At 46.2% G+C, this 144,179-nt stretch overlaps 2 protein-coding genes across 7 annotated transcripts; both read right to left on the reverse strand.

The window, feature by feature from the left end:
- Positions 1-21,948: 21,948 nt before the first annotated feature.
- ppargc1b (peroxisome proliferator-activated receptor gamma, coactivator 1 beta) lies at positions 21,949-79,445 on the reverse strand. 6 transcript variants are annotated; one of them, XM_086305009.1, is made up of 13 exons: positions 79,289-79,355; positions 59,310-59,396; positions 40,607-40,792; positions 35,701-35,895; positions 31,335-31,460; positions 29,107-30,070; positions 28,933-28,978; positions 28,147-28,211; positions 27,448-28,051; positions 27,199-27,256; positions 26,911-27,029; positions 26,453-26,580; positions 21,949-26,257 (listed from the first exon to the last, which is right to left on the reverse strand). In XM_086305009.1, exons 2-13 carry the CDS (start codon positions 59,337-59,339, stop codon positions 26,166-26,168), a joined length of 2,613 nt encoding a protein of 870 aa, XP_086161135.1. In that variant the 5' UTR covers positions 59,340-59,396; positions 79,289-79,355; the 3' UTR covers positions 21,949-26,165. The 6 variants fall into 6 exon arrangements, with proteins under 6 accessions (XP_086161135.1, XP_086161134.1, XP_086161133.1 ...); XM_086305008.1 differs by having other exon boundaries at positions 59,280-59,396; XM_086305007.1 differs by lacking the exon at positions 59,310-59,396 and having other exon boundaries at positions 79,289-79,445.
- A 41,993-nt stretch (positions 79,446-121,438) lies between these two features.
- Positions 121,439-122,700, reverse strand: LOC147337433 (uncharacterized). Its single transcript, XM_086264867.1, has 7 exons — positions 122,540-122,700; positions 122,384-122,451; positions 122,123-122,305; positions 121,943-122,004; positions 121,795-121,842; positions 121,679-121,714; positions 121,439-121,600 (listed from the first exon to the last, which is right to left on the reverse strand). The coding sequence occupies exons 1-7, from the start codon at positions 122,698-122,700 to the stop codon at positions 121,439-121,441; spliced, it is 720 nt and encodes a 239-aa protein (XP_086120993.1).
- Positions 122,701-144,179: the final 21,479 nt, after the last annotated feature.

The following is a 144,179-nucleotide window of genomic DNA, read 5'->3' on the forward strand; positions in this document are numbered from 1 at the left end:
GCAAACTCAATTCAGTGTTATTTAAATAGAATCAGAATCAGAAAGGGTTTTATTGCCAAATGTTGAGCAGGTTTACAACATTAGGAAATTGCTGCGGTGCTTCAGTGCGAACATACTGTCATAAATTGCGCTTAAATAGACATGAAAAAATAAAAGTAAGAATAAGAATTAAAAGTGCTAAGTAGATAGATATATACATGAGTGCAGGTGGTGATCAGTGCCAAACATGGAATGATGCAGTGAAAACAGCGTAGGGTCATGTGTTAGTGGTGGGAACAGTCGTACGTTTATTGTTCATGTGTCCAACAGCAGAGGGGAAGAAACTGTTCTTATGGCGAGAGGTTCTGGTGCGAATGGACCGGAGCCTCCTGCCTGAGGGGAGCAGGTCAAACAGACTGTGTCCAGGGTGAGAAGGGTCAGCTGAGATCCGAGCTGCACGCCGCAGTGTCCTGGAGGTGTATAGGTCCTGCAGAGATGGGAGTCTACAGCCAATCACCTTCTCAGCAGAGCGCACAACACGCTGCAGTCTCTGTTTGTCCCTGATAGTGGCTCCAGCGTACCACACGGTGATGGAGGAGGTGAGGATGGACTCGATGATTGCAGTGTAGAATTGCATCATCGTCCGTGTTGGCAGGTTGAATTTCTTCAGCTGCCTCAGGAAGTACATCCTCTGCTGGGCTTTCTTGATGACGGAGGTGATGGTGGGCTCCCACTTCAGGTCCTGAGTGATGGTGGTACCCAGGAAGCGGAATGAGTCCACAGAGGTGATGGGGGTGTCAGTCAGGATGATGGGGGGGAGTGGGGCTGTGTGCTTCCTGAAGTCCACAATAATCTCCACTGTCTTCTGGGCATTCAGCACCAGGTTGTTGTGGCTGCACCAAGACACCAGACGTTCAACCTCCCTCCTGTAGGCAGACTCATCCCCGTCCGAGATGAGCCCAATAACGGTGGTGTCATCTGCAAACTTGATTAGCTTGACAGACTGGTGGGTGGAGGTGCAGCAGTTGGTGTACAGGGAGAAGAGCAGAGGAGAAAGAACACAGCCCTGAGGGGCTGATGGTCCGAGAGTCCGAGACATTCTTTCCCAGCCTCACATGCTGCTTCCTGTCCGTCAGGAAGTCAGTGATCCACCGGCAGATGGGATCAGGCACATTCATCTGGGAAAGCTTGCCTCGGAGATGGTCTGGAAGGATGGTGTTGATAGCACCACATCACAAAAACAGTCGCCTCAGGATGTTTATATTGTAAAAGTAAAGACCCCCACAGAGGTACAGAGAAACCCAATCATTCAGACAACTCTGTATCTGTGAGCAGCTGGTGATCTTGGAGAGGAAAAACTCCCTTTTAACAGGAAGAAACCTCCAGCAGGACCAGGTTCAGGGAGGGACAGCCATCTGCTGTGACTTGGTGGAGGTATGGCAGACAGGACAGGGACGCGCTGTGTTCTACATCATACCTATCCGTGGATACTACAGCAGCGATGCACTTTCACAGTAATGGCCTCAGCTGCTCTAAAGCTGAGAAATTATTTAACTGTCTGAGGTGTAGGAACATGCTCTCTCTGAGTAAGGATTGGATTTCAGATTCACTACAACTAATCAGTGACGTTACAGCTCTCTCAGGCCTCGCATGAGGACGCTCACAGAGAGACTCCTACAAACAGCTGGAAAACCCGAGCTTCACTCACAGCACTCACCATTACAGAGGCAGGAAGTAGCTTCAAAACCAAGAGAAAACGGTTTTAAAATTGAACGTATGTTTGAGTGAACCATGCAATAGGTGAGATGGTAGCAGGTAAAACCGCTATAACCAGTGTTGGGGAGTAACGGAATACATGTACTGGTGTTATGTACTAAAAATACAAAATATAAGTAACTGTATTCCATTACAGTTATCGTTTAAAAAGGTGATAATTAGAATACAGTTACTTTGTTGAAATAAATGGATTACACTGAGCCAGCACAACAGAGCTAGCAGTGCACGGGCAGCAATGCATTTCTTACTTGGAAATTCCCACACCACTTCACATTTAAAGAAGAAAGGGATGGGCCAAATCTGGGTGTGCAATGCAAACTCTTTGACTACGATGACCTGGATGACTGAGAACCTTCACAGACATATTGCCGTACATTTTGGGAGGAACACCCTTCAACTGGTGCGGGAGTATGAAAGGGAATCAAGGAAACTAGCGGATTATAGGAACCATCTCCGTTTCAACCTAAGATGTAGACAAAGCAGAGTTGTTCCTAAGAGGCTGCGCCTTGGATCCACTGTCAGGGGATACAGAGCAGACTTGATTCTACAGAGAGCACAAAATCACCTTTTAAGTGAAAAGATAAGACAGGTCCATTTCACCATAGATGCCCTCCAGATCAAGATCAGCCAGACCCTGCAGGAACTGGAAATCCTTCTACCCTCTCCAATCTTAGAAGAGGTTTACAAGTTTGTGGACAAGGCTCAGCGGGCCCAACACTCTAAAGGAAAAGAAAGACAACGCAGGAAATTTTACACCTTGCTTTCAAAAACACACACTCCTCATCCTGAACCTACACAACCCAGAGAAGAAAACACACCTGAAGTCAGTCAGGAGAAATGGGTTAAGAACTTTTCAGACAGGATTCTCACTGAACCTGAAAAGAGAGTATTAGCCAAAGGACTCAATTTTGCCATTTCTCCACAACAGTTGCCCATAGTGGACCTCATCACAGCCACAGAATCTGCCATACGGATTAATAAATTATCACAGACAGAAGCAGAGCAAATCAGGATGAAAGTCTCAGCCACGCTCTCCAGTGCCAAAGTCCCTCCATCCAACCTCACAATACAGGAAAAGAAGGCCGTCGCTTCCCTGAGCAATGACCACAACATCACTGTTTTACCAGCTGATAAGGGAAGATGCACCGTGGTCCTAAACACTACAGATTACCATACAAAGATCACTACTCTCCTCAGTGACAACAATACCTACGAAGCCCTAAAGCGAGACCCCACAAGCAGCTACAAAAAGAAAGTTATAGCTTGCCTTCAAGACTTTGAAAAGGACAAAATTATTGACCGCCTTACATATCACCGCCTTTACCCAGGGGATGCCATACCCTGCATCTATGGACTTCCTAAGATCCACAAGGAAGCTGTCCCACTCAGACCCATAGTCAGTAGCATAAACTCAGCCACTTACAACATTGCTAAACCCCTTGCTACCATCCTTGCGCCTCTCGTGGAGAACACCCCACACCACATCAAGAACTCCACCGACTTCACCGACAAGGTCCAGAAACTTACCCTGGATCCAGATGAAACCATGGTGTCCTTTGATGTAGTCTCTCTCTTCACTTGCATACACACCACGGAGGCCGTGGAGACTGTCAGAAAACGACTACAAGAAGACAGCTCCTTGGAGGACAGGACCAACTTCACACCCGATCAGATTTGCACACTGTTAGACCTCTGCCTCACCACTACATATTTCAAGTACAACGAAGGCTTTTACAGACAAAAACATGGCTGTGCCATGGGCTCCCCCGTGTCACCTATTGTAGCCAACCTTTACATGGAGGAAGTGGAAAGGAAGGCTCTTGGCTCTTTCAAAGGAAGAGTACCCAGCCACTGGTACAGATATGTGGACGACACCTGGGTCAAAATCAAGACACAAGAAGTGGAATCCTTCACTGCGCACATTAACGCTGTGGATAAAAACATCAAGTTCAGCAGGGAAGACACAAAGGACGACTGTTTGCCTTTCCTGGACTGCGCCGTGCACATTGAAGAGAACGGCAAACTCAACATCGAAGTTTACCGGAAGCCCACACACACGGACCAGTACCTCCTCTTTGACTCCCATCACCCTTTGGAACACAAACTTGGAGTAATTAGGACCCTACACCACCGGACAGAACATGTTCCCTCTAAGCCTGAAGGAAAAAAGAAGGAACACACACATGTAAAGGAAGCACTCAAAACGTGCGGCTATCCTAAATGGGCGTTCTTAAAGTCAGCAAAGAGGCACAGAAAAGAAGACCAGACACCAGCGAGGGAGGATAAGAAGGACAGACGCAACAACATTGTCATCCCCTATGTAGCCGGTGTATCAGAAAAACTCAGGAGAGTTTTCTCCAAGCACGACATCCCAGTGTATTTCAGACCCAGCAACATACTCAGACAGAAACTGGTTCACCCAAAAGACAAAACGCCAAAACACAAACTTAACAATGCGGTGTATGCTGTACAGTGCAGCGAGGAATGCTCAGACCTCTACATTGGAGAGACCAAACAGCCACTTCACAAGCGCATGGCACAACACAGAAGAGCCACCTCCACAGGACAAGACTCAGCAGTCCATCTGCATCTTAAGGATAAAGGACACTCTTTCGAGGATGCCAATGTTCACATTTTGGACAGAGAGGACAGATGGTTTGAAAGAGGAGTGAAAGAAGCCATCTATGTCCACTGTGAGCGACCATCTTTGAACAGAGGCGGGGGTTTACGACACCACCTCTCTGCCATCTATAATCCAGTTTTGAGATCCCTTCCCAGACGCCTTAACGCCCACTCACATCCTGGGCCATCTGACCTCAGGAATTCGCATGATAAGGTGGGGCCAGGTTTCACAATGAACACACCCGAAACTCTGGCTGATTGGGACCCACACCCAGTTTCACACCTTGGCTCAGGCGATTAGAGGATCATCAGGGGGTCCTTTTGTCCCTCTGTGGGGGGTTACTCCCACTAGGTTTATATCTGGGACTCTCCACCATTTGACCTTAGAACTGAAGAAGCTTCTCGGATGAGAGGTGAAACGTCTTCAAGCAACTTAAAGAACTCCAGACGCTTTTCTTTGCAAGCTCCTTTGACAATGCAAACTCTGTTTGCCAGCAACCAAGTTGTAAGTATGTAAGTAAGTAGTTTATTTATATAGCACCTTTCACAGACATGTGTCACAAAGTGCTTTACAAGGTGCTCTCAGCGTCAAGTCTCCAACCTAAAGAAACATCTGGAAGTAAGTTCTTTTTAAAAAAAACTAATGTTAGCTTACAGCAGCTACCTTGTTTTAGTTGTGGTAGCTACCTGGGTTGCCACTTCAGTATCTTCGATGTACTAATGCTGTGTGATTTATTACTATTACTGAAGGCTACTCACCACCAAGCTAACATCTCGTGTTAACATAAGTCTTTGCTCCTCTACAGAGGGGCCGATGGCGCGATATGGCAGCCTCGCTTCTGTCAGTCTGCCCCACTGACTGGTCTGCCCCAGGGCAGCTGTGGCTACAACTGTAGCTTGCCTCCACCAGTGTGTGAATGTGACAGTGAGTGAATAGTGGCATTGTAAAGCGCTTTGGGTGCCTTGAAAAGCGCTATATAAATCCAATCCATTATTATTATTATTATTATTATTATTATTATTATTATTATTACAGTAAATATACTGCCTATTCAGGGAGATCTGGGCTTAACAGCCAATTGTTAGAAAAGAATAAACACGAATTTGCAGGATGTGATTGCTACATTCATGTAGTTGTAAAAAGCATGACAATACATTAAGTAATCCAATGTATTCAGAATACATTACTCATTGAGTAACTTAACTTATGTTAGACAGAATTGGTCCTAGCACTGAACCCTGTGGAACACCATAATTAACCTCAGCGTGTGAAGAGGACTCTCCATTTACATGAACAAATTGGAGTCAGGACAACTGTCAGAGGCCATAAGAAGATCATTTGTAACCTTCACTAAAGCTGTTTCTGTGCTGTGATGAGCTCTGAAACCTGACTGAAATTCTTCAAATAAGCCATTCCTCTGCAGATGATCTGTTAGCTGTTTGACAACTACTCTTTCAAGGATTTTTGATATGAAAGGAAGGTTGGAGATTGGCCTATAATTAGCTAAGACTGCTGGGTCTAGAGATGGCTTTTTAAGTAAAGGTTTAACTACAGCCAGCTTGAAGGCCTGTGGTACACAGCTGATTATTAGAGATAGGTTGATCATATTTAAGAAGCATTAATTAATGGCAGGACTTCTTTGAGCAGTTTTGTAGGAATGGGGTCTAAAAGACACTTTGATGGTTTGGAGGAAGTAATTATTGAAGTTAACTCAGAAAGATCAATTGGAGTAAAACAGTCAAGTAGTAAGTCAAGTCAAGTATTTATTTATTGTCATTGTCAAAGAACAATGAAATTGCGTTTGGGGCTTCCGTACAACCCGTAAAAAAAACAAACAAATACCCCTTAAAACCCAAGTGTAAATATTTAACCCAGTGTGACTTCAGTGCAATGAGACAATCCTTAGCAACAACATGAGAACAAGACAGGTAATGTTAATAGGACATTCAGACAAAGACCTGAGAAACATGACAAAATGCAACAATGCAACCCGTTCAATATTATTGTACTGTGAGATATGATGGTTGTCTATTTAAGAAAGGGGGGGAAGAGAGAATAAAGATATAATGCACCAATGCAAACCAGTTCAGTGCTATTAAGAAGTTGGATATGGTTATTGTCCGTGAGAGGGGGGCAGAGAGGGGAGGGGGGCAGAATTCAGGAGCCTCACAGCCTGTGGATACAGGCTGTTGGCCAGTCTGGATGTTCTGGCCTGTATAGACCTGTACCTTCTCCCTGAGGGCAGCAGGTGGAAAAGGTGGCGCGCAGGGTGATGTTGGTCCCGCAGGATACTGTGCACCCTCCTCAGACAGCGAGTGGGGAAGATATTACTAATCTCTGGCAGAATTGTTCCAATAATTCTGCCAGCTTCTTTCACCACCCGCTGGAGTGCTTGCTGGTCGGCCTTGGTGCAGCTGGGGAACCACACTAGAAATCCATGCGTCAGGACGCTGCTGATGGCACAGTTATAGAAGTTCAACATCAGAGGTCTGGGAATGTGTGCGCTCCGTAGTCTCCTCAGGTAGTAGAGGCGCTGTTGGGCCTTCCGTGCAACTAAGGTGATATGGTTGCCCCAGGACAGGTCCTCGGTCACAGTTACCCCCAAGAATTTAAAACTGCTCACCCTCTCCACCGCCTCACTGCCAATGAAGAGAGGCAGATGGTTGTTATGACCCTTCCTCCGGAAATCTACAATGATCTCCTTGGTCTTTTTGGTGTTTAAGACCAAGTTATTGTCGTGGCACCATGACTCTAGTTGTTGCACCTCTGTCCTGTAGTTTGTCTCATCATTGTTGGATATAAGTCCGAGCACTGTGGTGTCATCGGCAAACTTAACAATGAGATTGGACGCGCAGGAGGAAATACAGTCATGGGTGAAGAGAGTGTATAGCAGAGGGCTCAGAACACACCCCTGAGGGGCACCGGTGTTGACCACAAGGGTGGAAGAGGTGTTCTTACCCACTCTGACACTCTGTCTGCGGTTAGTGAGGAAGTCCACAATCCAGTTGCACAGAGAGGAGTTGAGTCCCAGTTGGTGGAGTTTGGGACGGAGTTTATATGGCCGGATGGTATTAAAAGCCGAGCTGTAGTCTACAAAGAGGAGCCGTGCATAGGTGTTCCTGTGTTCCAAGTGCTTCAGTAATGTGTGCAGCACTGTGGCGATCGCATCCTCGGTTGACCGGTTCTCCCTGTATGCAAACTGGTGCGAGTCCAGGGATGGTGGAAAAGCAGCTCTGATGTGTTTAATGACCAGTCTCTCCAGGCATTTGGCGGGAATGGGGGTGAGTGCCACAGGTCTGAAATCGTTCAGACATGTGACATTTGACTGTTTTGGGATGGGAACGATGGTTGCTGCTTTGAAACAGGATGGTACCAGTGAACAGGACAGCGAGGTGTTATATATAGAGGTGAAGACGTCCACCAGGTCCGCAGCACAGTCTTTTAGCACCCGGCCCAGCACTCCATCCGGCCCGGCCGGCTTCCTGGTGTTAATGCTCCGGAACACACGCCTCAGCTCATGAGTGCTCAGGACCGGAGCAGGGTCGGTTGAGGGGAGAGGGGACAGGACAGGGTCGGTGTTCTCCCTATCAAAGTGGGCATAAAAGAGGTTTAGGTCCTCAGCCAGAGTAGGACTATCAGCTGAGGGTGATGGTGTTCTCCTTTTGTAGTCCGTGATAGCCCTGATGCCTTCCCAGACCTGCTTTGGGTTTGTGATGTTCTCAAACCTGGCCTCGATACGCCTCCTGTGCTGCTGCTTGGCAGTCTTGATGCCTCTTCTCAGGTTAGCCCTGGCAGCACTGTATGCCTCCTGGTCCCCGGAGTTGAAAGCGTTGTTCCTCGTTCGAATAAGTTGTTGAACTCTGTGTGTCATCCAGGGTGGATTATTAGGGAACACACGGAGTCGTTTCCAAGTTGTTACATTGTCCACACAGAAACAGATGTAGTCCAAGACAGTGGAGGTGTAACTGTCCAATGCGACACGATTGTCAGTGTCCTGCACCTTGAATACCTCCCAGTCTGTGCAGTGGAAACAGTCCTGAAGCATCGGAATAGCATCCTGCGGCCATGTTCTCACGGTTTTGGTTGTAATCCCAGTGCTCTTGATCTTTTGTGTGTATATTGGGTGTAGCAGAAGGGAGAGATGGTCTGACAGACCCAGGTGGGGATAGGCCTGGGCTCTGTATGCGTTCGCCATGTTGGTGTACACCTGGTCCAAAGTTCTATCTCCTCTGGTAGCACACTTCACATTTCGGTGGAAATTGTGAAGTACAGATTTCAGATCCGCGTGATTAAAATCCCCAGCCGCAATAAAGACACTGTCCGGGTGTGCTACCAAGCTGTTATTGATGCTGCTGCTCAGTTGTGCTAACGCTAGCTTAGCATTAGCATCTGGTGGAATGTAAACAGCGCAGATGTAAACGGCAGAAAATTCCCGAGGGAGATAGAATGGACGGCACTTTAACACCAACAGTTCTACCTCTGTACTGCACAGTCTTTCTGTTACCGTGACGTTCGTGCACCAGAAGTTGTTAATATAGATGCACAGCCCCCCGCCGGTCTTCTATCGAGCCGACAGGTCTGCGGACTCTACCCGAGTCCGCAGACCTGTCGGCTCGATAGGCGGTGCGGCCTGCTAGATCAATAGCCGCATCGGGAATGGCGCTGTCCAGCCAGGTTTCAGTAAAAATCATGCACGAACAGTTTTTGAAAGTCCGTCGAGTGGCGATCTGCAGTCGTATTTCATCCAGTTTGTAACGGATTGAACGGGCATTGGAGAGGAATATGGTCGGGAGTGGTGGTTTAAACGGACTAGCCTTTAGCCGTGCCCACAGGCCTCCCCGCCTGCCTCTCTTCTGCCTCCGCTCGCAGCGTCTCCTCCTGCGGCTTGCTGTTGCGGGTAGCCCCGGGGGTTGCTTGACGATCTCCGGGGGGATGAGATACTCGGATGTTAATTGAAGATCTCCACGGCTTAGTTGTAGTAGATCATCTCTATTATATTGAAGTAACCCCAGACTGTGTGAAATGATACACAGTACCACCAAAAGTGCAAAAGTGTAGGAGCTCCGGGCCGCTGCGTCTGTGCGCGCCGCCATCTTGATCAGATTACCTAAGTCTAAATGAATATCAATGGTACTGAAAGTAGCTGTAGATAATATTACATCTGTGAGATGATTATAAGTCATTTTTTTCTCTAAAGGTTAAAATGTTATTTGTAAAGAAGTTCATGAAATCATTACTAGTTAACGTTAAAGGGATGGTTGGCTCAACAGAGCTCTGACTTTTTGTCAGCCTGGCTACAGTGCTGAAGAGAAACCTGGGGTTGTTCTTATTTACTTCAATCAGTGATGAATAGTAAGATGTTCTGGCTTTGCGGAGGGCTTTCTTATAAAGCAACAAACTATTTCTCCAGGCTAAATGATGATCCTCTAAATTTGTGACACGCCATTTCCTCTCCAGCTTACGAGTTATCTGCTTTAAGATACGTGTTTGAGAATTATACCACGGAGTCAGGTACTTCTGATTTGAGACCTTAGTTTTCACAGGAGCTACAGTATCCAGAGTCGTACGTAGTGAGGAGGTGAAATTATTAACAAGATGATCGACCTCTGTTGGAGTAGCGTTCAGATAGCTGCTCTGCTCTATGTTGGTACAGGGCATTGAAGATGATAACAGTGGGTGGATTATATTCTTAAACTTAGTTACAGCGCTTTCAGAAAGACATCTACTTTGATAAAGTCTACTCCCCACTGCTGTGTAATCAATTATTGTAAATTTGAATGTTATCAGGAAATGATCAGACAGGAGAGGGTTTTTGTCAAATGTTCAGTTTCTATGCCATATGTTAAAACAAGACTTAGCATTATGTCAATTAGATGTCCTCACTAAGATATGAATGTGTGTGTGTGTGTGTGTGTGTGTGTGTGTGTGTGTGTGTGTGTGTGTGTGTGTTGTTGTGTGAGCAGCAGAATGGAAGCTGAGAGCTGCTGGAGCCTCCGTCGGGCGGGGGGGGTGAAGCAGGAGCTGTATTCATCATGCGCCCCTCCCTGCCTTCCTCGCATGCTTGCTGTAGTTTTCTAATAATAGCATCGATGCACAATCTGAAGGATGGCGTCACTTGTGTATGACGTAAGCTGCTGTGACGTAAAGGCATGCTGGGAGCTGGCAGGATTGCCGTATACGGTGATGGTGATCAGCAGAGCGTGCAGCGCTGGGCTGTGACGCAGGCGGAGGGAGGGGCTTAGGGGGCCGTGGTGACTGCAGAGCTGCAGGGAGCCGGCTCTATTTATAGCAGCAGTGTTGCCTGCAGCCTGTGCTGTGATCACAGTGGTTCTCCCTTTGCTGTCACTGTTTTCATTTCCACAGTGGATGCTGGTGATCTCACGCTTCTGTTTATTAATAAGTGCATTTAAATCTGCATCGGTCGCTTCTGTGAGCATATTTCATAGAGAACATCATAGTACACAATAGTGTAATTATAATAATCTTCCAGCAAACTGATGTATTCTCACAAACTTGGAATGAATCTATTAAAATGCGTGTGGGCGCCGGTTTGTGGATGCCACCATGTTCCCCCGCCATCTTGAATTCAATAGCAGAGATTGACGCTACCCGATCCGTACCGGAAACCCGATCGGTACTCCGCATGCGCAAATCATACGTCACTTCCTCTCTTTGCCAACATTGCGACATTCAATATATTTGAATGATACGGTTAGCGCCCAGTTAGCTCCTAGCATTTCTCAACAGCTCTGCCTCCTTTTCGACTACCGGGACATGTAAACAATGGATAATCCGTATACAAACAAATTCACGCTTTTCTCCTCAACAGAGAGCGTTCCCCGATTGAACAACAGCGCCGTAAAATAAGAAGAATGGCGCCTAATTACAGAGTTAATAACACAGACTTTGTAATATGTCACGTGTAGATTAAGCAGCCAGATGAAGTGTTTACTGACAATTGACAGTGATAGCGCACATCATCATCACTATTCTAATCAATCCTCTCCACACAGACAAGCATAAACACACTCGACTATCACTAAATCAAATTTAACACACGTTTGTAATGACGCTAATTCAGTTTACAATAGGGTTCATTCACTCTGTCAGCAGGTGGCAGTATCCTCGTACACTGGGGAGTAAACTGCCATTAAACGAACAGAAGAAGAAAACCCCTGCACATGCACAGTACGGATCGGGTAGACCCGATTTGTATGGTCCAACTTTGCACATGCGCAGTAAGGATCGGTGAGTCCTGATCCGTAACTATCTTTTTATTTTTCGTTTTTGTCTACATTATTTTGAAATGTTTCATTATTGGAAACATTTTAAGAGATACTTATTATTCTTAACATCTTAACAGATACTCTGACCTGTAACTATCGTAAAAAAAAGTAGACACCTTTCGCGCATGTGGGGTACCGATCGGGTTTCCGGTACCGATTGGGTAGTGACAGAGACTGCACTCCACCTAATCGTGGAGGAGTGCAGGAGTAAGTTTAGGGTAGTTACTTGGATAAATCAGAGGGTGTTACTGTTGAGCTGTGCATGCCCTGTTAACAGGCCCCTGTTTATAGTTTGTGCTGCCGCTCAGTGTTTTTTTTAAGTTTAGTCTAATGATAATGAGTTTAATGAGATGTTTATGTGGCAGCTGATGGAATGCGAAGAGTTTGTGTTCTCGTGTGTTCATGCAAAGTAATGCATGACAAAGCATTAGCTGTTAAGCTACACTTTGCTAATACCGGTAGCTTTGACCCAGGAACTGGCCTCGTTTACGTGACTATGTTTTATACATTTGGTTTTCTTTGTTGTACTTTTAATAATTAAGCAAAGTGGTTACTGTGATTGCTTTGCAAGGGCCAGTAGCAGAGATGTGGTAGTTTACGTCAGGGTGTCTGAATAAACGGCCGTCGCAGCCAAATTGAACACCTCTGTCCGACTCATCTTTCTACTGTGAGCCCAATCCAATACCACCCAGAGTCCGTGGTGTAGGAGGCTCGCGCGCAGGTTGGGTTTTTACATAAGAACCAGTCCGTTTACCAGTCCATCCCAGCAACAATGAGATAATCACAAATCCCCTCTGTCTCACGGTTCATGTGGTAAGCGGCTGCAGATTTAAAGCACTTTGACATCAGATGATTCTTTTTGATTCAAAAACATGTTTTACACAAACAGCAGCAGAAACATGCTGGCGGCTGTGGCCAATTAACAAATGCTTGTCCTGCACAAGAATTTGGAATGACATCAGGAATTAGCAGAGCTCAATCCTTACATTGGGTGAGTGCTGAGTGTTTGTATATGTGTGCATGAGGGTGGGAATGCATGTTTGTGTCTGTGTGTGCCTGTTTGTCTGTGTCTGTGTGTCAGGTCGGGTCTTAGACTCCACCTCTCTGGGAACTCCCAGGCCCTCCAAAGTGTGGAGGCCTATCTCCCCTCACCACACTCCCTGCCGGTGACTGATGCCCTCAGGGGTCGGTGCATTGGTGGTTCTTGGTGTCCGGGGCTGGGCGCACAGGTATGTACCAGCTCACTCTCAGTGGCTACTTGGCGGGGCCTGGCGCCTGTTGCTCGGTCAGGCCTCTTCCGGGGCGCGGGGGGCCCTCGGGCCTCTGGGCCTGCGGCTCGGTTCACTCTGGCACAGCTGGCTGCCGGCGGAGCTGGCGGGCACGCCGGTGCAGCCCCCTTTAGCTTCTGCTCGGTGGCTACTGGGTGACCCCTCGTCTGGGGATCCTCAGCCCTTCCCATGAGGGTGGCACGGATGCCCCTCCGGTGGTCCTCCTTGGGCTCTCGCACTCTGGGGCCTCTGGATGTCTGGGGCCTGGATCTCCTCCATGCCTGCTTCATGCCCTGGGGGACGGGGCTATGGCTCTCTACATCCTCTTGCAGACCATTACGTGGGGAAACCATTTGAATACAAGCGCGCTGATCCACACAGGTATGCACACGGGTGTTCACTGCTCATAGACTTAAATCACACCTTTCTTGGCTGCTACTTCAAAGCACATTGTGCGCTGTCTGTCCTGCGTGCTGCACAACAACATTCAATATTTAGTATTTACTGCTGTTTACACTTAGCTAGATTAATGCGATGGTGTTGTGTTTAGTATGTTGCTTTGTTTTGTTTTTTTTGCTTGTTTTCTATTCTTTTTCTCCCAACAGGTGATCCAGGAGATTTTTTTTTCCTTTCTCACTTTCCCTCTCCCCTTCTGTTTTTCTTTTCCTTCCTCTTTCTTTCTCCCTTTCCTAACCCTCACTCATGTCTGTCCCGTCTGTAACAACTGAAAATAAAATAAAATAAATAATGAAAACAAAGGTCGATCAAATGGACCAATACGGCAATGCCATGATGATCCATTTGGCAAAATAAATCCATTGGGTATCCTTGTTGGTCTTCAGACAACAATTCTGACGGCTAAAGAACCAAATGGGACAGGCAAAAAAAAAGAAGAAAAAAAGGAATTAGCAGAGCTTAGATCAAACTTTTAAAATGAAAAAAAAATTTGGTTGATTAATAGGCTGGTGTGCCACGCCACCCCCTCGATCTGTGCTTCGAGGATTCTGATCGACTCGGGGGTGTTGATTCATTTAAGCTAACATAATCATCCTGTAACCAGGTTTCTGTAAGGCAGAGTAAATCGATTTGTTGATCAGTTATTAACTCATGTACTAACAGAAGCTTAGAAGAGAGAGACCTAATGTTTAATATTCCACATTTCACCGTTTTACTCTTTGGTGCAGATGTGGATTGTTGGGTTTTTCTCTGTATGTATTATAGTAGGGTCTACCTTACAGTATAAAACACCTTGAGATGACTGTTACTGTGATTTGGTGCTGTATAAATAAAACTGAATTGAATTGAATTCAAACAGGAAGGAGACTCGTCCCACCTCTCTACATAACATCCAACTCAGCGAATTTTCCTGCATCTCTTCATTCATGTTGCACCATGTTACAGTAGTTCTCTGGATATTCTGAGACATCATCCATCCAGCTTCTTCCACTTACCTCATTCAGGGTCGCAGGGGGTGGAGCCTATCACAGCTGACTTCGGGGTAGGATCCAGTCTGCACAGGATTCCAGTCTTTTGTAGGGCCAAGGTTAGAGGACACTGTCCAACATTACTTAAGAACAGAGGATGGATAATTAACTGTAATGAAACCTTCATTTAACCAGGGTAGGGGCCAAGACATCAAAAGAAAGTGTGAAGTGTCGAAAGACAAGCATAAAGGCTGTCGGGTCTTTCATAGATGTATTCAGACTTCTATGGTTTATATTTATATCACCTATTTGACATGAGGTCCAGTCAGTGGTTTCTATGATCCGCCTACAAGCCACATGAGGCTGGTGTGTCATCACAGTTTGGAAACATGCATGAGCAGCCTGATGGAGTTCCTGTTCCTGCCCACACAAAGGAGTTCTTTCTCCTCCTTTACGTACCAACACATAGCTCTGCTGGGCCCAAATGGATAAACATACCCAGGTGTATCAGCGTGGGAGGCTGTTGGATGGTCCTGAGGTTTGGTTCAGCAGCAGCGTCTCCGTCCTGGTGTCCCCGTCAGAGCGTAGCTGAAGCTCGGGGATGACAGCGTGTGTCTGATAACTGCAGTGCAGAGCTCTGTTTGCTGCAGTCACGACTGCCCCACAGAAACAGCCACAGAGAGGACAGCGTGACAGGAAATGGCTGACAGGATGATTTCCAGTCGCATGCTTTCTCCTCTGGCTTTGGGCTGTGCAATTAATCGCCAACGTTTTAAACAGGCAGATGCTAAAACAAACATCTGTATTAACTGTTTAATCACGCATTAATGTATATATCAGCTGTATTTGGACTCTTATACACTGAGGACAAGCTGCTGCTGGATTTAATTGTTGTATTGACAGGTTGATATTTGGCCTCATTAATTATAGAAATACTATTTGTGCTCTAACACTCTGCTGTTAGAGTTTCCCAAGTCACTACATCGGTCTGTGAGCCTGAGCGCAGGGTGACGAAGCTCAGACCTGAGCTCAAGAGAGAGAGGAGCTGGTAACGGTGAGAGAACGGCACAAGGTTCCTCTTCTCGTGGCCAGATCACTGACATTGGGATGATTGCTTGTGTTTGCACCTCGTGTCCGAGGCTCCAGGCTCTAACTTTTAAAAACTGTATTGCTTTTTAGTTGGAAAAGTTGGATTTCTTTATTTCTCACACAGTACGGCCTCAGTGCTAGTGAAGTAATGATGTCATCACCAGTTATAGACCTTCGGATGAATTTGCGTCACACGAGAGAGAGTGCATGCAAACAAATTAATCAATAAAAGCATGCAAAGCTGTGTAACTTAGTTGCTTGGTCAGCCCAAGTGTCTCTGGTAGGTTGTAGAGTATGCAGAGTACGTAGCTTGGAGCCAGAGTTGGGGAGTAACGGAATACATGTACTGCCGTTACGTATTTAAAATACAAAATATGAGTAACTGTATTCCGTTACAGTTACCGTTTAAAAAGGTGGTATTTAGAATACAATTACTTTGTTGAAATAAATGGATTACATGGCGGTCCTCTGTAATTCTGGTCATTCCATGCTGCACATTGCGGCTGGAAACCCAAACAAAACACGCGAGAAGAGGCTGTTTAAAAATAAAAAAAAATAAAAAATCGTCCTGTTGGTATAGCGTCAGTCAAACAATGGAGCCGGAGCCAGCACAACAGAGTCAGGAATGCGTTTCAGAGTTGGAAGTTCCAACACCATTTTATATTCAAAGAAGAAAGGGGTGGGCGGAATTTCACAGTGCAATGCAAACTCTGCTTGCTAGCAAAGAAGATGCTCTCTGTGTCAAAAGACTCCACCTCCAATCTAACAAAACATCTGAAAGTAAGTTATTTTTAAAAAACTAACATTAACATACTGCAAATATCTTATTTTAGTTGTGGTAGCTACCTAGGCTATATGCCACTTCAGTAGCTTCGATATAATATTGCTGTGATTTTAGCTAACATTGTTAGCTGGCGTTAACGTTAGTTCATAGACTGTTAAACTTGATAGATAGCATTAACGAGCTGTAAATTATCGTGTGCAGTTGTGAAAGCAATCCCAAAATGATTAACAGTAGGATGGACATTAAGGTTGGGCGAGATTAAAAATTTTTCCAACCGACAATCGTCAGTCAAACGATAACCAACATAATGGTAAATGGTAAATGGCCTGTATTTGTATAGCGCTTTTCTAGTCCCTAAGGATCCAAAAGCGCTTTACACAATCAGTCATCCACCCATTTACACACACACGCAGTCAACCCATTCACACATAATCGCGGAGGTGACTTGTTAATGGGCGGAGCAATGTAATAATGCACGGACTGATTTGCGCATTTAGAACATAAATAGAAAGTTTAGTTTGGGGGGGATATTTTATCTTCTTTTCTTGTTGAAGTTTCTGTATTAACATATCTACTCTTTGGATTATTCATTTATTTATTCGAGTTGCACCAAAGTGCACAAAAAACGTAAATTTACCTCTGATATTTTTTATGGTTGCTGGAAGTGACATTTTGGCTTTTAACTTATTTGTTTTTTGGTCGAGTATCTAAGACATAAACACTGGAACACAGTTAAAGTGGAAAAAGAAGTCAGTTTCTTCTATCCCTCCCCACCATTGTGGTTTGTTTATTTAAATTAAATGTTTTGTTTTTTCTTGAACATAGACTACTGCTTTTCTTTCATTCTGTTATGAGTTTGAGTAAATGAATCGCTGCATTTGTTCATGGCGTTAAAACACCACTATTATATTTTCCATTGACTGCTTCTCTTACCTTCAACCAACATTATTATTATAATTACTCATTGGCAAAAAAAAAAAAATTCCTCTTGTAAAAACAATCGGTGAAAGGCTCAACTTATTGTTGATAGTCGAGATATTCGTCCAATTGCCCAACTTTTTTGCAGTGATCTTGAATACAAAACTATTTCTTCATCAGTAATATTTTATCTTTTGGTCGGTCTCTCTCTTTTTTTTTTTTTTTCAGAGGATGCATCCCAGGGTTATACACAGTTTACCCAAAGCAAATACATCGTATCATGGTGATGAACAAAGTGGCAAAGACACAGCCCCTCCTCCTCTCAAACAACCTATCCTTAGCACTCCAGCCATCACCCAAAGGAGAGTAAATTCCTTGGTATCTGACTTCATAGTCAATGAAGTGCAGCCCTTTTCTACCGTTGAGAACACCTCATTCCGTAAGATGGTTGAAGGACTAAGTGGGGGCAGGAGTCCTGTTTGCAGAAAAACATTGATGACTCACATTGAGAAAACTTTTCCAAAAATGAAGGAAGCAATAACTGAAATTTTTCTACATACTCAAAATGTGTTGTGGTGGGGCGTGGTCTGCGGTGCCGTGCAGGGAGGGCGGACGCACCTGCACGGCATCCTTAATCACGCCCGCCTAGTTAAAAACACGGGGACTCAGGGGTTTGGGTGTGTTGTGGTGTGACGTGAATTAAATAAAGATGGCTCTGAACGTTGCTCCGTGGTCCCGCCGTGCCTTATTCACGCCACATTGGTGCCGAAACCCAGGAGGCAGCACGGCGGGTCCATATCGGAGCCAGGGAATGGAGGAGCTGGCCAAGAGGGTGGCCGAAATGGTGGCCGCCCAGCGGGAGCAGGCGGCGGAGGTGTGTCGCCAGCAGGAAGAGCTGCAGGACCGGTCCGAGCGCCACCTGGAAAGGATTGGGGAGCTGGTGGCGCTGCTCTGGGCCTGGGCGCCATCCCCACAGGTGTGGAGCTCAGAGTACCATGCAATCGAGAAGCTAATGAATCTAGCTGAAAGTCAGCTCAATGAAATCTGTGAACAACTGAAGGTGGCAAAACTGCATCCTCAAGAGACAGTGTTTCTCAAAGAGTAGCAGCCATTCTGAAACCACTTGCCTACTCAGTCAACCTGTTCCAGGGGGAAAAGAACTGCTATTTCGGATATGTGATTCCCACCCTTCTCAGTCTGAAAGCTAAGTTATCTGAAAAGTTGACACAAGTGCAATTTTCAACTCACATCCTCTTAGCGATCATCAAAGCAATTGACACTCGATTTGCAGCTGTATTAGCCTCCCATGAAGCAAGGATGGCAGCATCCACCATCCCAAAATTTCGACTCTGGTGGCTTGCTGATGATGAAAGAGAATCCATGAGAAGAACAATGGTCCAATGGTCTCCTCAACACAGAACCTTCTAATGACACCAGCACCACTGGACATGCCTCAGTGGGAAATGAGCCAGAAGATGATGATGACAGCTTCTTCAGTTTTCAGAGTACACAGGTGACCTGTTCTACAGCGGAGGATGAGGTACAGAGGTATCTTCAAGATTCAGATAAGACACTGACCTCATTAAAGAGATATCCATTGATCAGAGCCCTCTTCTTAAAGTACAATACAACTCTGCCATCAAGTGCTCCTGTCGAGCGTCTCTTTAGCCACGGAGGACTTGTTTTCACCCCACACCGTAACTGCATGACAGACAAACACTTTGAACAGGTGCTCTTGCTGCGTTACAACCGCCTTTACTGGACTGTAGACTAGGCGAAACAGATGTAGGTAGTCTGCTGAAACTATCTTGGTATTGTTCACAGATAGGGCTTGCAACCTCAGTATTTTGTAGTCTTTAGTATTTGTTTTTGGCATGCATTCAAAAAGCAGCACCTCATATGTTTACTGCAATTGTTCGCCAATTATTTGATTTTTGGGGCCAATTAAGGTTTTCAACCAAGCAGTTCAGCACTGACACCTTGGACAGTTCTTTGTTGCATGCCTTTGTTAAATGGCCATAAGGTAATGTTGCTGAGTTGCATAAAACATATATTGTCTTGTTTTAAAAATTATAGGGGTAAGGTTTAAAATGTAATTTCTCATTGTTACATTGAGTTTGAATATCTGAGTTGTATTGAAAAATCTTTTGTAATTTAAAATTATTGGTGGAAGAATAATATTGACAGTAAATGCCAAAATAAGATATTTTTAATTTTTGAGTATAATTTTATATATATCCTTTCTTGTCCTAATAAGAAAACAGTCATTGAAAATGCTGATATTTTTTCTCCTTCTGCAAGGCTACTTTTTATTTGAACTAAGTGATGTTGGTGACCATAACAGTAAATACTTTTCAATGGCATATTTTATGTTTGTCTTCCACTTGTCAGGTTTATATATATAAAAAAATGTTAAGGAAAGACTGTGCTTTTTTATTATCTTTAAGAAGACAAAACAGCTTATACAAACATACCCAAGTCTTTGCTCCTCTACATTACATATATTATCTTAAGTTGGGCTTAACAGTTAATTGGTAAAGAAAAACAAACAAGGATTTGCAGGATGTGATAGCGACATTTGTGTAGTTGTAAAAAGCATGACAATATATTAAGTAATCCAAAGTATTCAGAATATGTTACTCACATTGAGTAACTTAACGGAATACATTACAAAATACATTTTGAGGCATGCATTCTGTAATCTGTACTGGAATACATTTTAAAAGTAACCTTCCCAACACTGCTTGGAGCGTAAACCTGTGGTCGTGGTTTGTTGGGTAACACTACGTAATTTCCAACTTCAATATTCAATATATTTGATTTGAAATTAGAATGTAATTCTGAACTTTGGCTCACCATAGAGCTCACAGACACACTGCGATCTCAACCAAGAGGATCGATGACACCTCTGTGGAATTGGACAATCAGAACATCAAACTGAAGATATTCGTATCTTTAGTCCTTCCTTTCTTGCCTCCACGCTCCCCACGCTTCAGGATCAGGTTCTGGGATGTTCTTCTGTGTTTTTGCTGGCGTGGGAACCGCAGCAGAGTCAAGAGCACGAGTGCAGCAGTGCTGGTGTAGTGCTGCCTCGTGCGCAATCATCAGTGCACTCAGTGACGTGCGAATCACGGCCCAGCCAGCCGGAAACTCGCCAGCGGCCTGTTAATAGTATGCTGTTTAACCAGGGGAAGACTGGAGAGAGGGCATGTCCTCCTCTGTATGAGAGAGCAGGTCAGGCCGTGGCCAGGCACACGCTCATTAAGGTTTTACCGTTTTTCCTGCACTCGCAGGGCTGCAGCACAAACACACCCCCACAGGCAGCTCATCTGCATCGAATCCCACTCAGCATGCACCATCCTCCAGATCTGGACCGGTGTGACTCCGCCCCATCCTCAAAATGAAACCAAAGTGACAACAATCCAGTTACAGTGACCTGTCACCATCAGCCTGTCAGTTAAAGAGGACACACGCCCTAAATGTGCAAACTTTAACACGTAATGTGACTTACAGAACCCCCGCCCCCTGCCGTTGTGAAGGGGGAAATTATCTATAGAGATCAGAACAGGCTGTGTATCAGGCTGGAAACATGTTTATTTTAACATGGGACTCTATGGGAGTGACTCACTACTGCCTCTGCTGGATGCTAGAGGAACTGCAGTGGTTGGTGGTTTAAAGCCAACCTCATTTTTCAGCTCTGAAATTCAAAATCCTGCTCCTCACATAAATAATCAGGCCCCATCTTATCTTAATGACTTTATAGTACCAAATCACTCCATTAGAGCGCTTCACTCTCACACTGCAGGCTTATTTGTTGTTCCTAGAGTATTTAAAAGTAGAATGGGAGGGAGAGCCTTCAGTTTTCAGGCCCCTCTTGTGTGGAACCAGCTTCCAGTTCAGTTCAATCTTCCATTCAGGAGACAGACACCGTGTCTCGTCAGTCAAACAGACGGCACAGTGACTAAAATTTATTTGCGTCAGCGTAGTTTACTGTGACATGCACTCAACATCCCCGTGCACGACGTACCAAGTCACAGAGTTTAGTCTTAAACACTTTTGGCTCCGGAGACGATTTTGGAAATATGAGATGCAGTAATTTTTCAGAAGTGACATTTACTCTCAGGACTGGATCCAGCAACACTGAGTTCTTATTTGATCCTATTTACAGGAAACTGGCCGTCTCTAGCAGTGGAAGTATTGGATGCAGTATTGCAGTTCTCCTTCGTACTTCAACACAACATGAGTATTATTCTGAAAATCCGCCTATAAAGAAAGCACTTCCACTCTGCTAACAACGTCCCTGTATCAGAAACCAGCCATTCCCTCCACACTCGCCTCCGGCCTGCACTCGTGACCTGTGGGCAGCTCTTGGCCCTGCAGGTCTGATGAGCAGCTTCGAGGGGTGAATACTGGACAAAGTGCAGAAGTGATGGATTTGTACAGAGCCAGGAGGCCTCCCTTACCCCAGTTTGGTTGGAGATTTCTCCCGGTTAAAAGGGAGTTCTTCATTCCCACCGTCGCCAAACGTTGTTTACAGGGGAGGTCTGATTGTGTAAAGCACCTTTAGGCGACTACTGCTGCGATTGGTGCTGTATGACAGGTGGTGACAGCATGAAAACTGAACATACTGTGGGCTGAAGCTGGTGAACCACAGACTGCTGCATTAAAACAGCAGAAAAAGCTTGTTTACGTGGGACAGAGTCAGTGGCTTCAATTTTCGGCCTTGACAAACGGCTGGAGACCTGGGTGGTCTTCCGGTGGCTTCGCCCGTTTGTGCCAAAAAGCAGCACGTGCACTGAAGGTTTGTTCATTAGGATTTTATTTTTGGAGGCAAATCAATGAATATATGTACTTTATACAGTATATGAGGAGCACATCTCTACAGTTTAATAATGTAAACAATCTCTGAAGAGAAATGTATTCAGTTTAAAAGGAAGCCATAATCTTCTGTTTTAAACTATTTACATGAATTAAAATATAATTTATAACATCAGATACTCCGCTTCTATGAAACTAGATTTTAACAATTCAAAAATACTGAAATGCCTTTGTCTCCACATTCTGCAGACATATGAATTCACACAAAACCAAAGACGTCCAAACTAAGTGGCATATAAATAAAAAAGAAGACACGCAAAATAAAACCAACATATGTAAAAATATAAAATCTCACTAGCAGTATTTACCTTTTTGTCTTTTACCAAAAACTAAGTTAAAAAAGAAAAAATAAGAATTTGTGAATCTGATAGTCATTAGATGTAAATAGACAGGAAATCAATAGAAATGAGAAACGATGAAACGAGTATGCCCTTTGTCGAGTTTCCAAACTCACATTTAGCAGATAGAGACGCGTCGATGCTGGGCTCCATTCTCAAACCAAAAACCCGACAAGATGTGAAACGAGGCGTGATCGGACGCGCTTTTTTTTTTTTTAAATGGCCACGGCGTCGCCAACGTAGAAAACCCAAGACGTTACGTGTTTTTCCACGAGCTGCGAGCCAAGCTCTTTATTACTGAAGATTTTTTAAAATTTTTTTGGTTAACCTGCCTAACAAATGATTTTCTTGCCATTTCCCATTTTTCTGAAAGGAAGAGTGGAAAGAAAGGTATTGCATTGTGACGAGGGTATTCCCTTTGGAAGGTTTTTTTTTTTAATTATTTGGATTTGCTGCCTGCTGACCTAGGACCTAGACCAGGCAGACAGCACTTTTATATATATATATATGTATGTATGCTGAAATGTGTTCTCAAAACACTCAGGAGAATGATCAACATCAAAGTTTTCTATAAGAAAGTATATAATCATCTAGATATCTACACAAACACACAAATATATATTCATATATATGTATATATTTTTTATAATATGGCTATTGAAAAAAGTTGTAATTACGTCAGTAATTATTTAATAATAAACCACATTGGATTGGAAAGGAGGTTAAACAGTAATAATAAAAGCTAGTGGTTCCCCCGGCTGGTTTTTAAGGCTTGCCGCTTGGAGACGGGGGTAGCTGATGTCGTTCACCTGGAGGACTGACTGCAGAAACCCCTCTCGGTCTCAGATTTTCAAATTAAAAGCAGGGCGGAAACCTCAGCCAGAAACTCCGCCCACACACCTGTGCCTCTGCGGGGGGAGGGGGGGGGGTGCAGATATTTAACAGGGTCAAACCGGCGACAGCTTCCTTTTGTTTCCTCCCTCTCACATCCCGTGTTCTGGTCGCGGTGTGGATCGGCTGCTGCTGACACACGACAGAAACTCCTTCCCATTGGCTCTTTGATGGGAAACGCAGTTTCACCGTTTGTGACAATTTTGTGCAAGAGTAAATTCAGATGGCCATTCACGACGCACCGCTTTCCTCCCGCTGCGGTCTGCGCACAGAGCATCCGGCAGTACACCTCAGCACCACCCACACACATTATTTCCTCAGGATGTGAGGATGGCTGTAATCAGAAGATTATTACGTATTGCATCTTAAATTGCTTTTTCAGAAAACTGAAAACAAAACGAATCGTTTCATAAACAGCAAAGAAATGGGACGTGCTAGTGTGACGGACTAAAGGGAACTACAGTGTTGGATTTCCTCCCCGACCCAAACCAGCACCTCCCGCCTGATTCAGAATCAACAGTGACCCACCACCTTTACAAAAACACACAATACATTTTATGTTTACAATGAGGCATAGTGCTATGTACACATTATATACTCATATATTTCTTTTTAACATGTAAACCAGCACATTCTCTCACTTTTGAGTAGTATACATACTAAGCACAAATACTCATTCAGGGGTTCTTGTTCCTCCATCAGTATGTATACGTTTTGGACATCAGTGAGCCTTGGGGGAGGGGTGCGGCCCCCCCGGGACACTTTGCTTGCTGTTGTTTTAGTTTGAAACACTGAATAAGGCGCCTTTGTACTTAGTGTGCGTTCCTAATAAAGTCAGACAAGAATCAAGTGATGTAAACATTCAATTTTTTGTGTGTTACCAACAAGTCGATTAGATAGAGAAAGGAAGAGGAAGGGGAAAGAAGTGGGAGGAGTCTGGGGAAGGCCCGGAACCCTCAAACCCAAAGAGAGAGAGCGAGAGAGAGAGAGAGAGAGTCGGGCCGGGAGCGAGGATGAGCAGATCAGGATTGGGCGCATTCCCGAGGAAGAACAAGGGAAAGACGGGTAACCTGACCTGCTCCGCCCCCCTGGCCCGGCCCAGGTTAGGGTTAGCATCAGTAGTGTCCAACTTAAACACGAGACGAAGACGAAACACTCAGCTACACGAGGACACGGTCGAGACTCGAAGAAACAGACACGCCGAGGACCGCCGTGAGGCGGCCCCGGACACAGAGAGTAGCCCCCCATCGTGGCTAGTAGTGGTAGGAGTCGCAGTATTAAAAGAAACCCACCCACACTGCCCATCAGCAGAGAAAAGCCCCACACCGAAAACACAGAGCAAAGAAACCATTGACAGACACTTATAAAAGAGGAGGGGGAGAGCGTACACAGACAAAGGGCGGGGGCGGATGGATGTGAGGTAGAGATGCTCATCTGAAGCAGGCGGGAAACCCCCGCTCTGTTCCTTCCCTTTCGGCCGGCCCCTTGCTCGTCCTCGGGCCATATCATGCCACCTCGCCGTCAGCTGTGGAGGCTCTCTCCCTTTGACGGGGTGCTGCTGCTGCTAGCTGCGCAGGGAATGTAAATCGGCCGCAAGCGGACGACCGCTGAGGCCGGAGCGGCTCACGCAGCCCTGCCAGTGTAGCCTTTTAAAGCACCGGAGAGCTCCACAATCTTTGGGCGAGCAGAAACGGGGAAAACGCCACGATTACATTCAGGTCCTCGAATACATTCCACGAGACCAGCCGATCCTTCTGCGTGCTGTCGAGGGCAAGGCTCGCGCCGCGGCCGGCCCACACACGTGACCCGCGGGCAGTTCTTGGCCCCACAGGGCTGATGAGCAGCTTCAAGGGGTGAATACTGGACAAAGTGCTGGATTTGTACAGAGCGCTCTCCATTTTCCTCACGCTTGCTGCTGTCCAGATGTAAACAGTAACGGTTGCATTGGCGGTTGGGGGGCTCCCATCAGGGAGACAGGGAGGCTCTAAGATCTGGGAAAAGTGTTTCCAACTTTCGTCCTGGTTCTGATGGATGTGGGCAAACTAATCTGTGCCTATGCCTCCATCTCAGGCCACGCCTCCAGGCGTTCAAGTAAAGTCACATCTTATTTCAGTGCGTGTGAACGAGTGCGGGAACACTTTTCCCAAATCCCGAAAGCCTTCGTGTGTGAAGCAGCAGCAGCAGCAGCCGTAACGTCAGCATGGCGGAGATCGGAGGGAGGGACAGCAGAAACAGGTGCGTCCTTACAGTGCATAGATCAAATCAAGGAAGCACTACAATTACAAAAAGGAAAAAACATGATTTTTTTTTTCTTCATATTAGATTTGTAAACTTTCTCAGTCATAAAATAATTACATTAAACGTTTTCTTATATTCTTTGTCCATAACACACACACACAGTAATTTTAAAATTAATAACATCCACAATTTGTCGCTGAAACAAAGCAGGTTCTTTTTTGGGGTTATGCGACTGCACGAGCAAATGCAGCTCGTAGTCGCCTGTCGTGACCTCAGAGGGGCATTTCTCTTTTTTTACAAAACAAACAGAACAACGAACACATGGGGACACACACCACAACAACCAACGCCACGCAGGGATAGCAAGGATCTGCTACTGGGTCTCTCACGCCCGCTTGTCCACAGCGAGGCGACGGCATCCCAGTGCAGACAAGAAAGCAGCACAGAAGCGATCTCTCTGAAGTGACCCAGCGGCGCCTCGTTTATGAGCAGTGTCCTCCGGTGAAAGAACTTAAAAAAACGAGGTCCTCATTGTTTATTCCAACGGTAAAAATGTAAACATTTCGCGAGGTCGTCTTGTGAGGAGGAACCAGGAGTCAGTCTGAGGGCAGAGCCGCGTCGCTGCAGGGCTGATGCTCTTTACTAAGGCTGGCCAGACGGTGGACCTCTACTGTCAGCGGTGCAGGGACTTTTGGGCCTCCTTCAGCAAAGTGTCAAAGTCCATTGCGTCGTACTTGCTCTTGACCGGGCCGGGACCTGCCTCATCTGAAACACACAGAGCAAAGCTTCAGGTCAGGCGTGCTGCTGGGAAACAAACCACAGCTGGGTGTGTGCCCCGCCTCTACAGGCGGGAGGATGCTCTGCGGTAGCTGAAGCGCTCTTCCTCTGCAGCACTAATGACTGACACACCTGTCCAGGTTACTGAGTGCACCTGTGAGTGCTGCTGTGTGCGTTCATTACCGAGGTCTATGTAGCGCTTCCTCGTCAGCCTCCGCGGGCTCACCGGTCCGTTCTGGAAAACACCTTCCCGCTCTCTCCAGTGCTTCTGAACGCCCGATGAGCGGATCTTTATCACCCCGCAACGCTCCCTACAGGCCGGCAGAGGACAGGCGGTGCATTAGCTTACTGGTGCTTTAAGGCGTGGTGCAGACACGTGACATCCTGGATACAATGAAGCAGTGACTTCGCCTCTGACCCCAAAACAAAACTATTACATCAACACCACCAAATGTTTGGGTTTGTCTGCAACAACAGGAGCGGGCGCCATCATTAAATTAAAATTTCAAAGTCACATTTAATGAGCCCCTCAGGAAGTGACCCTCTCTGACCTTTAGGGGCTGTGGCCAATCACGGGACAGACTCAATGACACACACACACACACACACACACACACACACACACACACACACACACTTACTCGTTGCAGATGATGACTTTGCAGTCCTCTGCTTTGCCGAAAATCTGAAAGCGTTTCCTCAGCATGTTCTGGGTCACGCTGCTCGGCAGGTTGTGGATGTAAAACACCTGGCAGTTGTCCTGGCAACAGGGAAACCATGGCAACAGTCAGGACAAAGGACAATACAGAATACTGAAAGATGTGTGAACTAAAGCGAGGGGAGGCCGAGCGCAGAGCTGCTCTCAGGTACGCAGAGGCACACCTGACTGTGGCTACATCAGCACTCAGGCTCTGGAACGACGAACGTACCTCGTCAGGATTGGCTTTGATCCTCTGCGTGTCGTCAGGACAAATCTCCGAGTTCTCACTGAAAGAGCAGGGGTGGTTGAATGCGAGATTAGGACAAACACGAGGTGAAAATGAAAGACACGAGCAGGTAACAGGTGACTGCGGCAAAGAAAAAAACCTGTGTTCCAGAAATAATGACCTCTGATCTTTGACAATGTAAGACTCACTGGGATTCTGCTTCTACCCCCCCCCCCCAAGTGTCCATCTTACCTGGAGTCTTTCTTGCTGGAGGGGGAGTTGGGGCACAGGTGGGGGATGGGCGAGGGCGAGCGAGACACCGACGAGCCCTCTGCCTCTTCTTCAGAAGCTGGCGGCGTGGCAGCGTCCGACTGGCGGTCTGATGGGGGTGACGATGACGATGTCAGCTGCTCCCGCGGCTCTGCAGCCTCCGGGTGCACCAGCCCGTCTTCGCTCTCCTTCCCTTCCCGCTCCTCCTCGGCCACTCTGGGAGTTGGAGCACCGACTCTCTCGCTCTCTGCTCGTCCCTGTAACATGGCGCCAAAGATGGCAGCGCTACGCTTGCGGCTCTCGCCGAGGCTCAGCAGACAGTAGTCATGGTCACCAAAGCCACGGTGGGCGTCAGTCTCGCTGGCCTGGCCCATGCGCCTCAGCTGAGCGTATAGCTCCGTCTGCTCTGGCAGCTTCCGCTGGTGGTGAGCCCGGCTCGCCCAGGACGAGGTCTTTACGGCAGCGCTGCTGTTTGAAGCCAGGTGGGCGGGCTCGCTTCCGCCACCTCCACCTTTTCCGCCGTCTGCCGGCTTGAACAGCTCGTCTTCCACGGGCTTGTGAGGCGGAGTCGTGGGAGGGGTGAGACCTGAGTGGGGACGACAAAGGCTTGAGTACATGAGCGAGAAACAGCATGTGCAGCTATGATGTCATCGCGTGGGGCCCCAGCAGCAAGAGGCTTACCCGCCGTTCCGCACAGGTCCACGCTGAGCGTCTGCTCAAAGGCCTTGGTGCTGTACTGGGACTCTCTGCCGGATCAAAGCAGAGGACACGTTAGAGCCCTGAACACAATCACCATTCAATAATGTTCAAAAAAGTACTCTGTCTGCCCAAATTAAATTCTGAGAAACCAGCCAGGGTCCTGATGAATCTGGGTCTGGCTTAAAAGTTCAGAAATGGCCCCATGGATGGTGCTGAAGCCTTTTATCCTGAAATCTCATCAGACCCACAGGTGAGCAGCCGGAATGTGATGGTTCTTCCTGTTTTGGTTACCTTATGCTAGAACTTCTGATGAACATGAGCGTCTTTTATACTGAAGTAAAAGTGAGCTCAACTGGAGAGAGACCGTTTCACTGCAGGGTAAGTGATGTCCCTGTGTTCCTGCACGGAGCCTTAAATTTAGTGTCAGCCCAAACAGTGCACACACTGACAAACTGCCAACCATTTAAATTTTTATAATTAAGATCATTAAGCAAATACCCAAACAGGAAGAAACGAATGAATGGAGGTTTTTATGGTTTCCAAGTGATTAACAGTCATTTGCATGTTTACAGGCTTTAGATTAGCACAGCTGAAACAATCCTCTCAGCATCATAATCTGAAGTATGTTCAGCGTGGAGCGCCTGCTGAGTCACCTCTGCACTGCTGTCAGCTCAACGTTAGTAAACCTAAAGTGAAGTTTCCGGCCTAAATAACTATGGTGCACCTGCATGATGAAACCTACAGGTACTCTGAGCTGTGAATACTCACCCTGCAGACTTTGTGTTGAGAGGCAGACACAGGCAGGCTGGCTTTTCTGCAACCACAACAAAAATCCTCTCACTGCCATGTACAAACTCATCAGCATGTAGGTCAGTATTGCTGTGACGAGGTCACACTCGCAGGCCCCGCCTTCACGAACGAAGGAGGACGTGCGTGACGTACCGTGGCAGCAGGGGTGACTCAGCTCACTGGACGTTAGCTTTCCCCTCAACGTCTCCGTCGCGCTTTCCCCTCCAGCTTGGGTGGGCGGCAGTTTGAGCCCCACCCGTCCCTCCTTCCTGTCTTCTTCCCTGGCCCGTTCAGGCCGCAGCCTTTTGGCAAAGCGGCTGGGAAACGATGCCAGCCGGCGTGAGCGCCGAACTGAGAAGGAGCCGCTGCAGTCTGCAGTCTTCTCCAGGCTTCGTGGTGGCTCAGAGGAGTGGCTTCTCCTCTCAGGGGTCTCAAGGTCTGGCTTGGGGTTGGCGGAGGTGGGGATTTGGGCCGGGCCTGAGGGAGCGGGTTCTCCCGTTCGGTCGGGGCTGAGAGAGTAGGGTGGGCGGTGCAGTCTGTAAGGCTTGCTCACGTCAAAAGAGCTGCTCTGCTGCAAGAGCGTGCGGAGAAGGGAGTCTGCCTTCATCTCCCTTCGCCGAGCGAAGGGGAGCTTCCTGGTGGCGGTGCTGGCTGACCCAGTCGAGCCCCCGCCGGTCCCGGGACCAGCCACCAGTACCACTCTACTGTGAGAGGTTGTGGCAGGTGAGCGGGGGGCCTCAGGTCGGGCCCGGGACCGCAACAGGTCACGGTCCTTACGATCCCAGCCCTGCTGCTTGCGCGAGGGCAGGCAGTAGGTGTGCATGTACCTGATCAACTCCACCACAGACTGCAGCTCCTTCTCTGAGCTGAACTGAGGCTTCGGTGCCTCAACGGGGGCAGCGGCCACGCTTGCCGCTCCCTCCGCTTCACTGCTGGAGGACTCCTCCTCCTCTTCTTCCTCCTCAGACTCACTGTCCTCGTCCTCCTCTTCCTCGTCCTCCTCCTCCGTGTCAGGAGCCGCAGTGTCCTCCGTGGTGGTGAGGTGGCGGTGAAGCTCTGTGCACAGACGCCCAGCGGGACGCACCGCCCGGGGCTTCCTCTCCTGAGGGACGTCACTCTGAAGATGGAGACAAACAAGCGGTTAGAACAGGAAGTGCTCTGCATTACAGGATAAAAAACATGGCAGTGGGGGCGTGTCTACCAACAACCTGCAAAAAGCACTGCCCAAATGAGCACCACAGTCTACCAAGAGCATAAACCAGAGGGTGAGAAACAAGGTGAGCATGTAGGAAAAAATAACATGCGAGGGAAATATGATGATGCTCAGCTCTGTGTGTGCACCGCTGAGCAAAAACAGCTCGGCTCACTGTAAAAATGTACTATAACGTAACTTTATTAAGTATCCATGGCAATAGATGTTGTTTCCCTCTGCAGGAGGCAGTATCAGTGCCATAAATGATTTTGAAGCCATACTACCTCACAATGCTACTGAGTAGCTGTAGTCTGTTGTGATTGTTATCACAACAGATGATAAGGATCAGTGTAATTAGACTCAAATTCTACAACAATTCTCAGAATTGCTTTGTGTTTGACGCCAGTGTGCTGGTAGACAGCATGTTCAGGTGGCTCAGAGAATCTGATGGAATTTGGAAGCTGGATTTTAAAGAAAACAAGCCATCGGGACGAAACAAAAACACGATCTGAAGGACAAGAAAGAAAAAGTCAAAAGGCCTTTCTGTGCCTAGATATTTAAAAGCTTGTGGAACAACTTTTTGGTCTGCAGCCCTTGTAGCATCGGTGCTGTGAGCTAACACAGTTCAGGCCTGCTATGCAGTAATGAAGGATGCAACTACAGCAGCCTGTAGTCTTCCACTACATCCTGATGCTTCAGATGAACTGTTTTGTTTCATTCTCCTGTCTGCAGCTGTTCCTGGAAATGAAAAATGAAGCCCCACACAACAAAACATGGAAGCGGTTTCCTGCCCTGCACAGAGGCTCACGTTTAATGTCTGTGCTGCGTGCAGCTGTGGATTATCCACATAACTCACTGCTGCCCTCACACCATCTGCCACAGCACAGCTACGCGGCTCTAAAGCTAAAGCCACAGCTCTGTGAACTCCGTCCAGCATCAACAGCATCCTCTCCTCGGGAAGGTCTCGGCAAGCTTTTATTCTACAGCTTAACAATCTGTAAAAACTGCTTCGTACTGTACCATTTACTGCTGATGTACTACTACCTACGCAGCCACGAGTACTGCGTCGACTCATTGTAAAAATCCAGAGACTGGAGAATTTAATTTTGATAATTCGTTGCTCTGTTGAAAACCTAATTCAACAAGTAGTGAACTTTTAAACAGCACGTACTGACAGGAAGTGTCTCACCTTCAGCAGAGGCCTGACCGGACGAAGGCGCAAGCTTCTGTTGCAGTAGCGATGGCCATTCACGCCCTCTTTGTGCACGTCCATGCCTGCAGGCATGTTGGGAGGCGTCAGCAGCAGCTTCTTCAGCTGAGGAGGAAGAAAATCAAAAGGTTTCAGAAGTGTCTTCATGACGTAGACATAGAGCGCCGCTTTGTGCGCGTGCACGACGGCGAGGCGGATGTACAAATGTAGTAAAAACACAAACACGGGAGAGGGCTCACAGAGAGATGAATGCGCCAGTTTTTAATCTACGTTCTGTCAGCTGTTAACACTTCGCTGATGGATGTTTGTACAAGAGTAACATGCAGGCCGGGTCAACATACTGTACATTTATCACTCGACTAAAGCTGACAGCGACACGGCACGCTCACGTTCCCATTAAAAACTCTCTCTTTCTATAATAACCGAGCACGACTGCTCCTTCATCCCTCCATCACAGTCTTCTTACAGGCATGAAGCCAACCTGTCCTTCATCATCCCCCAGTATTACCCTTCAGCTGAATATTAACACTAGCACCCCCCAAGCCCCGCCCACTGTCCTCGTCGCCCATTCAGTGCAGGTCTGAGCTTCATGTCAGCTCCATCAGCTCCTTTTTCAGTCTCTCTGAATCGCTGGTAGAAACTCACGGATGTTGCCGCTTTATAAAAACTCTGTTTCTGATTGGGGCCGTCACAGGTAAGCAACATTATATGAAGACCTACTGCAGGGCGTGCAGAGCGTTTATGATGGCGTGATGCTGCGGCTGACTCTCTGGAGGTCAGCATTAGAAGCTGTGTACCTGTGAGCGACGCTGCACATCATCACCAGCCGTCAGCACTGGCTGCAAGCACAGATACTATCTGGGTCGGGGTGAGTGGGCCGGTCGCCCACATCGTTAATGGGCCACAGCGGCTCTTTGTGGGCGAGCCAACTTGGCTCTGAGCGCGTGCTGATGCTCCGCTCAGAGTCCCATTGAGGGGCGTGAAAGTGGCAACTGAAGGTTTGTGTCTGTTTGGACCACTGAAAGCATCCGGGGCCCTCAAACACACAGTTTACTCTTCTTCGCTCTACTCTACTCTGGACACCTCCCACAGCTTCAGTGGCCTCATCAATGGAGGCCTTGTTCTACACTGGGACAAATAGTCATGAAGAAAGAGCCAAGGGCCAATCACATGTGAACAAACTGCAAGAGTGTGCACAAGCACCGAAAGAGGGGGACACGGTGCAGAGAAAACACATGTTAAAAGCTTCTGCACGGCTCTTTTAGCTCTGAGGAAACTGAACTTGTCACTGTTTATGCAGCTTTATACGTATATGTCATGTAATTATAATCACGCCACACAGACACGACTTTTAGAAGACTTTGGAACAAAATTTAGGATTCTAGGATTTATCAGTAGAGGCCGCCACCTCATTTAAGCCTGAACACAGTGACAGCAGTCATGTGACAGCACGCAGAGTAAAGAGAATAATGTTGTTAGGAGGCTGCTCTGCCTGCATGGATGTCCGGCTGCTGCACCTGTGAGAACACCTTCACTTTTTTAAATTGTTTCTCAAGTCAAACGCAGCCCTGTGCAGTGTAATAATTTAAAGCTATTTAAAGAGTCTCAGAGTTGCATCTGTCACAATCAAACTGCTCTGGAGTTTTCTACATGTGGACCTTTGGGATCAATATTATCAAAAGTGCACCAAAACTTCAAGAATAAACGACGGCGACAGTCATGAAGTCTGAGCTGGCGTTTCTGTGACCTTCGGGGTCTCGTTCTGGCTGACTGATGACCGCCGAAGCTTCAAGGACAAACGTGTGAGACAGCAGAGACGACGGCATGTCGTGGCGTGACAGCTCACTATCTTTGGCCTGTTTTGCACCAAACAAAAGCTTCATTGCATTTAACCGCCTGCAGCGATGCCCGACTTCCTGCCGGCACACACTCACCGTTAGCGCTCACAGGCTTGACTGCTTCTTTTTTGGCTTCCTCAACAGCCAAACTGTCCTGATTACTGAAACATTTACCGTCACTGCAATTTCCACCAATTTGGAAGGAATGCCCTATTTTCCTGCTAATGCCTCTCAGATCCGTCCCCACTACTGTTAGTACAGTAGAGTACTCCAGTCATACAGTAAAACCTCTGGCTTACTACCTTGTATATAAGTATTATTCCTAAACGTGTCGTTGGTGATGTGTTCTGCATGTTGTCAAACTGAACACTCAATCCCAGTGGTGTCACTAAAACAGCTCGCAGTGGGTGCACACACTTTACAGTGTAGCTTTAAATGAACAGGGATAACGATGATGGGGCCCTGGACACTGGACATGATTACACCAACACTGTCAAGGCTCCACCTACGTGTCTGTTAGTGTCTGTGGTTCTGTAGTCTTAGTGTTCAGATATTATTTAGGTGGGGAACAGAACCTCTCATCATTTATATTTGGCGCTCCTTGACCTCTTGGTCCTTTTGTATACATCCGTGAGAAGCATGAGGCATAAAAATGCACAGATTCCTTCTTTTATACTGCACCGCACCGACCTCTGACCCCAGCTCCAACCTCTGACCCCAGCACAGATATGAGCAGGTGTCAGTTACATTAAGTTAGTAAAAGCATGAAGTGGAGGTGCTGGGGTGGGGTGGGTTGCAAAGCGGTTTGAAGAGGTAACAGCAGGCAGGCTCCCACCCTGAGCCTGGTTCTGTTGGAGGTTTCTTTTTGTTCAAACAGTTTTTCCTTTCCACTGTTACCAAGTGCTTGCTCCTAGGGGGTTGTCTCATTGTTGGGGTTTTCTCTCTATTACTCCAGTATAAAGTATAAAGCGGCTTGAGGCCAAAGCAGTTACTACAGTGCACCTGTACCAGAGAAGAGCAACGGCTGATATGCTGCCATCGCTCAGTCTGCTTCCTCACGGCTTACACACTGCAGCACAGCTGCATTCACTGTAAGGCTCCATCATTCATTTGCTGGTATAATTCTGCGGAGCAGTTCAATCCAAGGAGACTCAATGGTGTCTTCTTTCACTGTAAGAACATATTTTATTGTTCCATAAAGGATATTGACCCGTTCTTATCTCACAGTCTATCACTGCATTCATTTTAGAGCCCAGCAAATGTGGCTCAACAGGGTGGTTTTATAGATGGCCTCATCGTGTCAGTACAAAAAGAAGTCAGAGCATGCTGGTAAACATTTACACTGCAGGTATTCAGACATCCGCCATGACTCACGACTGCCAAACAATAGCATCTTTGTCAGCTGCCGCTAAATCAGAGCACACAAGTAAAGCCTGCGAGCACCGTGCGCTGAGGAAGCGGGTGGATTTGTGTTTGTGACGAGAGCAACAAGACCGCATTGGAGGTAATCGCATGAGCAGTCAAATAACTTCCTGCTTCAATTACCTCCAGGCTGAGCCCAGCAGGGGGGGCTCAACAGGTTTCAGAGTTTTTGGTAAGGAGGCGACGGGCTCAGGTGCACACAAGGGCTGATAACGGGGGGAGGGGCAAGTGGGGAGAGAACAGGATTTGTTCCAGGAAGAGTGATTCAGGGAACAAGGAAGAGGCCCGGGGGGGGGGGGGGGGGGGGAGAACAGACACACACACACTTCAGCACAAAGACCAACACAGACCACCTCACTCATGGTCCTGAGACTGTGTAGGTCTGCAGAATCGTCAAATCACTCACACAACTTTGAAAGTTTCCTAAAAGTCTGAAGTCAGCAGCTCGCTGTAAGAAACTGTTGTATCGCCGTTCTCAACACATCTCAGACTTTATTCTTTTTCAGGATTTCATCATTTATGACCAGATCTCATTCTCACACAAACCTCTACAAGGCGCTCTCTCTGAAGCATTTCACCCTATTTGTGTGACTGAAATAATGCCTGGTTCCCAGAAACGGGACCCCCACCCCCACACACACACAGGATGAAAGGTTACTTTGTGCTGCTCTGTTTTCCTGCAGTTAAAGGCAGACTTTGAACCTCGCAGGCCGATGAGGGGATCATGAAGGTTAGTGAACGCGACACAGATGGAGATACGGGGGAGAAAGCTGCAGGGAGAGCATGGGAAAGGAGAGGCTCAGCACGTCGGGGTGACGAGGGCTGGATAGGGTTTGAAGCTCGCATTAAAGGATCTCTGTCTGTTGGGCTGTGAGAGACGTTTGATTTGCAGACCAATGACAAAAGAGAAACAGGAGATGAATACCAAACATAACAGCCCTCTGTTATGTTTGGTATATTCATCTCCTGTTTCTCTTTTGTATACCAAACATAACAGAGGGAGATGTGGAAAATTGAGGTCCAGACCCAGAATAGAGACAAAAGAAACAGTTCTGATGCTGCTTCACGCCGCTCTGTGTTCTTACCAGAGACGGGTCCTCGGTCTCGGACCCCAGAGGCTGGCTGAAGTCCTCGGCGCTGAGAGAAAGACCATCTTCCTCTTCTTGGCTGGGCTCCTCCCCCAGGGCGGGGAACACAGAGAGTCCACCCACCTCGGCATCCACAATCCCATCCAAACTGTCGGTGAGAGCGGCGAGCAGAGCCGCGTTCTCCTCTTCTATCTGCAGGAAGAGAACATGGGCGGGATCAGGAACACCGATACAAACCTCAGAGACCCACTATTAATCCACCACACCAGATCTATCACCATCACCACATTCATATGAATGGATGGATGCATGGATGTATAGATGTATGTTTGGATGGATGGATGGATGTATACATGGGTGGATGGATGGATGTATAGATGTATGTTTGGATGGATGGATGGATGTATACATGGGTGGATGGATGGATGTATAGATGTATGTTTGGATGGATGTATAGATGTATGTTTGGATGGATGGATGGATGGATGTATACATGGGTGGATGGATGGATGCTTGGATGTATAGACAGATGTCTTGGTTCTCAGACTGAAGGACTCTTCGGGAGCTGAATCACTCCTCAAACAATGCCCCATACATTCTGATCACTCTTTCTTCTTGTTTGTGTCATTTATCACAATAACATCACAGGTCAGGTGACTCCACTCTGACCTTTGACCTTGTTATCTCCGTCAGTACGACACTGAGTTCTCTGCAATGCTGCATGTGCACTTCTGTAATGTTTCAGCATGAACATTGTCTCGTTTGAAGAAAATAATGTTTATGTGTAATTTCAGTCCAAGCTCAGCTCTCTTTCCACCGCTGGCCCTCCTGTGACATCCACACAGGAGTTGTTTACTGTTGATGAGCTGCCATCTTGCTGAGAGCAGAGTCTGGTGGAGAGGCGATAGCACGGCTGGCCTACGGGAAGCCAGCGAGCTTCATTCATCTGTCTCTCTCTTTTATCATCCAGATCCATCTGTCCCCAGCTGCCAAAACTATTTATTCCTACATTTATTCTCCATCTTCAGGCCAGCTCACGTCTTCTCTGCGGGAATCTACACAGTGCTACATCAGCAGAGGAAAGCCTTTGATTGGCTAAAAGCAATACTTAATTTAACAGTCACAGAAAAACAGATTTACATTTACCTGACAATCAAAATACAGACACTTACTTACTTACACTTTGTTAGGTACATCTGCTAGTACTGAGTTTAACTCTTCATGGCTCAGATTCAACAAGCTGCTCAGAGACTGACATCATTATGACATCATCACACAGCTGATGCAGATGTGTCTCCTGCATCTCAAAGCTGCTCTGCAGGACTGAGATCTGTGTCTGTGGAGGCTGCCTGAGTGCAGTGAACTCACAGTCATGTTCTAGAAACCAGTCTGACATGATCTGAGCTTTGAGACACGGAGCTTTGTTATCCTGCTAAAGACGGTGGAATGAGGTCATAAAGGATAGGCGTGGTCAGCGGCAGCACTCGGCCAGGCTACGGAGTTTAAACGATGCTCAGCTGGTACTGAGAGTCACACCAGCAGCAGCCTGAACACGGACACAGGCAGGATGGATCCATGCTTTAAACTCGTCAGACCAGGAGACGTTTCTCCAGCTTCTGTTGTCCAGGTTTGAGAGTCTGTGTTAGCCATAGACTCAGTTTCCTGTTCTTACTGACAGCAGTGACACTGGTGTGGTCGTCTGCTTCTGGAGCCCATCTGCTTCAAGGTTCAGAGACGCTCTTCTGCAGACTTTGGTCGTGTCCAAATTCATGGGCTGCATCCTCCTGAGGACCCGGCCTTCGCAGTCTACGTGGGCCAGGTCCTCAGAAGGTTGGGTAGGCCGGAAGTAAACGGCCGTGAAATTGGACGGTCTAGCCTTCTGATTAGCGTCACCGCTGTCTCGGTGGAGTTTAATAAACTCAGCCGTCTGCTCCTTGCTATCTAAAATATAACAGGACACTGGCGTAAATTCTCGACTGTCTCATACTTCTGTTTAATCAGGTTTCTGTTTGACGTTTAGTCAGCTGTGTGAAAACCAAGGAGGAACCCACCCGGGGAATTAATAAAGTTTTATTTTATCTAATCTAATCTAATAACTTTAATCTCAGCCAAACCGATTTACTCACGAACAAACAAAACACTGAAAAAAGCCCAACAATAACATTTTTAGGTTGTCTAAGTGACTTATATATATTACGTTTAACCTGAGCAGCGAAAGTCCGCGGTGATCTGAAAATGATGTGCCGGGAGTTGTGCCGTTCTCGGCCGCATCAGTAACCCTCGAGCTCCCGGCTAGCTGTCGAGCTGGTGGGTAGCAGACGTCTCCGAAAATGTCGAAGCACTTTTGCAAATATGCGATATCTTGATAAACCGAGCAGATATTTGATGTTTACACAGCTACTTTCTCGCCTGAAAATATGTTAAAAGTTTATTTTGTGACCCAGAAAGATTAGTAAGAGTAATTTTAAAACTTAGTAGCGGCCGCCATTGTTGGAAACTGGAGTTTGGCTGGGCCGCGCTATGAATTCTGGGATATGGTAGGCCACGAAGGACACATCCGACCCATCCTTCAAATTCGGAGAAAAGGAGGACGCATTTGTCGGCTGCATTCGGAGGAGTCTACGAATTTGGACAGCCTTCGGCGCGTCGCTGTGACGTAATCGGTCTACAAATGCGGCCTCAGGAGGATGCAGCCCATGAATTTGGACACGACCTTTGGTTGTAGCGAGTGCTTACTGGAGTTATTGCTGCCTTCCTATCAGCTCTAAGTAGACTGTCCATCCTCCTCTGACCTTAGCGAGTCATTTCCTCCCACAGAGCTGCTGCTGGCTGGTTATTTCCTCTGAGCTCAGAGATGGTTGGAGATCAGTGTGTGAAACACTCAGACCAACAACCATGCCACATTCTTTCTTCATCATTCTGATGCTCGGTCTGAGCTTCAGCAGCTTGTCTTGCCGTGTGATTGGCTGACACACGAACAGCTGAATAGATGTCCACTGAGCATGTGTGGGCTTTTATTGCTAAAATCATAATTCTAAATCAATTTGCTCTTTCCTTTCCTGATCTCTGCACTCTGAGGTTAAATTAAGTCACACAAACACGATCGATAACCTCCAGCTGGGGATGAGATTGCGACACGCGACCGTAAATAAGCACCATATTGACTGATAGCAGAGGGGCAGAGACACTGGGAGGGCTTCATGTGCCTGCTTATCACTCTATTCATTACTCGTATTCATAATCAAACGCGGTCTGACCATCTACACTGCTGTTTTAATCTGATCAATATAGTATTGACTGAAATATAACATATCAGAGGAATGAAGGGGGGTGCTGTGTTTTTCAAAGCTGTACATGTGCAGAGTGAGTTTGCAGAAACAGAAAAATGAGTGAACACAGACCAGAACGCATCAGGAGGAGCAGTTACTGGTGACAAACACAGAAAGGAAAAAGTGCCATGAAGCCATCAAAGAGCTCCCGATACCACAAAGGCCGGGAAGTAAAGCAGCTGCAGTGTTTGATCGAGACAAAGAACCAGAAAAACGGTGAGATTAACGCGCCCGTTTCCTCTTCGTGTATTTTCTTATTAGTCGGCTGCTGTTAGACATGAAGAATCTCACTGCTGTAACTTCTCAGTATGAATACACCTGTGTCCATGATTGTGTCTTTGCGACTGTGTGTGTGATTTTGTCTGTGCTGTATGATTGTGTCTGTAACTGTGTCTGTTGTGTGTCTGTGATTGTGTTTGTGCTGTATGATTGCGTCTGTAACTGTCTGTGTTGTGCGTCTGTGATCTTGTGAAGTTTAGTTTCGTGTCAGCAACAGGAAGTCAAAGAGTCGCTCAGGCGTCAGCTAATGTGGATCGAAGTAAGAATAAAACTGAGGCGCTCAGAGTGCAGACAGGGGCTGTGGGTGTTTATTTACCTGAATTCCCATAATGCTTTGCCTGTCTTCATTTAACCAATACTCTCTGTGGCACATTGCAGCATCAAAGCAATTTCCATCAGCAGACTTGCATTACACAGCAGATGATGTGGACCTAAATGCTACTTTATCTCTCCGTTATTGTCTTTTTATTCTCGAGGTGCTCTCAATTTAGCCTCCATAATGGGACTGCAAGACTTTGCAGGGACTGCAAACCTATGGACGATCAATGATCCAGGGCCGGCTCGCAGATAAAGAAAGATTAGAAGGGTATTCCTTGAATTCATCCCGGAAGGGCACCAGACACCGGAGCCTCGGGCTTTCAGCGGCCCAGCAGATGTGCTGCTTGCATCATCGTGTTACACGCAGCATAACTGGGAACTACTTTCTTGGCTGGGCCCACAGAGACACGCTGCATGTCCACATCTAAGCACAAGGGTCAAGACAGGGGTTTGGGTTTTACACCCACTTCAGCATAGGAAACTTTGGCTCTCTAACAACATGCTTCTGAGACCCAATTCCACGAAAGGCACGTGTGAGATTCAATTAACAGCTGAATTAATTCATAAAACAACAGCTTTGGTCAAAAGGTCTGAAAAAACAAGAAGGTGCCAAAACAAAAAGCACAGATTCAGCCTCTGTTTGGTGTGAAGTGCTGAGACAAGCCTGCAGCGCGTGGACATGTTTGCCAGCTGATTCCGGCCTAACACCTCGTGCTCGCCTCAGTTCACTAAAATAATATCAGAGCATATATTTTGTACACTGTGCAGCTAAAGGAGTCAGCAGGGAGTATTTGAGAAGTCCTTCACACAACACCAACTTTGTCTCAACACTAAACAACAGACGAAGATTCATTTCCCTCTGACCACCAGCTCTTCCAAGAATAGAAAGATAACGAGCATAGGTATGAGAAAGAAAGACACCGAAAAAGGAGACGTATTTTCGAGAAGAGGCGCCGGCTTCAGGACAGAAACCTCACCTCGAACAGCTCGTCTGCTGTGCTGTAGTGAATGGAGGCCGGCGACGCGTTGGCCGACTGATCGTTGCACCACTGCAGCTCGCTGAGGCAGTTGACGCTGTCAAAGTCGCTGGTGTCCAGCTGGGAGAGGTCAATGTCCGGGAAGTCGGTGTCCAGACGGTCCGAACACACCTCCTCCTCCCCATACTGAGGACGGAAAAAGAGAAGGAGAGGTCACGTTAGTTAAACATTGAGATCAAAGCAGCATTCCCAGGAGCCTGGGTTCTTTCGGGATACAAAAAATAGCACAAGTCACAAAGATCACAGCTGGGTAAAAGTGTTTTTGTTCTGCTTTGCCTTAAGCAGTGGATGATGCTATCTGTGCTCTCTGAAACACAAACGTGGAGATGGTTCTCCTTCCACGACTCCGATGAGTCTGAATGTTTCTGTGTGGTTGTACTGTCAGAGCTTCAGTTCCAATCAAGCCGCCCTTTCTCAAAGTGAGAGGCACTTTGGATAAAAGTCTGCACTGTAAATCACTGTTCGCTGTCAGCATCACAAGGAGCTCTCATCAACAGCTGCTCATTAGATGTAATAAGGCTTCCACATTAGAGGAGGTTCAACACCAGGATCGCACAGACTGTCTGTCACATGTACAGTCGCCCAGTGTGGACGGTCATCATCTATTAATGCACGTCTCACTGTGGTCACAGTGACACATGTGATGAGTGCTGGTTTTACTGAGCTGCATGTGTATTCTGACCGAGGAGGTGGATGGTTGATATAAAAATTCAAATTCAAATTTTATTTGTCACGTACACAGTCATACACAGTACGATATGTAGTGAAATGCTTGGACAACTGCTCGTGACCTAAAGAAAACAAAAAAGGAAAAGGCTATGAATAAGAAAGGAAATAAATATGAAAAATTAAAAAGGGTAAATTTAACTAGGAAGGAATAAAATATAAATTAAGGTTAAAAATGAAATAACTGTACAACACAAATTAGAATGAAGGGTAAATTTAACTGGGAAGAATAAGATAAAGATAAATATATAAATTAAAGTTGAAAATAAAATAACTGTACAACAAAATACACAATACACAATATAGAACTATATAAGAATGTATGAAGAAATCTAAATATAAATAAATATATACACAATAACAGCAGCTGTACAAGTATTAACCGGAAATGAAGAATATAGTGACCAGTGTTGTGCAAAACCAAAGTCCAGAAAGTCCAGTGTGTGTGTAAGAACCATATGTGTGGGTCAGTACTGTGTGGTGGTGTGATTGAGAGACCGTATCGCCTGCGGGAAGAAGCTCCTCCTCAGTCTCTCTGTGTTGGTCTTCAGGGAGCGGAATCGCTTTCCTGACCTCAACAGAGAGAACAGTCTGTTGTTGGGATGGCTGAGGTCCTTCACGATCTTCCTGGCCTTGGTCCAGCACCGCCTGCTGTAGATTGAGTGCAGGTCAGGGAGCTCGGAGCGGATGGTGCGCTCAGCTGACCGCACAACCCTCTGTAGAGCTCGTCTGTCCTGCATGGTGCTGTTCCCGAACCAGGTTAAGATGTTTCCCGCCAGGATGCTCTCTATGGTGCACGAGTAAAAGTTCCTGAGCACCTTGGAGGGCAGTTGGAAGTCTCTCAAGCGTCTGAGGTGGTAGAGACGCTGTCGGGCCTTTTTCACCACGGTGTTGATGTGACAGGACCATGACAGGTCCTGCGTGATGTGAACTCCGAGGTATTTGAAGCTGTCCACTCTCTCCACTGGGCACTCATTGATGACGGGGGTCTGGTAGTTCCTCTCCTGCTTAGTGCTGAAGTCCACTATCAGCTCCTTTGTCTTACTGACGTTTAGAAGGAGGTTGTTCCTCTGGCACCAGTTCTCCAGATTCCTAATCTCCTTCAGGTAGGCTGTCTCGTTGTTATCAGAGATCAGGCCCACCACGACGGTGTCGTCAGCAAACTTGATGATGGTGGTGGAGCTGGTAGTGGCCACACAGTCATATGTGTACAAAGAGTACAGCAGGGGGCTCAGAACACACCCCTGGGGGGCTCCAGTGCTGAGAGTGCTTATAACTTTGTTTTCTGATGTTCTTTAGTGACAAATATCTCAAAGTTGTTCGAGCTCTGCGCGTCACTCACTGCAAACACCGAAAGAGAAAAAAAAAGGAGACCTAGGCTTAGACACACAGCAGAGGAATGGAGATTATTTCCAGGCAGTAATCAACAACGAGGATCTCCTACGATCACATGAAATCACAGGAACCTCCACATGAACTCTTATGGACATAAAGGACCTCAGCAGGCACCCTCTGACCCCTCGCAACATCTGAGGTAACAAGACCTCAAGAATCATTTCCCATTACCAAATCACTCGACACCTACACGAAGCCTCTGCCTGAAGGAACAAGAGCCTTCACCCTTCATAAAGTCAGGAACTGCCAAACACTTCTCTAAAACCTCAGCGATGGCTTGCCCAACTCTGAAAAACTCACTCCCTGAAAATGTCCGTTGCCCATACAAGACGATTTCAGATCCCGCTTCCTAATCAACAATTCCTGAAATGCTCTCAGGAACATGTGAAAAGGGAAACTGTGCTCAGTTTGTTTTACCCTCAAGATCACATCTCTAAATTCTTTACCATGTGGCTCACAGTCACAGCAGGCCGAGCCTCTCACACACACTGAGCCACGTCACTGCGAAGAGCAGGAAGTGTGTGTGCGTGACTCGCCGTGATGGGAAATGACTGCGTGGTCTCTGAAGGGAGGAGGAAACATTCCTTCCTTAACGTCTGCATGAAGACGACACACAGAATCAATGTCCTGTTTTATGAATGATGAGGAAACGACAACACACACACTGGGTCGACCAGTTAAACGTATTTAACTGATTCAAACAGATCAGCTTTCCTCAAACACAAAGCAGCTCAGCTTGTAGCCGACTCGTCCTCTGCCGTTTGTGTCTGAGCGTGCAGAACACTCTGTCCCAGCAGCAACTGTCACGTTTCTATCAGGTTTCAGCTAGCATAGCTGAGACCACTGATGTGATGATGAAATTAACCAAATTAACACGTTCAACACGAGCAGTGCTCTCTGCTCACACAATGAAAGGAACACTTTTTATTCCGAGTTCAGAGACCCACCATCTCTGAGGAGGCGTATCCTGTCATTAGGTATCAGGGTGAAACCCTTGGACCCACTGTCAGACTATGTTACATGTTTTAATGTTATATTTAACCACATATGGCCTAAAATTGCACTCGTTCAATTTAAATGTTTCATTTGAAGCATCATCTGCACACAGAGGCTTTTTCACCAGTGACAGTACGACTGTCTCTGTGGTCAACACTCGACAAACAAACGATCACAAACAAGAATTAATGAGACTTTACTTGCAAAGGTTCTCTTTTGTGCTTATAACATGGAGATGCTCACATGCAAAGTTTAAAACAGTCTTTGTTTGTTTTGCAGAGGACGACTTTTCAGCTGCTGGAATAAATTCATGGCACTGCAGCAACAGCTTTACGGCATGTTTCAGAAATATTTATATTTATATTTCCACGGCAACTTCTTCTAGAAGATATTTTAACCACCGTATGTGGAAAAACTTGCAATACATCAAGTATATATAGCACACTTGGGGCGACCGTGGCTCAGGGGGTTGGGAAGCGTATCTGTAACCGGAAGGTCGCCGGTTCGATCCCCGGGCTCTCTGTCCTGGCTCTTGGTCGCTTTGTGTCCTTGGGCAAGACACTTTACCCTACTGGTGTTGGCCAGAGGGGCCGATGGCGTGATATGGCAGCCTCGCCTCTGTCAGTCTGCCCCAGGGCAGCTGTGGCTACAACCGTAGCTTGCTTCCACCAGTGTGTGTGAATGAATAGTGGCATTGTAAAGCGCTTTGGGTGCCTTGAAAAGCGCTATATAAATCCAATCCATTATTATTATCCATTATTCTACGTCAGACCCAATGCTGAGCCATTCAGATCAGCTCTGGGAATCTCTGGAACTGTGCAGGAGCTTCTGTTTGTAACACATAACACAGTCCACATCGGCAACTTGTCCAGCTGACAGACCACCACCAGCTACAACAAAGCAGCTCTGAGCCGTCTTCTACTTCACGGTCACCATGAATCAACACATTTTTCATAAAAGCAATTAACAGTATTCGTATATTTCTCCCAATCAGCTGTTCGATCGACAGCCAGAACACAGAAATGATAAAAGCCTCATCGCTCCTCTCCCCATCCCGCTGCCCCATCATTTTAATATTTGGCTGTTTTTGGACTGCGTGTTTTATCCCACTTTTAAATCAAAGCATAGTTACATCACACACACACAAACACACCTTCAGTGATCTCCAACCTCAGCTCACCGCCTCACTGTGCGTCTCGGTTTATGAGTGTTTATTCAGCGTGTTTATTTGGGTCATGGAAGAGATAAGATCAGCTGATAGCGTTTACGGTTTCATAAACGACTCATGAGACATGATCAAAGAGCCAATCAGCAGAGAGCATAGGAACCTGAGCGGTGGACAAGCTGATGAACGGAGCCGGAAACAGAAGACGCGCTGAAGGAGAGAAGAAGAAGAAGGACACAGGAAGGAAGATGTAGGTCAGAATAACGTCAGCGAAGGGAAAAGGGGGGGAGAGCGGTCATGACTTCACTGAGCAGGAGGAGGAGGAGGAGGAGGAGGAAAGGTGGAGTGACAGAGGAGAGGGCGCCCTTGGTAAGACCCTCCCCCCACTGCTGATGCAGGTGTGTTTCACCTAACTGAGTGTGAACCTCCCTCAGCATGCAGCTCACATCCTCCTCACGTGGCTCTGACTCATCCCCATCCTTTCTTCATTCCTACCATCATGCAGCCTTCCCTCGTTGGCCACTCTGCCCTTTTCTCCACTTACAGTTTCCTCGTATACTCTTTTTACCCTCGTCCATCAGAGGACAGTCTGATTGAATGTTACCACTCCTCCCTCCATCATCCTCCCTTCCCTCCACCACAGCCATCAATCAATAAAACCATCCCTGAACATGACACGCATGCACAGGCACACACATGAGGACATCCCACGTATGTAGAACATGTCCCAGAACATCAGTGCACACGTGACGCTGCAGCAGCGGAAGGCGATACGAGGCTGCGGCGTGCTTGTAGTGCTGCACTGACTCTGAATAGCGACAAAGACTGTAAGCTTCTCGACATGAATCAGACGCCGGGAGGAGGAAGCAGCTCGGCGAGGAGCAATTCTGCTCCTGTTTCCAGGAAGGATTGTGTTAACCGTCTCTGCAAAGATACAAACCAAACATAAACACGTGTGCAGCATCCAATCAGGTGAGGGGATTCACTGCAGGTCCAAAAGTCAAACTGCGTCAGAGCATTTACAGGAAGGCTCTCAGAGCCTCCAGACGCCCATTTAAGGCATTGATGCAGTGATTTACTGCTGACCTGCGTGTGATTGAGAGCAGATGTTTGCTCGTGTTTCATTGAAGCCTTTCTGTCGCTCCCCACGTTTATTCCAACTGCTGCGAATGTACACCGGCTCTGACACTCTGACCCCATATCGGGTCGAGTTCAGGTGAGCGCGAGGAGGCGGAGCTTTGACTCCTGCCGATCGAAGTCAGGGCTCAAATTTTTGCAGTCATCAAGCATCAGTTGAGGGAGAAGTGGAAGCGACCAGAAGGTGAGAGCAGCACGTACGTGCCCGCTTTTGCACAAAGCAGGTCCTGACTTGTGCCAAAGAGCCTGAGATGTGACTTTAAATGAGAGGTTTTGCTGAGTGACCGCACGGCACTCCGTCATCCCCTCTCTGAAAGCAAACGGCAGCAGAGGCGGGTTTATTCCTCCCTGACACCACGGCCCGTCAGCATCACTCAGAGTGTCTCTGCCCGTTACTGCTCGAACGGGCAGATTAAACAAATGAGCATGAAATTAATGCAGAATACTCACATCTTTGAAGTTACTGACAGACAAGAGACGAAGGCTCTGCGCTGAGCCTCCGCCTCGTGCTGGAACAGCAGAGGTAATGTGCAAATGAATGAGCCTGACCTCTGAGATCTGCTCACTATCAGCTCCTTCAGAAGGCCCTCACTGTGTAATTCTGCTGTTTTGGGGGGTGGAGGTGTGGTGGGACCCATTTGTGGTTAATGTGTGCCTGAGCGAAAGCAGCGAGACGCTACCAACACGAAGAGTCCGCCGGGACAATCGTGCATTAAACCTGGGCTATTTATAGCACGCCTGCACGTGGGAGAGCTATCTGGGCTAAAAGGAGAGAGTGGATGTGGAAAGGCCAGCGAGGCTCTGCGGTGGAGCTCCAGCATCCTTCGTTTCTATCTTTAAACACTCAGATTCCTCAAAGCTTATCTCTGGGTTGGCTAAGCGCGAGCGCCGCGTCTTTCCACTGGACTCAGAGTTACACAAGCTGAAATCATCTCGTTAGCTGAGGTCACCCTTCAAAGGTGAACGCTTTTTTAACTCTTTAAGAAAAATATGAAGCAAGAAAAATCTCAAAGAACACACAACTATCTGCAGACGGGTCCAGAAAGGACACAAGCCAATCACGAGGAGCGAGGAGGCCACACACAACTGGTACAAACATTAGCTTCTCTGGTGATTCATAACTTGAGTGAAATTAGGCTGTCATGTTTTTGTACATGCATCACACCTCCTCCAAACTTTGTGCCAAAAATCACGACAATAAAAATAGCGGAGCGTTGATAATAACGTGTAACTTTATTGATCCACACGCAGGAATCAAAGCTCGGCTGCTGTCCTGGCAGCTGGACGCAGGCCTGTTGTAATGTTGCGCAAGGTCAGTCACAAGTCCGGTCATGTGAGAGCTGTCCCAACTTCCCTCAAACACACACACACACACACACACACACAAGCAACACCATACAAGGTCAGGCTCTCTAGACTGCACACCGCAGGAGGCTGAGAGCGGAGCACTGGGTGGTGTTTCCAGGTTAGCGAGTTTCAGAGACCGGGCTGCCCTCAGGGCCTGCAGCTCCAGATCAGCTGAGATTACCAAACAGCTGATGTTGCAACAGCACTCACTGCAGAATCACTGAAATAATCCCGGAACACAAAAGGAAGTAATCGATGCTTCGATCGACACCTTTCCCAAACTCCTGATCCTCTGAGCAGCGAATCCACGATTAGTCTGCTCCCCGTGGCTTTAGTGCGATCATGAACATATTTTATCGGGACTTGAAATGACCCAAGCTCAGTAATAAGGAAAAGGAGGCGTGGCACAGACGTGAAGGTGAGGTGACGGACGCTCCCATAGAGCTGAAAAATGGTGATGAGAGGCGGCGGATGAAGAAGGTGTAATCACATCCAAGCTCCGCATAAAGAACTGACATGGAGGAGATAAGGCCTTTAATGCCCACTTTGTTGTAAGTCACTTTGACAGGAAGTGCTTGGTGCAGGAATCTGACGGCCCACAGAACCACAGCAGGAGAACACAAGCTGACGCAGTGATACCTGCAGCTGATCGCAGTCACAGGGTCTGTTTGAAGGTTCACTGCGACACACCTGCGAGCGGTGGAAGGATTTCAACTTCCACGCAGCCGGTAAAGAAAGGATGAGCTTAATCACAGCAGACAAAAAAGTGCCCCTCCCTCCTCCCCCCACAAAGAGCCAATTACCTGCCGTTTGATTATTGAGGCACAAAGTGAGACAGTGAAAGCTCACAGGGGTATATGCCAAGGCTGAGCGTTTAGTCCATTTGTCCCGAGAAGCTTGACTGAGCGCCACAGCGTTTTTCCCTCGCCTCCTCCTGCGACAGCTCACCGTGTAAACTCAACTTTAATCTGCTGATTGACCAATAACATGCAGATGATGCCACAAACATGCAAACATGGTTCTGTCAGGCTGCTGTAACATAGCTTGGTTGCTGAGATCTCTGATCCATCCATTCTGCTGCATGGGGACTCCCAGAGCAGCTCTGCATGACTCACAGCTCAAAATAATCCTCCTTTCTCTGATACCGAGCCTCCGTGCAGAACTTCAGTTCATCCTTGTTGATTGGCTGCCCTTCGCTAACAGCAGGATGGTGGAGCCTGAGCTCAGCAGCAGCAGCAGGAGGGAAACGACCTGCTCTACCACACAGAGCTCTTCACACTCATTCAGACAGAGCCACGGGACGTTTGTCCATCAGAATTTCCAAGGCACTGATGGGACAGGGGTCACAGGTGTGTCTGTGCACAAGAGAAAGCCCCGCCCCCAGATCTCTGTTTCCTTACAAAGACAAACAGCTCAGAGCTGGAACAGGGTCTGGATTCTGGACTTACTCTTTTCTGTCTGAGAGAAGAAAGAAGAAACTTTACACAACGTAAATGTGCTATTACAGTGTGTGTGTGTGTGTAAACCACACACACTTGTAATAGGTGTATATGTGTGTGTCCTGTCATAGTGTGTTTGTTACTATCTTTAGCTCTTATCCTGGTCTCATGACCAGTTCTTCCACAGAGTGCTGCTGACTCGAGGAGCTGCTGCCAGACAAACAGGAGTGTGTGTCTGTGTGTGTGTGCGCGTGTGTGTGTATAGTGATGAGTAAAACTGAGGCCAACTGAAGGAGGAAGTGAGATGCTGCTAAACCAGAGTGCTGTGAAGTACTGGCTGTTCCCATCACTGCTGCTGCTTCAGGGTGTGTGTGTGTGTGTGTGTGTGTGTGTGTGTGTGTGTGTGTGTGTGTGTGTGTGTGTGTGTGTAGTGGGGTATAATGACTTGTCCTGCTGAGGTGCCATTTTTATGTTGTATATTTAAAGCAGGACTGAAACAATGTGTGATCACAGATCTGAGAACAGCCCCACCCTCTCCTCCGGCTTCACACAGGTGTCCGTTCTTAAATCTCCCAGTAGGAACCCTGGACCTCCTCCAGCAGTGGGAAACCGTCCTTCAACATGATTTTCATTTCTGGGTGGTGATGAGATGTCATAAAGAGCCACGGCCGGCCAAGACTATGTCTGTGTGTCAGCCTGCACCAAAGGTCATGACCTTCAGTGTGATCAGACCAAAACTCTGGTGGATGCTCTGTGTGAGAGCTCTGCCCAAAGACGTCACAGGTGAAGCATCTTTCACCTGTGAGGTGATTAGGGCTGAACGATATATCGCAATTGTGATAATATCGCGACATGATCAAGTGCAATTTTCTAACCGCAAAGGCTGCGATTATACTCTGGACATGTCCAAATTCATGGGCTGCATCCTCCTGAGGCCGCATTTGTAGACCGATTACGTCACAGCGACGCGCCGAAGGCTGTCCAAATTCGTAGACTCCTCCGAATGTAGCCGACAAATGCATCCTCCTTTTCCCCGAATTTGAAGGATGGGTCGGGTGTGTCCTTCGTGGCCTACCATATCCCAGAATTCATAGCACGGCCCAGCCAAACTCCAGTTTCCAACAATGGCGGCCGCTACTAAGTTTTAAAATTACTCATACTAATCTTTCTGGGTCACAAAATAAACTTTTAACATATTTTCAGGCGAGAAAGTAGTTGTGTAAACATCAAATATCTGCTCGGTTTATCAAGATATCGCATATTTGCAAAAGTGCTTCGACGTTTTCGGAGGCGTCTGCTACCCACCAGCTCGATAGCTAGCCGGGAGCTCGAGGGTTACTGATGCGGCCGAGAACGGCACAACTCCCGGCACATCATTTTCAGATCACCGCAGACTTTCGCTGCTCGGGTTAAACGTAATATATAAGTCACTTAGACAACCTAAAAATGTTATTGTTGGGCTTTTTTCAGTTTTTTGTTTGTTCGTGAGTAAATCGGTTTGGCTGAGATTAAAGTTATTAGATTAGATAAAATAAAACTTTATTAATCCCCCGGGTGGGTTCCTCCTTGGTTTTCACACAACTGACTAAACGTCAAACAGAAAACTTATTAAACAGAAGTATGAGACAGTCGAGAATTTACACCAGTGTCTGGTTATATTTTAGATAGCAAGAAGCAGACGGCCGAGTTTATTAAGCTCCACCGAGACAGCGGTGACGCTAATCAGAAGGCTAGACCGTCCAATTTCACGGCCATTTACTTCCGGCCTACCCGACCTTCTGAGGACCAGTGCGGCCTCTTCAGCTTTGCCTCTGCCACTTGAAGATGTCGTGGAGGCAGAGTTGAATAGTTACCTGTTGACCCCTGTCATTGACGGAGAGGATGATCCCTTAGCCTGGTGGAAGGTGCACAACATTCACTTTCCACGACTGTGCAAGATGGCCCGCAAATATCTGTGTGTGCCAGCCACAAGTGCCCCCTCAGAGCGTCTGTTCAGCACTGGAGGGAATATAGTGACCTGCACTCGCTCATCCTTAAAGCCAGCAAAAGTAGATATGCTGGTCTTCCTAGCAAAAAACCTGTGAGCTAGGATGATTATGGCTAGCTGAGCCATACTCATTGTTTATACAATTGCTATTATGTTTGCACTTTATGTGTAATGTTACTGACTGCAGAGATCAGTAAGATGTGTGCAATTTTTATTTATTAGTTTTATTTATTTAATATTATTTTTTAATTTAATGACTGTCTAGTAGTTCACAGATGTCGAAAAACTGAGTGTGGTAAAGCCACCGATTTTTTTTTATGTATATTTCTGCAATCTGCACATTGCACTGACTTTCATTTTAATGTTTACACCAGGGTTCCTTGTCAGCACTTTATGCTCAGATGTTTGTAAGCTAAAAATAAACTATTGTGTATGTTCAAATATACTGTTGTGATTGAAGAAGTTAAATAAAAATGTCAGTCATCAATTCATGCATCACCTCATGTCATCATAACAGAGGTCTGTCTTCCAGGAAAGAACAGTTTAAAATTAATGTAATATAGTATTGGCCATACTATATGATGTATTGCTTGTCTTTGTTTAATAATACAGAAGACAAAGACCTTAAAAAATAATCGCATATCGCATCGCAATCGCAATATTGGGGCAAAAAAATCGCAATTAGATTATTTTCCATAATCGTTCAGCCCTAGAGGTGATTAATCTCAGTTTAATGATCTAATCCAGCTGCAGAGTTACTGGAGTTCTAACCCAGCTGTAGGAAACTGTCAGGAACACTGATAACTAGTGGTGCAACGGATCAAATATCTCATGGTTCGGATCGGATCAACGGTTTTAAGTCATGGATCGGATTTTCAGATCAGCAAAAAAAAGGAAAAAAAAGACCATTTACTTATTTAAGTATTTTTTCCTATTAAAAAACATTCAGCTCAAGACTCCTGAATCCGCTCTGACGAATTACACTCAGTCCCACTCAGCGTTCATGAAACTGTCATACTTTTATGTCTCTGGTGCGTCTGTGAAGCTCCGCCCTCCCTCGTTACTGCCACAAGCTTCAAATGTGAGCAATGACCCAACCTTAGCAGAGATGAAGTGAGGACCAGACAAATTGTGGTCAAGAGCGCGACGTGGGGAAGTGCTCGACCTCAGGCTGTTCTGTTTTGACATAGCCAAAAGTACGCTTCTAGATTCTGTTTCTTTCTTCTTTTCCTCCCCTTCGTTCCAAATCCTCATTTCATCCCCCTCTTTAAGTCTAAAACCAGAAGCCCAGGCACGAGTCAGCCAATCAGAACATTTTGATTCATTTCAGTTTCAATGTTGAGAAACAAAACTTCTGTTTTTGGTTTTTATGGGAATATTTCTGTGAGCGTCTCTTCTGCTCGCTGAATGAGCCACATGTCAGAGACTTCCTGTCCAGCTTGACAATGCGACAAACATTGTCCGTATGCAGGGTTTGGGTCCATCCGTCCGTCGTGGCTCAGACTCGCAAGGGTTAACAAACAGAGTCCGGGTTTCTTTGGGTTCGTGCGTCGTGGAATCCGGCCCGTCTACCTGTCTCTCTTTCTTCCTGCTGGCAGATCCGTTACACTGATCTCACCTCCAGCCAACCTCTGTCGCTCTGAAACCTAATCTGGCTTCATCCACCCCCCCACACCACCCCGCCTTCACGACTCCTCCACCTCTCAGGCAGGGAGAGCAGCAGAGGCGTGGGGCTAAATCTAGCCTGAGTATAAGAGGCTAATGATGCAAGGATGGAAATACGCACGTTAAGCTGACCAGTCTTTACCAGACTCGACAGGCCGGAGCTGTGCTAACACTCTTCCTGTTGTCCCGTCCTGCCCTCAGGTAAATTATATCCACCTGAGCTGAAGAGCCATCCTTGAGACACAGCCTGGCAGTCGCTGGACTTATTGACTGGGCTTCCTGGGATGTAGGCAGATCCAGTAAGACTTCAGATTAGCAGTAAAGGCTAAATCCGACTATTCTTGGGGCTGATGGGTACAAGTCTGAGACGGGGGGGGGGGGGGGGGGGGGGGGCAGGTGTTTTTTAATTACACCCATAAACAGAAAATCAAAGCCCTGCAACAGTGGAGAACACCTGGACCCAAAGTGTGAACATTCAGACAGTGTGGAGTGACAGCGAGGTGCAGAACGGTGATGGAGCGAGGAAAACGAAGGCGAGCGGCTGGCGGAGTTGGCTCTGCGGGGCTGCTGGGTAATGGGATCTGAGGGGGAGGGCCGATTTAAAGCTCAGGTATAAGAGTGTTGGTGGCAGCTGAGATAGCATGGAGGCCGAGTAGGGCTGCTCAATTAATCGAATTTTAATCACGATTATGATCTGGGCTTTCAACGATCATTAAAAATGACTGAGCCGATTATTAGCCCCTCCCTCATTTATCCGCGACACCTTAAAGGCCGGTCCGTGAAAATATTGTCGGGCATAAACCGGTCCGTGGCGCAAAAAAGGTTGGAGACCGCTGATTAAGAGGACCCGAGGGAAGCTCGGAAAGCTAAGCAGAAGTTATTTGGAGAGGAGAGTGACTGCCATTGGTTGAAAAGAGAGGTTAAAAAAAAAAACTTCAGTGGTGTTGCACACTATTTTATATTATTTTTTAAAGTCATTGAAGCCGGTCAGAGCAGCACGCTCCGTTTTGTGTAACTATTTTTAAATCCCTGTAGAACCTGAACCACGTAAGCTAGCGCAATAATTTGTTTTGCATATGAAACCGGAGGAGTTGTACTTACATCTTATGCCATCAGCTTGTCCTCGGTCACTGTTTCCTTCCACATAAAGCTTTGCAAAAATTGCATAAAAAGCGCTTGCAGGAACAAAAACATAATATCCCAGAAACACGCTTTGCCGATCCGATCAGCTGTTCGTAACACTTCCCACAGTGAAACAGACGTCAGCGCGAACTATCAAATGTCCGCCATTTCCTCCCCGAAACCGGAAGTGACATCATTTTCGTGGAAATGTAGTTTTTTACTTGTAGGCCTTAAAAGCCTATACTGGTCATGTTTGACTTTTCTGAATAGTTTCTGGGATACTTAGAACTCGTATTGCACTGCTGGAAATAGTTTATTTTGATGCACCTGCTGTTTTCTTTGCAAATTTGCATCATAGGATTGTTTTTTCGTTTTTCCTGCAGTGTATATAAAAATTGGTGTATCTCCAAAATAAAACTATGAAGACACTCAAAATAAATTTCCTGTTGTTGTAAACTATTTTTTCCAACTTTTTTGTATTTAAAGTTTTGAGGGATAAACCTCTTAAATTTCTCCAAGTAGAAATATATGTAAAAAAAACAAAAACGATTTTCAATTTTTTTGTAGTTTATTAATTAATGTAGTTACTATGGACTTAATGCATACATATTATTAAAATATGGGCTATAACTTGAAATGCTCCCACAAATGTCACTACAACATGTAAAAAAATAACATAAGCTCTGGCGGACTTGGTTCTATAGTAGGTCTTAAAGGGTTAAATAAATATCGTCAAATAATCGAGATCTCAATTTCAGTGAAAATAATCGTGATTATCATTTTTGCCATAATCGAGCAGCCCTAAGGCCGAGCCAGCTCAGTTCATTCAGGCGGCGCCTCGAAAGCGAGAACAGAGCAGAGAGAAAGAGAACGAGAAAGAACACCCGCGGTGATGAAAGAGGAGAGTCGGCCACACTGAACTGAACTGGTTTCACTTCCAGTTGAACACACAGAGACGCTCCAATGGACCGTCGGCACAGCTAAACATGGAGAGGAAGGCCTCATCGTGATAAATTAAAGAAACATGAAGTTAAGCTTAGACCGAGTGTCCTCTGTATCCTCCACAGTTTCCCTTTCAGAGACCTGTGCTGATTGAAGTGCCACTGAGCACGCTTTATCCCTCAGTGTCTACGCACTTCTAGTCTCAGGTGTCCGGCCATCCCAGTATCTCATTCCAGAGCGCTGTAGCTCGCCCTTTAGCTGCTCTCCATCCATCAGCCCAACCAGTTTTCAAGATGAAAACTGGAATTCAGTTTTCCAGATGAAATTACTTTATTTAATCTTATACCTCAGGGTTTTACTGTGAAATATACACAACAGCAGCTGTATATTTTACCTGCCCTGTTTCTGAGCCCCGCCCCGGTCTCCTCTCACCTAGTTTCCTACAGCTCATTATTTAACCTCTCACCTGTGAAGCTGTACCTGCACCTGCTTCCATCATGTCTGCGAGGTCTTCAGGGATCAGAGGATCTGACAGGCTCCTCAAAGCTGTGCTAGCCATTAGTGGAGCTGATCCCTGCCATACAAACACACCCGACCCAAGCTCATCCACCTCCCTGTGCTCCTACAGCATTGCCTCCACCCCTCCTCCTCCTCTTACTTCATGCAGTCCACATGCTTGTTTTTGCACTGAGGTGCTTGTTAAAGGAGCAGGAGTACCCATCATGCCTTTCTGCTCCTCCTCTTCATCCTGTGACACGTTCTGAATTTTATTACTGCCCCAAATTATTCCTGTGAACTTCAACCTCACATCGCTCGCACTGATCCCACTAATGTGCATCCAACCACCCTCCAGTAATCCACATCTATCACAGCCCCCCCAGCTCCACCCACCTCCACCTCCACCCTGTTAATCTATATTTTCAGTCAGACACAGTTTGTAATCTCTTAACAGGATTGAGAAAATCAGAGAGAACCTCATCAGGTCAGCAGGGCAGGGGATAATGAGTGCGTGTGTGTGTGTAAAGGAGGATGAAACTAACAAAGAAGGATAAAGGCTTCATCGCCAGCAGGTGGATTCTGTGGGAATCTGATGGTCAGAGGTTTCCTGACCATCAGTGACAAGAAGGAGTCCTGCAGCAGATGGTGAGGTCGCCACAGTGCCCTGACATCATTGAGTCGATCTGGGATTAAATGAGGAAGACTCAGACAGCCTAAACCATCCGAAGGACGGCGGCAGGTTCTCCAAGACAGAAGCAGGAGCGCAGCAGGAGCCTCGCCTTACGTTTGACCAATGCATCGAAACCGTTTTCACCAAATCTCAGACGCCTGCATGGCGCCACACCCGCTCATTCTGAAACTACAGCACTTCCCCCTGACCTTAATTCAAGTGTGACAGGTCAGCCAATCAGATTACTTCACTTTCATTTAAACTCACGGTCACGCCTTTTTGACCCGTCAGCTGATCAGATTTCATTAATCGAGGCCAACTATATGTGAATCCCAGCTGGTCAAACTTGTTCACAAACTTGTTTCAAATCTAAACTTAAAGATCTCATTTTCAGCCTCCGGACCAAACGGAGTCTGCACCTCCTCAGCCTCGCTGCCGTCCTTCCTGCTTCATAACCACGCCGTCAGCAAAACTGCAACACGCCGCAGCAGAGCACACGCCTTCAACTTATTGTGACTAAAGAACTGCTGAGGCTCAGGAACACCTCAGACAAACAGAGCAAGGACGCCGGGAGGAAATACGATCCTTTTGCCTCGCAATACGATATGGCGAGTTGCAGCAGCGGCAGCAGCAGCGGCAGCGGTGGGCTTTAATCAATCATCAAGAGTCAAATTAGATAATGGCTCAGCGTGTGGAACCACCTGATTGCACACAAAGCCCCTACAGGTGAACTCAAACTCACAGAGGTGTAAGGCATCACTTCCCTGACCCTAAAACACCACAGACAGGAAGGTGGCGAGCTCACGGAGCGGGCTGAGGGCGGAGAAGGTGAAGTAACGAGCTGGAGGCTTGCAGGCCCTGCTGCCCTCTGCTACCGTGACATCCACGCACTCTGGACTTCTTTATCTGCTTGTCAATCAATCACAACAGCCAATCGATCAGCCTTTACTTCCTGGCACGGTCAATAACAGGAGCGGCCACAGCACATGCATCTGAGTCCAGAACCAAATTCAACCTGCACCCATCTGTAGTGTGTGTCTGTAGCGCAGCTCAGACGTGTAAACCTCATGAAACCGTGAACACTCAAAGCTAATTACACGCCTAATCACATCCTGTTTGCACTCGTACAAACATAAACAAATCTGTGTGTGTGTGTTTCTGCAGGCTGCAGGTTACAGTGTGGAGCTGCATCAGTTCTTGGTCAGTTAACAACACCTACTGTGCGCGCAGTACACACACACACACACACACACACACACACACACACACACACACACATCAGTGATCCAGAGTTCGTCTGCAGGGCACTCTCACTTCTCTTCTAATGGAACGTGTCGTGTGTAACTAATAGAAAAATCTTATCACTGCTGGACATCTCTCACATACGCACACACACACACACACACACACACGGCTGCTTTCTCAAGGTCGTTCTGATACTCGTAGGAAGTGTGTGTGTTTGAGTGTGTGATCTGCAGGAGGACAGACAGCAGTGAAAGCTTCAGGAGCATCAGAAACATCATGGCACACAAGCACTGATCATACAGACAACACCTCTGCCTCCCCTTCAATCACACACACACACACACAGGTGTGAGTGCAGCCAGCTCATTAAGGGGTCAAACGAATTCAAGCTTTTAAATTCCTCCTTCTGTTTGTGTGTGTGCAGTATGTGTGCGTGCGCATCCTCTCTCTTTCCATCATCCTTTCCCCTCACTCTGTTTCTGTGCTCTTTCACTTCTCCTCAACCACCCACAGATCCCCACCCCTCCATTGCCTCCACCTTGTCTCGCTGTAGCAGAGCAGAAAGGTGAAGCCGAGCATCACGACACACCCCGCCCCTCCCTCTCAGTCGATGCTTCCCTGCATCTACAGAGTCACGACTCCTTAATGGTGCGAGAAGGGCAGCTGAGGCGGAGGAGATGGCAACGTGGAGGAAACAGCTGATGAATCTTTTTTCCTGCTTTCCTGAAAGCACCTGAATGCAACAATGGGACCTTTTTACCCAGGCTGAATCACAATGCGACGGCAAAATTAAGATATGATGGAGTACCTTTCTGTACATTTCACTCTGACACAAACAGACTAACAGCTGCCCATGAGCCAAATACATCCCATCGATCAACAACAAATAATCAATCAGCTTCTTTCCAAGACCGCGGCCACTAGTCACCTTTACCACTCTCAACTCGTTCCAGATGCTGACTAATGAAGCCAGTTTCTGTCTAATATGTGTTGACGCACCTGCTCCTGAGACCCAACGATCCGCTTACATTAAAGAAAGCTTAATCACCCAGTGACCCCCGAGTTTCACCATCAACACAGTAAAACCCACAGAGCTGTGGGTCACCCATAAACATGTTAAGTGGCAGACAGACACGCTGTAAAAGACGATGATTTGAATACTTCATCTAAGATTTTTAAACCTTAGGAGGATCGGGGCATGTGGCTGAAAGGTCAGAGTGCAGCCAAGAGCAAAAAGCGGCATCGTCCCAAACCAGCCATAAGCATCAATTATCAGAGCTCACGTGCAAACATCAGTTCCACAGAGGACCGATTCGCAGGCGCTCATTCCACTGACATCCCTGAAACTACAGATGGATCAGGACCAGCAGCTTTCCCGAGGATGCCTCAGCTCTCCGAGCAGCCCTGAAACCCACGCCGCTCCTGATCTCTCCTCTCCGAGTCTAAATATGGAAGTTATTTTTGCAGCCACGCTCGTCATCCATCTCTCCCCTCTCTCCCCAGGGAGCAGCTCTAATGCAGTGAGAGAGACGCAGGCAGACCTGCAAACATCAGCAGAGCCTCCTGCCTTCTCCATCACAGAAACCCATGCACCCCCATAGACACCCACACACCCATAGACACCCACACACCCATAGACACCCACACACCCATAGACACCTACAGACATAAAACTGAAGGAAGAAAAGGAGGAGGTGAGCAGCTCTTGGGAGAAAAGGTTCAAAGTTCAATGTTCCAGTGTCACTTTATCCTTGGTGTGTGTCTGTTTGTGCGCATGTGTGGGCGTGTGTGAAGTATGGGGCTGTCACTGTATCCTCCACCCCTCCTCGCCAGGCCACCCCACAATTTGTTTTGTAACTCTAGCAGCTTGGACGGGGGGCACTCTGACCTTTATCCTGGACTGTTGGTGTGTGTGTGTGTGTGTGTGTGTGTGTGTGTGTGTGTGTGTGTGTGTGTGTGTGTGTGTGTGTGTTGGGGCGCTGGTGTTGTGGGGTTAAAAAGGGCACAGTGAGAAACAGCTGTGCCAAAGAGCGGCACATACTAGAGAGTAAATAAAAACACACAGACAGAAAAAGGCCTGGGGCTGCTCCACACGCCTCCCACTGCCTCTGAGCCCACTCCACGTCTAACAGAAAGGTCGCAGGTTCGATCCCAGCAGCGGACATGCCCTGAGCAAAACAAAAGGCCTTCCAGCCTTTCACACACACCATTTCAAAACAGTGCAGATGTGACACATGCTAAGCTGCACAGCTGCTGATTCTGCAGTGTGCTTCTCACACCGTAAAGATGATCCAGCAGGTTTCACGCACATAGAATAAGTGTGTTATATTTGCACGCATCACGGAAAGCTCAGCGTTCTTCAGCCATCAGCCAGCTGATCCCTCCAATCAGGAACCCTATGTGGAGAAACAGAAACACAGGTTGACAGTGACCTCATCCATGTACCATGTGACCTGATCCCTACTGAAGCTCACCTGACCCCTTCCTCCCCGCACACCTCTACGCGCATCCATATCACGGCATAGAGGGCAACGACGAGCCAGCCCAGTCACACTCGGCCAATTATGGAATTATGTAAAGTTGTAATAAACTTGCAACCAATGGCTACAAAGTCCCAGAAGTAAACATGTCAGACTCTCACTGCAGAGCTGTGTGTGTGTTTGTGTGTGTTATTTCAGCTGATGGCCAAGCAGCATCATGATTAAATGCACAGAAATACCTCAGAGCTGTTTTACATGAAACACCTGAAGCAGTGCAAGGATCAGGAGGCTTTGGCTCAGGGTCACTAGTGCAATGCAAAACAATGGCTAATTGCCTGCAGCTAACACTGTTCTGCAGTCCGACCATCACATGGTGTCATGTGACCTCACACAGAGGAAAGATTTCCTGTGGGTCGGCACTAAGGCAGCTCAGCCAGAAGATGGAAAACAACCCAAACTGTAAAGAGAATAATTTGAGTCTGATCACTGACCCACACTGCTGCAGGTCACATGGAACGCCTGTCTCTGCTCTGATTGGCTGTCTTCAGTGCTTCATTCCTCACACATCCTCCAGATCCATCCTCATCAGCCGTAACACACACGCTGCTGTCAGAGCAGCAGCACATTCTACTGAGAACGGTGTGTTTTCAAGACCTGAGCGAGCGAGCATGCACACTCTGATTGGTTTTGACTCGGCACTCAGAAAACATTAAACTTTCAGTCAAAAACACTTTGATTTTCTATCAGGAAAAAGAGACTAAAGTCCCCACAGAGAGAGAGAGTGTGTGTGTGTGTGTGTGTGTGTGTGTGTGTGTGTGTGTGTGTGTGTGTGTGTGTGTGTGCGCGTTAGCTGACTCATATCATCTGTATCCTGCTAACTTGGAGACAGACGACCGAGCCATCTGCTCACAAGGCAACAACAAATCAGTGACTTTTCCCAGCAACATTGCTCTCAGCAAGCCGCGTGATTGGCTGGCAGAAGCTGGACCTGAATATCACTGACTCAGACTCTGTTTGGTGGATTCAGACTTTAAATGTTGTAAATGTGGTGCCACCGACCAATCAGGACCAACTCGCACTACACAAGAGAGGAAATCCAGAGTAATCACGCTGCATCATTAAGACGGTGTCACTTTCTTGGCCTTTACAGCTTCGTCATCTCTCACGTGCTCTCCGTAGTTTTTTCTCTGCCAGCCGGCTTCTGTATCACGTGGTATAAGGCTCCGCCCTTGTCATTTGCTGAGCAGGAAGATTGAGCGCTTGTTTTCATGCAGATTATGTCCCCGATCAAAATGCCGTACAATCGTCATCTTTTTTTCTTTTTTCTTAAAATCGTTGTCATTTGGAAATGAGATCACACAAAAGTAGGAATTGAGATCGCAATTTTCTAACGATTAATTGTGCAGCCCTAATTCTTAGAGCGTCGCAGCTGCAGTGTCAGGGCTCAAACCTCCTCAGAATCTGGGTAATTTATATCTTGGGTTACAGACCAGTGAAGCCAGTGTAATGTAAGGATTCCAGTTCCCTTTCTCAGTCTGCCTCACAAACACCACAAGATCTTCCGCACTCATCATATGACCCACTGAGATCAGGTTTAAACTCAGCCTGGCTTCCAAATCTGATTTAACAAATACGACCAAACTGAGCTAATGGGAGCGATCTGCAGCTATCACCTCTGTGCAGGCCCTGTCCTTTACCGATATCCCAGAATGCATCTACCCGTCAGTACGACAGGATTATACCCAGACCAGACCTTGTTTGGGTGAGGTGAGAGATTTGCAGCTTTAACACCAAAAAAGTGTGTGTGTGTGTGTGTGTGTGTGTGTGTGTGTGTGTGTTAGAGATGGCACGATACCACTTTTTTATGTCCGATACCGATACCGATATCATAAATTTGGATATTTGCCGATACCGATATGAATCCGATATAGTGTTTTTTAATCAACAAAACTGTTTTTTTTTTTTTTTTATATCTTGCTGCATTTTGTATAAGTTCATACTCAAGTTTAAAACAACAACTACACTAAAGCTATTCTGTTATACCTGTATGCAAAAAAAAAAATATTTCATAGTTCAGCAATACTGATCAATCTAATAAACTTAAACCTACACCATCCTCCCTATTCTGGTATTTTAAAGAGTACTTAGTGTAAATATTAAGCAACCTAACTAATAGGGTTCCAACTCCCAGCAACAACAAAAATAAATAAATAAAAAATAGGGAACCACCCCTCACGCGCCACCTCATGATGCTTAATCGACGTAATCAACCTTAATTTGATGCAGTGTGGAAAAAAAAAGCACAGAAATCAATTATTTTTCAAGAAATATTAAATAGATTCAACATCTTTCTTCAACAAAATTGCAGACTGCACAGATGGTACATTCCCAAAGGAAAAAGTACTATAGCTTACTAGGGTATATATATTAGACTTAATAGTTACTATATACAGTAATTGACTTCTATTCATTTTACATCAAATTAAAACTTTGGGTGTAAGATTCGGATAATTATTTATTAAAAGCTCGACATTTTAAATGAGAATAAGAAAGAAAAGTATGTCTTTGTGCCCCCTTTTCCCAGTTAATGCCCTATCGGCCCCCCTGGCTAAACTTTGCTAGATCCGCCCCTGCACAGTTACCAGCCGTCAGCTACGTAGAAAAAGATCCTCGAGTAGAAAGTAATAATAAATAAATTCTAACAACAGCTTATCAAGCTTAAACGTGCTGCTGTTGTTCAGCCGCTGGTTTCCTCTTTCTGGTGCAAAGTGGGCCAAAAACAAACCAGAGAGACGGACTCGCGACAGAAAAGCCGATCAACTGATCATTAAGCAGTTTCATGATTGAAGTAGCAGCAAGAAGAGGCAGTCGCTCCATATATGGCTTGTTAAGCTTAACGCAGGAATGCTTTACAAACATTCAGAGATGGACTTACACACTTGCTTTACTTCTCTCGGGGATAACTTTGTCGGAGATGAAATGCCGGGTTGCTAGCGAAGCTCCACATGCTATCCAGACCACCGACAGGTCCTGCATGCCACAGCCGCTCTATCACGTGATGCATACTGCTCCGACGTGCTAACGTTCTGAGGTGAGTTACGGCGTGTTGCAAGTTTTGTGAGGTGCTTTCGTGTTATTTAATGGATTGGATTACATTTTTTATTTTTCTCCGATATCCGATCCAGTAATTTAGGTCAGTATCGGACCGATACCGATACGTAATATCGGATCGGTCCATCTCTAGTGTGTGTGTGTGTGTGTGTGTGGAGGGGGGGGGTGACTCTAAGTGTGTGGTAACGTAATGTTCACACACACGCACGCACACACACACAGGGTCAGTCCGCTGAGCTTCATAGTGATGACCTTTCACCTTTCAGGAGCAGACGATCTGTTGTAAACCCAGAGCTGACAACATTCATCATGCACGTCCATCTTTCTGCCACTGTCATGTAAACACACACACACATACACTCACACTCATAATTACCAAAGCTCCAAATATACGATCCAAAGCCACGGGGCTTCACACACTCCTGCAGTCAGCCAACAACATTATTCTGACAAATAACCTGTAATTCCCACCGCTGGCCGGCCGCCAACACAAAGCTTCATTCAACCCCCCCCACACACACACACACACACACACACACACACACAGTGACAGCTAAAGCAGAAGTCGGCTGTTTGATGAGTAATTTGCTGCATTTCTCAGGATAAAGCAGGCCGGTTACCTGGAGGCAGCAAAGCTAATGTGTGCTGTTGTGAGTCTGGAGCCTTTTGTGCTTTTGTTTAACCAAAAACACACAAAGATCCAAGAGGGAAAAATGTCTGGAACGCTTCATAAAGAGCAGGAAGGAATCGTCTTTAGGTGAAGCTCAAAGGAAATCCATAAAGTCTGAAACCACGGCCTCAAATCAGATGGCTGGGAAGACACCGTTTGTCTCGGCACATCACAACAAATATAAAGGAAACGATCCTCGATCGTTGCGTTCTGCTAATTATTTTCACCTGTCTAGGTGTATTTATTCAGCACTTGCAGGCTCGAGCCTCTTCATACTGTAGGGGTTAGGGTTAGACCCAGACCCAGCAGTCTTAATAATCATATCACCAGGCAATTGGCGGCATTGGAAAGGAAAAACTCCCTTTTAACAGGAAGAAACATCCAGCTGAAGCAGGCTAAGGGAGGGGCAGCCATGTGCCGCAGCAGCCTCCACCCGAGAATCACTGAGTTCATGTGTGAAGCTGAGCTGAACGAAAGCTGGCGCCATGGTGGTGCAGAGTGGGGCTGCCACGATTAGTCGACTAGTCACGATTACGTCGACTATCAAAATCGTCAACGACTAATTTAATAGTCGACGCGTCATTTGAAGCTTTGTAAGAGCGTAAAAGACGCAGGAATAAGTAGTAGGATTTAAGAGTGTATAACGCACTGAAACAGAAGATGGCAGCACAGCATGTACAAGGATGCCAGCTGCCATTAAACCCCGAAGAAGAAGAAACTGTGTCCCAGAATTCATAGCGCGGCCCTGCTCAGTTTCCAACAATGGCGGCAGTTAGTTAGTTTTAATGTTACTCTTATTATTCTTTCTGGATCGCAAAATAAACGTTTAACATATTTTCAGACGAGAATGTAGCTGTGTAAACTTCAAACATCTGCTCAGTTTATCAGGACACCACATATTTTCAAAAGCGCTCCGACGTTTTCGGAGACGTCTGTTACCCACTAGCTCGATAGCTAGCCGGGGTTACAGGCTCATTAGAGCCCGTGAGAACACCGGACTCCCGGCAAATCGTTTTCAAACCCACCGCCGTCTTTCGCTACTCAGGTTAAACATGATATATAAGTCACTTAGATAACTTAAAATGTTATTGTTTGGCTTTTTTCCGTATTTTATTTGTTCCTGAGTAAATCGGTTTGGCTGAGATTAAAGTTATAGTTTTTACACAGCTGAACAAACGTCAAGCAGACAACTGATTATCAGAACTGTGAGATGCTCGAGAATATACTCCGGTGTCCTGTTATATTTTAGATAGCAAGGAGCAGACGGCTGAGTTTATTAAACTCCACCGAAACAATCTGCAAACTTCATTAAAATTTAATAAACTATCATCTTGTCTTTAATTTTAGTTAGTACAGACCTTAAACACTTAAAGCTAAAAGCTAATGATAGTTATATAAGAGCAGATGCTGCTGGTGCAATAAGCTGTACGTTTTACGTCCAATGGATGATGATCTGATTAGTCGACTAATCACAAAAATAATCGGTGACTAGTCGACTATCAAAATAATCGTTTGTGGCAGCCCTAATGCAGAGGCTGGCCCTGTCACCTCACAGGAAAGAGGTCCTGATTTCAAACACATGCTCATTAGGTCAAATGGAGACTTCTAATTGGCTGTGGGAGTCCGTGTGAATCGTGTCTCTATGTGTTAACCTTGTGACAGACCTGCAACCTGTCCAGGTGCCCCGCCTCTCTGCCAATGACAGTTCACAAAGGCTCCAACCAAACCACCCCCTGAAGTGGAAGAGGAAGGATGGGGTCATTCTCGGCCTGTAACACCATTGTGCTCACTCTGTCCACATACAGTCGAGGACAGAAGGAAGCAAGGACAGGAAGAAGGAAAGGTAAGTAAAAAGGGTGCCAACAGAATGACGGATGAAAGAAAGAGAAGAACAGCAGATAATCAGAGGCGGAATGAAGGAAAACTGGAGAAGCAAAGGTAACATCAACATGAGCTGTGAGCAGGGAAGGAACCAAAGAAGGGAGGAAGGATGAATTAGACGCACCTGGGTCAAACACAGAGCTGCTAGGAAACAAACGAGCAGGTACAGGTACACACACACACACACACACACACAGAGAGAGGGGGACACTTCTTGGGTTTACTACGCCATATTGGCTGCTTCTCTCGCCTTCTGCGTCTCCTTGGAGACGGTCAGTGTTGCAGAGTTGGTCGCCACACACACACACAAACACACACGCATAAGCACTATTAATTATCTCCCCTCGCTTTCAAATCTGTGAATCGTCTCCAAGGAAGCGGCCGAAGTGATGAAGACGAACAAAAAACTACTGTGTGTGTGTGTGCGTGTGTGTGTGCACTGAGGCAGACCTTCACTGCTCTCTACAGAATTAAAAGCAGAGTTCCTCTTTCTCTCTGTCTCTCTCCTTCTAACCTTCCTTTCCTCTCCTGTGGCCTTACTTCCTCCCGCTCCTCTCCCCACTCGTTTCAGCTGTGGTGCCCTTTCCCCAGAGTAACCCCCACCTCCACCCCTCAGCTGTCCATTCTGCTGATATGCAGCAGTCATGAAGGTCAGTGAGCTCTTTGCCTGAAGGACATGCTGTCAGTGGATGCAGCGTGTGCTGCTATGCAGTAAAACATGTAAGAGCTTAGCATGGAAACAGTGCAGCTATAAATACAGCATGCAGCCTTCCCCTGCACCACCCGCAGGTGTAGCAGACTTCACTGAGCATGTCAGAGGGCCTGGAGTCAGCTGAAGGCTCTCTGTGCCCGTCTTTTATTTATAGACCGCCATCAACAGCAAAGCAGCTCGTGACCTCACCTGTCCTGACAGCTGGTTTTGAAACGATTTACTTCAGTTTTCAGTTAATACTTCAGCCAATCACAGACCAGACTGAGACAGCGCTACACAGTATTAGAAAGAGCCACACAGTCCCTGTTACTGCAGCCAGACTCACACAGACCAACACAGACTCACACAGACCAACACAGACCCTCACAGATGTGCTTTCCAACATTCACACTCGGATCATGGTCCAGTATCTCTCAGACCTTCTAATTGGACTCCTCGACCTCCTGAGCTAAAGCCACCCACAAAAAAGTAATGGTAATAAAATCTTTTTATCATAATATGTCCAATGACTTCTCTCACCCCAAACTCTCAAATTCTATGCTCAGTTGCGCCAACAAAAAGCTCGGCCTCCTTTTCTGAGTGCCGTTGGGAGAACTCAGCTGACTGGTGCTCAAATCTGTTCCTGTGTAATCTTTACTTGTGTTCTGCATCCTCACATACGTCTGAGCAGCAGGTGTATACGCCTCCCCTTGGGGGAGGGGCTCCAAGCCATCTTGCATGACCGCGCAGCTTTAAAAGTTTGTGAGTCCATGAGCAGGTGATTACAGTTAATTAAAAGAAGATTGCTCCGCCCACAGACAACCCAAACTGTAAGTGCAGAGTGATGGAGGAGCTGTGTTTACAGTCACTGATGTGGATGATGCAGCAGCTCTACGTGTCCTTCTCATGCTGAGCGGTTGTGGGGTTACAGACTGCCAGTCCACTTAACCCTAACCCACTGTACCTTCATGAATGCTTAATTCTACTTTCCACTGCGGAGCTGAAGCCCGTTGAGCTGCTGGCATATTCTCCTTCAAGAGCTCATCTGCACCAAGCAGCCAGGAACAAGCTTCCACTCAGAGATCAGCAACAACATGAATACGTGTATGACGGTCAGCGCTCACTGCATCCACACTAAAACACTGACTTCAGAAAATTCAGACTGGATTTACACATCAGCCAATCACAGCCTCTGGCTCTGCCTCCAGCTCACACAATCACTGTGCAACGGTGATGCTGTTGTGCAACACAAAAGTGAAAGACCATTTGTCTGGTGCTACTGCTTTACCTTTTTCACCTTTGATCGGGTTTCATAAGATCGCTCTTGCACACACACGCACGTAGGTCAGACAGTGACCTCGCAAGCACGAAAACAACCACCGCTTTTCAGGCACGTCTTTTGTGCATGCCAAGTGCTCCCACACTGAAATAGAACAGAGAGACAATCACACACATGCAAGAGCTCAGCTATAAATAGCCTGTGTGTGTGTGTGTGTGTGTGTGTGTGTGTGTGTGTGTGTGTGTGTGTGTGTGTGTGTGTGTGTGTGTGTGTGTGTGTGTGTAACATAGCAGCAGATGTGGCTCTGCAGCGAGCTCCATCCGTCACTGTCAGGAGCGTGTACATGTAGCATCACGTGCACGGTGAAATGCAAAGAGAGGAAAAATAAAAACAGAGCTAAGCATTAACGTACCGCTGCTTTAATGTTGACTCAGCACACACACACACACACACATAAGGTACAGGGCTTCGACCTTTGACCTTGTTCCTGCCTAACCCTAACCATGGACCCATCAGCCACTGGTGAAGGTTTAACGCTGTTAACGGGCACATCAGTCAGTGTCCATACTAACACTACAGCTTCCCTCCATCCGTAACTTCCGTTATGAACGAGAATCAGAGTGTGTGAGAGAAGCTGGTTTGTGACCTGTGTGTGTGTGGTGTGTTGCACGGTGCACGTGACGGAGGGTCTCATGCAGCAGCAGCAGCAGCAGCAAAGCCATATAAGGTAGAAAAGAAAGAGAGAACCAAAGACAGACTTTCTGTGACCTTTGACCTGGTTTATCTCTAAATTCGGCTCTGCAGAGGTGAACCTGCTTCTATGAGGCTGACCCAACAAGTGTGTGTGTGTGTGTGTGTGTGTGTGTGTGTGTGTGTGTGTGTGCGCATGGGTGGGTGTGTGTCACTGCAGCTGTACCAAGCACAGAAAGCAGAAAGTGTTAGTGTGTACATGTGTGCTCATCATCAGGCGTAAAGCTGCAGAGCTTTGAACTTCCCAGCTGTCCCATCAAAAGATCTGCTTCCTCTCTGTGTCTGACACACACACACACACACACACACACACACAGAGATCTTTTTTTTTCTGCATCTGTTCCTGTCACATCTCCTCTACCGGTTCTGCTGTTATGAAACAAGTATTTTTAATCCTTCGACAGGTAAACTACAGATTCAATTAAAGTAGGAGAGAATAAATATGAAGCTTTAATGATCCCAACAGGATGCACAACAGCAGCATACACCGAGACGTTAAAATGATCATTAGATTTTTTCTTTTCACTGCAGAATTAAATTCATATTTAAATATAATACTCTTCTTCAACAACCTTCTAAACCAGGAGCACCAACTACTGCAGTTCCTCGGGTGTCCAGCAGAGGCAGCAGTGAGTCAGTCCCACAGACTACCACGTTAAAATAAACATGTTTACAGCCGGACACAGAGGGTTTTAGCCTGTATAGATAATTTCCCTATTTATAACGGCTGTATGCGTTTCAAGTATTAGGGGCATGGCCTCTTTGACTGACAGGCGGATGGCGATGCAGGCAGCTGTAGCTGCTAGCTGTCATGCCAGGCTTCACCTGACCTAAAGACTGTGTTCGTGTTATCGGATAACTCTCATTCAAATGTGGTCTCTTAAAAAAGAAACATCATGGTGTCCAAAAAGCTCAAATCAAAGCTGCAAAAGGAGACGTCACAAACCAAAGGGTGATGTCATGGTTACTGACATCACTAATGAGCTGCTTGTGCAACAAACAGAGATTGCATTGTTCATATTCGGGAAAATTATTCATGACTCAAACAGACACTGTGGAAAACAGACTGTCAGTGTCTTCAGACACCCGTCACCTGGCCTTCACACACACACACACACACACCTGTCCAGCGTGTGTGTGTTGAAGAAGTGTATTATATTTAAATATGAATTTAAATATGAATTTATTTACTGCAGCACTTTCAGAGCTACCTCTGTGTGTGTGTGTGTATGTGTTGTTCATAGTGTCAGAGCGACCTTCACGGCACCAGCTCACACTATTACTACACTACCCTGATTCCTCTGTTTTATATACACACACATATAAATCTCACCGTCACCTGCGGAAACGCACACTTTGACCCGGTGGGATGGACTGTGGCTGTGCGGCATGTCACTCTGTGAATTTGCACATTTGTGGGTGTTTGATGTGTGAGTGTGTGTTTGTGTGTCAGTGTGTGAGTGTGTGTAGGATGTTCTTATGCAAGCGTTAGTCATCCCTGCAGTCTCTGTACCAGAGTACGGGAGCAGATCTGCCTCCAGTCAATCATACACAGCAGGAGTACTTACTGCAGTACTGCAGTAGGTACTCCTAGTACTAATGCAGGGATTGATTGACAGCTGGCGAGTTGCTGTGTTACCTCAGAGTTCAGAGAGAACTTCAGGGCCGTGTCGCTAACTTCCCAGAATCTGGAATCATCCGGCAAACCTGCACTTTTCTCTGCAGCTGTTTAAACATCCCACTCCACACTGTGACCCCCTGCAGTCTATCACAGAGTTTTTAACAGAGAAACGACTGAGGTTCCACCTAAGCTACAGCTCAGCGACATCTATGCCACCTGGAGTCATTGCATACCCCCCCAACAGTGCTTCCTCGACCTCAGTCGGACACATCCAGCACTTCACCGGCTCCAACATGGCTGCCAAAGAGAGCATTACATCACCTCAGAGCTCTGTATGCTGCTGCTGTATGCTCTGCATACTAACGTGCAGGCAGCCATGCAGAAACAGACCCTGGATTTGAAAGGACTTCTGCAGGAGACCTTAAATGAAGGCGAGGGCAGTTTCCAAGAAAGCTAAAATCTGTACGAGTGGAGGTTCTGGTGCGCTGGTGGCTACAATCGAGGAGGCACACCGCCAGCGAGCAGGGCGAGCACAGAAAACTCCAGAAGGCTTTTCTCCGATGGTTTCCGAGGAGTTCACACACTGAATAAAGACCCGGACCACGGCCACTGCTTTTTGATTGCACCAGAACACACACAAACACACAGGGTGGAGGCGGTGCGCTACGTTATCACACAGTATGGGAATAACAACATCCAAACACACACACGCCACAAAGAGAGCAGGAAGGCCGGCTCTGACCGCGGTATAAAACAGCAGAGAGCCAGACTGGGCCAGACCAGTACTCCAGCACCCACTCATCGATCCGTGTTAAACAGAAGTGCTGCAGAGCCTGTGGACTAACCAGGTCAAATGATTAAATATGGGACCCGCTCGGCAGCAGGCCTTCCTACAGCTCTGGTGTCCCAGTAACGAGCAGACAGAGCGTGCAATAAATTTGAGTGCTTTTGAGCGCATATAGTCAAGCTAAAGCCCACATTTGATTGACTAAACATCCATCACACACACACACACGTATGTGTCATGGTAAGAGAGTGTGTGTGGAAGTGGTATACAGGAAAGAGAGGAAATAATGAAAGGCAGCTCCACCCAGGAGGCCCCGGCCCGCCCTGCTCCACTTGCGCTCCAGAAGTCCAGGTGGTCAGTGTCAGGACGAGCGTTCACTGTGAAGTTGCGTGATGCTTCGTTTCGTTTCTGCTAAACTTCAAATTATTAGTTAGTCAATCAGATCACGTTTATTCACGTGCACCAGCCAATCACCACCGAGAGTCCGATGGGCTGACCCGCCCCATTCGGCATCAGGACGAATGATCACCATCACCCCACACACACACACACACACACACACACACACACACACACACACACACTCAGCTTTATGTCCAACTCCCACGGTCACCATGGTGATATATGTATGATTTCATCCAAAACAAGAGGATGAGATTTAGCCCAGTGTGACTGATTTATGTGTTTTTAGATCAGGAGGCTAACGGCGTTCTCACAGGAGTAATAATGTGCATGTTTCAGTTTCTGGCTGCACAAATCCAAAAATAAAATCAGCCTCCAAACTTTGATCATCACTTGATCATAGCCTGGCTCAGGTAAACCCAGCTGAGTAAACTCAGGACACGAAGACACGCACAGCTACTCGCTCACGCGTGTTTCGACACATATTCGGACAAACAGGAATGTGGCCCATTACTCCATTGCTTCATACCAATAACCAGGCTTGTGCCAATAGCACGCCCGCCTGATTGTGCAAGACTCACAAAGGTTTCAGGTACAGACAGCGTTGGCGTGGTGCTGGTTTGTATGTGCCAACTGTAACACTGTAGCAGTAATGATGTCACCACAAACTCTCAATATAAACATGTAACAAAATCACTTACACGTGTTACCGATACTTTATTGATTTTAATCACGATCAGCGACAGCTGTTACTGAGTCAGCTGCTCCTCACTCCTCACTGCAGTGTGTGTGTGTGTAACATAGCACTGGAGCACTGAGCTCTGCGGTCACGCAAGCCTGAGCAGCGTTCAGGAAGTGGGTCAGTGAGAGAGGCAGGGAGGAAGGAGTGGTGAGGAGGTTAGTTAGGAAAGGAGGGAGCATGTTGGGGTACAAATGTGAGCAGAACATGAAGTACGAAGGAGAAGAGACTGGAACGTTTCCCTGTGGAAAACAATCCTGTTTTACTGGGAGCATGTGCTCACACGTTACACACGCATGCTAACGTTGTGTGTGTGTGTGTGTGTGTGTGTGTGTGTCTTTGCATCCCAAAGAACACTGAAGGCCTCACCCTACTCTCTCTCTCCTTGCCGCATGCAGGTAAGAGCCTGCTCACTTACAACCCACACACACACACACACACACACACACACACACACGCGCACACGCGCACACACACACACACACCTAAAGTTTCCATCACTGTCCTGAGCCCTTCAGTGAAAGCAGTGGGTGTTTATGACCTATTATGTTACATCACACTATGGTGAGACTGCGTCACAGTTGCATCACATCTGGACTGCCAGAGCGCCGCGTTTCTAGTTCGTGATGAGTTCCTGCATCGGGCGGCTAGCCGGCATCTGTGAGGTCGTACTCACAGGAAGTCGAGCTGACGGCTCTGAATGAGGCCGATATCTGTCCTGTGAGGTGACAGCAAGGACACGCATCTGTCGCACCAAACCTATTTATAACACACACACACACGTACACACACACGCCTCTCTATTACTCTACTTTAAAACCTAGTCCTTTTATAGTTATTTTTAATTGTTGTTTCCTTCTTGGATAAAAGGCACCAAAGTGCGTGTGTGTGTACTGAACCATATCTGTGTGCTGACTGTGATGGCTTGAGTTCCTCAGTAACTGAGCTGATAAACAGTGTGCATGTTCACATCAGCCTGAGCACGCCTTCCCCTGGCACATGGTTACTACGGCTATATGCCATGCAAGCGTGTGTGTGTGTGTTTGTGTGTGAGCTCTCTCTCCGTGCTCGTTTACACCATGGCATGGAAATTTCCTTTAACCTTTTCTCTCGTTTACACCAGTGCCCTTGAGAGTTGTCACACACACACACACACACACAGCCTACGTGGCGATAGAGGGCCCAGCCGTCCTTCTGTTGATACTATAAACTGTGTGTGCTTAGCTCATAAAACCATCAAATCTGCTTATCAGTCAGATGATTATTACTACAAATACTACTACTAGTCACAGTACTATCAGCCTCCTGCTTACAATTACTACAAGCACACAAGTACTCGGCCTCCTGCTGCTGTGTGTCTGACCAAAACAACACAAACCAGTGCTTCACACTTTACAACAGCTACATCAAACAAGTACTTATATTACAATCACGGCTCAAGAGTTGGGAGTTCACCTTGTAATCGGAAGGTTGCCGGTTCGAGCCCCGGCTTGGACAGTGTCGGTCGTTGTGTCTTTTGGCAAGACACTTCACCCGTTGCCTACTGGTGCTGGTCAGAGGGCCCGGTGGCGCCAGTGTCCGGCAGCCTCGCCTCTGTCAGTGCGCCCCAGGGTGGCTGTGGCTACAATGTAGCTTGCCATCACCAGTGTGTGAATGGGTGGATGACTGGATGTGTAAAGCACTTTGGGGTCCTTAGTGACTAGTAAAGCGCTATACAAATACAGGCCATTCACCATTTACTACTACTAGAAAGCAGCTTCTAAAGCTTCTACTACTCAGTGGAGTACTCTTGCTCTTGCTGTTTACTATACTATTGCCAGTACTTGTTTCAGTTGCCACAACTTGTATCAGTTGTACTTCGTGTGCTGCAGTATAGTATTATATTTATACTATGCCGCTGCAGAACTACTGCAGTATTTTGTAGGTACTTGTTAGCAGCAGTGAGGTGACTTTTATCCCATGAGAAGGTTCAGTAAGGTGGAGCAGCTGCTGGGTGGTGCCGGTGCTACAGCGTGGTTCAGTGAGGAGTGAGCGAGCACTGGATGCAGACACGTGTGATTGAACGGAGCTGAACGCTGCCGTGCGCCCTGAATGTCCTCTGCTACAAGGAGAGCGTATGACAGGCTGCCTCGCACAGGTATGAATACAGGTGTGTACAGGTGAGATTGTGGCATGCCCTGTGGTACGCCTCGGCACAGAATACTTGAAACTTCCCATCATACGCAGCTGCCGCCGGCTGGGAAAAGATGTGCCGAGGCTAGTCCAGAAGTGCCGAAAGTTATTACTGCGAGCACTACGACACGAGTGACGGCGAGGAGGTGCAGCTTTAACTCGGTCCAGACGCTCAGAATTAAAGAAGCGCTGATCATGCTTCCGATGACACGTTGGCTCAGGTATGAATACAGTGTTTGAAGCCCGGGGTTTCACAGAGACGTACTTTTTATCACACAAAGCGGCTCGCCCTCTACTCTTCTTCTCTGATGCTCGCAAGGCCTTCTCGTCCTATAATCGGATGCACATGTGTGTGAAAGTACAAGCGCGGTGATGCTTGAACTAAGGAGAAGACCTGTTGTTGTAATCTCAGCCAGTAATCCTGCTGGATTACAGGACGGCGCGACACTCGGGTACCAGGGTGCAGCTGATGTTTGTGTCCTCCCATCGCAGACATCTTTACAGCTCCATACCTCCGAGTCGACGCCAGCCCAGCCAAAACATTGGCAGCGTGACAACGAGAGAGAGAGAGAGGCGCCCAGGCCTCGCCGATCAGCAGCAGACACATTTCACAGACAGAGCCTCACCCACCACAAGTCTGAGCTCAAACCCAAACCCAAGCATCGTCAAAGCCTCTGCAGTGCTCACGCTGCATGAAGGTCCACTCGGCCCGGCAGCAGAATCTGTTTCCTAAATGTGTCACATGCTTCCTCCTGTACAGACGGCAGGCTTCACACTGTTCTCGTCACCTAACTGCCTTCATTTTAAAAACAGACAGGCCTCGGCCGTGATAAATCAGGTAAGAGACACAGAGAAGTTGAAGGAAGTAGGGCAGGCGGTGAACTCTGCGACCTCCGGTCCTCCATGTTTCCCTCCGCAGCCCTGAGCTGGAGGCTGGATTCCCTCTGCTTCACCTTCCTATCAGCCTGCTACACAAAGCCACAGCAGGAGCAGGTGCACAAAGAAAACCAGCCTCACACTCATGTTGACACTATCAATCCCGACACAGAGTCCGTGGGAAGAATACAAATCACCTGTACAGGTTAGATAAGGACGTTCATGTGGAAGCATCCACGCTCAGGAAAATTTAGGAAAAAACCTCTGATTTTACGAGGAAAGACATACGCACGCCTTACTTTACCACAGGAAACGTCCTGTTCCTGGCATTAAGTAAGGACCACAACACCACAATCAGATCCTCATCAGGCTGATTGTGGACCGCACAGCGCACGGCTCACAGAACCAACGAACAGCTGCGGAGCATCTTCTTCCTCTCTGCACGCCGCAGGACCCCCGCCGCCACCACAAGCACACAACTTCACAGCCAAAGACCTGCAAACCTGCCCCGCTCAAACCTCATAATGACACCAGGGTCCTGTGTGCCCATAATTCAGCTCGCCTCATTCACGGTTACACTCAGCATCAGCATCAGCTGACTCTGAAGTGACAGAGTGAAGCCAAAACTGGTTCAAACTAGAAGTCAGAACAAAGCTCCAGTCCCAAAGGACATCCCTGCTTGACCTGCTGCAGTCCCGTGGTTACTGTTTTGATGGCTTGTGATGATTTAAATGGAGTGATGTGAGCTGAAGCTCTGAAGGAGCCAGAAAAACAGAAAAGCTGAGAAAAGTGTGAGCTATGGCACAGCCTGTAAGGCAGATCATCTGCATTAAAGCAACAACCTGGAACCTGGCCCCAATGAACAGATTTACACGCTGAACATGTGCATGTGAGAGAGGATTGCTGACACATTTATTCCACTACGAGATCCTCCGGAGAGCTCAAAGTGACCAAAGCAACCCACAGCACGACCAACGGCTCTCAGCCACAGCTTCAGGAGGAAAACGATGCGCACGAAGACAGTGGACTCAAGTGGTTAAAGAAGAAGCTCTGAGCAGCTGTGAGGTCAGTAAGCCTCTGCTAGCCCCATTTATGGAAACTGGGCTAAAGGTGACGCTGCCTCAGCTACTCCAGAGCAGAAACACAAAACGGCACATTATGAGGAGGTACGCTCGCCCGGCCTGAATCTGGAGGTCAGTGCTGATTATCTGCAGGAATATGTGACACCACTGAATGACCGTGAGGATCAGAGCACCTGAACACTCAGGTGAGGCTTACGCAGCATTAAAATCACCAAAATCTCATCTGTGATGCTGAATCCTTCATTACAGAGAGACCGCTCACCTGCAGAGCGCGCGCACACACACATGTACACACACACAGTTGTTGAAGGTGGCCAGGCTCTGAGGCAGATTCCTGATGAACCTCGGAGGGATTTGAGAGGAAGAAACCAAATTCCCAACACACACACACACAACAGGAAACACGATCCACACCACCATCAGCAGGTCTGCTCTCATTGGCTCGGAACCTGCCCACTTACCGCTCATTTCCTGTGCCCTGAACTCGGTCTGGCAGGTGTTCCAATAGCCACACCGAGTTACTGCAGTGTATATTAGCAGCATGGTAAACACACACATCGCTTCTGGACACACGTTGCATCTAAAACTGCCGCTGTGTGTGTGTGTGTGTGTGTGTGTGTGTGTGTGTGTGTGTGTGTGTGTGTGACAGGTGAGTCACTGCAGGGCTGCAAGCTGAACACACTGCACTGCAGCACTGCACATCACGACTCCCACAGACAGATAAAAGAAGGAGAATGGCCAGGAGAAATGGAGAAAACCTTCAGAGATGTAGATCCTGTCTGCTTCTGGATGTGATGCCTGCATCCATCGCTGCCCTGGAACTTCAAAGCTCACCTCTGTCAGAGTCCACCTGCAGACTGATGTGGTTTATGTCAGGTAGGCCGAGCATCACAGGAGGAACACACCTGCTCTGGTTCTCATGATCTCCACCCTTCATCACTGCTCCTGTCAGCTATTTGTGCACTGACGCCACACACGAACTCAGAGGCATGGTGGCAATGGGCTAAATCTCCATGAAATGAACACGATAAACAGCACAGAGCGATTTTCAGCTTCATCACAGCTCTCATGTGGCTTTGGGCCCAGAGGAGGCCCAGAGTGCTTCACAGAGTGTGTGTGGGGCCTTTTTAAACTCAGCTGTGAGCAGCCACTGATCCTTTTCATGATGTTAACCACACAATTGAAAGCCTTCACACCAAGAATGGTCCAAACTTCAGCTGAGAGACTGTCTGAGCTGCTTCCTGCACAGCACCAGGTCAGCCACGAGTGTGCTGCTGGTTGGAGTGGATACCTGAGAGGACGTCCTGACGCTCCGCGTCCTCGAGCTTCAAATATCTGGAGTCTGAGTGGAGCGTCTCACCCAGCGCAAACACAGCGGTGAGGCTGGTGGGGCACGTCTGCTCCAACCCTAAACTGAGCGCGTTCAGACTTTTCTGCATGCTTCAGGATTTATTTCAGGAGCACAGAACGGTTTTTACGACGCCCACAAACAGGTGCAGCCACTTCAGTGCCCCGTGACCTCAAGACACATGCAGTGAAGACGGGAACGTCTGCCTATGTGTCCCCCCGTTTCCTGACATCAGTCGACACACATGACTCTCTGTGGCTGCAAGGTCACAGTCGCCAAGCCGAGCTAATCGTTGACCAGCTACAGTGAAACAAGGTGAGTGTCCTCGAGTCAGCCCTGCCCAGAGTCCAGCTGCAGCCAGCTGCTCATTTTACACACCTGATCCAGCCGGCAGCCTGATGGCGCTCAGCACCGACTCACCCGCAGCCCCTGCAATTGGGGTTGGCTGGCTGGCCCGGGCGTCCACAGTTCATTTAAGCTCTGAACAAGCTGCTTGTTGCGCTCTCCCAGCACACGTCAGCTGACTCCGTTTGATCGAAAATCACATTTTGCAGTGAACGTTTTTCCAGCTGAGAGCGACCTGTCTGCACGCCGCTCGCTGGGAGGAAACACTGAAGGACGGCATCAGCCTGACCTTTCAAACACTGAGCCGTCTGCTGCTTTGCTCATCAAGAACTCAAAGCAAACTGGGGAAATGCTGTGGAGCAGTCAAAGTTAGTGAAACAGCACACACAGAGGCTGCAGCAGGCAGGGAGCAGGTCTAAGACAGGCGACAGGAAAAGGAAATGACAAGCTTGAGTATGAAAAGAGAAGAAGAGAAGCACGAGGAGGTGGAGGAGGGGAGGAGGCGGTGCTGGCACTCGCCTACGTCACGGTGACGCCCCCTCCCCCCCTCCCTTCCTCCACTACAGCTCACATGACTGCAGCGGGCCTGTTCTGTAACTCCGGTCACGAGGAGAGAGTAGTATTACAATGAGCAGCCGGCAGGGGTGAGAGCCATCCACACACAGTGAGAGAGAGAGCAGCCTGCTCCAATAACCTCAGTGAATATTAACATGTTCATGCACCTCAGAGCACCGGCACCTTATCACTCTGTACAGGACCCACGTAGGGATAGCAACAACCACCCGATTGGTTCGTCTGCTCTTTATCTCCAAGGACTCTGCAGCCCAGCCTCGCAGGACACACGTCCACATCGCTGTCCCCGCCGCTCCACGCCAAGCTTCGACTCCATTTTGTTTCAGAGCAAACTTGTTCATGTTCTGATCGCACGTTTCACTCTCAGTTCAGCCGCACACGCTCAGAAGCACCAGAGACGTGTGGCTGCTCACAACAACACGGCTCAAGACTGCAGAGTGTGTGTACCAGCTGGAGACACACACACGTAAACATGTCATACACACAGCATGGACACTCACACACCAGTACACACATGTGTGGGATTATATTTACTATGATGTGTGTGAGGGTTGCCCCAGGCTGTGTGTTTGTAACGTACTATACTGTGTGTGTGTGTGTAACAGTGTGTGTGTGTGTGTGTGTGTAACAGTGTGTGTGTGTGTTACAGTGTGTGTAAAAGTACATGTAAGTGTATAAATAGTCCACAGTCTCCCCTGTATACACACACACACTCACAGTAACCTGCTTAAGCTGCCAATCAGCTGTGACAAATCCCCCCACCGCCCCAGCCTCAGCCTGATCATCTCCACTCACACACGCGCACGTGCACACGCACAAGGACAGACGGAATAGTTTGCGCGTGTGCCCCGCACGCAGCAGATGGAGATCAGAGCCGATAAGTTCCGGTGTCGCGTGAGAATTTTTCATTTCAGGGGCGTGCACGAGCAGAGTTCCCTCCGCGCACAGCACGAGGCTGCTCGGATACACGCGGGTCCACTCCACGCATCACCATCATCATCCTCACCCCGATTCACCGGTGACCTCTCCCCCTCACACACACACACACACCGGTTTAACGGGAAAAAAAACACCACGTGACCCAAACAAACGTTTTGTAACGCGCGGTTACGCAAAGCCTTACAAAACGCTCTGAGTTCACCTGAGCGGAGCCGCGCGCCCTTCCTCGCTCACAGCACCAGCACCGGATTCGGCACCGGGACCGGCAGACCGGAGCGGGACGCACACAGACAGGTCCCCAAACACGGACACTATCTTGCACACACACACCAGTTTTAATCCCGAATATGACGAACAGTTCACGCGTGAGGACACAACACGTGTCCCGGTCTGCGTGCCGACAAGAAAACTTCCTCCAACACTGCGTCAAAGTCACACACACACCCGGACCCACGCGCATGCAGACTGGGTCGGGATGCCGCCGCTGGCTCCCTTCACGCGCCCCGGTCCGCAGAGCTGCATGTGCACGGACGGTCTCTCACCTGGCTGCGCGAGCTCTCTGTCAGGTAACTGAAGACGAAGGACGACAGCTCCTCATCCAGCAGCGCCGCGCAGTCCGCCATCTTCCACTGAATGAGGAGCCGCGGAGCCGGGCGGAGAGTATAGCGGGAGGAGGAGCAGCGGCGCGGGAGCGCGCCTGCAGGGGGCGCCTCTGCTCACCCGCACACCACACGTGCGCGGACCGCGAGCGTCAGGATCGGCGTACCTGAGCGCCCACACAGGGACAAACATGAGGCCCGGGACCCAGAGGCGGCCCCCGGGGGGCTTAATTTGTGTGGCGTCATTTGCCCGGACCCCGCTGCTCTCTCTCTCTCCCTCACACACACACAAACACACACACAGTAACACTCTCTCTCTCCCTCTCTCTCACACACACCCATACACACACAGTAACACTCTCTCTCTCTCTCTCACACACACACACACACAGTAACACACTCTCTCTCTCTTCTCTCTCTCTCTCTCCTTTTCCCTCACACACACATACACACTCTCTCTCTCACACATACGGTAACACACCTGCTCCTCACTCTGGACTCTTCATAACTTTGTTTTGAAAAGCACAGGTGTGGACAGCATCCTGTGGCGGTTGCCAGGCAACTGTAAAGCCAACTTCTGTCAGTCACTGAGTCAGCCTGCTGCCATTGGCCGAAGGCATTCAGGTGAGGGCCTCGGCGCTGTGCCCTGGTGCCAGTGATGCTGCAGGCTGGTGTTACCGACACTTTTAATAATTCCAGCTTCTGAGCCGCGGCGTCACTTTTACAGGATGAATTACCATCAATTTACAAATCCTGAAAACATCTGAATGAGCAGCAATAACAAAACAGCTTTTAGCATTCCTGAATGTAGACGTGCCTGTTGGGTCAGCTTAGCGGACAGAAACAACATATCGATCCAATACCAATAACTGTATCAGTACTATCGATATTTGGATCAATCCCACCTCCATCTTTGGGTGGAGAAGAGGGGCAGGTTTGCAGGTGCTGTGAAATACTGAAACTTCATGTTTTGTCTGATAAACTGATCAGCAGGGCCGATATCAGCCTGCAGTATTTACTTTAGTCTTTCTTTGTTGTAATTGAGATTATGTTGATTAATTATTCTTAAATGAGTAAATCAGCCAGGTGGGCTCAGCATCGGTCAGTCAGGCCGGGCAGGTGAGCCTGCTTTGCTCCCAGCTCACTGGATACAGCCAGACTTCATGATTCCTGGGAACACGGCGGGTTTGAGCCCGCGCTGGAATGGTAGCGCTGGGCAGGATGACTGCTGTGTTTGCTTCGGATTACTCCTCACCCCCCACCCGACCCTGTGGCTTGTCACGTGTTCCATAATGTTGTGCTGTGGACATTTATGTGCTTTTTTGTGCAGAGGAGTTTTTTTGTTTCCTGTTCTCATGCTGTCCTCCTAGGAGCCAAGCATGAGTAGAGGTCTCTTTTTTTCCTCTTGTACTTTCCAATTGTAGTGTATATTTCAGTGTTTGTTTTCTGTAACGCTACCGATCTCCGACCTGTATCCCCATGTGATGTCGGTGTTGTGCGTGTAAGGTCGGGGGGGAGGTCGGGTCCAATTTCACTGCAGGGCAACCTGCATGTGGCGAATAAAGCCTCGATTGATTGATTGATTGATTGATTTCTCTGTGTGAGATCGAAGCAGCGGATTAAGTGTGAGCTGTACACAGAGCCGGCTGTGTCTGACCTGAGTCATCCCACAGGGTCAGCTCCACGTCAGCACATACTCACTTTACCCCAAGTTATACCAGAAAGATGCTTTAACGTCCCCAACATATACACTCACTGGCTACTTTATTAGGTATACCTGTTCATCTGATTATTACACAAATACCTACTCAGCCAATCACACGGCAAGACGAGCAGCTGAAGTTCAGACTGAGCATCAGAATGATGAAGAAAGAATGTGGCATGGTTGTTGGTCTGAGTATTTCACACACTGATCTCCAACCATCTCTGAGCTCAGAGGAAATAATCAGCCAGCAGCAGCTCTGAGGAAATGACTCGCTAAGGTCAGAGAAAGATGGACAGACTGCTTAGATAGGAAGGCAGCAATAACTCCAATAACCACTCGCTACAACCAAAGTCTGCAGAAGACCATCTCTGAACCTTGAAGCAGATGGGCTCCAGCAGCAGACGACCACACCAGTGTCACTGCTGTCAGTAAGAACAGGACAATGAGGCTACGGCTAACACAGACTCTCAAACCTGGACAACAGAAGCTGGAGAAACATTTCCTGGTCTGACAGTTTAAAGCATGGATCCATCATGCCTGTGTCCATGTTCAGGCTGCTACTGGTGGGATTTTCAGTAAAAAAAAGCAGGTCCAAACTGGTATTAGCAGGTGTACACAATAAAGTGTCTGGTGAGTGTATCTCGTGCTCCGGTGCAAAGTTTCTAATGATGAGTCAGTATATAAACAGTAACCCTGTGAGGCTGCTTCAAACACTCGTTTATCACAGCGTTTCTCCTCTGGGATCTGTGTGATGTCACAAATTGAGGATCTCACTAACGCAGCACCAGGTGTGAACAGAAACAGCTCGTTTCAGACCGAGGACTGACGGGGGAGGATACAGAAGGCTTATTCTGAATTGTGAATCATGCAAAGCTGCCCTGATAGAGCCCAGGAACAAAGAGTGGAGATGGAAATGAGCAGAATAAATCAACTTTAATGTGACTGCGTGTTTCATGTACTGTAACATTATCAGATTATTGTGAAAATGCATTCCAGGATACGTTGCCCATAATATTACATAACGATCCATTATTGCTGTATGATGCAATCCAAAGCTTCATTGACATGCAGACTGCAGAATGTGCTGTGACTGCTGTGAGTCTGTGTAATGGCAGCTGTTCCAGATAGAAAGCAGCGGGAAAATGGAGACGCACACAGTGATTGTAATGTGATTACTGCAGAGCCAAGTTTTTGCTCTCATTTTGCTGTCGGTCACAGAAACGTGCTCCTCGATCCAAGTCTTATTTTGTAGTTGTGACTGATGATGTTTGGGACAGCAGCACGTCTGTGGGAAGCATCCGCGCCACCTGTTTGAGGGTCTGAATGTTCATGTTTCTCAACAGTTCTGGTCTTTTCTGTGCTTTAATGCATGAACGCGGGGCCGAGTTATGCATTATGTCAGTGAGGAGTGCACAAGCACGAGGCAGAGACCGAGTGTTAGAAGTATGCAAAGTATGCATACAGCGAGTGTCATAAAAGAGAGGAAGTGACTGCAACAAAAAGGGAAACATGTCTGAATAATTCTGCATATCTTATTTATGTGTGTGTCACATGAGCCACTTCAGCCAATACCAGTGAAGATGGATTAAACAGACTGATCCATCCAGGCCTGCAGGTTTCTTTGGTTCTGTGTTTCCAGCAGGTCACTGGTTTAAACACCCCACCATCAGAAACATCAAACTACGGAAAAGAACCCGTCAATTCCCAGTAGAGGGAGATGGTGCTAGGTAGGGCACGCTCTAAGCAAACCGCCAACCAACATCACCAGGTAGGCTCTCAGGTGGAAGGCAAGTGAAAGAGAGGCCACCCAAGAAACACCCGGCAACAAGACCTCGAAGCAGAAGCAAAAACGATGGGCTACACCTGGGCCCAACTGAAAAGAATGGCCCACACCCCGTGAGGGGGGACGGGTAGTAGTACTGGTTTAAACATCTGTCTGATCCACTGAAGAAGAGGCCAATGCCTAAAAGGAATCGTGAGTGATGCTCAGACAATGTTTAAGGAACGTTTCCAAAGTCTGTAGCAGCACCTGAAGCTCCGATTTCATATCCTGCATTTGGTTCTGGTCCAGTCTCCACAGCTTTACAAACACTTGCAGGCTTTACCTGAGTAAAACACCCACAGTTCATAGCGCCGGGTCATGTTTGATGGAGCTGCTCTCTGTGAGGCTACGCCAGCATTTCATTTTCAAAGGTAATGATTACTGAGCAGGCACAGAGCATCTGTTACCAAGGTAATAGACACACCTAACCTGCTCTGGTGCAGACCAATCAGATCTCTGGACGGTAGCGCCACATTTCCTGGAGGATGGGTTGGGGCTGCTCAGAGGGTCACAGGATTGGATTTTGTGTGAGGAGCATCATTAAAAATAGCAAATTTTATAGAAACGTATTTCTGCTCTATTTTTCTGTGATCCTCACTCAGCCCTGAGCCCAAACTCAGACACAACTTTAAAGCCTCCCCAGGCTGCAGGACAGAGTCAGCTCCTGTGCTCTGATGCTGATCACTGTTAAGCTCTGTCTCTGAGTGGGGCACAGCTCAGCTCTCATCTGTTTAACCTCCTCAGATTTTTCTTTCTTCCTCTGTCCATCAGCCGCTCTGCTGCCAGAAGACCTGTGCAGGTTTCTGATTGGCAGACTGAGGGAGGTGACGACCACCTGATGATACTGTTAGGATAAGTGACGCCTGACTAACACAACCCCAGGTGACGAACAGTTTCTGTCCCTGCGTCCTGAACGGCCAGCCTGTTTCCTCCTGCAGGAGTAAAACTATTTTAGTTATTGCACCCGCTGTGCCAACTGGTAAAAATAGTGTTTGCCATAATTTACAGAGCTGCCATGTCTGCACACTGTTTCTGTCGGTGGTGTCCTCAGAAGAATCAGCCAGCGTGACTGAGATACCAACAAACTTTCCAAGCTGCATTCCATTGCTGTCCTCTTCTTATGTTAGTGAATTTTATAATCATATTTCAGGCCTTCAGCCAGCTCAGTGAACAGACCGAGATACATCATAACAGAACAAGAGTGTATGCTCCAAACTACACCATTTTTAAAAGTGCTGATTCTCTGGGGAAATATGTCGCAACCATAAACAGCCCGCAGCTCCTTTCGGATTTTGTTATCCTTGAGTACAAGCAGTGAAGACTGAATAAGACAAAAGGAGCCAGAGAAACAAGGAAGAGCTGTTGAGGGTTAGAAAACAGAAGCCTGTGGAGCCAGGCAACGACTCGGGACGGCAGAGGGGCTGTAAGGGCCCGAATGGGCCCCAGTGAGCTGCACAGGCACTAAACACAATCCTGTAAGCAGAGACGTGTGCGTGTGTGTGTGTGTGCGTTCACATTTGAGTATTCCTCATGGAGCGCTCACTGATCCAAAGAAAGGCTGATCTGTAAGGTCAAACTGTCACCAGCGGGTCTGTGCTGTGGCAGGTGACCTCAGGGACAAGTACAGCATGTCACCCGGTGACAGCCTCGGCTATCAGGGAGATGGCTTCACACCGACACCACTTTCATTTACAGATTTTTTATCAGATTAACCGAGAATATAAGGTTTTGTGTTTCTGTAGTTATTCCATAGCCATTCATGTTACAAAGAGTGCAGGTTACTGTGCTGCTGTTCTCAGCAGATCTCTGTGGCTCTCTGCAGAACCATCAGAGACTACAATCATCAGTATGGATTGATCGTGTAGAAGCAGTACATGAACAGTAAGTAAAAACATGCATGCTGGTAACGCTGAGTTACCTGTCACCATTTCTTATTTCTGCTGAGGCCTCACATCAATGCTGCATGTCAGGATCACGCACCGCAGTCACGCTGGCGTGCGGATCCAGCCCAGGCTCGGTGCTCCTTTAAAGGCAGCCCTGAGTCAGACAGGCCTGAGAGCCGAGCGTTACCGAGTGGAAACTTGGTGTCACCTCCGTGGAAAGAAACTCTTAATGGACTGATGCATCTGCACACCATTAATAATTTTCTGACAACAACCTTCTCACCAGCACTCAAGGAAATGTTATAGCTCAGAGATCACTCTGATTTAAATGTGGATTTGATAATTAAGGAACATTTAAAGAAAAGTTAGGATTGATCCTTTGGCATCATATATCGCTGAGGAAACAAACCTGTCCACAAGTATTCACACACAGCTGCAGATCATTTAAACTCTGTGGGTCTGGTGGAAGAGCGGGCTGTCAACCTGTTGGAAGGTTGGTGGTTCTGCTTCTGCTCTGCAATCACTGCAAACGTCGCACAAACACCCAAAAACAAGTGTGTGAAAAGAATAAATGCAACTTGAGACATTATGTCATGAAAGGTGAAGGATAAAGTGATTGAGACAAGATTTCCACAGCTGTGGATGTTAGTGTCAGTAGATGCTTCCACATGGGCAGAGCCATCACAATGTCATCTCAGTGAGATCATTTTATGCCGAGTTTGTGTCAAACTCGGCAGTGTGCTCTTAAGAGCGGATCAACTACCAGTCAGAAGGCTGATGGTTCAATTCCCCTCTACTCCAAGCTGCAAGTCGAAGTCAGTATAACTTGAGTTGGAACGAGGCTCGTAGCGAGACGCTACCATTTACCAGACAATCACAGGTAGCTCCTCCCGAAACGCTCCTCCGTGGCTCTAACAGGACCATCATCAGACCAGTGAGCAGTGACTTAGAGGTCAGCTGATCAGTAGGCTCAATCAATCAGCCAGTTTAATCAGCCAGAGGAGTCGCCCTGGTCTGCCTGCTGGTCACACCTGTGTGTCTAATGTTTTGCCTCCTTATGGTCACTCAACAGCCCTCTTTGACCTTTGACCTTCCAATCCAGCAGCAGTGTGTTCTTTGTCTTTCTATGACTCTCTAAGTCATTCCACAGTCGGCTCAGAGCAGCCCTGCTTTAGCCAACTGTGAGTGCCAGTAAGTCCACGCCAGCAGATTATTAGCAACGGCCAAGGTGACATTCTGTTTTCGGCCCACAGCGTCGCCATGATGTGCTCTGACAAGCAGGTAAAACACAAACAGACGACACGCTGTCAAAGCAATGTTCAGAAACGTGTTTCCACTGAGCGTCCTGCACGAGTGGCTTCAGACAGGAAACCAGCCCACTCGTTCAGTGTGAGATGCTGCATTGTCAAAGGTAAAGACACATACACACCGTTCTGTGGCATCAGGACACATCTGCAGGACGTGAGCGTGCTGCGGCCTTCGAGCGCTGCCATTGATACGACCGGCGAGTGGACACGAGCCCCTCTGCAGTGTTTTTAAAGCACTATATCCCCATGCTGAGAGAAATAACATGGAGTAAAGATGGCGGCCGTGTGAAGATGGGATTTCAGCCAATCAATCAATACCAGGACCTGAGCCATGTTTCCACTGCAGTGGGGTGTTTGAATTCATTCATTCATGTTTTAGTCACTCTGCAAGCTCCACAGGTTAACACCTGAGATGAGCCCAGGTGTGTGTGTGTGTGTGTCAAAACATGTTCCTGGAGACACCTACTGAACAGGAAGCTGCCATTTGAGCAGGGGGCGTGGTCAGTATGCAACAGGGTTACACAAGAGTGAAAGTGGGTCAGGTAGAGAGGCCTTATTACTAAACGCGCTGCTTATAGCTCACTGAGGTTTGCTTTAAATGCCATCACATCCCACCTGTGGGCAAATCACAGGTGTGTGATACCAGAGCATCATCCAAATGGCCACAAAGCAAACACAGGAAGGGCTTCGTGTTTAGGGAAACAACCACAGAGTCATGGATTACATAAGATCATCTCACAGCGAGTCAACAAGCAGAAAACATGAAACCAGGTTGGACTGCAGGGTCAGCTACAAGCCACACAGCACCCACCTGAGTGATCTCCTCACAGCCAACTCCCCTCCACCATCCTGCATTTCAATCACACACCATTCCTCTCATATCATCATATCATAGTCCTTCGATGACACACGCGAGAAAGCAGGAGGGAACCATAGAGAGATAACAAGATGCCTCATGTTCACACTCACAGCAAACCCTCAAAGTGTTTACCACTTTCACAAAGTCAGAAGTCCTGAGCTTTCAGCGCAGCAGGCTGAGCTTCAGCTCCACGTAGGACCTCTTTGCCACGCTCGCTTTTTGAAAGGCCGGCAGGTTCTGACACTGTAACAGTGTCTTTTGTGTGTAGTCAGCAGGTATCGTTACATCATCCATAAAACCTGTCTGACCTCGGAGGTCAGGGTTGGATTCAAATGGCCAGGATGGAACGACAAGCAGAAGATAAAGTAGGAAACGTGTCTTTCATTAACTGGTGCACACGTGGCCGCGCCATCACTAAGAGCACGGCTGTGGTCGGTGTTTAGACTCCGCCTTTCCTCTCTCTAGACTCGGCACAGATGTCCGTACAGCAGCAGTGAGCTGCACAGATCTTCCATCCTCGGTCTGCTCTCTCGTCAGATCATCGCACCTGCATGAATGCAGCTAATGGATCGACTAGGTTCAGAAATGAGCCCAGAACCTGAGCAGCGCTTACAAGAACAGAAATAGAAAAGCTTTCTGCTTCAGCACACACGCAGGTCACAATCCGCCCACACCTCTGTGTGTCTGCGCTAACACAAGTTAAATTCCTGCTCTCCTTCATCCCACATTTCTCTCTCTATTCCCACTGGATGTTGTTCCCTCGATCCACACAAAAGTGATAACAATAAAATTGAATTCACAGCAAAACACACGATATTCCCACAGCAGCAGCAGCGTGTAACTCCAGTCATGAGTTAATGCCGTAATACTCACCTCACATCAGCCAGGAAGATCAGAACCCCCCCATCACTGACCGACTGCCTGAGTCACATCGAGCCCTGGTAAATTTAACAGCTTCGGTACATTTCTGCAGTTCAACAGTATTTCCTTGGCCTCCACCAATAACACACTGCACTGTTAAAGTTCAACAAATATTACAATAAATCATTTTATAAAAAGTAAATGTTAAAGGCAATATACACTTTTGAATCTGTGAATAGCAGATTTGATTAACTACACCATAAACTGCTGAAACTTTAACACTGTAATGTGTGTTGATGCACGCTCAATCTTCCAGGTAAGGAAATCCCAACAAGATGACTCTGTTCATCTTTTCAGTGAAATGTTTCATCATCATCAGGTGACTTCTTCAGTCTCAGCTGACTGCAGGTTTCCAACCTTAAAAACAGTACATTTGCACAATAACTGAAACTAGCACCACTAACAATGGGCTGTGAGGTCAGTTCCTTGATTATTAATATGCAAATTCTCATGACCATTGATCGAAGACAACTGATCAATGGCTATGAGTGCCATTTACATAGAGTTGGGGAATGGCTGCAATCACAGCATTGTAAGAAGGTGACAGATGTACCGTTAGGCCCCCTCCTCGATTCAGAGATGGTCTTTCCCTTTTCACGTAAATGGCCTCCTTGACTCCCCACTCAAACCAGCATTCCTCCCTGTACAGGATGTGTACATCCTTATCATTCGATGAGTGGCCTGACGAGGTAGCTCTTCTGTGGGTTGTTTGGTTTCCCCGATGTATAAATCATCACAATTCTCCTGGCACTTAACAGCATACAGTATATTACTCTGTTTGTGTCGGGAGACCTGATCCTTGGGGTGGACCATTTTTTGGCACAGTGTGTTTTAGGGTTTAAAAGCCACAGAGACCCAGTGTTTAGAAAAAAATGTGTCTCAGCTTTCTGATACTCCTGACACATATGGGATCACTAACGATCACTCTAAAAATTGTAACATTTACATATACTACACCACTGCCCTGGTTCTCTTATTTTTCAACAGCTGCTTGGTTAACATTCATATTCAAAAACAATGACCATTATAAATTTCTTAGTTATTGCTAAAAAATGAAAAAAGGTTCTCAAACTGCTGAACTCTGAATGAATACGGTGTTGTTCAGTCCTTTGGGACAACTGTAGTGCACAGATCACTCCAAACATTACCAACAAATTGATCGGCAGTTCTTGGGAGACTGCTGATCATCAGACTCGTGGTGAATGAAGAGAGAGAGTGATAAAATTCACAAGATAATTTTATGACAAATCATCTCTCCAATTCACTTTTTAGCAGAAATCTGGTTTACACCAGCTGTAACCCAGAGGATTCTGCTGCTTGTCACTTTATCTTTGTGTTTAAGCATCACCCAGGAACTTCTGGTGTGTAGGAGTTATGTTTGAAAGCTATGTATTATTTTAGTTACAACTCTGTATTCCTGTAGTTGTTTTGAGAACAAACTACACAACGGTAGGTAGAAACTGATGATCTGTGTTGTAGACAGTAATCAGTTCTGAGGCCACAGAACCTGTGACAAACGGAGAGGGAAGGCTGAGATGGTCTGGATATGTGCAGAGGAGGGATAGTGGATATAGTGAACAATAGTGGATGTTGAAGTTTGAGCTGTTAGGTAGGAGGAAAAGAGGAAAGCATAAAAATTAAAAGAAACTGGGCTAATGCTAAAATCTCCACTGGAAGTTCATGATAAATCTCTTTCCACTGTGAAGGTTTTAAATTTGCACCAAAACGTTTGCTGCCTTACCTGTATCAATGAGCCCTCTGTTTGAATAAAGTCATCAGTTGAATAAGACGACTGTAGACCGTGTTGGGCATGCTCTGTTTGAACCACTTCGAAGGGGGGAGCTTTGACCCTACACTGGAGGAAAAAAGTGAAATACAGGAAAACTACTTAGTTCAAAATGAATTGAACTATGATTATGTGATAGCTATGGCTCTTCCATACAGGTGTAAGGCTACTCCAAGTTTCGACCTGCCAGCATCTTTACTATGGTGAGAACAAGAATCTAATTTCAAATCAAAGTGAGTGAAGTGGCGAGCACATTTGGTTTCTGGTAATATTAGACTGATTTCATAAGATGTACAAAACAAGAATCCCAATGTTCGAAGGCCTGCTTGAAACATATCTGAACAAAAATTCGCATGAATTTTTCGGAAGGAAGAGACGAATTCTGTAATACTTTTGTTTTAACTCAGACGTGCAGCAAAACATTCCTCCCAAAAGGATCTGCCGTTTCTCTACATGCAAACCCTAAAGGTTAACTTCTCTTTGCTTTAACTAACTCATATCACTTAACTAACACTTACTCTTTTTCATCAGTTCTGAATCCTTCTTCAACCCCATTCCCATAAATGTGAAAGATTATACTTTATTATAATGTCTGTACACCATGATAAGCATTGTATGAAAAAGGAAAGAAAAATCAAATATGTCAGAATAACAAATTATCTTAATGTGTTTAAATGTGTCTCAGCTACCAAACTCAGCTAACTTAGTGACATGGCTGCTAGCTTATTAACTGCTAGCTAACACAGTGCCCCTGAATGAGAAGTGCTTTGCTGACGTTTCACTACACAAAGAAATCTGAAGGACCGTAGGACGCAAACAGCGCTGGTAACGGTCGCAGTGACGAACATAGAGTCACCTACCGGCTGTGTTTCTGGCTTCTCAATGAGTCCTAAATCCTGCCGCTCCCAGGTCAAAATAAAACAACTGCAGACAAATGTGCGGAGCGCCGTAGTTGACAGGAAATTACCTCACTAGTGAAGTCTTTATTAGAAGAACATAAGATTTAGAAAATAAAATAATAAAAAGGTTGAGTCTTTTTAAGTACTGCACTTGATACAGACTTTTGTAATGCTCAAATAAATTCACTGTAGTAAACTTATTTTAAAGTCTCAAGTTGTTTTTTAAATGTTGATTTAGGCCACCCCCCCCACACACACACACACACACACACACACTTTCTGCACAATGTAAGTCAGAGAATCTATGAAGACACTAAAGCTGTTGCGCCAGAATGTCTTACTAAAGAGGTTCTTTTAAATACAAGGGCAGAGCGAGCAACAGGAACCCAGGCAGAGATGATGCAGGTATGATCAGAAACAGTTTATTCCCCAAGGCGGACAGCAGGAATAAAACAAACCAAAGAAAACAGTTCACAATAAAATGTTCTCAATATGCTGAAATTCCCACCAAGACTAGATAAAATTATTCTAAAACTGTTAAAAATACAATTCTCTTCATGCACTAAAATCCCACTATCAATCACACACGTTGTCACCTACTGTTGCAGTTCCTGCTGTCGGGACTGGGTCACCACGTCACGCTGAGAGGTCTGTCTCCAGATGAGGCGTCGTACCCCCACCATCAGGCAGTGGGTCCCTCGTTTTCCACCTGGCCTTACTGCATTCCTCTTCATATCTGGGGCCTCTCTCCTCCCAGTGCTCAGCATTTATTCAAACAGAATAAAATCATGCAAATAAAAACTACACTCAAATAAATACTAAAAATCAGAATAAAACCAATATAAAAGATAAATACAAATTTCCACTGTGTGACATGAACAACTGATACAAGATGAGCACGTTTTACTTTTGCTCCACTGTCTTTTCTCAGAATCTAAGCAGCCCAGCTCTTACATCAGACTAAAGACATATCTTTTATGTTTAGGGTCAAATTGAAAACCAAAGCCATGTAACTGAAAGAAACAAGTAAAATCAAATTCTGTTTTATAAGTAGTAGATACCTGATGTGCAAAATAGTTGAAGTTGAATAATAATAAGTTGAACTAACTCAAATGGAAGAAAATGTTACATGAACTTAAGTTAGGACTGTTTTCTTTACTTTATTTAATTACTTTGAGAGTTTGGATTTACAGTGCGTGTAGAAACGTTACATACGCAACACAGTGGTCAGAAGGACCCACGCTGGTCATGAGGTGTCTGCAGAGGTGCCTGCAGCATCTTAGCAGGCTTCTCTGTGAGGTCTGAGTCCTGCTTTCATTAAAAATGATTTGAGATGACGCCTCATCATTCAGGAAAGGCTGCATTCACTGTGACACGTTGACTGTGAGTCGATGGCAGCGCTCATGAATCAGGAGCGAAGAACCCCAAAGCAACAAATATTCTGTGTGACGAGGATACAGAGTCACAGATGTGTAAGGTAGATGAGGGATGAGAAACAGCAAATGATGCAGAAATAACAGATGTGCAAAAAGCAGCCGAAAATACAAACAGCCCAAAGAGCTCGTGTTTGGCGTCTACAAGAAGATTCACAGAGTTTGTGTGTTCTTTTAGATCCAGGCTGCACACATGTGGGAATAAACACAGCACAACTAAATTCAGGAGTTTTATTTCATTATCACCAGATTCGTCCAGAACCCAACAGGCCGAGCCTGACTTTGAAGGCTCAGGTGAATGGAGGACATGCTGTGTCTGCCCCCGTCAGTAGAAACACAGTAGAAGCAGCGTGATGGCAGTACATGATGAAGGAATAAATCAACACCGTGGCTCCATTAGCTTCATGCAGATGGATTAACACTTAGCCTGGAGCTGTAAATCAGGCGTCTGTCTGCGGGGACGTAAATGTGGCATTGTCGCCGCTGACTTATAGTTACACCGATGCAAATACATCCAGTGCCGCCGCTGTCTTCCTTTAATGAGCTGTCTCGATCAATAACTAATTATTACATTTGCATCTCCTCCTTCTCCAGCCCAGATTTTGATTTTCTCCACACTGAATTAAAAACAAGTCCTGCATCATTCGGACACCCGCAAACTCACACACACTCTGTATCCGTGCATGTCCAGCTTCCTGTTTCACAGGCAGGATAAAGTTAGGATACACTGAGATATGGATATTTTTACATCAGTTTGAACAATGCTGGGAGATTCAAATAACATAACTAAATAATGAAAGTGAAGAAAAAACTGACACAGGTGTATCTTCAGGTGCACGTGATCAGAACTTTGTTACTCAGCATTGTGAAGGAGGCTTCTCCCGCTTAAACCTGAGGATTTTGGTTGGTGTGATTCTGACGGTTAAAGACGGAGTGAACACAGAGGTGCGATCAAAAGACCTGTCTGAGACCAGATTCAAAAAGATCTCAACAGAATTAGAAATCAGACTTTCCACTGTCCAGACAATAGTCTGCTGTCAGCATGGTCTGATTGTCCACGCACATGACAGCAGAGACTAGAATAAAGTTCTCTGGCAGATAAAAGTGAATTATCTGGACACCAGAACAGACGACATGCTTGGCATGAAACAGATACAGCAGGAAAAGATCCTCACATCAGCTGTGAAGCATGGAGGAAGTGGAAGTGACATGGTTTGGGATGCTTTGGGATGGATCGAATCCACCATGAACTCTACTGCGTATCAGTAGGAGTATTCATTGGGGCTGTGAGTTATGGAAAGCTCCTCTGCAGGAGAAGCAGCCTGAGTGCTGTGTGGCGGACCCAAACACAGGAGAGCCATCTACAACTTTCTGAAAATGCAGAAAGGAAATACGCAACGTCCAAAAGGGGAAACTGAGAAACATAACGATAGAGAACACACTGGCTCAAGTATAGGACTAAAAGAAAAGAAAAAATCCCACTGAGGCAAGAGCTAACGGGAGGACAGCGAGTATTTATACGTAGAAAGTAATCAGGGAAGTGAAAACAGCTGGGAGAAGGAGACACAGGGAAGCGTGCAGACATACAAGCTGAATACACAAGGTTAGACACAAGAGGACAAGCCACACACAGAAGAGTTCACCTCTAAAGCAACCAAGAACAAAACTAAATACACGAAAGCAGAATACATACAGCAAATATGAATATTACACACAAACAGAGACATGCTGGAGCGTGACATAATGTATCTGCTCCATGCCAGCTTATACTGTGTTTAAAGAGACGTTCCTGTGAAGAATAAAATACTTCATCATCTAAAACCAACATTTTCAGAAAGATGGAGAGAAAAATCACAGAGAAGTAAAAGAAAAGCGTCTGAGCTGCAGGACTGCAAGACTCTGACGGGGCTTATGGTGTTTACATTCAGCATAATCATTAGGCTGCACAGCTACATCTGTCACAGCTGGCTGCCGTCACACACACACTCGTACGTTTTATATCTTAGTGAGGACATCTCATTGACATAATGCTTTCCCGAATGGTAACCCTGACACTAAAACCACATTTTGAGCCTTAAAAATGCCTTAAAACTTGTGGGGAAGAAGATTTGGGATGGTTGGTCCCCACAAGTATAGTAAGCGTCAAATTTCTGGTCCTCAAAAAGATGCACACACACACACACACACACACACACACACACACACACACACACACACACACACACACACACACACACAGAGTGTGTACATGTACTGTACAGTGTGTGCTGTCACACATGCTCAGATGATCCAACACAAACACCTGCATTCAGGCGGCTGTCTCTCGCCCTCCCTCTCTCTCTGCTTCCATCTGCTGCATGCTGACACGGGCATAGCATGAGTTGCATTTAACCCAGTCGTCCCGTTGTGTGTGTGTGTGTGTCAGCGCTCCATCCACGACTAATAACCCTGCATGATATTAAAGCAGCAGATGGAAAGAGGAAATCTACAAAGACTGAAGCAGTCTGTAATTATCAGGAGAAATATCTGCTCAGGACATCATCATCATCATCATCATGAGCCAATCAAACATCTTGGACCTGCTGATGGATGCCATCATACGCCGAAACATCCACGTGTAACAGTAAGGAGGCTGCTGTAGGTCTGACACAAACCTCCTGCTGTAAATTTCATTTTAGCTAAAACTCGTGGCTTTGTCCACGGGTCACGCCCCCCACTCTACACATGTGTTTACATGAACACTGGAGCATATCTACCGGCCGATGCCTCCTGTCAGGTGGCGTCCACGTTGTGTTCAGGTGTGTCTGCTGCCACACCTTCAGTCCAACTCATTAATGTGTGAGTGCTTTAATGTCGGTGCCGTGCCGGGCCTTCGGGTCAGTACCGGAGCTGCCGGCGTTCACAAAAGTTTTCCTGTTTCCAGACATCCAACATCCTGATGTGTGGATATTTCAGTGACAGTAGTGCAGCGAAGAAGAACACTTATTCTTCCAATTCAAATATTTTTCCCTCTGAGGTGTAACGACAGGATGTGGGAGCTCATCGGGTCACACTGGACTGCATATTTTCAGCTGTTTGCTGCAGATGAGTCACAACAAAGTTTGTTTCCCCTGAGCCGGGCTGACCCTCTGCAGGTCTTTGTGTTTTCACAACATTCACTTTATGAGCTATAGATTCTGAGAGCATCGGACTGCACAGAGATCAGCCGCGAGTGTGTGTGTGTGTGTGTGTGTGTGTGTGTGTGTGTGTGTCTAGCTTGCTGTGCTGTCACCTGCTCCTGATGCACCACCTGCTGCTGGAGTCTGAAGTGTCCACTGAACCTGGTCTCTGCAGCTGGATGGTCCAGAGGTGCATGAGGAGCGTGAGGAGGTGACACTGGGTTTGGTGGGCGGAGTCACAGAAGGTTCTGGTCCACTTAATAATAATAAAGTGCTGCAGAAGAACAGAATCAGTGATAAGCAGTCAGAGGTGTTCCTCAGGGTCAGGCTCCTGCTCCGTTTCAGAGCACGTTTATGGATGACGTCCATCAGGCTGTGGCAACTGCAGCAGCCTCTCTGCGGACTGTCAGCTGGTATTTTATTTCTTGTCACTGTAGCATTAAAGCGTCAGTGCGTGTTTGTGCCTCCGCTAAACTGTAATTTTATAATTTTAGTGATTCAGGATCATAATAACAGTTCCTTGAGTCAGTGCTGCAGTTTAATAAGTAAAGGACACGAGGACATGTTGGCTGACACTAACCACACATTAACCTGTGTGATTAACCCCACACAGATGGACTGTTGGTCATAAGTGGATAAATATTTATCTGGTGATAAACCGTTCTGTGTTTATGCATGAGGAGAACCTGAGGACAGAAGGCATGGGGCTGTTGTTGTCCTGCACAGAACCAGCGTCAGTGTGACGGATGGCGGTGGGACTGATCCATATCCTGCTGTGAGCTGAATAGAGCCACTTGTGTTCAGACTGGAGGGAATACTGATGTACCTGTTCACACCAGGTCTCACCTGCACACAGACAAGTTAGATGAGGAAGAAAAATCAGCTTCATTCTTGCTGAACAACACTGGATTCTGCAATTTTATATCTGGAAGCAGAAAAAGCAGCGATTCCACAATTTAAGTGCCTCAAATCTAAATAAAAAAACCTTTGACATTTCATTTGAAAGGGTCTCCTGATTTTTACTCACAAAATTCTCTTTACTTTGAAAAGGCAGACTTTCCTGGTTCAAACCGGCTCTCATTAACTGTTCACGGGCTTTTTAAATCTTATGAAATCCTGGAGTCGTTTTTTAGTAAATGTAGTGCTGCTGTGAGGCCACACCCATTAAAGCAGCTTCATTACAACATCATTTTACTCTGATTACTTTCATTATGTGACGGGAGTAACTCTTTTGACATCTGTGGGAGTTTAAAGCTCAGATGTGTGAAATGTGTCTGCTGCTGAGAAGAATCCACTGAAGTTTGAGGGCAGTTTAGTTGCCTTCACTGAAGTCCCGTCTGCTCCCACTCGTTGCTGGTTTTACTGCTGGCTGTGGAAATCATGCACACTGAGCCGGATCCTTCTTAACTGCGTCCATACATGTGTGAACACCAGAACCGGCTCAGCCTTCACTCTCACAGCGCCTTACAGAGGTCTGTGTTAAGATGCAGTGATGAAGAAAGGCCTACATTCAAAGCTCAGCCTCGGTGTGGGCTCGCTCCTGGAACCTGCTGTGTTCGTTCTGCACATGATCCAGATGTTGTTTCATTTGAGTGACTGCTTCTGATTATAACGTTTAAAGGGGTGCTGAGTGTAGCTCAGCTGTCACAGAGGTTTGAAGCACCTCACAGGTGGGCTAACACCCACCTTTGACCCTCACAAACACATTTAAGAAGCAGGAACGTGTTGGTGACACACACACAGCAGCAGCCGCGTTCAGCTGAGCAGTGAAAGAAGTGAAAGAAGATGCTCTCTGACTGACACTGTGTTGGTGAGAGGACCTTATTGCTGCATATGTTGCAAAACAGTTTCTATGCAAAGAATGCATCACTTTGACTGGAAACATGGTCATTGCACAATAAGAAGACTCCCACAGTGGTCACACAGACAGACTCGGTCACAGCGTTTTCCTCACAACATTTAAAAACTGATCATTTTACATGTGCACAGAGCTGCTGCATTTGTTTTAGCTTTGTAGATATCAGAAAGATATAAATAAGACGCAGATGATATTAATGTCTAAAGACTGTTTTCAGTAATTATCGAGGTCACACACTGGAAGTAAAACCAGACCCACGCTGTCACTGTGAAACTGTCACATGATCAAACATTCCAGAGTTTATTAGTTTCATCATATTTTCAGTGAAAGCTCACAGAAACAGGGAACATCCAGTAAGAGGAAATTCACATTTGCAGATGTTGTTGGAGTGTGTGTGTTTGTGTGTGTGTGCGTCAGCTAAGAATTCCTGACTTTAAAAATCGGTGTGCATGATTATACATCATTTTGAGAACAGAAAATTATCATGTCACTATACTTGTGGGAACCACCAGCGTTTATGGGTTCCAAATGTCCATTCCCAGTTTGAACACATGTTTGAGACTGAAAATGTGCTATAACCTCAGGGTTAGGGGTAACCAGTCATTTTCAGGGTTAGGGGTGAGGGAAAGCATTATGTCAATTTGATGTGCTTGCTGAGATCAAAAGTGTCAAGTCAAGTGTGTGTGTGTGTGTCTGTGTTTGTGTGTGTGTGTCAGATGCTTCTCCCACCCATCCCTCAGTCCTACGGCTGACCCTTGATCCTCTCCACCCAGAGAGATAAAAGGCTGATGGAGGAATGGGGGAGCAATATAAAGACCTTCCCTTGACACGTCCTCCTGATCCTCCCGCCTCACACTGCATCGTTTTCTCTTCTCCCACATCCTCTGCTGTCTCCTCCTGCACCTCCTTTGTCACTAATCATTCTGTCCTGATGGTATTTTCACAAACACCTCCTCATGCCTCAGCAGGTTTAGCTAACTCAGCTAGCTCTGATGTAATGTGAGTGAATGTGAATGAACTTCAGCCTGCTGTACGCTGCATGAGCTGATTACGGAGCTCTGACCACCGTGTACTTTCACTATGAGTTCGTACTGCTCTTTATTAGGCTCGTGCATGTTTATGAGACTCCAGCAAATCTAAATAACTCGACTCGAGCTTTCACTTTGCCTTTGACACTTATATATTTCTCACACTGGGTGGAGTGGCTGTGGCTCATCTGCAGGTTGGAAGGTTGATGGTTCGATCCTTGGCTGCTCCAGTGTACATGCCAAAGTATCTTTGACATGATGCTGAACCCTGCGTTGCTCCTGATGTCTACATCACCGGGGCCTGAGTGTGTGAATGAGACATGAAGCAGAAAAGCCCCATATAAGAATCAGTCCATTAAACAAAGCAGGTTCATTTCTGTTATCATCTGCCTTTGAATGACCTTTGCTCTGCAGCAGTTTGTTGATAATAGACATTAATAACATTTTTTATAGCTTTTTCAGATGCGACCACATCTCCTATGTGTGTCAGTGATGGTTTTACCCATTCCAGACTCACTGGGTCTGTTATAAGGTTACAGACAAGCTCAAGGGATATATAAGTGGCACAGAGAAAGAAAGACACTGAGCAGTGACAACTGAACATGTTTTTGCTGAATGAATGTATAGTAACAATAAATGTAGGTTTAATAAAGTAGAGTAACAGAGTAATAATAACTGCAGTATAAACTGTGCAGTAAAAACTGAAGTGATTCCCACAGCGGTTGTCTGACAGCGTGATTACACCAATCCAACCAGCTGATGTAGCGTCCACGTGGATCCCGTCTGATGGCCGTCACTCTGCTGTTATAGTGTTCGAACTTTTGTTTGATTCAGATATAAAAATCAATGCAAACACACCCCAGCCTAGTGTGTAATCAATATGGCACTCCAACGTGTGCCATTTACAGACTGCACACAGCCCTGTGCCCACAGCCAATAGGAAGCATGCTAAATGCCTTGCTCAAGGGCACTTCTTGAGGTCGTTGTAATTCACCTTCCAGAGGAGACTGATAGCTTATCAGACGCCAAGGTCTTACATGGCAGCTGAAGGTGCTCCTGATAATCCAATCAGCAGGTGTGATGACAAAAACGTCGTTTGCTTAGGTGAAGTGGACTTGTGGCCTTTTCAAGGGCTAAAGCACACACCGAGCTAAATGTCACTACAAGCGCTGTAATTGGAGAGCGAATAGGGCAGAGTGATCTTACCGTCAGGTTTTTACTGGAAAATAAAACCCTGCAGTGTAAAATACTGGACCGATTTCAGCCTTTAAGTCGCTGGAATCACATCAAGTTCTCTCATTTCACCATAAGAATGAGTTAACGGCCACACCTGTGAGCGTTCAGACTGAAAATCACCTCAGGGGGCTGTTGTAGTTCAGGCTTGTTGCTACAGACTGTAGATGAAGTGATCTAATTCAAACCAAGGAGTTTATCTTTAAAGCTTATCAGATGCTACACAGCAGCTCCATGCAGAATTTTGCAACTCTGAAAGATGAGTCATGTTTTTGTACCTCTCGGTGTTCTATCAGGTGTAAGCTAGAACATAATAATACAAAAGTCACAGTAATTCAGAAAGATGGGTCAAAAGACCGAGACCATGACAAGAGCCTAAAACTGTGAGTGAGCGTCTCACCAAGGCAGCCTGGAGGCTACCACAAAAAAATAGTTTGTAAAAAGTCTGCATGGCCATATTTGAACTTCAGCCAACCACAAAAAATCTGGAATGTGGAATGTAATTGTGAAAAGCTACCACACTCTGTCATGTGCACTATGAAAAAGCATCCAACCAGCCATCTTCTTCTGTGTATCCAAAATTAGGTTTCGTGGCTAAAATGTAAGTAGGTATTTTCCTGGTGGAGTCCTTATGACTAGGCATTCCCAGACCTTGCAGATGAGTGTCCATGGGACTCAACATGGATCTGGAAATACCTGTGCAGAGAGGGATTGGACTTTATGTGTCTCAGGCTGGGTGGGTTGACTCCAGGCACAACTTCTACTGTGATGTAATTTCTTTATTTGGATGAGGCAGTCTGTCTGCATATGTTCTCAGTCATCCAGGTCATGGTAGTCTCCAGAACTTCAAAAGAACCTCAAAACATGTAGTACTGGACTTTTTAAATTTTAATTTAAAAAATAAAGAGGTCCAGCCACCTTCTTTTCAAGCTCTTAAGGCTTGAATGACACAGTGACTTCATATCCAACTACTGAAAAACCCTGGAAGCCGTGCTGTCTGAGGGGTCTGCAGCCTCCAGCCTGAAACATAGCAGCTGTTGGGTCATTCTGATGAAGAGAGAACTGGTCATGTTGTCAGAGAGATCGTAGTGTTCTTCTTCCTCTCACCAGAACTTGCTTTTAGGCTCTGACAGGTGCAAAGGGCACAGGGGCTGATGGGTGAGGCCAAAGAGGACTGTCAGAGTTCAGATACATCAGCTGCGCTGTATTCACCTCCAGTAAAGCGCATGGCGGTCGTGTTTTTCTTGGACAGTCAGTAGTGTTATGTGCAGTGAGTGCTTCTGCTTCAACACCACCTGCAACAACAGTAGTAAGGTTAAAGGCCAGATGGACCTTACACATTCCACCTTAAATGTCAGTACCATAGTTTTGTTGGGGTGCTGTGGTGATGACCTTTGACCTACTTGTGCTTGGTTACTTGTTATGTTGACTCTAATAGACTCTGGAACTGAATTTTTTGAACTCCTCTACCCGCATTAGCCTTAGCATTGCGGCTATGTCAGTAGCCTGGATGCAGAGCACCACCGACGAAAAAGGCTCCCCTTCTCTCTGGCAAGATCAGTGTACATTTGGCCAGATGTTTGTCGGAGACCCATAAAATGCTACGTATAGGCAGATAGCACAAGTTTTATAAGAGAGGCTGTCCTTAATGGATGAGCCAGAACAAATCTCCTGAGCCTTACCTGTCAGCTTTAACTGGAGCATCATACCCCAAACATACTGCGCGGCCAATGTAGCACAGTGGCTAAAGTCGGTATCAACATCGGCCTCTGATACAGGATCAAGCAACTGTTCTTACGGAAGTCAAACAGTGACACAGAAACTGGTGCATCAGAAGTTATAGCACCAGAACGTTGATTTGATTTTCACCTCCATCTCCCTAGCTCTCATTAATCAGTTTTTAAAAATGTCATCTATCAGCTGTACACTCGATACAGAACAATGAACGCTGTTTTTTTTCTTCTTTTTTTTTTTCTTTTAACAGTTTTTATTCATTATCAGGGAAAGCATAAAAACATAACAAAGCAGACAAACAAGAGAACCCCCCCCCCCCCCCCCCCCCAAATCACTTAAATTAAAGTCATTATATACCTGTGCAAACACACATATGGTGGAAAAAAGAGAAGAAAAAAAACCCAAAAGGAGAAAGAAACAAACAAGAAAGAAAGAAACAAAAAAAGAAGGAAGAAAAAAAGAGAGAAAATAAATAGATTTTGATCCATTTACCCACAGATTTAGAAAAAAAGATAAACTACAAGAGTGAACTGTTGTCCTTTACGCTCACTTCCTATTTACCTGAGGACGTCTTAAAAGCAACCACCCCCCCTCAACAGTTGGACAGATCATTTAACAAATAAAAAAGCAAAGGGAACCAAGCATTGAGAAACAGATCCTCATTTCCTCCAAAACAGCAGCAGTTCTTTCATGAGGAATAACTTTAAATAATTCCCTGTACCACAAAGTCACAGAGGGAGGCTTATCCTTAACCCAGTCAATGAGAATACATTTCCTAGCTAACAGCAATAGTTTATCACATAGTTTGCGCTGCGAGTAATTTAATGCTGACTGGAAGAACGGACTCTTACCCGTTTCAAAGTTCTTTGGTTTCTATTATTAATTTGGGAAAACAAGTTTGAGTATTATTGAATGTTATCAGCACACTGAATGGCCATTATCAGTTCTTATCAGTTCCATAAATACTGCCGTTGATTCTTCTACTAGTAGGCAGTTATTGGTGGTTGTTTCACAATGCTGAACAGGAACCTTATTTGACTAAATTTAGGCACCAAAGCACTCTAATTTCAAAAAAACTAATGACGACCTTCGTATCTCAGTGTTAAACACGTCACAAGTCTGTGAGATATTTATTTTACTCTCTGTAACACAACCCTATGCTGCATGGATTTCATTGCACAACGGTCTCCTTCACCACTTGGGTTGTTATTGCCATATGGGACTAATAACAGCTGATAATGGGCTGATACCATCAGAATATGATGGGGTAGGACATTTCCACAACAACGAGTTTAAGAAGAACTTTATGAATGGGACTAAGCCATGCAATCACAGAATCAAGCTCAGCTTTATATCTCCAGTTCCAGCAGTCAAACAAAAGGTTAGGTGTGACCTACATGCTGCTCTTATCAAAGCTGCATGTGTATATTAGTGCAAGAGGTCCAAGCTGAACCACCCAAAAGCTTTTAGATTTTATGGAAGGTAATTATTTTACTATCAAATTATTGTCTTATTTAATGTTTGATTTTTGCTCTTGCAGGGTTATAAAGCCAGTGATCCAAGTCCTTAGTGTTTTCATGTGACTGATTCGTGTCCTAAACCTGAGATGGCACAACAGAAAAACATTTTAGAGTTTGTAGCACAAACAGCAGCGTTGTTCTACTGTATGAATCACACCTTCCAAGTAAATCTTGAGGTCACCGAATACAAACACTCAGTTCTTTATAACCTTCCTATCTGATACCAGCAGCACCCAGTCAGCAGGTTGCTTGACAAGTCTGACGGCCTTTAGATTAAAACTAAAACCTAAAACTCAAGGGGATTCATTCACAAAGTCTAAAACGTCATGCTACAATTCAAAATGTACTTTAAATGTGTGTATATTTATATATTTAAAAGAAAAGTAGCAGAACAGTGATATTTCTTCAAAATATCTGATGTTTGGCTGCTGCTACACAAACCTTCACTGAGGTACATGAACTTCTGCACAAACGTTTTTGTTAGAGAAAATGATTGAGGTGGGTTATCAGTAATCCAGACTAAGAAGACAGTAACCACCACTGCAGTGTTTACTGTCACGGTCCTGGGTCACTGACCTAGTGTTTTGTGTTATTATTAATCTTTGATTTCATTATGATGTGTCATTGCTAGTCTCTTGGTTTTTGTTTCTGTATTCCTAACTCCCTAAGTTCTTTAGTATCTCCTGATTTCCAGTGTTAGGTTTTGTTTATATGCCTTCCCTGTTTTCAGTGTTATGCCTACTCCGTGCCTTTTTCATGTCTCTATATCTCAGTGTCAGGTCCGCATCTCAGTGTTATGCTTCCTGTTTTACTTTGACAGTCTGTTGTTACACCCCGGCCTAGGCAACCGGCATGCAACACAGAAAAAATAAAAATAAGGGAAAAAAAAACAAAACAAAAAAAACTACTACGGGTCTCCACAAAAAAATCCCAAAACGAAAGCATCGACAACTATTTTATCAAAGCAAAATAAGACATTTATTTACATCAAAACACCAAACTATTTACAACCGGGGGGGTGGGGAAGATCGCGAACATGACAAACTGAAACACAGGGCTTAAATACATAGAGGGAGCAATCAGGGAATGGACAACAGGAGGGAAACACAGCTGGGGCAAATCAGAACTGACGAGACAAGGAAGCGTAAACTGAACACACTGAGATAAGACAGACTTTCAAAGTAAAGCAGGAAACACAACCGTCACGCCTAAAACAAAACACTGACAACACCGAATCGTAACAGTTCCCCCCACCCAAAAATCAAACATTTAAAACATGTAACCCCAAAGAAAATGTTTGATTCATGCCCAGCGCATACGGCACCGGCTGCTGTTCTGCAGGCGACGCTGATGGCTGGACGGGCCCCTTGGATCTTCCAGTGAAAACGGAAGGCTGGAGCGGTCCCTCGGACCCTCCAGCAAAGGCGGACGAAGGCTGGAGCGGTCCCTCGGACCCCCCAGCGAAGACGACGAAGGCTGGAGCGGTCCCTTGGACCCTCCAGCGAAGGCAGGCGAAGGCTGGAGCGGTCCCTCGGACCCTCCAGCGAAGGCAGGCGAAGGCTGGAGCGGTCCCTCGGACCCTCCAGCGAAGACAAACGAAGGCTGGAGCGGTCCCTCGGATTCTACCTTTGAGTATCTATTTAATCCATTTAATTAGAGAGGAATTACACCTTCAATTGTGGGCTGTATTATAAAGTGTTACCTGAATTTTTTCTTGTCTGAGCCTTTAATTCTTAGTTTAGGTTGAAACAATGTCAGGGTTGTTAGTTCCCTCCTGTGTTCCCATTCTGTTCCTTCTGACTTGTCGTTGTCTCTTTGTGTCAAGGCCGTTCTTCCTGTTTTATTCAGGTTTCAGGTTTTACTTCCTTTTATTTGCTTGATAAGATTCAGCTGTCCCTACTACGTGATGAGTTTGTCTGAGTCTCTCCTTTCTGGTATTCAGGTTCCTACTCCTGAATTGTTTTGGATCTTTTGTAACCTTGTGAATAATCAGCATTAAAGGGGATTTTAATGTTTTCACCATCTCTCATCTGGGGGTCATGTTATTGACATGGGGGCAGAGAGCTGATGGTTGTGACCGTCCACACACTTTCAGCACATTCACAACTGTTTAGTTACCAAAATAGTTCCCAATCACATGTCACTGCATTATTAATTATTAATACAGACTAGAGATGGCACGATACCACTTTTTTATGTCCGATACCGATATCATAAATTTGGATATCTGCCGATACCGATATGAATCCGATATAGTGTTTTTTATCAACACAACTGTTTTTTAAATATCTTGCTGCATTTTGTATAAGTTCATACTCAAGTTTAAAACAACAACTACACTAAAGCTATTCTGTTATACCTGTATGCAAAAAAAATATTTCATAGTTCAGCAATACTGATCAATCTAATAAACTCAAACCTACACCATCCTCCCTATTCTGGTATTTTAAAGAGTACTTAGTGTAAATATTAAGCAACCTAACTAATAGGGTTCCAACTCCCAGCAACAACAAAAATAAATAAATAAAAAATAGGGAACCACCCCTCACGCTCCACCTCATGATGCTTAATCGACGTAATCAACCTTAATTTGATGCAGTGTGAAAAAAATGCACAGAAATCAATTATTTTTCAAGAAATATTAAATAGATTCAACATCTTTCTTCAACAAAATTGCAGACTGCACAGATGGTACCTTCCCAAAGGAAAAAGTACTATAGCTTACTAGGGTATATATATTAGACTTAATAGTCACTATATACAGTAATGGACTTCTATTCATTTTACATCAGATTAAAACTTTGGGTGTCAGATAATTATTTATTAAAAGCTCGACATTTTAAATGAGAATAAGAAAGAAAAGTATGTCTTTGTGCCCCCTTTTCCCTGTTAATGCCCTATCGGCCCCCCTGGCTAAACTTTGCTAGATCCGCCCCTGCACAGTTACCAGCCGTCAGCTAGAAAAAGATCCTGGAGTAGAAAGAAATATTAAATACATTCTAACAACAGCTTATCAAGCTTAAACGTGCTGCTGTTGTTCAGCCGCTGGTTTCCTCTTTCTGGTGCAAAGTGGGCCAAAAACAAACTAGAGAAACGGACTCGCGACAGAAAAGCCGATCAGCTGATCATTAAGCAGTTTCATGATTGAAGTAGCAGCAGGAGAGGCAGTCGCTCCATATATCGCTTGTTAAGCTTAACGCAGGAATGCTTTACAAACATTCAGAGATGGACTTACACACTTGCTTTACTTCTCTCGGGGATAACTTTGTCGGAGATGAAATGCCGGGTTGCTAGCGAAGCTCCACATGCTATCCAGACCACCGACAGGTCCCGCATGCCACAGCCGCTCTATCACGTGATGCATACTGCTCCGAGTGCTAACGTTCTGAGGTGAGTTACGGCGTGTTGCAAGTTTTGTGAGGTGCTTTCGTGATATTTAATGGATCGGATTACATTTTTTATTTTTCTCCGATATCCGATCCAGTAATTTAGGTCAGTATCGGACCGATACCGATACGTAATATCGGATCGGTCCATCTCTAATACAGACACAAGTTTGCTTTTTTTTACTGAAGTAACATGATCAATATTTCTTCCTTTGTTCCCACCGTGGTTTGTTTTTCCTGGAGAGATAATGTCCAATTGACTTTGTTAAATATTCATTATGTGCTGAATGGTGACCTTTGACACCCATACAAACAATGAGTTACTGAAGCCAGTAAACCCAAAGTAAAAATGTCGATAAAAAAGTAATAAGTCTCCGTTTGGTTTCTGAATTTCCAGAGAAAAGTATAGTGTGTGCTCTCTCCTCAGTAACTAAGCCCTGTCTAAACACTCTGAGTCAGCTCAGAACACAAGCAGCACAATAAGAGCTGCTGCACCTCTCTGGTTCACACTGTAAATGGAAAAAAACAGAATCACTTCAAGCTGAAAAGAGTTTTTTTTTCTTTGTAAAATCTGTAAATAAACAGTGGAGGGAATCAAACTCTCTCTGCTCACACTTTTAGTGCCTTCTTTTTCACAGGACAGAGTTTCTCATGATTCATAAATGAAACATGAAAGAATAAAATCACTACATGTAATTTGAATTTAAAAAAAAAGGTGGATTTTAAAACGAGGTTTCATTTTAAATGTACATTGAGGACTTTTCCCAAGCAGGGAGAGGCCCCATACACCCCACCCTAAATTAGATAAATTGAAGAAGATGGATGGATGGATGGATGGGTCGTTGGTTGGATGGTTGGATGGAGGGTTAGATGGATGGATGAAAATGTAGTGTGAATCAGTTTCTCCTACAGGCAAAAATAAAGTCGTTGGTTTTATTTTGAAGATCCGAAGGCTTGTTGTTTAGTGTGTTTAGAACACACACACACACACACACACACACACACACACACACACACACACACACACACACATACAGCTTCTATATAATCTGTTCAGATCTGCATGGTAAGGAAAATCCTTCATCTTATCTCTGATTTATTTCTTTTCTGTCATTTCAGTGTCTGCTTTTTTCTCTTTTCCTTTTTTCAGTTTCACTTTCTTCTCTCTTCATCGTCTGATCACGCTTCCACCTCGCTCTGTCTGTAACCCAGTTCCATCAGTCTGTTCCTGTCCGTGTGTGAGAGAGAGCGACATCCTGAGCTCAGGGCTGGCAACATTTTGGATGGATTTGGTGAGGATTTCCCTTCCTCCTCTTATCTGTGTGTGTGTGTGTGTGTCTGTGTGTCTGTGTGTGCGCTGGTGCGTGCGTGTGTGGTCTTGTGGGCTCTGAGGTAATTATAGGAGATGATTTTGCCCTCCGTGGAAGGATTCTAATTTTCTCACTTTCACTCTTTCCTAATCTTTTCTGTGCTTCACCTTTCCTTTTTCTCTCAGTCTTCATCATCTTCTCTCCTTCCCTCTCTCCTTCCTCTCCTCCTGTCTTTTCTCCTCTCTGTCCCTTCATGTTGTCCTTGTTATGGAGGTTTTTGTCATTAGATCATATGAATTCATTTGTGTAATCTCAGCTGAGCGTTTTATATGCTCATATACACATAAACTAAACAGTCAATACTAAATCCACTTCACTTCACTACACATTTACTACCCTATAAACAGTGTCTGGTTCCAGTGTATGTGACTCACGGGCAGTTAGAGGGTTGTGGGCTTGAACCCGGGCAGCTCTGGGTCTTTTTTGTTTTCTATTGAGCTTTCTTCCTCCCAGCCTCTCTGTGCCCAGGAAAGCCTCACCAAAGAGATTCTTAAGCTCTGGAGCTTCACTTTCTGGTTAAATAAAGGTTAATAAATTACACAGCTGGTTAGCAATTTATAAACCTAAATCCAGTTGATGACTATGAATAATCTGGGACAGAGGCCAAACAAGGAGCAGCTCTTAGAGCTTTCCTTTGATTCTTCTGCTTCAGATGAGTTCTTTCTTCCACTTCTGATTCGTTTAGCCTCTGAAACAGAAGGTTTGAAAAGCAGGTAGGTGGAGCCTAATTCCCTCTTGAAAATCCCAGACGGCCTGAGCTTTAGGTTCACAGGGATTAGCACTGACCTCATGTCAGAAACTTTGAGCATGGGACATAAATTATATTTTAATTCTGTAATAATCTGGGGTGATGGCACTGTAACATAAAGAAGGATGCCGGCCGGCAGCAGTGCAGTCTCCCTGCTGAAGACAAACAGCCTTGCATTAACATTCGCATGGCTGCACTGACTCACTCTGAAGTGCATCCACTCTCACTGTGCTACTCTCATCTAACCTCAGCTTCTTTTATAGTCGTACATACAAACACACCCACTCTTTCATTTCAGACACATAACAGGAAACTGCTTCAACACTGAGCTAATAAACGTGTCTGATGGGCTCTGTTTGTGAGTCTGTGGTATCGGCAGCTACACCTGAACATTTATATTTTTCCTCCGGCTGCTGTTTCACCATGAAGATGCTTAAATGTGTAAGCTGTGTCTTTATTCTCTCTTTTTATGTTCTGGCTCTTCAAAGATGACTCATCCCACTGTTTCCCATCACCTCCTCATCTCCTCTTTTCTCACCTCCCTCTCTCCTCCTTGCTTGCAATTCCTCTCTCTTACTCGTTCTCTCCTCCTTCAGTCTTTCCTCCCCCTCTGTCACATTAATCTGATGTTTTGGTGTCTGTCCAACAACAGCTGCTCTATTGGTTAGCAGAGGGTTTGTGTGTGTTCTGGTAACCATGATGTTGTGGGGACAAAGAGTGTTTACACGGTCACATCACAGGGACCTCTGCCAGCACGGACCAAAAAGCAGTGTCCCCACAAAGGAAACTACTATGTTTTTTAGCATTGGCTCATAGCACACATTGTTTTATCTGTGTGCATTTGTGTGAGGAATGCTCAGTGCTGCCCCCTTATAGTTTCTGAATGGTACCGCACTCAGGGTTCCTCACTGAGACTTGGGATTTTCACATTTACTGTTAAAAGGACAAGAAGAACATCAACAGGACACTGCAGCTAATGAGCTAATCATTTGTGCAGAGGAGCAAACACAGGGTAACATTTTCTTTTGGTGATTTGATTCGGACTAGCGATCATCCCTTACATTAAGAAAAAAGAGCTTAACTGGTTAGCAGGATAGCTAGTTGGTTCTAAATCGCTAAAGAGCCTGTGTAGAACCCTGAAATGCTTCACTAGTGTTTCCAAGTGTTTAGGGGGAGTCCAGTGTGTCTGTGAAACAAAATGATCTCAACAGAGCTGCATGGGTTACAAAGTAATGTTTATACCCACGCTGCTACACGGATAAATTATAGCAGGCCAGGTAAACAGTGTACAGCTAGGTTAGCTTAAAACATTCTTAAGCTAACCTACAATACAATACAACTTTATTTGTATAGCACGTTTAAAAAAAACAGCCGTACACCAAATTCCTTTATAATAAAAACAGGAAAATTAAGACATGATTAAATAAAAGACTATTAACAAATTACCACATGTGTCATCAGGTTGAGGGCACTAATTATACAGCAATAAAAGAGAATAAGGCAAAAGGCACCCCTAGATTTAAGTCTAGATCTAGGCTGAGTCAAGAGTAATTGGGCTGAAGACCTGAGGGCTAGCCCAGGGACATATAGACCAGCTAAATTATTAATAATTTTAAAGGTGAGCAACAATATTTTAAATTCAATGCGATATTTTATGGGTAACCAATGCAAATCAATAAGAACAGGGGTGATAGAGGCATGCTTTCTAGTGCCAGTCAGGAGGCGAGCCGCAGCATTTTGGACAAGCTGGAGTCTATGAAGGAGAGCGGAGTGAAGACCAAAGTAGAGAGAATTACAGTAATCCAATATAGAAGTCACAAAAGCATGAATGAGCTTTTCAAGATCTTTATGAGGGACATAGTGCTTAGCCTTAGCAATAAGGCGCAGTTGGCAAAAGATTTGATTACTGAGGACACTTGTTTGTTAAATTTGAAAGAGCTATCCACAATTTCCGTTTTCTTTTCATTCAGGATAAGGGAATTGCCTGAAAGCCATTCTCTGACTTCTCTCATGCACTCGAGGAAGCCGTGCAACGAAGGAGCAATGTCGTCATCATCTAATTGAAAATATATTTATATATCATCGGCATAGAGGTGATAAGAAATGTTATATTTTTCAAAGATTAAGCCTAGGGGGAGCATATATAATGAGAATAACATTGGGCCAAGCACAGAGCCTTGCTGTAATGTTGAGGTTAGAATTAACTGGACATTAGCCTGAGGTCAAGCAGGTTTCTGTTGGCAGTCATGACCTTGATATGTTCATAAAAAATGTCCAAATCCTGCTTTATTTATTTATTTTTTTATAACTGGGTTAAAAAATACGGGGCCCCGCAAGGGACGGGAGAAAAAAAAATGAAGATAAACTTTTGCGAGATCCTGCAAAACTTTTCCGAGATCCCGAGTTTCTTTTGCAAAAGTAACTCAGGAGCGAGATCCCAGCTACGTCCTTCCTCCAAAGACTGAGAAGGCCGGAAGTGCGAGGCTGTGAAATAGGGAACGGTTGAACCTTCAGATTTGCATTAACAGCTGTCTCGGTGGACGTCAATAAACTCAGCCATCTGCTCCTTGTTATCTAAAATATAACAGGACAATGGAGTAAATTCTCTACCATCTCACACTTCTGTTTAATCAGTTTCTGTTTGACATTTACTCAGCTGTGTGAAAACTATAACTTTAATCTCAGTCAAACTGATTTACTCAGGAACAAATAAAACACTGAAAAAAGCCAAACAATAACATTTTTAAGTTGTCTAAGTGACTTATATATCATAATCTGAGTAGTGAAAGATCGCGGGGTGTTTGAAAACGATTTGCTGGGAGTCGGCTGTTCTCGTCAGCTCTGGTGAGCCTTGAACCCCTGGCAAGCTATCGAGCTGGTAGGTAACAGATGTCTCCGAAAACATCGGAGCACTTTTGCAATTATGTGATGTCTTGATAATCGAGCAGACATTTGAATTTTCCACACCTACATTTTCGCCTGAAAGTATCTTAAAAATTTATTTTGTGACCCAGAAAGAGTAATATTAAAACTATGCAGCAGCTGCCATTGTTGGAAACTGGAATTGGCTGGGCTGCGCTGTGAATTCTAGGATAGGTTGGGCCATGAAAGATACTCTCAACCCATCCTTCAAATTTGGGGAAATGAAGGACGCATTTGTCGACCGCATTTGAAGCAGCCTTAGAATTTGGACAGCCTTCATCGCCTGGCTGTGATGTAATCGGCCTTCAAATGCGGCCTGTGAAGGATGCCTCCTAGGAATTGGGACATAGCTCCCGAGTTACTTTTGCGAGATCTCGCAAAAGTTCATCTTCATTTTTTTTCCTCCAATGTCCCTTGCGGTGCTCTGTAAAAACATACTGTACCTCATAACACAAATAAAGAGCCGCCGCACAGTAATAGAAATGTTTAAAATATTTCTTCAACATTAAAATTATCCTGTGATATGATAAATCTGGGTGTGGCTGTAAATCATTCACTAGATTTAAACGTGGTGATATTTTTTATTACTATGAACTCTAAACCTGAGCTGTAACCTGTAATGACACTTTAGTATTACACCATGATTTCCAGTTGATATATTATGATATTTGTGTTTCTCCTTTTTCTAGTGTTTCTCTGTAGGAGATAGAGAGTTGTTTAAATCTCAAATATTTAAGAGTACAGCAGTGAAAGTAGTCATTACTTAATTACTTATTAGTATCACTTTAAATTCAAATAGAATGACAAAGTATTTACAGGTGAGTGAGCAAACAGGTAATGGTATAAATGCAGAGGACTTCATCAGAAGGAGCATAGTGTGAAAACACAGTGAAGCTGTGCTGCTGGAAAAGATGCAGTCTATGCTTTAGCGTTGTCCTGCTCAAATATAAAGGCCTTCCTGAAAAACACATCTGGATGGAGCAGATGTTTCTCTAAAACCTGTTCACACCTTTCAGCACTGATGGAGCCTTTCCAGATGTGCCTGCTTCCAGCTCCAGAAGGATTGATGCCCCCCCAGGCTGATCAGGCTTTGACCTGAGCGCTGATAACGAGCTGGACGCTCCCTCTCCTCTTCACGCGGTCCGTGTTTGCACAGGTCCGACCTCAGATCAGTTTTAAAGGAGCACATTTCTCCATTGTGGCCACACGTGGCGTCATCATGATGGAGCTGTAACCTGCATTGTGGAAGTGGAAGTGTTCATGAGCAGTGCACTGATTTATCACACTCGTGTTGTTAATGCAGAGCGCTGCTGAAGGTCACAGTTGCCAGCCTGCGTACAGAGAATCCTCCAGCTTCTCTGAGTATGTTGATGGTATGATGTTCTGTAGATGATTCACAGTAAGGAACACTATTCTGAAGCTGCTCCACAGGTTTTTTCAGGCTCTGCCTCTCTAAGATGCTGTTTTTATCCCTGATCATGTGACCGACCTGCTGACAGGTCACCTGAGTAGCTGCCAACTCTTTGTTTTTAGTACTTTGCCAGCCTCTTGTTCACCATTTTGCAAACTTTTAGAGACATGTTGCTGACATCAAAGTGAAAATGAGCTCACATCTCTCATGACGTAGTCAAACATCCTAGTTTATAGTAGAGATGGCACGATACCACTTTTTTATGTCCGATACCGATATCATAAATTTGGATATCTGCCGATACCGATATGAATCCGATATAGTGTGTTTTTTAATCAACAACTGTTTTTTTAAAATATCTTGCTGCATTTTGTATAAGTTCATACTCAAGTTTAAAACAACAACTACACTAAAGCTATTCTGTTATACCTGTATGCAAAAAAAAAAATTTCATAGTTCAGCAATACTGATCAATCTAATAAACTTAAACCTACACCATCCTCCCTATTCTGGTATTTTAAAGAGTACTTAGTGTAAATATTAAGCAACCTAACTAATAGGGTTCCGACTCCCAGCAACAACAAAAATAAATAAATAAAAAATAGGGAACCACCCCTCACGCTCCACCTCATGATGCTTAATCGACGTAATCAACCTTAATTTGATGCAGTGTGAAAAAAATGCACAGAAATCAATTATTTTTCAAGAAATATTAAATAGATTCAACATCTTTCTTCAACAAAATTGCAGACTGCACAGATGGTACCTTCCCAAAGGAAAAAGTACTATAGCTTACTAGGGTATATATATTAGACTTAATAGTCACTATATACAGTAATTGACTTCTATTCATTTTACATCAAATTAAAACTTTGGGTGTCAGATAATTATTTATTAAAAGCTAGACATTTTAAATGAGAATAAGAAAGAAAAGTATGTCTTTGTGCCCCCTTTTCCCTGTTCATGCCCTATCGGCCCCCCTGGCTAAACTTTGCTAGATCCGCCCCTGCACAGTTACCAGCGTCAGCTATGTAGAAAAAGATCCTGGAGTAGAAAGTAATATTAAATAAATTCTAACAACAGCTTATCAAGCTTAAACGTGCTGCTGTTGTTCAGCCGCTGGTTTCCTCTTTCTGGTGCAAAGTGGGCCAAAAACAAACCAGAGAGACGGACTCGCGACAGAAAAGCCGATCAGCTGATCATTAACCAGTTTCATGATTGAAGTAGCAGCAAGAAGAGGCAGTCGCTTGTTAAGCTTAACGCAGGAATGCTTTACAAACATTCAGAGATGGACTTACACACTTTTTTACTTCTCTCGGGGATAACTTTGTCGGAGATGAAATGCCGGGTTGCTAGCGAAGCTCCAAATGCTATCCAGACCACCGACAGGTCCTGCATGCCACAGCCGCTCTATCACATGATGCATACTGCTCCGACGTGCTAACGTTCTGAGGCGAGTTACGGCGTGTTGCAAGTTTTGTGAGGTGCTTTCGTGATATTTAATGGATCGGATTACATTTTTTATTTTTCTCCGATATCCGATCCAGTAATTTAGGTCAGTATCGGACCAATACCGATACGTAATATCGGATCGGTCCATCTCTAGTTTATAGTAACATATGGATCTGTTTGTTTACAGGTTGTGATGGAGAGTCCAAATAAATGCCTTGAGAGTCCCTACAAGTGATGATTAAAATGTTGGTCCCCACAACAGCTGGAAACCAGTATGTGTATGTGCGTGTTTGTTACCCCCTCCAACTCTCTCTCACTTGTCATCTGCCTTTCTCACCCTCTCAGTTCATTTCTGTGTCACACTGTCTTTGAACACACATGCTGACAATCTCTTTTATATGTGTGTGTGTTAGTGCAGTGATACTCTGCCTCTCTCTCCACGTGACTCTGGGATTATTTCTGTCCACCAAAATGAAGCTGAGAGAGAAATAGAAGTGCTGCAGGAGCACAGAGAGTGAATAACAGGAACAGAATAAGCTTCTGAAATCTTTTATACTTCCCGACAGTTTGATAAACATCTGTGATAATTAGTCAGACATGAACGATGTGTTTGCAGAGCACAGAAACAGTTTGATCATCCTCACTTGCTGGCATGGCTCCATCGCAGCAGGAACACCGTCAGCCCTCAGGCGCTATTTGCTCTGCTGTCATCATGTCCCCATAATCCCTGCTCTGCAAAGGACCCTGCACATGTTCTGGTACAGCTTGAGGAACTGTATCGCTCCTTGATGATTAGGAGCTGAGAGCAGCTTCAGGAATATAAAGTTGGCGTCAGGTCATGTGACCCACAAAATGAGATCGAGCGGTGGAAATCTTCTGAGGGCTCGTGCTGAGTGAGGAGCTGGCTGATCCAGGAGCAGTGCTTCAGCCTCTGAGCAGGACACCTCCTGGACCTGGGTGAGGTGACTCTGGCAGAGGGAGGGACCCTCGCAGATGGACCGACGCCCACTGACCCATGTTTTCCAAACACATGTATTAGGCTGAGCTTGAATATAATAACTAACATATAGGTGGCGTCCAATGGTGGACCAGAGAGCATGAAGCTGGTGCCTGAACACATCCTGGTCTGTGATGATGTGAAGCCTGAATCTCTCAGTCATTTACTCTGAAACATGTTCAGTCACTGAATACACTGGAATATTTTACATCTCTACTCTCACTCCCACAGTCACAGCAGAAAGCCAGGGTCCAGAGGAGCCGTCTGACTGGTTGAGAGGAAACATTTTTTCTAAATGTTTCCCTCGTCTGTTTTTGATCAGCTCGGTGTTTAACAGTCTTTAACAGTGTTTGTGGAGATACTTGACCCAAACCCTCCGCCTCGACCTGTCTTTGTTGCCCCTGTTGGGGGAATATTTGCTCTCTGTGCTGCGGCGGTTCACCCATGTATACTGAAGGTGACAAAGAGCTTGGTAAGTCACGTGTGTCTGGATCAAATCCCAGTAAATTCCATGGAGGTGAATGAGGAAGTTAATATTGTAATGATTTACCTTTGATCACGGGCTGGGTCTGCACTCTGAGAAACAAGGCTGGGGTTCAAACTTCACCATGGACACGAATGAGCAAACGCATTTACTGTAAGAAGATGAAGGACAGCAGCGTCATGTGTTCGTCACAGTTGAGATCACAGACAGATGTGGACAGAAGTTCAGTCCCAACATAACAGGACGCTCTGCTTTAGTCGTTGCTCTTTGGTGAATTTTGTTTTGCACAAAAGTGACAAGAATGACTCAGAATGCTCTTCTCTCCCAGACTGAGATCATTTTAGTTTGATTTGAGCCTTTTAGCTCCTTTTAGTCAGCCAAGAGGCAAAACACCAAAGTAAAATAAGACATTTCTGAAAATCTCATAAAAGAAATAAAATGAGGTGATCAGCCTGGGTCCATTCTCAGAGCAGCTCACCTGAGCTCACCTGCATCACAGTAGGCTCAGCCCCAACAGAGAACTGCAGCCTGTGAAAAAAACTTCCTGGAAATAAAATGGACTAAAATAAAATGAACGGACCCCTGCTTACAGCCGTGGTTCTGTCTCCATACAGATCCTGATGTGATGGAGGACCCTCAGCTTTATTTCATGCTGTTTAGCTAAAGTATTGCAGTAACTGTTCTGGGATTACGGCCATTGTACACATATGCGAAACATACAATGCTGTCCGTAAACATTTGGACCTGAACACTTTTAAGTGAAGCTGTGAGCTCGCTCTGTTCTCTGGAGTCTGCAGGTCTGCGGTGATCCCGGAGCTGCATCCTGAACCGACTGCAGGAAGCGTCTGTGGATTCTTTGCAGGCTGAAACACATTCAGCGAAGGTGTGCTCCCTGTTCACTCTGCTGTGTCACCGTGAGGCCGTTACCTGCACAAAGGCTATGGTTGCACTGTCACACCTGCTCTGACCTTTGTCCTCACACACAGCAAAAGTAAAAGCTTTGCTGCTCTACGAGCACACTCTGAGATTACAGCAGACTCGGGCCGTGATAGGATGGCTGGACTTCACAGGTTATTACAGGCTCCTCCTCAAACATGGAGAGTACAGAAAGGCTGAAAGAGGCGGAGCCTGAATTTTATCCAGCACGCTCATAGCTCATCGCTGCAGCACTCTCGTTTTTACTCTGCCAATATTAGTGTCAGCTGCATTCTGTATTTTTGTGCCATTTAGGAATTGTGGGAAAAAGTCACACCAATGATGTAGAGGTCTCATATACTCACCGATACTCTCAAATACTCACCGATACTCTCAAATACTCACCGATACTCTCATATACTCACCGATACTCTCATGTACTCACCAATACTCTCAAATACTCACCGATACTCTCAAATACTCACCAATACTCTCATATACTCACCGATACTCTCAAATACTCACCGATACTCTCAAATACTCACTGATACTCGTGTATTAGATGTGATACACTTGGTATTACTTTAAAAGTAGAATGGGAGGCAGAGCCTTCAGTTTCCAGGCCCCTCTTCTGTGGAACCAGCTTCCAGTTTGGATCCAGGAGACAGACACTATCTCTGCTTTTCAGATTAGAGTTCAAACTTTCCTTTTTGCTAAAGCATCTAGTTAGGGCTGTATCTCTCTCACATACATACACTGTGTGAAGACAGTATCTTGTAGGGGCACATACATGTGCAGCTCTGCAGTTTTCACACATGCTCACTCAGAGTCAGAGTCCCTATCATGTGACTCAAGGACGAGTGTCAGTGGCCGAAGGTCAGCCAGCTCCACATGAGCGCCGCATTCCACTTGGTTGTGTGCGTGCGTGCGTGCGTGTGTTCATGTGTGTGTGGTTGTGTGCTCTCCGTGCAACATTTGCATTTTAGTACAGCAGGATCATGACTCACTCAATTTATAGTTGCAGTTAAACTGAAAGTGTATGTTCGTCTTAACCTTTCCACATGTCAGGATTTTTTGTCTATGCGTGTGTGTGTGTGTGTCAGCTTTGATCCTGCTGTTCCCATTAGTGCTGCTATTGATTAGTGTTGGTAATACACGTGACTGTGTGTGTGTCTGTCTACCTGAGATGGTGTGATTGTGCATTAGCATGTATGCGTGCCTGTGTGTGTGTGTGTGTGCGTGCGTGCGTGCGTGCGCGTGTGTGTAATAAGCCTCTTTGTAATTGTGCAGTATGAAAGTCATCTCAAGAGCACATCATCTTCCTCCGGAGGATTTTCTTCTGGATCGATGCTCAGAGAGGATGAGGAGGAGGAAGAGTGACGCTGTGATCCCGACCATGGAGGAGAGCTCTGATTGGTGTAATTCATGGATGTTTAGATTATTGGAGCATTCAAAAATAAAGTTACTTTGTAGAAGACAAACTGCTTGTTTGACAGTTAACAGTCGCTCTTCTACCAGCGTGCTGAGTTCACCTCCAGTGATGACACGCCTTGTTTTTGGCCCCTCGTCGTCACATTGCCTCGACCAAAAGCTGCTATGGCCCCAGCATTGTCTTCGTCTTCTCCACATTTGGACGCTACAATCCATGTGGCGTACACAGAACCTGGACCTGCTGAACATAACGTTCAAACGTGTTCAGGTTCCAGTGCACACGTTACCGACACCAGCGCACATGGGCCTGATGTTGAAGGGCAGGTACAGTGCAGGTGTTTGAGGATCAGATGTTAATGCTTACAGAACAATAAAACTGCTGTAAAACTGTTGGCTGTGGAGAATTGGGGCCTTTCTCAATATGCGTACTTGTGCGTACTTGCGTTCTTGTGTACTCGTGATACGTCATCAGTCGGAGACCAAGTACTATTCCAATTCGAAGTACGCATCAAGCCGAGAACACGAAAAAGTCCCGGATGTGTTCTCACTCTGCCCGTTTTATCGAGCATGCATCGGTGGTGACTTGTGTGGACTTGGTACAGCTAAATATCCCAGAATGCATTTTGTCCAAAACTCAAACGCGGCAATGGCGGACGAGCGGGGCTAAAAACTCTTTCTGGGTCATAAAATAAACTTAAAAGTTATTTTCAAGCGAGAATGTAGCTGTGTAAACTTCAAATATCTGCTTGATTTATCAGGATATCATATATTTCCAAACGCGCTCCGACGTTTTCGGAGACATCTGTGACCTGCCAGCTCCATAGCAGACAGCGAGGTCGAGGATTATTAGAGCCGGCGAGAACAGCGGACTCCTGGCACATCGTTTTCACAGGCCTTGACCTCTAATCAGCAGGTCTGAAAGCATGCAGCGTAAGTTACCATAGCGATTTAAACCAGGAAGAAGTGAACCACCTTTGTAGTACAGAAACACCCGGGTGTCACCTGGATGAGCCCAAATCCTTCTTCGTGGCACAGGCCTCGGCACAAAGTCCATCCTTTTGTGGGCAGCTGTATTGAGCTGCAGGTTATTGCAGGTGTGGTCGACCTCAGCGTGTTTCAGTTCGTTTGGCTGTGACCATGTAAATCATTACTGCATTTCTTAGATATTTTCAGCTCGCTGGGCTGGACACAGTGACTAAAATGAGAAGCTGAGTGTGTATGAGCTATCTGAGCTCAGGGCTTATTTTGAACCGTAGGTGTTACACAGACGCCGACCTCCCTCCAAACATTATGAAACACCTCCTTTGACCTCTTGGCGACCTTTCATGGCTTGCATCACGCGTAATTCCACTGCTGCGGAGTCTATCATCTGTAATGGGGTCGGTGTGAGGCCACGACCCCCTCAGAGGCTCACTCTGATAACTTAATATGCATATGCGTGTGTGATACGATACTGATGGGCAAATTAATGACTGGCATATTCTACGTGTAACATGGAGGCCACGGGTCCCACTCCCTGGGGCGCTTTGGTTAATTCCTGCTGCATGTGGCAATATTGTCATGACCCTGCAGACAGCCGATGATGATCAGTTGGACTTTGTGAAACAGAAGAAAACGAGTTCAGGATGAATTCAGAGGAAAGAGGTTAAGTACCAGCATGCTCAGCCACACTCTGGAGCAGCTTGCTTACCCGGAAATGAGAGAAAGCTTCAAACCCACTGATTTTGTTTCATGTCATTTAACATGAACATAAGGAAACAAGTTCCAGTTACATGACGCGCCTTGAGGTGACTTTTGTTGTGATTTGGCGCTATATAAATAAAGTTGAATTGAATTGAATACAGTTCATGTGTTCATTTAGCAAGTCAAGCAGACTACAGTCATGTATTAGCTGCTCGTCACTGACCAACCCAATGCACAATCCTGGGGCCCGTTCTTCGTACCTCGCTAAGTAGGTTAGCCGGATTAGATTGTTGACGATTTCGCGTGATCCTGGATCAGTCGGTTCCCCGAAGCTCATCCGGGACTTGCTGTCATAGCAACAGAGCCGTAAGCGTAAACCTGCTCGGGAGCAGGTTTACTTTATGTAAACAGGATTAGATCGCGGCCACGCAGGTATGTCCGCGTCATCATACGAAAGCAACAGCGACATTCCGCCACCGTTTCACCACAAATAAATAACATCAATGTAACTAAAGATAATGCAGCACTTGATCCTTTTATTGATTCCACACAGATACATACAGGTCAGTTCCTAAAAAAAGGGAAATGTACGAGTAATCACGCTATGGCATGTAGGTGATCACGCCAGATGCAACACACATTCCACAGTAGAGGAATAGCAAATTACGTCGTGTAATCAAGATGACAGACCACGGCTATAAAAGCGAAGGTGGAAGTGGGAAGTTTGTCGCAGCCATGTCCTGTCCGTTTCTACGCGAGCCACCCATTGCGGAAGGTGCAAGAGTGATAAGGAGAGTGTTCAGAATCCAACGTATATTGCGGGATAGACAGGATCCTTTAGCACAGCGCGACAGTGTGCTCATAGAGAGATACCGATTTTCCCGTGAGGGTATCATCTACCTAACCAACTTGCTGGATCCCCATGTTAAGAGTACCACCCACCGTAGTCGGGCATTAACAACTGCACAAACTGTGTGCATTGCCTTGCGCTACTTTGCGAGTGGCACGTTCCTGTACACTTGTGGAGACGCAGAGAACGTTGGGAAAAGTGCCGTCTGCCGGGCCATTCGCAAAGTGTACCTGGCACTCAAGCATTTCCTGGGTGTGTTTGTGGTTTTTCCAAGCCACTTAAGACCACAGGTCGTCAAACAGGGCTTTTTCGCCATTGCAGGTACAGTAAATTGGATAGTGAATGTGATGCAATCATGACCTATGTCGGTAACTGTAGCTCCAACGTCCGCAGGCTTCCCGAATGTGATTGGCACCATAGACTGCACACACATTGCGATCAAGGCCCCCCCAGGCCCCACTGAAGGGGACTTTGTCAACCGAAAGGGGGGCCACAGTATAAATGTGCAGGTGAGCAATACTAACACTCCAGATGGCAATATACGATGGGAGGAGTGTGGTCACACATAATGGAATCCCACAGATGGTGTGTGACTCGATGTGCTATATCATAAATGTGGAAGCAAAATGGCCCGGATCAGTGCATGACTCACGGATCTTCAGAGAGTCAGGGTTATGCACATCATTTGAGCGTGGTAAGTAAAAGAGGCTTATGTTGATGCCACATACTCATGTCGGGCCTAACATAACAGCATTTCTTCATTACACAGGGGCCTACGATGGGATCCTCCTCGGAGATAGAGGTTATGCATGCAGGCAGTACTTCATGACACCGTTCCCTGACCCCAACCCTGGGCCACAAACCCGCTACAATGCAGCCCTAGCCAGGACAAGGGCACGCATTGAAATGACCTTTGGGCAACTGAAGGAACGATTCCAGTGTCTAAAACGCCTGAGGGTTGCACCTGACAGGGCATGTGACATTATTGTTGCATGTGCCGTACTGCACAACATTGCCACCATCAGAAGAGAGAGGACCCCCGTGGTGGAGGTGCAGCCTGATGATGACCTCCAGCCAGTGCACCTGGACCAACCTAGTGGCAGAGCTGCACGGGACAGGATTGTGCAACACAATTTCGCATAATAAAAACATGACATGACACATTTTCTATTGACGTTTATTTGAGCATCGTTGTCTGTCCCACCACACACAGGCCAGTCATCAGTTGCCTGGGAAAACAGAGCATGTATACTGCGTCACGCAGGGTCAGCAATAGTGCTCCGTATGAACATGTATTCCTACTTACTCTGGAGTTCCTTTTGAAGCACCTCGATTTCCAATTGTAGTTTATGCCTCATTAGGGCTTGTAGTTCGATCTCACCTAGGAGCTTTTGTTTCTTCAGCTCAGTATACTCCATTTTTTGCTGGAGACTTCTCTTGTAGAGCAGACGTATGTCACCCTGTGTCAATTGTGGTGACAACATTTAACGGGGAATACATGTCATATAGGCAGTATAATTGATCACAACACTGCCCACCTCTGCATCAGCAGGCCTCTCTGCCGGCCTCTTGGCCTGCAAATCATACTGCAGTCAGACACACATGGCAGTACACAAGTAGATGGTATTTCAGGCCAATTCATGCATGTACTCACAGGGTCTTCCGCCACACCACAGCCATCTGACAGGGTTGCATCACTGTCCTGTGCAATGGTAACACAATGGTGTTACTAAGGGGTGTGGTACAGCCTATAGGTCTGTACAATTGGGTGGGGACAGATATATGTATATCTCCCAACTTACTGTGCATGTTCCAGTCACCCCTTCCATGGGAACAGGTAAAAGTGATGGTGTGTCATGTAACACTACACACAGAGAAAACCCACAGTGCCAATGAATGAATGTCACAGTTCGAATAGCATTTTCATTTAGGCAACAACCACATATTTGACATTGTGCACATGGAATCATGAGCCCATTCACCAGTTATGTAGGTGCTGCTGCTACTGCACCCCGGCTTCTGGTCTCCGGAAGAGCTGCCCCCAGGGATGCCCTCAACAATGGGTCTGGTGGCATTCAACCTTAGGGCCAGCTCCTCTGCTGGGGTGTGACGAGGGGGTGCAGGACCACCACCTGTCTTTTGTTGCTCTGCCCTTTTCTTGGTTGCTGTTATACACAAACACAGGGATTGTTTCAGGGGTGTCTTTTCAAGTGACTGACAGCAATATGAGTGTTGGATATTACCATTCTGTAGTATGTTCTTGTATTTCACTCTTACTTGTTCCCATGTTCTGGTGGGTCCGGTTGTGGCTCTAATGTGTAAGAGGATATCATGTGGTATGATTTGATATGATAAAATATGATATGGTATGGTGCCATGTAATATGTTGCATTACTTACGCGTTTAATTTGTCAGCAACTTTCTGCCAGCCCTCTCTCCTTGCTTTTGCAGCCTTCGCACTGTTACCTTGCGTTTTAATTTCACTCTGGTACTCCTGAAATCCCTCAATCAGGAGTTCTTGCTCCGCTGCGGTGAAGTACTGTGCGCGCTCCTTCGACATTTTCGCCGACCAATCAGAGGCTTGCCGATCACTGTTTCTGCTATCGATGCGTAGCCCCTTTTACGGCACCCAGTGATCGCGCATTACTTCATCCAGCTGTAGTAATCGTCAACAGCAGGTGTGTTCGGGGAACCGGATTAGCGAGCTCACGGTTAGCGCGATGATTTGATCTTGGATGTGTCATTTGATCTTGGATGTAGTAAGCGACGTACGAAGAACGGGCCCCTGAACCCAACACACAGATCCAACCAGCAAGGGCCGCCTCCAAAAAAGGAGGATTGTTTGAACAATCGTTCATCGACCTAATTTCAGGCCTTTTTTCCACACAATGAAATCTGAACATGAAAATGATTGTTATTAGTGTGCACTCAGTACTCAGATTACAGCTCCTGATTCACTTTGATGGTAAGAAAGACAAATGAAGACTTGAGGCTTTAACGGTTTTTGCCTAAATAGGGCAGAAGAGCTGACTTTGGTCTTTGTGTGGACGGCTTTAAAAGCAAGCCGTCTCCTTAGACAGATAACCACAGAGCAGTTTATCGGTGGTGTTGAAACAATGAATCAGATACTCTGCTTCTCTTGGACTTTGGCCCATTTGTGAACAGAGTAAACAGTGACTTTCTTAAACTTAGATGGTCAAGGTGCTGATGCATTAAACACACTTCTTCATATGGGCTGCACACGCGTATTCATATTCATACTGTCACGGCTGCCGAGGCGAGCCGTGTGGAGTTGGAGGAAGAAGGACCCAAGATGCAAGCAGTGGATGAAATGCTAGTGAAGTTTATTTACAAAGAGGGGAAGTGGCAAAACAGGCAACGAGGGGGAACAATAAACTAAAGAAACCTGAACTGGGAAAACTAAACAACAAACCTGGGATGATACAAGAAGGAATGAGAGGCAGAGAGATGCAGACGACGACCAGGACACCGTGAAACACAGACTGACTCAGCATAACACAGACAATCCAACAGGCAGGAGAACACACAGGGGTTAAATACACACACCGGTAATCAGGGGATGAGAGACAGGAGGGGAACACACCTGGGAGAAATCACAGCTGACGAGACAGGGGAAACGTAAACTGAGCACACTCACATAAGACACAGACCTTCACAATAAAACAGGAAACTCAGACACAGGGAACCAGACAAGATGCTGAACTGAACAGACAGATTCACAAATAGACGGGGTGACACCATAGACCAGGGGTGCCCAATCCCGGTCCTCGAGAGCTACCGTCCTGCAGCTTTTAGATGCATCCTTGTTCCCACACACCTGAATCAAATGAATGGCTTGTTATCAGGCCTTTGCCAAACATGATGGCATGCTGTAGAGATCAAACCATTTGATTCAGCTGTGTTGGAGTAGGGATGCATCTAAAAGCTGCAGTAGCTCTCGAGGACCGGGATTGGGCACCCCTGCCATAGACAGACAGAGATACAGACGCAGAGGCAGACCGAAGAGAATTCAAACAACAATAATAATCATCATAATAATAAACTAGAAAATGATAATAATAAACTTAAAGCGCTGGGTCACCGACCCAGGACCATGACACATACTCATCAGAGTAAGCCTCAGAGGGGGCGATGGCCTCACACCGACCCTTGTTACAGACGATAGAATACAAAGATCCCTGCAACGGTTCCAGTGGAATTACACGTGTGCCTCTCGCTGTGTTTTTCTTACATATGTAACAATAATTTGAGGCCATCGTCATGCAGACCCATCGGCTCATATGTACCCATATGAGAAAGCGCTCAGTTTGTGAGTCCTTAAACATAGAAATGCTCTTGTGTTGTTTCAGGAACGCTGGGACGGGTCAGATATGAGCACATGCACACTCACACTCTCTCTCTCTCTCTCTCTCTCTCTCTCACACACACACACACACACACACACACATCAGAAATGATCTTTGTTAATAAAAATGAAGCACACGCTTCCAGAAACAGCCTCTGTGTTATTTGGAGTGTCTTTGCTCACAGCCAGTTTGGTGGACGTCTGCAGCTATTTCAGTCTAGAAATGCTGCTGAATTATTTAATTCTCTTTTTCCAGTGCTTTGAACACTCCAGAGGAAATTCAATCTTCCTTCCTCTCACAGAGGTGGAAACTTCACAGACAAATATCTCATATCCTGAATTGTCCAAACAGCAGCCAGCATGGTTATTATTCTATTACAGCTACATCCACCTGCAACAAGGGCATCTACAGCAGTGATCTGATGTGCTGCTAAGATGCTGTCTGTCCTCAGAGATCACCACATTCACCCACACACATGGTAGCTCCGCCTCCTCCTTTCAGACTGCTCTATTATGACAGTTGGTTTGGAGGAATTCAAAACAAGAACGCCTCCAGTCCTCTCAGTAACAAACACACATGCATGTAAGGGTGATAGTGGTGTGCACACACATGCAGCAGCCCCCACCTCCTGTGTTTTCATAACTTGGGATAAAGGTTGCATCCCGCTCTGCTTGTTTAACATGTACACACTCTCAGGCTTCAGTGCTGAAGACGACAAAAACAAAAAGTCAGAACGCCTACTTTAACCCCGGCAGGATTAAGGAGGGGCTGTGGGTGGATGTATGGGTGAAGGGGGGTGATTGGCCCTCGGGCGAGGGGCATATAGGACCTGGACATAAAGGTTAGAACGTCTGTTCGCTCCTCCACCTCACAGCTGCACCACTGCTCATTCACAGTCAGTCTTTTGTCTTTCTTTAGTGAACATAGTTTTAATTAGCCTCACCCACATGTTTCTCCATTCCACACTATAATATATGTAGAGGTGGAGGAGACCCAGGAGAGGTGGAGGGATGCTCTGGAGAGAAGGATATTGAAAGTCAACAGAAACAAGACAGAATACGTGTGTGAATGAGAGAGAGAGGCAAGTGGAGGTAGTAAAGGTGGATGAGTTTAAATACCTGAGGTCACCCATCCAAAGAGTGGCGAAAAAGAGAATGCAGGCATGGTGGAGTGGGTGGAGGCCGAGCTGAAGATGTTCCGATGTTCGTCGGAAGTGAGCAGAATGAACAGGATCAGACATGAGTCCATCACAGGGACATCTCAGAGAGGCTGAGGGCGTCTGAGCATGTGCAGAGGAGGAAGGGTGGAGGATGAAGATAGAGCTACAGGCAGGAGGAGAAGAGGAACAGCTCAGAGGAGGTTCATAGATGTAGTGAAGGAAGACATGCAGAGGGGTGGTGTGACAGAAAAGGATGTTGGGATAGGATGGAGGCAGAGGAGCTGCTGTGGGGACCCCTAAAGAAGAGGAAGAAGAGCAATCCACACAGTCATGAGGAAGACTCTACAGTCATGGAGCACAGAACCCAACTGAACCCACAATTTACCCACAAGCTGCAGAAGCAAACAGCAAGAGCACGAAGACGCCAGCTTTAGCTGCTGTTTCTGTAACGAATAAAAATCCAACAGAGCAGAGCCCGATAGGAGGCTGCTCTGTATGCTGCTGACATTTGTTTGTGGTTTAAGCACCACGTGTGTGTGTGTGTGTGTGTGTGTGTGTGTGTGTGTGTGTGTGTGTGTGTGTGTGTGTATTTGTCTGAATAAGTGGAAGCAAATTTCAGTGTCACTGTGTGAGTTATGTGTGTGAAGGTCACTGTGTGTGTGTGTGTGTGTGTGTGTGTGTGCGTGATTGTGCTCATATGATACATTCTGTAAATAGCAGAGGGTCTCAAAACAGAACGGACACCAGCCGCTGCTCCCTGCGGTATGATAGAAATACAACACACACACATGCACACACTGTCGTTACTCCTCAGCTGTGGATGGGGGGGGGGGGGGGGGGGGGGTAGAGTAAAAGGTGAAGAATAAAAGAAAAGCGGGCAAGATGGAGGATGATGGAGACTTTGTGTTCCCCCAGGTGGAGCAGGGTGGAGGATGAGAATAGATCTGCTCCTTGAATCATTTATCAGTCATATTAGAGCAAGCGACCTCTGTCAGTTTACAGCAGGCCTGAAACGCCGCACACTCTCAGCAGCTTGGCGTTACTCTCACAGATATCACCGGTCCTACTGCTGTGAGCCTCCCTGTGACCGCTGCTCTTACCACACATTTAAGTGGATTCTGCCTCAGCTGTGTCAGTCCGCCCGCTGACATTTAAATGAGCTGCTCTGTCACACATCAGCCTGATTAGATGGATGTCGGGAGGATCTCTGAGCTGGCTTTGCACTGCTGGAAACTATCAGGACATTTCTTGGACTACTTTTGGTGTTTTAAGTGTTTTTGACCAACAGGAGACCCCTCAGTGTCCCCCCAGAGGAGCAGTTGGATGGATAGATAGGTGGATGGAAGAACAGATAGACGGATGGCCCTCACTGATCTTCAAGACCTTCAAGTACAACACACACACGCACCCACTGACAGTAAATTCCTGGCCATGTGCCCACGGCTCTGAACTCTTCTTCTCTGGTTTTGTAAAGGTTGTGCCAGTTTTCTGCACAGTCACGGCGTCAGGTTTTACAGGTTCTTCCTCTGAATACAATCCTGCCTTTGTAACAGCAGTAAGAGTTACCTGTTACATAGTGGATGGTAAATTACACCACCTCTCTTTGATGTTTGTCCAATGATGATGTCAGCAAAAACATACAAAATCAGATAGAAGGTGGAGTACGAACCTCGCCCACTTGCTCACCAACATTTCCTTTTAAGGGAACAGTTTTGTATTTTCTTCATATTCATTTTGTTTTCTTTGTTCTTTTTAAAAAGGTAACAACTATAATAAGTCATTCATACAAACTCACATTATATATTAAATATCTTTGTACCACTAATATATATAATACAGTATGTTTTACCAATAATATCACCTTGTACATGTTTTCCATTCACTTCACTGTGAGTTTGATTTGTTAAATGTTTAGTGATCTGTGAATACCTTCTCAGTATATTATTATTTAATATTCTATTACAGCCTATTTCTAACAGCTCATTCTCTTACTTTAAAGTTATAATACATGTGGCGTAAACTGGAAAGAAAGGCACATGTGACATGTACAGGGAGTGCAGAACTATTAGGCAAATGAGTATTTTGTCCACATCATCCTCTTCATGCATGTTGTCTTACTCCAAGCTGTATAGGCTCGAAAGCCTACTACCAATTAAGCATATTAGGTGATGTGCATCTCTGTAATGAGAAGGGGTGTGGTCTAATGACATCAACACCCTATATCAGGTGTGCATAATTATTAGGCAACGTCCTTTCCTTTGGCAAAATGGGTCAAAAGAAGGACTTGACAGGCTCAGAAAAGTCAAAAATAGTGAGATATCTTGCAGAGGGATGCAGCAGTCTCAAAATTGCAATGCTTCTGAAGCGTGATCATCGAACAATCAAGCGTTTCATTCACAATAGTCAACAGGGTCGCAAGAAGCGTGTGGAAAAACCAAGGCGCAAAATAACTGCCCATGAACTGAGAAAAGTCAAGCGTGCAGCTGCCAAGATGCCACTTGCCACCAGTTTGGCCATATTTCAGAGCTGCAACATCATTGGAGTGCCCAAAAGCACAAGGTGTGCAATACTCAGAGACATGGCCAAGGTAAGAAAGGCTGAAAGACGACCACCACTGAACAAGACACACAAGCTGAAACGTCAAGACTGGGCCAAGAAATATCTCAAGACTGATTTTTCTAAGGTTTTATGGACTGATGAAATGAGAGTGAGTCTTGATGGGCCAGATGGATGGGCCCGTGGCTGGATTGGTAAAGGGCAGAGAGCTCCAGTCCGACTCAGACGCCAGCAAGGTGGAGGTGGAGTAGTGGTTTGGGCTGGTATCATCAAAGATGAGCTTGTGGGGCCTTTTCGGGTTGAGGATGGAGTCAAGCTCAACTCCCAGTCCTACTGCCAGTTTCTGGAAGACACCTTCTTCAAGCAGTGGTACAGGAAGAAGTCTGCATCCTTCAAGAAAAACATGATTTTCATGCAGGACAATGTTCCATCACACGTGTCCAAGTACTCCACAGCGTGGCTGGCAAGAAAGGGTATAAAAGAAGAAAAACTAATGACATGGCCTCCTTGTTCACCTGATCTGAACCCCATTGAGAACCTGTGGTCCATCATCAAATGTGAGATTTACAAGGAGGGAAAACAGTACACCTCTCTGAACAGTGTCTGGGAGGCTGTGGTTGCTGCTGCACGCAATGTTGACGGTGAACAGATCAAAACACTGACAGAATCCATGGATGGCAGGCTTTTGAGTGTCCTTGCAAAGAAAGGTGGCTATATTGGTCGCTGATTTGTTTTTGTTTTGTTTTTGAATGTCAGAAATGTATATTTGTGAATGTGGAGATGTTATATTGGTTTCACTGGTAAAAATAAATAATTGAAATGGGTATATATTTGTTTTTTGTTAAGTTGCCTAATAATTATGCACAGTAATAGTCACCTGCACACACAGATATCCCCCTAAAATAGCTAAAACTAAAAACAAACTAAAAACTACTTCCAAAAACATTCAGCTTTGATATTAATGAGTTTTTTGGGTTCATTGAGAACATGGTTGTTGTTCAATAATAAAATTATTCCTCAAAAATACAACTTGCCTAATAATTCTGCACTCCCTGTAAAAGTGAGGTCTGAAACATGATATCTTTATTTGGTACCTTGTATGTGCTGACAACACAGCACACCTGTAAGAGTCATAGTTCCTTTTTCCCCCCACCTTGATGACGGGGGAGGACAGAAGCCAAATTTTAAATACTGTTAACATGAGTTCATTCAGAGAGAAGGGTTACATCTCCTGGGTCTAGGTGTGGCTTGCCCCTCTGGGGGTGGGGATACCTGGACCTGGGATATAGAGTATGTTTGGGTAGTGTGTCTGTCTACACGTTGGGTGAGTGCCGAGTATTTGGTTGTGCATATGGGGTGGGAATGCACGTCTGTGTCCGCGTGTGCCTGTTTGTCTGTGTCTATATGTCAGGTTGGGTCTTTGACTCAACCTCTCTGGGTACATCTCAGGCCCTCCTAAGTACGGAGGCCTATCTCCCCTCACCACACTCCCTGCCGGTGGCTGATGCCCTCAGACGTTGGTGTGTTGGTGGTTCTTGTCAACTGGGGCTGGGCGCTCATGTATGTACCGGCTCACTCCTGGTGGCCGATTGGCAGGGCCTAGCGCCTGTGGCCTGGCTGGGCCCCTTCCGGGGGGTGGGGCGCCCTCAGGCCACTGGCCTCTGGGCCTGAAGCTCGGTCCTCTCTGGCACAGCTGGCTGCCGGCAGAGCCCGCGGGCATGCCACTGCAACCCCCTCTGGCCTCTGCTCCGTAGCTGCTGGGTGACCTCTCGTTTGGGGCTCTACTCAGCTCTTCCCAGGAGGGTGGCATGGTTCCCCCCTTTTGGTGGTCCTCCTCGGGTCCTCGTACTCTGGGGCCTCTGGATGTCTGGGGCCTGGATCTCCTTCATACCTGCTTCATGCCCTGGGGGACGGGGCTATGGCTCCCCACACTCCCTAGCAGATCATTACATGGAGAAACCTTTGGAAAACAAGCATGCTGATCCACACAGGTGTGCACACGGGTGTTCACAGAGGCGGACTACAGCTTTCTTGGCTGCTGCCTCAAAGCACATTGTGCACTGTCTATCTTGCGTGCTGCACAATATCGTTTATTATTTAGTATCTACTGTTATCTACTGCTAGCTAGTTTATTGTGATGGTGCTGTTTTTTATTATGTTGCTCTTTTTTTGTTTGCTTTCTCTTCTGTTTTTTTTCTCCATACAGGTGATCCAGGTGTTTTGTTTGTTTTTCTTTCTTTCTTCCCCCCTTTCTCACTGTCTCTTCTCCCCTCTGTTTTTCTTTCTCTCCCTCTCTTTCTTTCATTCTTTCTCCCTGTCCTATCCCCCAGTCATGTCTGTCCCGTTTGTAGCAACCGAAAATAAAATAAATACATAATTATAATAAAGGTCAATCAAATGGACCAATATAGCAAGGCCATGATGATCCACTTGGTAAAATAAATCCGCTTGGCATCTTTCTTGGCCTTAAGACAACAATTCTGATGGCTAAAGATCCAAACGGGACACACACAAAAAAGAAAAAAAGAAAAAAAAACATGAGTTCATTCAAACGTTTCCAGCTGTCACGTTTGCACACAGAGCAACACGCTAATGCTGCTTAGTGGAGGTAATAATGCAGTGCCGTGAAGAGGTTGGAGGGGTTTGGCTGAAGGTGTAGCTCCTCCATCACCCATCCAGACTTCAGCTGCTGGTTTAAATGAAAAATGAGTAAAAAAGCTTTTAGGTGAATTTCCAACAAAAAGATCTTAATGAAAATAAACGAGGGTGCATGTCAGACTCCAGCCGCCCACAGGTCATGGAGTGACCTGTGGGCGGCTGATTATAGAGGAGATTTGAAATCAGCAGGGCTGTACTCAGGAGAATCACACACAGCTTCACGGTAACATGCTGCTAAAGTTTGTTCTGTGCAGCAGAGTCAGCGTAGCTGCCATTTATTCAGTTTCTAATGAGTCACTTGTTTACATGTGTCATCATAATCATAGAGTTTAAAAGTGAAACGGAGCGATCGCTCCTGCAAACATAAACAAATGTTTCATTGTTAATGGTGAGCCACGTTTGTGAGTCTGTGTGCATGGCTGATGGAGACAGCTGTGCCCGTGTTACAGCGCACACACACACACACACACACAGACAGTAGAAGATGTGTGTAAGGGGTCAGACTGGATTCATGCTCAAGTAGAAACTGCATCACTTTTGATTTTTATTATATTTATTTCTGTTCATTTAAACGTTCTCAGACGCTCTAAAACCTTTTTGTTGTTTTCCCTGCAGCTTTTCCTCATCAAAGGAGAAAGTATATGTGTGCCAGCTGGGGGCGCAAAGTATTTACGGGCCTGCCGGGCTGATCTGTGGATGGTGACACAGGTGGCTGTAGCTGCTAACTGTCTGCTAGCTTCACCTGAGCTGGTCCTCTGACATGGGGGCTGTCCAAATTCATGGGCTGCATCCTCCTGAGGTCACATTTGTAGGCTGATTACGTCACAGCGACGCGACAAATGCGTCCTCCTTTTCCCCGAATTTGAAGGATGGGTTTGGGTGTATCCTTCGTGGCCCACCATATCCCAGAATTCATAGCGCGGCCCAGCCAGTTCCAGTTTCCAACAATGGTGGCCGCTACTACGTTTTAATATTACTCTTATTAGTCTTTTTGGGTCACAAAATAAACTTTTAACATATTTTCAGGTGAGAATGTAGCTGTGTAACAGGGTAACACCACCTGGGTCTGGGTGCAATTCCCCCCTCCAGGGGCAAGGGTACCTAGACCCGGTTTGTAGAGTACGCTTGGGGAGTGTGATTGTGTGTACAGCGTCTCTTTATGTCTGTCTCCACATTGGTTGAGTGTGGAGTGAGTGCATATGAGAGCATGAGGGTGGGAATGGATGTTTGTGTCTGTGTGTGCCTGTATGTCTGTGTCTATATGTCAGGTTGGGTATCAGACGCCACCTCTCTGGGGACACCTCAGGCCCTCCAAGGTTTGGAGGCCTATCTCCACCCACCACCACTTCCCCTGCCAGTGGCGGACTCCCTCAGGTGTCGGTGTGTTGGTGGTTCTTTGTGTCTGGGGGTGGGCGTCCGGGTACACACCGGCTCACTCCTTGGCGGCCGCTTGTCGGGGCCTGGGGCTCGCTCGGGCCCCTTTGGAGGTGGGGTGCCCCCGGCCTCTCGGCCTGGGGCTCGGTCACTCAGGCACAGCTGGGGGCCGGCGGAGCTCACGGGCGCGTCACTGCAACTCCCCCTGACTTCTGCTCCGCGGCTGCTGGGCGAGCCCTCATCTGGGACTCTCCTCAGCTCTTACTGGAACAGTGGCGCGGCTGCCCCTCTGTTGGTCTTCCATGGTCTCTTGTGTTCTGGGGGCCTCTGGATGTCTGGAGTTTTGATCTCCTCCATACCCGCTTCACACCCTGGAGGACGGGGCTGTGGCCCCCCCACACTCCCTAGCAGATCATTACATGGAGAAACCTTTGGAATGCAAGCATGCTGATCCACACAGGTATGCACACATGGGTATTCACAGACGCGGACTAAAGCTTTCTTGGCTGCTGCCTCAAAGCACACTGTGCGCTGTCTATCTTGCGTGCTGCACAATATCGTTTATTATTTAGTAAATATTGATATCTATGACTAGCTAGTTTATTGTGATGGTGCTTTGTTTTCTCTATTATTATGTTGCTCTTTGTTGTTTGCTGTCTCCTCTGTTTGTTTTTTTTGTTTGTTTTTTTTTTTTTTTTCTCCATACAGGTGACCCAGGAGTTCTTTTTTTTTTTTCTCTCTCTTCCCCCCCCTTCTCACCGTCTCTTCTCCCCTTTGGTTTTCTTTCTTTCTCTCCCCCTCTTTCTCTCATTCATTCCCCCTGTCCTATTTATTAAAAAAAAAAAAAAAAAAAAAAAAAAAAATAACAAAGGATGAACTGAAGCTCTGCCATCACGTAATGTCGCATACTGCTGTTTCTGATGTCATTTAGGAAAAAAAAAAAAAAAAAAAAAAAAAAGAGAGAATGTAGCTGTGTAAACTTCAAATATCTGCTCGATTATCAAGACATCACATATTTGCAAGTGTGCCGACATTTTCAGAGACGTCTGTTACCCACCAGCTCGATAGCTAGCCGGGAGCTCGAGGGTCACTAGAGCCGGTGAGAACGTCAAACTCCCAGCACATCATTTTCAGATCACCGCGGTCTTTTAGGTTGTCACTTAGACAACCTAAAAATTTTATTGTTTGGCTTTTTTCAAAGTTTTATTTGTTGGTGAGTAAATCGGTTTGGTTGAGATTAAAGTTATTAGATTAGATTAGATAAAATAAAACTTTATTAATCCCTCAGGTGGGTTCCTCCTTGGTTTTCACACAGTTGAATAAACGTCAAACAGAAAACTGATTAAACAAAAGTGTGAGATGGTTGAGAATTTACGCCAGTGTTCTGTTATATTTTAGACAGCAAGGAGCAGACGGCTGAGTTTATTAAACTCCACCAAGACAGCGATGACGCAAATCTGAAGGCTAGACCGCCCAATTTCACAGCCGCTCACTTCCTACATAGACTGCGAAGGACAGGTCCTCAGGAGGATGCAGCCTATGAATTTGGACACCTCATGTGACCAATAACATGGCTGCTGTGAGGTCACTGTACTAACAGAGCGTCCAGGAAGGCAGAGCTCCAGTTTAAACTTGTAGTTACAAAAACTATGATGGTCAAGTCGAACATTTAAAAAGGTGATCTTAAATACAAAGGAGGATGTGCCTTAGCGATAAGGTGAGTTTTGCTTTAAAACGTCAGCACATTCTACCTGCCGCTCACACTTACCCCCCTCTTTTACCTGTTTCTGCCCCCTGGGGCATCTTAACACCTCTGGCTGATCTCCCCTCCTGCACACACACTGCGGATGCTGCACAAAACACAGGTCAGTTAAACACACATTCACATACATATCACACATTGCTCATATACAGCAATAACTCTGTCATTTTCATTTCTCACACACACACACACACACACACACACACACACACACACACACACACACACACACACACACACACACACACACACACACACACACACAATTTTCCCCATAAGAGCATTCCCATCTATTATTGAGCAGTCAGCCATCATTTGAGGGCCTGAAGGTTACTGACATCAATAACCCTGCTGGTAGCCATGAGACAGTGACACACACACACACACACACACACACACACACACACACACACACACACACACACACACACACACACACACACACACACACACACAGCTGGTCACATGATGGAAAATCCAGCACCAGCAACATCCCCAAAAAGGAATCACAGCTCCAACCTGCAGCATTTCAGAGTCTCGGCATGGATGGATGGTTTGTGTATGGAAAAAATCCTTTTCCCGTTTTACATGGAAGAATTTCACTGACATGTAGAGCAACTTCAGAACCAACCACCTTTGACCCAACACACCGTCTTGTTGCTTAACATCCGTGCTGGCTTGTTGCAAAAGCCAATGAAACACATGTGTGTTAAACACCAGGACAATTGACAGACATGGGAATCCACAGTCGACGGAGCGTTGGTTTTCTTCTACACATAATCTACATTTAATTTAGAAATATTTGAGGTTTATAAAATACTTCCCAAAAGCTACACAGATGTTGGTGACCCTGGTACTCTGAGTACTTGAAGTTTCATGACGATTAACTAACGTGTGGGGAGGGACAGACAACCTACGATGATTTTGTTCCTTTTCTGAGTGGACACATCCCAAGTTCTCTGAGCTCTGCTTCATTTTTGTTTCAATACCCATCCAGGAGCAGACGGAAGGAGGTGCTGAGAGCAGGAGGTGATGACTTGGAAAACAGACAGCGAAATGAGACGAAGGAGACGACAGCAGTTGGTGTGTGTTTGTGTGAAAACCAACATTAAACGTGATTTTATCACAGCTCCATCAACGACTGTAAGTCAAGATGTAATTTCACAGTGCTAACTCCACCCCTTTCATGCGAATGCACGGGTCAAGTCCGGGTTAACTCAGCCAGTTAATGACCAGCTTATCACTGATGCATGAAGGTCAGTGCTGACCATCTCAGCCACACTGATGTGGAAACGGATTCATTTTCAGTGAGAGAAGAATGAAAACTTGCACAGCGCTGACTTTGACGGTCTCCGGTGTCGTGTGTGTGCTGGCAGCAGTGCTGAATCATGCTATTTATGTTTCACTTTGGGGGACTATTAATCTTGTGAACACTCTTCTGCATGCAGCATGGAGTGTGTGTCTGAGCCCAGTGTGTCACAGTGTGTTTCCACTCTTCACTGCGCAGGCTACATCTGTGTTAATGTTCTGTCCAGCTTCAAACATGCTCCAAACGCTGTTTGATGGACGCGTACACCACGCGTTGTGAACGTGATGTATTTTAATTAAACATGAACTTTAATGATTTCTAAATATTTCCCTCTGTTTTTTTTCACAGAGATCTTTCGGACAGACGTGCAGACGGCTGGATGCGCTGCAGCATGAAAAACAAGAATGATGTGATGAAATATCAACTCTGATTTCATGTCTTTCACCTGCATTTACCTGTAAAATGATTTGGAAGTTTTCTCACTTTTACCCATCACTGTGTGATGCCTCGCTGCTCTCAGCCAATCAGCACACAGAGAGAGAGAGAGCTGCTCTTGTACCAGGACAGCAGCACAGGTATGGAAGGGTTCTGATTCTGGAGAACGTGTGACCAGGTTAGAAGCAGTGAGCTGGCCTTTTTGTGTCTGTATGAAACTAAACTTACACTAAAACTGTTGGTCCCGTCTGCTGCTCTGATTGTTACCATGGAGACTGGTAGACGCCCCCCCACCCCCCGATGTCACTGACACATCTGGAGTTACTGACTCAGGGAGACTTCCTTCATCCTCTTCTTCATCGCTCTCACACCAGCAGAACGCTGCTGATCTGACATCCTGCCACTGGCCTGTCCACTCGTATCCCCGCTCGTCCATCACGGCTGCCAGGCCGGAGGCTGCATGCACTCCTGGCCCGAGCTTTCAGATGCCGTCACCTTTGACCTGAACGTGTCACCAATTGTCGAGTTTTTGTGGAGTCTTTTTGTTGATGAGTAACACAACAGGATGCGGCTTTCACACCTTTTCTCCTCTGCTGTCATTTTGTTTCCTGTCCTTAGTCGTGGCCTCATCAGCTTTATCCTCACTGCTCTTTCCGTCAGCAGGTGATCGTCCTTCTCTGCTTGTTGTGGGTCTGCTTGCTGCTGCGTCTGAACACTGAGGTGCATCACAGATAGAATGAATGGACTGGCATATATGCAGCACTGTTACTGATGCCTGAGCGCTCTCTAACACACTCACACCCTGGTGGATGCATCAGCAGCAGCTTGGAGTTTAGCGTCTTACAACAGGACTGCAGGGGTCAGGGAGCAGGGGGGTGAGGCTGTAGTCTGACATGGTGCTTCAGTTAGTCTTGTTAGTTGAGAATGATCTTGGGTGTGACAGAGAACACACTCATCACCACTAATGCTCCTCTTAGGTTGACTTGTGAAGGGTTGCAGGAAGACGTGCATCACCCCCACAGCGCCACCTACAGGAGCACGAGGGAGGAAACAGGATCCAGCTTTACTGGATTTAAACATGTCAGCACTGCAGCACTGATGTCACAGAGATCATCACTTCCTCATTAAAGCAGTGTTTCTATGGCAACTCTCTGGCATGCTCAGTTTCTCTTCTGAACTTTCCATTGTTGTTTTGGTGTATTGTTAAATTGCAGCTGTTCTGCAAAGGAACCAGAGCACAGGAGAGTGCAGAGCTCTTCAGTGAAAGTGATGGATCCAGAATAAAGTCAAAGGATGAAGACGGTAAATCCACTCATCTGAGCTCAAACATGACGCCGACGCAGACTCTTTGACCATAAACTGAAACAAACGACTTCAGCGACTGAACACAGCTAACAGTTGCATCCCACTACCTGCTTACTGCTGAGACAGCAGCCTAACCCGAGGCCAAGCCTCCAAGTGTCGATGGTGCAGCCACAAATATCTGGATTATATCCAGGTGGAGACTTCCTGTTCTGCAGGCTGTCGTCATTTACAGTTTGACTGAGTGCACATTCACACGTACACCCAGTGGGAGGTGGCTGTTATGAAGGGTTTGGTCCGCAGAGACCAAACCAGTTTGGTCTGTATCAGGCTGTAAACATGTTTATTTTAACATGGAAGTCTATGGGCCTGACTCACTGCTGCCTCTGCTGGACACCAGAGAAGCTGTAGGGTCAGAGGTTCCTCTGGAACACCAGCCTCAGTTTATTCACAGTGTGGGAAGTTGAAATTCATGGAAACCACTGACTCACATGGTATTTGAGGTGTGTCGAATGCTTCGTGATGTGAACGCATGCCCTGAGCAACATGCAAGAAAATATTTCGAAATCATAAATATTCATAAACCAGGAAGTTACTGTCTCACCTGTTCACTAACCTTAACCTGGTGTGAGGAAGACGTGGAGGCTGATAATGTCAGTCATGGATGATTGGTGGATGCAACCTTAGAACTGCTCCCGCCTGTTGGGCTCAGAATAAAAATCAGAGGGCCAACCTGCTGATGGACCACATGATGCATCATCAGCTGGAAAACATCTGTTTGTGTCTCCCAACACACCTCCAGTGACCTCTGACCTCAGCAGCACACTCTTCATCCTCACAGCTTCCTAAAATTCCATCTGTGGGTGTGTGTGTGTGAGTGACACTGAGTCAACCTGTTGAGGATGCCTTCTCGACTACCCTGGTGGGGAGGGTCAAGCACAGCAGCTGGTGTAAAAACAAACACATGATGTCACCCATGTCATCACAGCCCGACCTATGTGGGCACGCACACGCGCACACACACACACACACACGCACGCACGCACGCACGCACGCACGCACACACCTTGTGCACTTTTCTGTTGCACTGTTGCGTCTGTATCGTTCTGTTCTGTCTTTGTTTTGTTTTTTTGCTCTTAATGCAGTCGTATTGATTGTGTGTCACATGCAGCACTGTGGTCTTGGAGGAACACTGTGTTGTTTGTTTCACTGTGTACTGTACCGCTGCACATGGTTGGAATGACAATATAGCCACTTGACTTGACTTGAATATTCCAGATTCCTGATCAGGAATGCTGATCTTCTGGTTTCTTGCTTTAGGACAAAATCTAATTTTGGAAAATAAGTGTACCTGTAAGATTTGTTTACTGCATCAAATACCAGCTTATTAATAATAATAATAGTCCTAACTATTGGTTATGCTCACGTATAATGACTCTTGTGCAACACGTCAGGCCACGTGCCAGCTGACAGCTACACCCTCTAAGGTGGTGGAGCTCGCTGTTTGGCAGGTAGGATAGCTTCTGTATGCTAAAAAATGTAATCGTGATTTAATCGTGTAGCTCACGTAGTAGAGCAGGTCACCTACTCACCCGAAGGTTTGTGGTTCGATCCCAGGCTCCTCCAGTCTACATCCCAAATACCCTTGGGCAAGATACTAACCCCATGTTGCCGTCTGATGCATCCATCGGAGTGTGAATCCGAGTGAATGTTAGATAGAAACACTAAAAACTTTAGATAAAGTGAATGGATATGATTGGGTGAATGCATATGATTGGGTGAATGCACAAGTTGTACAAAGCGCTTTGGGTGCTCAGTGAGAGTAGAAAAGTGCTATACAGTGGGGCAAAAAAGTATTTAGTCAGCCACCGATTGTGCAAGTTCCCCCACTTAAAATGATGACAGAGGTCAGTAATTTGCACCAGAGGTACACTTCAACTGTGAGAGACAGAATGTGAAAAAAAAATCCATGAATCCACATGGTAGGATTTGTAAAGAATTTATTCGTAAATCAGGGTGGAAAATAAGTATTTGGTCAATAACAAAAATACAACTAGATACTTTGTATCATAACCTTTGTTGGCAATAACAGAGGTCAAACGTTTACTATAGGTCTTTACCAGGTTTGCACACACAGTAGCTGGTATTTTGGCCCATTCCTCCATGCAGATCTTCTCGAGAGCAGTGATGTTTTGGGGCTGTCGCCGAGCAACACGGACTTTCAACTCCCGCCACAGATTTTCTATGGGGTTGAGGTCTGGAGACTGGCTAGGCCACTCCAGGACTTTCAAATGCTTCTTACGGAGCCACTCCTTTGTTGCCCGGGCGGTGTGTTTTGGATCATTGTCATGTTGGAAGACCCAGCCTCGTTTCATCTTCAAAGTTCTCACTGATGGAAGGAGCTTTTGGCTCAAAATCTCACGATACATGGCCCCATTCATTCTGTCCTTAACACGGATCAGTCGTCCTGTCCCCTTGGCAGAAAAACAGCCCCATAGCATGATGTTTCCACCCCCATGCTTCACAGTAGGTATGGTGTTCTTGGGATGCAACTCAGTATTCTTCTTCCTCCAAACACGACGAGTTGTATACCAAAAAGTTTTACTTTGGTTTCATCTGACCACATGACATTCTCCCAATCCTCTGCTGTATCATCCATGTGCTCTCTGGCAAACTTCAGACGGGCCTGGACATGCACTGGCTTCAGCAGCGGAACACTTCTGGCACTGCGGGATTTGATTCCCTGCCGTTGTAGTGTGTTACTGATGGTGACCTTTGTTACTTTGGTCCCAGCTCTCTGCAGGTCATTCACCAGGTCCCCCCGTGTGGTTCTGGGATCTTTGCTCACCGTTCTCATGATCATTGTGACCCCACGGGATGAGATCTTGCGTGGAGCCCCAGATCGTGGGAGATTATCAGTGGTCTTGTATGTCTTCCATTTTCTGATGATTGCTCCCACAGTTGATTTTTTTCACACCAAGCTGCTTGCCTATTGTAGATTCACTCTTCCCAGTCTGGTGCAGGTCTACAATACTTTTCCTGGTGTCCTTCGAGAGCTCTTTGGTCTTGGCCATGGCGGAGTTTGGAGTCTGACTGTTTGAGGCTGTGGACAGGTGTCTTTTATACAGATGAGGAGTTCAAACAGGTGCCATTCATACAGGTAACGAGTGGGGGACAGAAAAGCTTCTTACAGACGACGTTACAGGTCTGTGAGAGCCAGAGATTTTCCTTGTTTGAGGTGACCAAATACTTATTTTCCACCCTAATTTACGAATAAATTCTTTACAAATCCTACCATGTGAATTCATGGATTTTGTTTTCACATTCTGTCTCTCACAGTTGAAGTGTACCTCTGGTGCAAATTACTGACCTCTGTCATAATTTTAAGTGGGGGAACTTGCACAATCGGTGGCTGACTAAATACTTTTTTGCCCCACTGTATAAGAATCAGTCCATTTGGTATTTACTCACATGATCTTGGACTAAAAGAAACATTTGTTTGATGACCATTTGATGTAGCAGAGCGGCAGATAGGTGTCTGCTCACGACAGGTGAGGGCATATCCAAATATGCTTTTCAAAGAGTTTTATATTTACAGGTAAAGGCCCTGCAGAAATCCAGAGAAAACCAAAAATGATTGCCTACGAGCAGCACCTGGAAACAGTGGCAAGGAAGAACTCCCTTTTAACAGGTAGAGACCGTGACTGGTTGGGGGTAGGGGTTAAAGAGAAGAGAGCAGAGGGTAAAAAAAAAAGGAAGTAGGTCAGGACCCAGAAATCAAACACCTGGAGCTGTTTGTACCTCCGAGCTAGCAGCATGTTCATGAGCTAGCTATAACTTCTTCAGGTTTCCCTGTAAAACAGCAGGAACGCCGTTAAGTACGAGCGGGCTGTCAGTTCAGGTTAGCCGACACAGAAGACGTGGGCCCGCCAGGTCGGTCTGTTTCTCGTGAACAAAACTAATGTGTAGTAAAAAGAGTAAAAGCACTTATATTGGTGTGCACAAACATCCAGATCTGACTGATAAATGTAAAAAATGAGGTGGACAGAAATCTATCACAGCGTCAGCTAGGCCCCGCCTCTTTCTCTTTGACAGACGTGTGATTAGCAGGTGGAGAATTCTTGATGGAAGGCTGCAGCTGCAGGTGTGGTGAAGCACACAGGTATGCAACCAATTAAACAATTCCCTCGTTGTTCTTGAGACACACGTGTAATATGAAGCGTGGCCACGCAGCAGGTGCAGCATCACATGCTCGATCCTTCCTCTCGCTGAACATGTGCAGTTCATCATGGAGGTCTGAAAGAAGGCTGAGTGTGAGCCGGGAATTTGATATTTACCTGGATTTATCCGCGTGGGACTTTGTGGAGGGCGGATCGTTGGGTCTGCGGTGCAGCGCCGCTTCCCATGGCTCTGATTAGATGGCATCTCCACCACAGGCTCAGCTCTGTTTGGGTTCCACTGGGAAAGCTTTCTGCTGGCTGCTTACACTGAAACACTCGGCTGTTTAGGGACAGAGCCGAGTCAGCGGCGCCGTTGACATGTAATCCTTGTCATAACAGACTGAAGGATGCGTGTCATCACGTCCACGGGAAGGTGAACGCACTCCAAGGAATGAGGCGGCGCTGAAGGCGTGTCAGCTGACTTCCTGCGTTAGTTTGAATGACGTGCGGCAGCTGCGTGTTTTATACTCTACCCTGATTTGTTCTTTATCAACTTTATCAACCCCTAACCCACCTCCAACTGGAGGCAGGGCCCAAACCTTCATCCTAACCCTAACCCATTGGGAGACTCTCCAAATACTACAATAATAGGACGACACCCCTTGGCGGTGCTATGCCAAAATAAAGGTTGTTACACACTGCAGCTACAAGCAGCACCGTCATGGAAAAAGAAAACCTCTCGTTCAGGTCTCAGAGTATGTCTCACACCTGCTGTATCTGTATGAAGGAGACGACACAGGGGCTGCTGACTGACAGGTGGACTCACACAGGTGAAGCTGATGAGGGCGGGACCAATAGTCACAAAGGAAGCAAGACTGCATCCCACTGCAAGTTTCTTAGAGGGGATGGATTTTGAAGTTTTCCAGCTTTTCCTGCCGATAGTAGAAAGTACATATGAGGCAGCAGCTCTTGTTTCTAATACTCTGATATCTCGGAGATTAAATGAACAGTTAAACTTCTTTCGCCGGTCCGTCCCACTCGATATTAAACCATGCTGTACATCAGGTGTGTCTGTATTACTGCTCTGAGTTGTTTCAATCGGCCATATTTGTGTTGTTTCTGCTCCGCACACACTCGGGTCAGAGTGGATCTGCTTCTGAGCTTCAGACTGAGTGTGTGTGATCCCGCAGCCGTGTTGAAGCTGCTGCTAACATTCTCCTCAGGCCTGCCTTTGTCTGCTCTCTGCTTAAGAATAAAGTTTTATGATTGTGCGCTGGAACAATACAGCGGGCTCTTTACAGCCGGGCTGGAGACTTCACGTGACGTTCAAGGGCACCTCGACAATACGTTATGAGGCAGTAAGGAAGTGCTGCTGACCTTGGTATTCGAGCCAACGATCTTACAGTCAGAGAGCGTTCCCATGAAGACGAGCCTGCTGCTGTTTGCTGATAAAGAACGATATCTCAGAGTGCTGCGGCGTGTCAGCAGATCTCTGCGGCTCCATGATGAGGACTTTTGTTATCAGGTCACCGGGACGCACAGAGGCAGCATAAACACCACACCGGGAGAAGCCTTAACCCCAGCAGGGGTCCTGAAATCACACAAAGTCAGTTTCTGTCAGATCTGTAAACACAACAGCAGAGAAAAGCACAGCCAGTGTGCTGTGACACACTCATCTTTACAGGTGTGTGAGGAAAGCCTGTGCCTGGCTGCAGCATGTGACTGAGCAGAGCGTTCTCACTCCCGAGGCGTAACATGTCGACGTTTTGTCACGTCCCGCGGCGTTCCTGAGGAACGCGAAAGGAGACCTTCGGCGTTCTTATGGTACGCGGCGGGTTATTGCTGGAATCCAGTGCAATGACGCTCCCGCGGTAGTAGACGTTCCAGCCCTGTATTCCAGCCCTAAACCTAACCTTATCCCTAGCCCTGACCATAACCTTATTCCTGACCTTAACCAGGACTTTAATGATGTTAAATAGCGTGTTTCTAAGCGATTTGAAGAAAAAGAGCGAACATGTGTAGGTTCAGTCCAGACGGTTCTCATATTTCCTCTTTTTCCGAGGTCGTCATTTAGGAACGTGGTGGGTAGCCGAAAACGTAATATGGTGACGATTTGTCACCTAGCGTAAAATGTTACGCTTTGGGAGTAAGAACGGGTTGGACTGAGCCCACCTACACAGATGTCAGCCTGATGTCTGCAGCTGGACAGATGTGGTAGTATAAGTACTCAGATAGGGGGAGGGGAGGTTTGTGATGGCTCAGTGCATTAATCCAGCATGCTGCAGACTGTCTGCGTCATCACACACATGCACACACACTTTAACCTTCACTCACAAGCCTCCGAGTACGGAATGCACACAAATCAGTCATCGCGATAAAACCTCCTGCTCACCCGTTCTGAGGGTCGAGGGTGTGGCCTCTGTGATTCACGCTCAGGTCCTGCACATGCTCAGTCACACTGGGAGTTAAAAGGCCTGGTCATGCCTCTTATCAACACCTGCAGCCTATGTCAGCTTTTTATGTTCAGCTCCATCGCTGTAACCTGGGGCCTGTTCTTCGTACGTCGCTTACTACATCCAAGATCAAATGACACATCCAAGACCAAACCATCGCGCTAACCGTGAGCTCGCTAATCCGGTTCCCCGAACACACCTGCTGTTGACGATTAGTACAGCTGGACGCAGTAATGTGACATCACTGGGTGTCGTAAAAGGGGCTACGCATCGATAGTAGAAACATTGATCGGCAACCCGCTGATTGGTCGGCGAAAATGTCGAAGGAGCGCGCTCGGTATTTTCCGGCAGCAGAGCAAGAACTCATGAGTGAGGGATTTCAGGAGTTTCAGAGTTTAATGAAAACGCAAGAGAACACTGCAAAGGCTGCAAAAGCAAGGAGAGAGGGGCTGGCAGAAAGTTGCTGACAAATCAAACTCGTAGGTAATTTAATAATAATAATAA

The sequence above is a fragment of the Aulonocara sp. 'chitande type north' Nkhata Bay genome, linkage group LG2, assembly GCF_057382095.1.
Source record: "Aulonocara sp. 'chitande type north' Nkhata Bay isolate Kocher_YH1m ecotype deep benthic linkage group LG2, A_spYH_male_GT1.1, whole genome shotgun sequence".
Lineage (NCBI taxonomy): Eukaryota > Metazoa > Chordata > Actinopteri > Cichliformes > Cichlidae > Aulonocara > Aulonocara sp. 'chitande type north' Nkhata Bay.

Bases quoted from the DNA above. Each gene is read 5' to 3' on its own strand.
- ppargc1b (XM_086305005.1), bottom strand. From the start codon at position 55,146: ATGGCTAGCACAGCTTTGAGGAGCCTGTCAGATCCTCTGATCCCTGAA. The intron at 40,793-55,053 runs GTGAGAGGTTAA...TTCCGTCCTCAG, and splicing joins GTGCAGGTACAGCTTCACAG to TATGGGGAGGAGGAGGTGTG. The intron at 31,461-35,700 runs GTAAGAACACAG...CTTCCTCCTCAG, and splicing joins AGACCGAGGACCCGTCTCTG to CTGAAGAAGCTGCTGCTGAC.
- LOC147337433 (XM_086264867.1), bottom strand. From the start codon at position 122,700: ATGTCGAAGGAGCGCGCACAGTACTTCACCGCAGCGGAGCAAGAACTC. The intron at 122,306-122,383 runs GTAATATCCAAC...TGTGTATAACAG, and splicing joins CAAGAACATACTACAGAATG to CAACCAAGAAAAGGGCAGAG. The intron at 121,601-121,678 runs GTGGGCAGTGTT...CAATTGACACAG, and splicing joins AGAGGCCTGCTGATGCAGAG to GGTGACATACGTCTGCTCTA.